Source organism: Polypterus senegalus, chromosome 2 (assembly GCF_016835505.1).
Source record: "Polypterus senegalus isolate Bchr_013 chromosome 2, ASM1683550v1, whole genome shotgun sequence".
NCBI lineage: Eukaryota > Metazoa > Chordata > Cladistia > Polypteriformes > Polypteridae > Polypterus > Polypterus senegalus.
The window spans coordinates 110,623,868-110,768,046 of record NC_053155.1 but is presented as its reverse complement, the minus strand read 5'-3'; the positions used below and the strand labels follow the sequence as shown (position 1 = coordinate 110,768,046).

Sequence of the window (144,179 nt, the reverse complement as noted above, 5' to 3'; positions counted from 1 at the left end):
GACCAAACTGGATTTATTAGGGCCGACACTTATCTTCAAATCTTGACGCCTGTTTAATGTAATATACTCACCAACTAAATCAAACACCCCAGAAATATTATTATCATTGGATGCAGAAAAAGCATTCGACATGATTGAATGGAAATACCTTTTACTATTTTGGAGAAGTTTGGGTTTGGCCCAACATTTGTGCATGGATTAAATTACTGTATACTAACCCAGAAGCTTCAGTTTGCATCAATAACATTTGCTCAGACTACTTTAAACTAGAGCGTGGCACAAGACAAGGATGCCCTTTGTCACCACTGCTGTTTGCAATTGCCATTGAACCACTGGCAATACATTGTCGAAATACTGATCAGATAAAGGGGATTAGCAGAGAAGGACTGGAACAGAAAATCTCATTATATGCAGATGACATGGTACTGTATATATCGGACCAGAAAATTCTGTGCCTGCAGTCTTAGCAGCACTCACAGAATTTCAAAAGCTCTCTGGTCTCAGAATTAATCTGAATAAAAGTGTACTCTTTCCGGTGAATTCGCAAGCATATAATATTAGATTAGACACCCTTCCTTTTATCATTGCAGAACAGTTTAAATACCTCGGGTAAACATCACAAGTAAACATAAAGCTCTTTATCAACAAAATTTCGTCGTCTGTATGGAAAAAATTAAACAAGACTTGCATAGATGGTCAACCCTTCATCTCACACTAGCTGGAAGAATTAACACTGTTAAGATGAATATTCTTCCTAAGCTCCTTTTTTTATTTCAAAACATACCAATATACATTAATAAATCGTTCTTTAAGCAATTAGATTCAACAATAACCTCATTTATTTGGAATTCTAAACATCCACGCATCAAAAGAGCGACCCTACAAAGACAAAAGGCAGAAGGCGGCATGGCTCTACCTAACTTCCAGTTTTATTACTGGGGCAAATATACAGTCGATAAGAACCTGGACACAAATAGAAGAACATACACAGGCATGGACCGCAATAGAAGTAAAATCCTGCAGTACTTCTTGTATTCCTTGCTTTGTGCTCCAATAAACACACGTTATCGGCAATACACTAATAACCCAATTGTGCTCCACTCACTTAGAATCTGGAACCAATGTAGAAAGCATTTTAAGACGGAGAAGCTTCTTTCTGTGGCACCCCTGCAAAAGAACCACCTCTTTCAACCCTCACAAACATATGCAGTTTTAATATCTGGAAAAATTTGGAATTAACTTGCTTAGAGATCTTTATATAGACAACGTCTTTGCATCCTATGAACAATTACGTTCCAAATTTAACATTCCAGCTACAAATTTCTTTCACTATCTTCAAATCAGGAACTTTGTTAAACAGAACCTTCCAGATTTTCCTCATCTTGCACCCTCATCCACGCTGGAAAAATTATTGCTCAATTTCAAGGAGTTAGACTCCATCTCTACAATATATAAAATCCTTTTACAATCCCTTCCTTTCAAAGATCCAAGAGGACACTGGGAAAATGACCTCTCAATTAATATATCAGAAAAGGAGTGGAAAGTAGCAATGCAGAGAATTCACTCAAGCTCCATATGCAAAGCATACAATTATACAACTCAAAATTATATATCGAGCACATCTGTCTCGACTAAAACTCTCCAAAATGTTTCCAGGGCATGATCCAACCTGCGAACGTTGCAACCAAGCCCCAGCCTCACTAGGTCACATGTTCTGGGCCTGCTCCAAATTAACATTATTCTGGACAAAAATTTTTAATTACCTCTCAGACAGTCTTGGACTCACAATCCCTCCTAACCCATTAACAGCTGTGTTTGGGGTTCTTCCAGAGGGTCTTAAAGTGGAGAAAGACAAACAAACTGTGATTGCATTCACTACACTGTTGGCACGCAGACTTATTCTGATAAACTGGAAGAACCCAAACTCTCCTCTTTTAAGTCAGTGGGAAACTGATGTGTTATATTTTTTAAAATTGGAAAAAATCAAATACTCAGTTAGAGGATCTGTGCAGACTTTTTCAAAACATGGCAGGATCTAATCAGTAATATTTTGAAATGATTTTATAAAGCACAGAGAATTTGTTGATTTAGGTATTTTTAAAAGCCTTAAATTTTACACCGTTTGGCTTGCTCTCTCTCTCAAGGGTGGGGATCGATCTGTTCTTAGCATAATTCTTTTTTTTTTTGTAAAACTTGATTGCTATGTATTGATTGTAATAAAATTAATAAATAAAAAAAAAAAAAACATTTTTCACCATTTTTCTAACAACAACAAAAAATGTTTATGTAGTCACATAATTGTGCATTGGCAACAGCTTATGGGCTTAAATAATAGTACTTACGTGCTGAGCAGGTGTTGGTGCTGTGCACTAATTTTTTATCTCTTTTTCCCTCGGTAGACCAGCAGACCAAATTTGAGTCCTCTGATGTCAGTTACATTTCCTGTTGTGATAAAAACACAGACCAGACACCATAAAAAGGTTTGGGGCAGCCACCCGTATAATATCCCTGGCTGCAAAAGGTTTTTTAAATTGACAGTGATGTTCGCAATACTGAGTCCAAAACAGAACTGATTTCTTGGTGGTAAGATGGTGGCTTTAAAGGCCTATATAGGAACTGACGTCATAGAGGGGGCTGGACCCAGAAGTGTCATCATCGAGGGCCCCGGACCCGGAAGTGACGTCACCGAGGGAGCCAGAACCTGGCAGGATTTCTCGGGAACGGTCTGTAGGGAACTGAGAAAGACAGTCAGTGCACCCCGCCGCCCCCTGGTCACCATCCTTTTTAATTAAAAGACCAAGTAAAAAGGTCTGAATTCATTACAATAATGTTTCTTGCCATTTGTTTAATTGCACATGATGACTTCTCCGATTCCTTTTTCTCAATGTATTACTCCACTTTTTAACATAAAGGTAATGTTCCAATCATCTCTCACTCTCTTGTAAAGTAGGCCTTGACTTGCTTTGTTTACACTACAACAGGTTCGCTGCAAAAAAGAAAAGAAAAAAAAAAGTTGACACACGGCAATACAGGGTGGGCCATTTATATGGATACACCTTAATAAAATGGGAATGGTGATATTAACTTCCTGTTTGTGGCACATTAGTATATGTGAGGGGGGAAACTTTTCAAGATGGGTGGTGACCATGGTGGCCATTTGGAAGTCGGCCATTTTGGATCCAACTTTTGTTTTTTCAATAGGAAGAGGGTCATGTGACACATCAAACCTATTGGGAATTTCACAAGAAAAACAATGGTGTGCTTGGTTTTAACGTAACTTTATTCTTTCATGAGTTATTTACAAGTTTCTGACCCCTTTATAAAATGTGCTGCCCATTGTGTTGGATTGTCAGTTTAACCCTCTTCTCCCACTCTTCACACACTGATAGCAACACCGCAGGAGAAATGCTAGCACAGGCTTCCAGTATCCGTAGTTTCAGGTGCTGCACATCTCGTATCTTCACAGCATAGACAATTGCCTTCAGATGACCCCAAAGATAAAAGTCTAAGGGGGTCAGATCGGGAGACCTTGGGGGCCATTCAACTGGCCCACGACGACCAATCCACTTTCCAGGAAACTGTTCATCTAGGAATGCTCGGACCTGACACCCATAATGTGGTGGTGCACCATCTTGCTGGAAAAACTCAGGGAACGTGCCAGCTTCAGTGCATAAAGAAGGAAACACATCATCATGTAGCAATTTCGCATATCCAGTGGCCTTGAGGTTTCCATTAATGAAGAATGGCCCCACTGTCTTTGTACCCCATATACCACACCATACCATCAATTTTTTTGTTCCAACAGTCTTGGAGGGATCTATCCAATGTGGGTTAGTGTCAGACCAATAGCGGTGGTTTTGTTTGTTAACTTCACCATTCACATAAAGGTTTGCCTCATCACTGAACAAAATCTTCTGCGTAAACTGAGGGTCCTGTTCCAATTTTTGTTTTGTGCATTCTGCAAATTCAGTGCGCTGATCTGGGTCATCCTAGTTGAGATGCTGCTGTAGCTGGAGTTTGTAAGGGTGCCATTTGTGAGTAGCTAATATCCGCCGAAGGGATGTTCGACTAATGCCACTCTCCAGTGAAATGCGGCGAGTGCTACGCTGTGAGCTCTGAATGAAGCTAGGACAGCCACTGATGTTTCTTCATTAGTGACAGTTTTCATGCGTCCACATTTTGGCAAATCCAACACTGAACCAGTTTCACGAAACTTAGCAAGCAGTTTGTTAACTGTAGCATGGGAGATGGGTGGTCTCGTATGGTGTCTTGCATTGAAATCTGCTGCAATGACCCGGTTACTGCGTTCACCAGACTTCAACACAATTTCTATCCGCTCCTCACGTGTTAACCTCTGCGACATGTCAATGGCTTTAAACAAAGAGAAACTTGTAAATAACTCATTAAAGAATAAAGTTATGTTAAAACCAAGCACACCATTGTTTTTGTTGTGAAATTCCCAATAAGTTTGATGTGTCACATGACCCTCTTCCTATTGAAAAAACAAAAGTTGGATCCAAAATGGCCGACTTCCAAATGGCCACCATGGTCACCACCCATCTTGAAAAGTTTCCCTCACATATACTAATGTGCCACAAACAGGAATTTAATATCACCAACCATTCCCATTTTATTAAGGTGTATCCATATAAATGGCCCACCCTGTACTTCACGTAAAGGAGCATTGCAGCTCAATTACCATAAAGCTTAGATAAACATAGGCTGAAAAGATAGTTTTTTATGATCGGCAATTTACCGATCACTGATCAAGGCTTTTTTAGTGAAAATCGGCCTATTTAGATCAGCAGTCAATCGACTGGAGCATCTCTAATTATTGTTAGTTTTATTTTTGTTTATCAGGCAGGATTATGACACATTTCATAATTTAATAATAAGATTCCAAATTTGATGATATTGTTGCAGTTTTTGCAAATCACATTAATCTCCCTTCTTCCTTCCTTGCTCAAACATTTACCAGTTTTCTTCTTAGTTTTGTTTTAGAATGGCACTACTCAAGACAGGAAAAGGTACAATTTATAATACTTTACAACACAGCTAACAAATGAATCCTTTTCTTAGTTTAGTTGTGGATAATTTGCTTGTGAAACTGTAAACATCAGTGCAATCTACCATGAACTTCATGCATGTGTTGATGCATTTAATTTAATACAGGAATCAAAAGTAGCACTAATTACAGTAGACTCTCACAGGTGTTTTTGAATATTTTAGCTAAAATTAGAAAATTGAGAATATATATTAATGTGTTAGTAAACCATTACTATATTGGGCACAGCCTATTTACAGTGGGATGCAAAAGTTTGGGCAACCTTGTTAATAGTCATTATTTAACAAATGTCAGTTAAATATATCATATAGGAGACACACACAGTGATATTTGAGAAGTGAAATGAAGTTTATTGGATTTACGGAAAGTGTGCAATAATTGTTCAAACAAAATCAGGCAGGTACATAAATTTGGGCACCGTTGTCATTTTATTGATTCTAAAACTTTTAGAACTAATTATTGGAACTCAAATTGGCTTGGTAAGCTCAGTGATCCCTGACCTACATACACAGGTGAATCCTATAATAAATAAGAGTATTTAAGGGGGTCAATTGTAAGTGTCCCTCCTCCTTTAATTTTTTCTGAAGAGTAGCAACATGGGGGTCACAAAACAACTCTCAAATGACCTGAAGACAAAGATTGTTCATCATCATGGTTTAGGGGAAGGACACAGAAAGCTGTCCTAAAGATTTAAGCTGTCTGTTTCCACAGTTAGGAACATATTGAAGAAATGTAAGACCACAGGCTCAGTTCAAGTTAAGGCTCGAAGTGGCAGACCAAGAAAGATTTCGGATAGACAGAAGTTTAATTTTAATGGTGAGAACAGTCAGAGTCAACCCACAGACCAGCACCAAAGACCTACAACATCATCTTGCAGCAGATGGAGTCACTGTGCATCGTTCAGCCATTCGGCGGCTTTACACAAGGAGATGCTGTATGCGAGTGATGCAGAGGAAGCCTTTTCTCCGCCCACAGCACAAACAGAGCCGCTTGAGGTATGCTCAAGCACATTTGGACAAGCCAGCTTCATTTTGGAATAAGGTGCTGTGGACTGATGAAACTAAAATTGAGTTATTTGGGCATAACAAGGGCGCTACGCATGGAGGAAAAGAACACAGCATTCCACCTGCTACATACAGTAAAATATGGTGGTGGTTCCATCATGCTGTGGGGCTATGTGGCCAGTGCAGGGACTGGGAATCTTGTCAAAGTTGAGGGACGCATGAATTCCACTCAGTATCAGCAGATTCTGGAGACCAATGTCCAGGAATCAGTGAAAAAGCTGAAGCTGTGCCAGGGCTGGATCTTTCAACAAGACAACGACCCGAAACACTGCTCAAAATCCACTAAGGCATTCATGCAGAGGAACAAGTACAACGTTCTGGAATGGCCATCTCAGTCCCCAGACCTGAATATAATTGAAAATCTGTGGTGTGAGTTAAAGAGAGCTGTCCATGCTCGGAAGCCATCAAACCTGAATGAACTAGAGATGTTTTGTAAAGAGGAATGGTCCAAAATACCTTCAACCACAATCCAGACTCTCATTGGAACCTACAGGAAGCGTTTAGAGGCTGTAATTTCTGCAAAAGGCGGATCTACTAAATATTGATTTCATTTCTTTTTTGTCGTGCCCAAAGTCATGCACCTGCCTGATTTTGTTTGAACAATTATTGTACACTTTCTGTAAATCCAATAAACTTCATTTCACTTCTCAAATATGTGGGTGGGTGTCTCCTATATGATATATTTAACTGACATTTTTTATTGTAACAACCAACGATTTATACAGGAAAATAATGACTATTAACAAGGTTGCCCAAACTTTTGCATCCCACTTGCATTTCTGTGATACCAGTATTAATTTTCTCTGCAGTTTTTTTCTGTAGCTTTCAATATATTTTAGTTTCGTTAGATTTTTTTTGAGTAAAATGCATCTGTTTCTCTCTCTCTCTCTGATTGTCTTCAGGTAAAACTGGAAACACACATTGTAAGGAATAAAACTCTACCAATAACAACAACAGTAGATAAGTAAAGACACCATACTAAACCAGTAGAAACATTTCAATAACTTGCTAATTTTACAAGGTGTATATTTGGTAGTGCTTTGAGACAAAGATATGTGCTTTTTCACTTGCATTATATTGCAACAAATTTAAACCATACATGAAGAAGACTGGTCCCTTCTAGGAAATGAAAGTATCTCTATTTGCATCCCATGCTGCTTGCACAGGCGAAAGCTTTTGGCTCATCCTACTAAGATAAAAAAATGTCATCTTTGGGAAGCTATTGCTGTTCTTCTTCAATATGTAGTGATATCATTAACATACAAGTTCATAAATTACCTCGGCTACAATATTAAAATCAGAAACTTATTTTATAAAGGAAAATGCATTTTAATTTTAACCAAAATGTAAATTTCAGAATTGTACATTACAAAGTACAGATCTATTTCTTGAACAAGTTAAAAAATACAATAAAGTTAGAGGAAATGAATTACACTAGATTACTGAACAGATGAGCAATAGTAGCTAATCCAGTCAGATTGTATTGTATTGTAAGTCTGTTTGACTTAAAAATGGAAGATGTTTCATTTCTTTTTAAAAACAAAAATAAGTGATACATCACATCACATAAAATGAGTCCAGCTGTACCTCACATTGTTCACTAGCAAATGATTTTTAGATTCCCATACTGTATACTGTATCTTAAATTAGATCTATACTCTGTTTGTTCTGTAGTTTCTCTCAATCTACAATATAACATTAACAGGCAATAAGTATGTTCTTAATTTTACAAAATATGAGCAAACATTGTATGGTTTTATGCATTTTTATTTTCTTTTCACTTTGTTTACAACTGATCTTACTCAATAAGCAAAGTAACAATAATGAGAGTAAATCACAGGAACAAATTAAATTATAAATTATCTTAATTTGCGGCAGAAACATTGGAAAGAATGTACTGTACAAACACATTTTTCTTTAAAACATCACTACACAATAAGATTAATTGGACAGAATTACACTAATTAGTTGTCCTATGATTACTTGAAAGTGCCAAGTAAAGTACTTTGTACTTCTAATATCTTGGCACTTCTTTTTCAGTGTACTGTATATACATTACTGTGAATCTTTCAATAAAATGCTTCATACAGATTTTGCTTTGTAACTAACAGAACAACATGACTGCAATTAAAATTTACCAAAATTTATATACAGCATATATGGTGCATGCACATGAAATACTGTATATAGTATATAAAAAATGACGTACATGTTTTTTAATTTTGTACTTGTTAGAAATTTAAAGCAGAGTAACTAGAACATGTAATACATTATGTAATGCATGTGCATTGGAGAATTTCCTCATGGGCAAAAGGGGGCACTGTCGCTGATATTCTCTTCTCCTTCTCTCCCTGCAGCTCCACGAAACTGCCTAATGAGAGCACTTGGCCCCGCCCCTTCCTGTTAATCCACTATAAGCACCTGGCTGGCCGGAAGGAGGCATCTTTTACAACCTGAGCAACCCGCCACATAGAGCTCCTGTGAACAACCCTTATTTCTTTGGCTGAGAGATGAATCTGTTTGTTTATATTTCACCTAAGGACTCACAATATAGAGCCAAGAAGTCTTTTATTTGTTGGGCTTTTTCTGGTTGATTAAACAGGATGACTTGGTTGGCACCACAACTTTTATCACTCCACAACCCGTCACTCCTGCACCTGGCCACAAATTAATTTAAAACTACTACAGAATTTCATCAAAAGGTCAATGTAATTGAATAAAATTCAGGAGAAAATGTGCTTTTGGGTCACAATAACACATAGGCTTATCCCTCTGTGTCTTTAAAAAGCTCTACCTGGTGGCCAAAGCATGCATCATGTTTTACTGAGAGTCACATTGTGTAAAAATATCATTCTGTGACATTTGTTAATTTTTATGTATGTGCATATAAGAAATACAGAAATATGATTTTGAAGCTCTAGAATATAAGATTATTTTCAATTATAAGCAGTGATGTAGAACCAAAATGCAGAAAATTAAGAAAGAGAAACCAAAGATTGGTACAGAACTCTATATCCTAACAGATTTAGCCTGATTATTTGGGTTACAGAAAGATGCAGCAAAAGGGAGGGTGTGCAATGACAGATGACTGCATCTAGCCAAATAAAGTAATGGAGTAAAAGAAAAGGAGTGGTCATAGGAATACTGCCACATTTCTGACATAGAATGAAAATTCTTCCATATTCAACAAACAGGCAACATTTATAAGGGGGTGTAGCTGGTTATTGCTCCAAATGCAGAGGATTTATTTAAAAAAAAACACATATAGCATATTGAAAAAACTTGTCCTATCTATACTAATAAAAGGCAAAGCCCTCACTGACTGACTCACTCACTCACTGACTCATCACTAATTCTCCAACTTCCCATGTAGGTATAAAGCTGAAATTTGGCAGGCTTATTCCTTACAGCTTACTTACAAAAGTTAAGCAGGTTTCATTTCGGAATTCTACACGTAACGGTCATAACGGTCGACAGCGTCCGCCATGTTGAACTTTCTTATTTATGGCCCCATCTTCATGAAATTTGGTAGGTAGCTTCCCTGCGCTAACCGAAACCGATGTACTTACTTATTTCGATGGTATGACACCACTGTCGGCCGCCATAGTGAACTTTCCAACGTCACCAATTTTCCAACTTCACGTGTAGGTAGAAGGCTGACCCCATCTTCACGAAATTTGGTAGGTGGCTTCCCCCGCGCTAACCAAAACCGATGTACATACTTATTTCGGTGGTATGACGCCACTGTCGGCCGCCATATTGAATTTTCCAAATGTCACTAATTCTACAACTTCCCGTGTAGGTAGAAGGCTGAAATTTGGCAGGCCCATTCCTTACAGCTTACTTACAAAAGTTAAGCAGGTTTCATTTCGAAATTCTACGCGTAACGGTCATAAAGGTCAACAACGTCCGCCATATTGAACTTTCTTAGTCATGGCCCCATCTTCACAAAATTTGGTAGGCGGCTTCCCTGCGCTAACCGAAACCAATGTACATACTTATTTCGGTGGTATGACGCCAAAATTTTTTTATTAATTTTATTACAATCAATACATAGCAATCAAGTTTTTAAAAAAAGAATTATATTAAGAACAGATCGATCCCCACCCTGAGAGAGAGAGCAAGCCAAACGGTGTAAAATTTAAGGCTTGTAAAATACCTAAATTAATAAATTCTCTGTGCTTTATAAACTTATTTTAAAATATTACTGATTAGATCCTGCCATGTTTTGAAAAAGTCTGTACAGATCCTCTAACTGAGTATTTGATTTTTCCAATTTCAAATAATATAACACATCAGTTTCCCACTGACTTAAAGAGGAGAGTTTGGGTTCTTCCAGTTTATCAGAATAAGTCTGCGTGCCAACAGTGTAGTGAATGCAATCACAATTTGTTTGTCTTCTCCACTTTAAGCCCTCTGGAAGAACCCCAAACACAGCTGTTAATGGGTTAGGAGGGATTGTGAGTCCAAGGCTGTCTGAGAGGTAATTAAAATTTTTGTCCAGAATAATGTTAATTTGGTGCAGGCCCAGAACATGTGACCCAGTGAGGCTGGGGCTTGGTTGCAACGTTGCAGGTTGGATCATGCCCTGGAAACATTTTGGAGAGTTTTAGTCGAGACAGATGTGCTCGATATATAATTTTGAGTTGTATAATTGTATGCTTTGCACATATGGAGCTCGAGTGAATTCTCTGCATTGCTACTTTCCACTCCTTTTCTGATATATTAATTGAGAGGTCTTTTCCCAGTGTCCTCTTGGATCTTTGAAAGGAAGGGATTGTAAAATGATTTTATATATTGTAGAGATGGAGTCTAATTCCTTGAAATTGAGCAATATTTTTCCAGCGTGGATGAGGGTGCAAGATGAGGAAAATCTGGAAGGTTCTGTTTAACAAAGTTCCTGATTTGAAGATAGTGAAAGAAATTTGTAGCTGGAATGTTAAATTTGGAATGTAATTGTTCATAGGATGCAAAGACGTTGTCTATATAAAGATCTCTAAGCAAGTTAATTCCAAATTTTTCCAGATATTAAAACTGCATATGTTTGTGAAGGTTGAAAGAGGTGGTTCTCTTGCAGGGTGCCACAGAAGAAGCTTCTCCGTCTTAAAATGCTTTCTACATTGGTTCCAGATTCTAAGTGAGTGGAGCACAATTGGGTTATTAGTGTATTGCCGATAGCGTGTGTTTATTGGAGCAGAGCAAGGAATACAAAGAAGTACTGCAGGATTTTACTTCTATTGCGGTCCATGCCTGTGTATGTTCTTCTATTTGTGTCCAGGTTCTTATCGCCTGTATATTTGCCCAGTAATAAAACTGGAAGTTAGGTAGAGCCATGCCGCCTTCTGCCTTTTGTCTTTGTAGGGTCGCTCTTTTGATGCGTGGATGTTTTGAATTCCAAATAAATGAGGTTATTGTTGAATCTAATTGCTTAAAAATGATTTATTAATGTATATTGGTATGTTTTGAAATAAAAAGGAGCTTAGGAAGAATATTCATCTTAACAGTGTTAATTCTTCCAGCTAGTGTGAGATGAAGGGTTGACCATCTATGCAAGTCTTGTTTAATTTTTTCCATGCAGACGAAGAAATTTTGTTGATATAGAGCTTTATGTTTACTTGTGATGTTTACCCATAGGTATTTAAACTGTTCTGCAATGATAAAAGGTAGGGTGTCTAATCTAATATTATATGCTTGAGAATTCACGGAAAGAGTACACTTTTATTCAGATTAATTCTGAGACCAGAGAGCTTTTGAAATTCTGTGAGTGCTGCTAAGACTGCAGGCACAGAATTTTCTGGGTCGATATATACAGTACCATATCATCTGCATATAATGAGATTTTCTGTTCCAGTCCTTCTCTGCTAATCCCCTTTATCTGATCAGTATTTCGACAATGTATTGCCAGTGGTTCAATGGCAATTGCAAACAGCAGTGGTGACAAGGGCATCCTTGTCTTGTGCCACGTTCTAGTTTAAAGTAGTCTGAGCAAATGTTATTGATGCAAACTGAAGCTTCTGGGTTAGTATACAGTAATTTAATCCATGCACAAATGTTGGGCCAAACCCAAACTTCTCCAAAATAGTAAAAGGTATTTCCATTCAATCATGTCGAATGCTTTTTCTGCATCCAATGATAATAATATTTCTGGGGTGTTTGATTTAGTTGGTGAGTATATTACATTAAACAGGCGTCGAAGATTTGAAGATAAGTGTCGGCCCCTAATAAATCCAGTTTGGTCTTGTGATATTACGAGGGAGCACTTTCTCCATCCTTCTAGCTATGATTTTAGAGAGTATTTTAACGTCGTTATTCAGAAGTGAAATTGGTCTGTATGATGCACATTGTAATAAGTCCTTATTTTGTTTTGGAAAGACAGTGATTAGTGCTTGGCGAAAGGTTTGTGGAAGAGATTGGTTATCTCTGGCTTCTGTAAATGTTGCTAATAGGAGGGAGCTAGCTGAGCGGAGAATTTCTTGTAAAACTCTGCAGGGTAGCCGTCAGGGCCTGCTGCTTTTCCACCTTGGAGTGACTTTATAGCATCCAGTAATTCTGATAATGCCAGAGGTTTATCAAGTTCCTCCACACTAAAAGCGTCAATTTGTGGTATCTGTAATGTATCCAGAAATGCATTAGATTGTATATTGTCTTCTTTAAACTCAGTAGTATATAGGGATTTATAGTAGTCTCTAAAAGTGTACATTATATTTTTGTGTTCGATGATTTTATCTCCGTTCGTGTTAGTGATTACCGAGATTGCGTTGCGTACATCTTGCTTGTGAATTTGTTGCCCTAAAAGCTTATTAGCTTTCTCTCCATGTTCATAATAATGATGTCTGGATTTGTAAATTAGTTGTTCAGTTTCTTTAGTTGTCAAGAGGTTTAATTCTGAATGTAGAGCCTGCCTCCTCTTATGTAGAGTCTCGCTTGGTAGTCTGGCATGTTCTTCATCTATTTTAGTAATTTCGCTTTTTATCTCTGCTACTTTCTTCGCTTCGGATTTATTTCTGTGGGAAAGATATGAGATAATCTGTCCTCTTAAGAAGGCCTTAAGAGTTTCCCAGAGTATTCCTGCAGAGATCTCAGGGGATGTATTTGTCTCTAGAAAGAATTTGATTTGTTTGGATATAAATTCAGTACAATTCTCGTCAGCTAATAGAAGCGGGTTGAGCGCCATCTGCGGGTGAGTGTATGGGGCTTAGTAATTTCAGCTCCAAGATCATGGAGCATGGTCTGAAATAACAATAGCATCGTATTTACAAGATTTAATCTTAGGCAAGAAGTTATTATCTATAAAGAAGTAATCAATCCTTGAGTAGCAATGATGTACTGGTGAGTAGAAAGAATATGTTCTTGAATTTGGGTTTAAAAACCTCCAGGGATCTGATAAGTTGTGATCAGTTATAAACTTTGTAATTATCTTTGCGGTGTTAGTTGCGTTCCCCTGTGGAGGAAGTCTTATCTAAAAGTGGATTTAAAACACAATTAAAGTCCCCAGCCATTATAACTTTATGAGTGTTCAGATTGGGAATGGATGCAAATAAATTTTGTATAAATTCCTTATCATCAACATTAGGTGCATAAACATTTATCAAAATCATTTTACAGTTAGATAAGTCTCCCATGACCATTACATATCTCCCTTCAGGATCCAATACTACATCTGATGCTACAAATGGTACTGTTCTATGTATGAGAATTCCCACCCTCTAGTTTTCTTTGTAAAACTAGAATGGAACATTTGCCAGTCCAGTCTTTTGCAGCGGAACTGATCCTTGCTTAGTAAGTGGGTTTCCTGTAAAAATACTATTTTAGCATTTAGACCTGTTAGGTGAGAAAGTACTTTCTTTCTCTTTAATTCGTGATTCAGGCCTTTAACATTCCAGCTTACGAAGTTAACTGTCCCATCATGGAGACACTGATTCTGAGTTTTTATAGTCATTAACTGGAAGTGAAATAGTTTAGGTCTTAATTTCCTATTTCCCCAAGAGTTGTTGCCATGCAGCTTATTATTACGTTGATAGTTATAATTATAAAGATTGAGATGATAGATTAGGTATAGATCAAGCCTGCTCTCTTTCTCTTCCCCTTAACCCCCCACCCTCCCTTTTTCCTCCCCAAGTGAGGCTAAAACCCACTTCACGCAGTCCCAGTCCTCTGACATACCCAGAGACAGAGCACGTCCAAAGCACAACAAGCCCCCATGCAGTGGCGCTTTAGGTTAAAAGATAGAGATATCTGTTACCAATATAGTCTTTAAAAGAGGAAAAAAAAAAAGAATTTTGCACTTTATATATATATATAATCTTCAGCAATTTTAGTGCATTAAGATGATACCCCCAGATAATAAACCCAGGTGATGGTGTTAAAGATGTGTCCAAAATAAGCATAACAAGTCTTAATGCAGTAATAGCAATAACAGTAAACCAAGGGTATGATATTGAACAGTCTCATTTAGGGTACACATGAAATAATTAGAAAAGAAAAAGAGAAAAAAAAAAAGGAGGAAAACGTAATTAAGCACAATAAAACATAAACATATAGCCCCTAGTAATACTAAGTAATAATAAGAATATATGAGAATATATGCTGATAAAAAACCCGTATTTTAAAACAAATAGATCAGACAGTAGATTATTAATCCTAGCTTTATCATTTACCGCCATGACTCACAATTATGTATCAGAATAGTCCCGGGATCAGCTTTCTTAATTCATTTTCTGCTTCTTCCTTGCTAGCGAAAACATAGAAATGACCCTGCCATTCCACTTTCAGTTTTGCGGATACAGGAGGCTGTATTTGACACTGGCTTGCCGTAGCTGTTTAATATTATAGAAGGCTGCGTTTAATAGCTGTTGCTGGAGAGAAGTCAGGGAAGATACGAATGTGGCTATTTTCATATATAATATCTTCCTTGTTTCTGAGGAGTGCCATCACCTCTAGCTTAAATGATAATCGTTCAAAACGAACTATAAAAGATCTTGGTCGGGTCTGACGGTGTTTGATCCGCGTACACGGTAAGCCGCTGCTATCTCAGATTCTGCTTTCAAGTCGCCCCCGATTATTTTAGAAAAAAGTTCAGTTGCGAATTTCACAGGGTTTGAACTTTCTTGATTCTCCGGCAGACCTTCAATTCTGACATTATACCTTCTACTCCCATCTTCTAAAGCAGCCAGTCTGTCTCCAAGTTTTTCTCGAGTTTTTACATTCGGAACTGACATTTACTGCTCTTTCCTCGGCACTGGCAGCTGAATGTTCGGCCATTTCGATCCGATTCGTGAATGTCTCCTTAAGATGCTCCAATTGATCAGCAAGCGTGCTCAGTTTAACCGAGTTTTCTGAATGCGCTCTTCAATTTTACCCAGCACCTGTCGAAGTTCAAGTTGTACCTCTTGACGCAGCCTTTCATTTGCCTGTTGGATTTCCTGTTGGAATTCCTGTCGCAGCCATTCATTGGCCTGTTTCATCTCCTGTTTCAATTCCTGTTTCAGTCTCTCAAGTGCCTTTGCCGTTGCTTTCTCATTAGCCTTCTCGCTTTTCTTTATATCTTGCGTGAGCTCAGCGAGCAACACTTTCAGTTCAGATAGTTCAATTGTGCCTTCTTGTACCGTAGATGAAGCAGCAGACTTTGCTGAAGCCGGTGTCCCCGCTGCTCCAGTCCCGCGTAATTGTGTAACTGAAGCCGCGGACTTCCCGGCTCTTTCCAGTTTCAGGTAATCTTCTCCAATCGGCGAGCTATCCACATCTGCACTCACGATCGCACCTTCGCTCTCCCTTTTCGCTCTAAGCCGGCGACGACCGTAGCGGATCTTCACGAAATTTGGTAGGCGGCTTCCCTGCGCTAACCGAAACCAATGTACATACTTATTTCGGTGGTATGACGCCACTGTCAGCCGCCATATTGAACTTTCCAATGTCATTAATTCTCCAACTTCCTGTGTAGGTAGAAGGCTGAAATTTGGTACTTATTTCGGTGGTATGATGCCACTGTCGGCCGCCATATCGAACTTTTCAACAGTCTTTGTTACTTATGGGCCCATCTTCAAGAAATTTGGTATACGGGTTCCCAACGCTAACTGAATCCTACTTACGTACATATATACGTCCATAGCCTACAGCTCGGTCACCGTGTGAGGTGGCGTTGGGTCCCCCATCCCAATGCCTCCCACGTTGTTGGCTGCCTGCCTATATAAGACCGTCCGTCGCTCCGGTCTCTACATTCCCTTCCTTGCTTCGCCACAGGATTCACGTCTCCGTACTGATAACTACAGCCTTTTTGTTTAATCCACGGCTTCTCCGCTGTTTTATTGTTTGTTTATTACAATTATAGTTATTATATAGGTATTTTAGACTTACTTTACATTGCTCAGGTACCCATTTCCTTTATCATTCCAACCCCCATTACCATGTCTATCAAGGTGATCACTATCGATCAAAGAACTGTCACTTAACGAGTGGTTTCCATGCCCGGAGATGGCACCTACCTTTTCCATTCTCTTTGTTACATATTGCACGGCCATATCAGGCTCACTCTTGATATCCGGAGGAACATTGTGTCTTATGTATTGAATGACTGGGACAGGTTCAAGGTGTGGACTGATGACGGTACAGGAGATAATTATACTACACAGGAGCACTATAAGAGTGAAATGCTTAAGCCCTTCACCTATGGTTCTGCATATGAGTTGATGGCTGCCGCTGAATTGTTCGGTTGTCGCTTTCAAGTGTACCGAAATAGCCAAATATTTTAAAACTTTCGACAACCGCCAATGCCTCTTAAACATCTTAGATTCACAGGTGACGATTTCAGTAGTGGACACTTTGATGTTTATGAATGTTTAAACTCTCAAAAGCTGGATGTGATTTTATCGATGAAACCGGTTGTGTGCTTACAACACTTGACAGATGCTGAATGTCACTTCAATACAACAAATCCTGCAAATACTGCCGTAATTGAAACAAACCATGAAACTCAAACCGATTATGACAGCAGCAATCCAAGCTGTGAGATTTGAGACAAGATTACTGTTCACATGGCCAACTGTATGTTGCATGTTCAAAAGTAAGCTCAGCGCACAGCTTGGTCATGTTACAACCGGAGGGCCAAACTGACAACATGGTATACAAAGAGATCCTTAACAAATAATTATTGGCATATTTTCCCTCAGTTTAAAAAGGTTTAATTTTCTTCTTAATAAAAATTTTAATGCAGTACTTAGGCTGCTACGAAGCGCGGGTATTTTGCTAGTTAATGTAATAAATGAAAATCAATTGGTTAAAATTATACATTTGCATTGTTAGCAGGATGCACATCTATTGCAACGTTTTGTTCCCCAGGTGAATGATAATGCAAACTACTGATCATGTTAAAATAATTAAATCTGAACTATAAGCTCCTTAAGCAAAATAACAACTTGACTAGATGATTTCAAAGATGCAATCAATTAAAAGAAATACAAATCTCTACTATTACTGGTTTCCTGGTAGTATATTTGTACAGTGGAGTCAGAAAGTATTCAAGCCCCCTTAATTTCTGCCCAATTTACTTTGTTGTAGATTTCATTTAAAATTTTGCTCATTAATCTACTCACAATAACCCATAACATCAAAGTGAAAACATGTTTTCTGAAAGGTTTTTGCAAATTGGGTAAAAATCCAAAACTGAAATCTCTAATTCATAGAAGTATTCAAACCCTCATTTCCCTACTTTGAACAATTACCTTTGGTAGCAATTACAGCTTTTAGTCTTCTTGGGTAAGTATCCACAAGCTTTCCATACCTAGATTTGGGCAGTTTCTTCCCGAAAGATTCTTCTCAATCTCCATTAGATTAGGTGAGAAGTGTCTTTAAAGTGCTATCCAGGTCTCTCAACAGATGTTCTGGGCCTTGGCTTTGTTATATAAAGACAGTCAGAGGCTTAAAGTAACTCCAGCACTGTATGCTTTGGGTCAATGTCGAGCTGAAAGGTGACCCATTGCATGTACTCTGGAGAAGGTTTTCTTCAAGGACCTCTCTGTGTTTGGCTGCATTCACCCTTTCCTAAATTCTGACCAGTCTCCCAATCCCTACTGCTCAGAAGCACCCCTTTGATATGAAGCTACCACCACCATGCTCCAACATAAAAATTACATTAGCAGATAATGAGCAGACACAGTTCTTGGAGTTCTGCCCAGATTTCTAAATGACATACAACCAATTCAATTTGCCACAGGTGGACTCAATCAAGTTGTAGAAACTTCTCAATGATAGTTAGAGCAAACCTAATGCATCTAACCCTAATTAGGAGTGTCACAGCAAATGGTCTGAATACTTATATTGATGAGAGATTTTGGCTTTTAATAAATTTATAAACCTTTCTGAAAACATATCTTTATGGGTTCTTAAGTGGATAGTGATGCAAACAAATGGCAAATGTATCCAAATTATCTTACTTAAAATTAAATCTGCAGCACAATAAAGTATGCAGAAAGTGAAGGTCTGAATACTTATATAAATGAGACATTTCAGTTTTTGACTTTTAATACATTTACAAACTTTTCTGAATACATTTCATTATGGGTTCTTGAGTGGGTATTGATGTGAAAAAATAGACAGATTGATAGATACTTTATTAATCTCAAGGGGAAATTCACATAACCCAGCAGTAGCAACAATATTAAATTAAAGAGTAATAAAAATACAGGTAAAAACAGACAATACATTTGAATAATGTTAGCATTATCCTACTTAAAATTAAATCTACAGCACAATAAAGTATGCAGAAAGAGAAGGGTCTGAATACTTTCTGAATCCACTATATATAATAACAGGATGAAGTCTGCACATCTTGCAATGTATGCCCCCTTCTGCTGATTAAAAAAGGTCCTTGTGTTCACTGCCCAAAGTTCAAAAAGAAAGATGTATATGAAGCTATATACAGCACATATAACACAGACCTATCTACAGTATCTGTCAATCTATCTAGTCATGTATGTGGCCATTAACTGCCTCTACAGAGAAACAGTAAGGTGCAGAGTGATCTCCAAGGAAGAAACCATTGCCTTAGGAGTCTGGTTTTTAGACACAGACTCAACTACATATCATATTATCACTTATAAATATCCTACCCTGATCAGCCATTCAATATGATCACCAGGGGCCTCATGTATAAACGGTGAGTACGCACAAAAATGTTGCGTAAGAACATTTCCATATTAAAATCGGTGTATAAAACCTAAACATGGCGTAAAGCCAACCACATTTCCAAGGTAGCTCATACCCTGTCGTACGCAAGTAAGTTCTGCGCTGGGTTTTGCAGACTGGAGGCACCTAGCATCAAAGCAGTGCTACTGTTCCTGTGTGGTTACCCTTTCTTTTTTAGATCCACATCCCTGATGCGGCTTTATAAATACCCTGAAATTAACTGCATATTGTCTATTAGTTTAATGCATCTGATTGTAATTAACCTGTAACAATATAATGGTCCACAGAATGGTCAAACTATTCTAAACACAATAGCTGCTTTAGCGTTGTTACTCTCACTGTACCTTATATTTCATCTTTCAGCTGCTTCCGTTAGGGGTTGCCACAGCGGATCATCTTTTTCCATATTACTCTGACAGCACCACTCGGAGTATTTATGTCACTGTATCTGAGTGGGGAATCACAGCTGTACAGCAGCTGACTGGAAAGAGAATTATCAGTATGCAGCATCAAGAACACGCTGCCTCAGCCATGCTGTCTATTGAACTGCTCTCATACCGCATAAGCTTTAGAGCCTTCCCTGTACGGACCACGCGGTTCAGAAACAGTTTCATCCCAAGAACTATAAATGCACTCAATCAGTCCATCAAGTGCTCCTTGTAGAACTGTTTGTACTTATAAGTACAATTACCTCACTGTAAACTTGCGATACAGTTATAATATTGCACAACCTGAGCCACTTTATAGCTCGTATTTACATATGATGATGATACCATTTTTAAGATGAAATGCAGCAGAAATTGTTTATTATATTATACAGCTAAAACATGAACTAAATTTAAATAATCTATATTGTTAATAAATAAATGAACATGGTGTTGCAGCGCTAGTAAGGAGTTGGTGCTCTGTTCATGGATTGTTCCTGCCTTGCACTGTATTCTTCTAAACATGTACTACGAAGATATTTCAATGTTCCTTAAAAGTTTTGAAGAATGGGCGTTCTAAGCTTACAGTTGGCTTAATGTCTATTACAGAGCTGATTGTGTAGCGATTGGGTATTTGGAGAAAGAAAAGGAAGGACAGGAATTAGGGTTAGTACGTTTGAAAGAGACAGTACTGCTGCAATAAATTATTTCATCGAAGGTCGCGCACAGCAAAGCAAGCATCTTGCGTGAAGCAGGAACAATCACTGCTCCACTGTGTTCCCATGTTTAATAACATGCTTTAACTTCAATCATCATGAAAATGACATCAGTACATCTCAGTATTTAAATTATTTAGAGAGCAGTAATATCACGAATGTAATGGATTTTGTGTCCTGTCAGAGGAAGAGAAACCCTGGAAGCACGTAGTGATTCACACACATACAGTACATAGAAACAATACAAAACAAAGCTACTTTAGTTACGATGGGATTTGAGAAACTACTAAATTAAACGATTTTAAGATTAAGTTTATGATGTTCTTCTTTAATGACAAAATAAATTACATGATTAAAGTGGAAATTTCGAGATTAAAGATGACATTTTGTGCTTTTTTCCCAATGTGTGCCTAATTTTTTTTTTCTGTACCCTAACAAGCTTTCAGACGGTGGGCTACGACTTGCCTTTTCATGGTGAATTTGATATCTGACAACTTTTTCGGGCACTGTGCGACTTTGTGACCTTGAGCTTTCCAGTTTCTCCGACACTCTATGTCACAAAATCAATTTCCTTTTGCTGTTTATACCACTTTTTAAACCAACAAATAGTATGCTTTTCCTTACCTCCTTTCCTTTCCTTACCTTTGGTATTCGCTGAAATTCTTCTATTTTCCCCCGTGCTTTTGCCATTGTCTTTTCACAGAAGGCTGAGCTTAAGGGCTATTTACAGTATATTGATTTGAATATTCAAAGAGGCGTAATTCTGGGAGGAGACAGGACGGGATAACAGGCGCGTGCACGTGCATTACTTTTCACGCTGACCGGAATTTATGTAGCGGAAGAATGTGGAAGTTGGCGAACGCACAGATTTATGCATCTGGATTTTTTTGTGCGTAAGCACATTTCCGCTTTTGTGCTTACACCATGTTATAGTGTGAATTCTACGTACAGCGTTATGCATGAGGCCCCAGGAAGGGATTTGGGATACAGTTTTCTTTAGAAAGAGTAATAGCGTGATAAGACTTGTATATAGACACACTGCTCATTTCTCACATAGGAATTATCTGTTGTTTGCAGACTACTGACCTTGGCACAAAAACAGTCTGGTTGGTTTCCATATGTTTTCTTTTGATGAACTCATCCTAAACAAATGCATCAGCTAGTTCATGCCATTACACACATACTAAATATTTGGATTTTCCTATTCATTCCAGCAGACATTTGATACATCTCATCAAATCCCCCACCAAGTAGTGATCAAATGACCGCTCATTCTTTGTCCTTATCTTGTTGTAGAAAACATAAGTCAACAGATTATATGGCAAAACCAAAATCAATTATTGACTTTTCTCCTAAAGTGCTTGATGTATAAATGTGAAACCTTAAGTTCCAACATGGTGTTTTGTATTGGTAATCCATGAGTTGAACAGGAAACCAATAATTCACCTTGTGAATTCAGATCAAATAGGTTTTACTCCCAATCTGTCTCCCAGAGGTATTTCCATTCGCCATCATTTTCCAGATGAGTTCTGAAATCTACTAAGGACTACAGATTCTGTAGGTAGGTAGGTACTCATCAAAGCATTTAAGTACTCTAAAACGTTGTTAGACACAAGCATTAACAACAAAGTGTTTTTATTGGAAATGTTCAACAGTTTTTATTCAGGAACACCATTATAAGACTCTTATTTCTGAACTTCTGTGGCCTTAGACTAATTTGCCAGGGGTGGGCCTACTATGGTTTAAAATATGTGAAATCACCACAATATTGCAGCATGACACACCTCCATGATTTTTCTCAATGCAACACATTTGAAACACTCTTTTTTCCCTATTCATCAGCCCAGATGCTATAAATCAGATCTCTTGATTTACTCCTTTGTCCTCTTGACCTTTTACCAATGTAGGTTTTAATGTCTTATCAATAAAGTAAGTTAACCAATCCTGACTTCAATTACCTCAAAACTACAATCAATAACTATAAGGTTTGAAGACAACATGCTGGATTATCTCCAAATGAAACCCTATCAAAAAGAAAAAGCAAGAACACAAAGTATTTCAACCTCCATAGTGGTACTACTTTGGACGAGAAGAGACTGTTTCTGCACTGGAAAAAAAAAAAAAACAACATGCAAAGAAAGCAGGAAAACTAATGTGTGGAGTTAGACAACCCAGCTTGTAAACCCATACAGAGTTGGTTTCTATAGAGCGTAAACTGCAGTTTTTCTTATCTAAGAATAAATAAAGATGAAAATCCCTGCAAACAAAAAAACAGAAGTATTCATATTTGATTATTGAAGACTGAGAAAAAGATAACACATTTATAATATTGTCTACACATACAATATAACTGTCAATTTGTTTCATTTGTCTTCATTCTGCCATGTCATTAATTACAAAATCAGGATAAATGCAGAATTCTTGGCATGAACAGATACAACCAGTACCTCAGTAGTTGTCTGCATGTATCTTTTCCATCTCAGCAATAACAATTTGTTCATAATTGTTGGATTCTAAAAAAATATCACAGTAATTGGCGTCCCGTAAGGCACTAATTTGGCCCGCCAAATGATTTTTTGTATCATATGGCTGGGACAGAAACAGCGTCTAAATTAATCAATCAGCCAAAAAGCTACTGCTACAATGTATTATAATTCGAAGACATCGGGAGCAATGCTGTGTGACAACAAGCGTAGAAACGTAAATGATGAAAACAGACATTTTAGTCCTCAGTGGACGGATGAGTTTGCCTTCATTTACCATACCATGCCAAAGCCAGGACACTCTTGTTTAATTTGTCTAACCATGGTTTCTTTTAATAAGGTATCTAACATCAGATGTCACTACAAAACTAAGCATGGTAGCTTTCCCACCTGGTAGCCCAGCCAGACAAGACAGAATTGGTTCCCAGAAATGTTCCTACGAAAGCTATGCAACAATTCTGACAGCGGTGAAAACTACACAGGAGAAGACAACAGCGGTTTCATTTCATGTTACTTGGGAAATGAATAGTAAAATAACAAGCCATTTTTAGACGGTGAAATGGTCAAACATTGGGCATGCTTGATGAACTCTTTGCTGGAGATAAAAATAAAGTCAGGTACCCATGTCTGACTCATTTGTAGCATGCTGGGTTGAAATTCTACATGGAGATTGTTTTTCAGCTCTTTTATCAGAACTGAAGTCAACTGATCACATATCAATTGTTGTCGACGAGTCAAATGATAATTAAGATTTAGCCCAACTTCCGGTGTTTGTTTTCAAGGAGGACTTATTGTGCCTTTTATCTTTGAAGGTTCATGCTGTTTTTCCTGTAGTGAAAGTTTTTCTTGAACAGAAATTGTTGGAACTCAGTAAAATAAACCTCCTAGTTAGTTAGTCAGTGGTTGGTAAGGAGAAAGACTTTGCCTCGCATTTAAAAGGAAAAGAGCATCCTGCTATTGATTTGCTGAACTGCATAATTCATTAAGCTGTTTTGTGTGTGAAGTTCTCAGGCAAGATGTACCGTATATAGTCAAAAACATTTTCAGCCACATTCACTGTACTCCAAGCTGGCAGCATTAACTTTTTAAAATGTTGCTGAAAGACAGAGGAGCGGAGTACACAGACCTCCTTCAATATAATGATGTACGATGGCTGAGCAAGGGACAGGTTCTGGCAAAACTTAATGGAATTTCCCCTAATTCCAAAATTTGCAAGAGTAGAATTTTCTTCATTCATGCACAATGCAGAGTTCACGGCTTACATCGCATTTCTATGTGATATAATTAGCCACTTAAACAGGCGCAATGTGAAACTCCCTACTAGTAGGGAGCAGGTTGAGGAGCCCTGGAGAGGTGGAGATATTCTCTACAGAGGAGAGGAATGAAGGTCAGTAGGAACAAGACAGAATACATGTACGTAAATGAAAGGAAGGTTAGTGGAATGGAGAGGATGCAAGGCGTAGAGTTGGTGTAGATGGATGAGTTTAAATACTTGGGATGAACAGTACAGAGTAATGAGGATTGTGGAAGAGAGGTGAAAAAGAGAGTGCTGGCAGGGTGGAAGGGGCGGAGAAGAGAGTCAGGAGTAATTTATGACAGACGGGTATCAGCAAGAGTGAAAGGGAAGGTCTACAGGACGGTAGCGAGACCAGCTATGCTATATGGGTTGGAGACGGTGGCATTGACCAGAAAGTAGGAGACAGAGCTGAAGGTGGCAGAGTTAAAGATTTGCACTGGGTGTGACAAGGATAGATAGGATTAGAAATGAGTACATTAGAGGGTCAACTCAAGTTGGATGGTTGGGAGGCAAAGTCAGAGAGGCGAGATTGTGTTGGTTGATTGTGCAGAGGAGAGATGCTGATTATATTGGGAGAAGGATGATAAGAATAGCGCTGCCAGGGAAGAGGAAAAGAGGAAGGCCTAAGAGAAAGTTTATGGATGTGGTGAGAGAGGACATGTAGGTGATGGGTGTACCAGAGCAAAATGCAGAAGACAGAAAGATATGGAAGAAGATGATCCGCTGTGGCAACCCCTAACAGGAGCAGCCAAAAGAAGAAGAAAAAGAATGTGAAACTGCAAGGACATGGTACAAACACCAGGGACCTGTTTGAAAAAAGTAACAGCATTTTGCCCAATCCTGGACTTATTTGTAAACCATCTGAAGGGAAAAATGTTACATTTTCTCACTCTGTGTAATGTTGTAAGCTCTGTGAATCTGACTGCTATTAACGAGGGCACTGCTTATAAGTCTCATTAAGAATTTCAAAGCATGCTTTGAAAATTTCAAAATACAGAGTTAATTGCTTTTATTTGTAAGAAACACTCGCTGTCAGAGCAAGAGTTTCATTTGCTGTTGAAGCCAAGACTTTATTGCCAAGTATAGCTAGAGATGATTTAGTTACAGAGTTCAACAAAGCACGTTTCGGAAGCAGTCACTGCAGCAGTATGCTAATTACAAAAGACTTGCAATGTACATTTTGATCACATTTGGATCTACCTACATCTGTGAGTCAGGACTTTTAACAATAAACTTCACTGATGAGCATATTAACGAGTGTATGCAGCTTGCCTTGACCTCCCACAAGCCTATCTTTAGCAAACTTACCATGGACAGACAGTGTCACTCCTCCCATTAACAAGGTGTGTATTACATGTTTACATACATTTAGATTAACCTAAAATGTAACAATTTTTGGTGAACTTGCAGTTAATGTGAAAGAAAGATCAAGTCAAGTCGGGGAGCCTGCACTGGTACAGTGCGTTGCCTCACCCACTACACGATGAAACAACTCGGGATCCCAGTTTGCAATCCCCCAGGCAGACGCACGGTCCATCAAAGATCATTCATTGTTAAAGCTGTTTCAGCATAATTACCACTAACACATGGTGTACTGGCCCCTGGCACCCAAATATTTCCCAGAAATGAAGCTCATCAGAGAAACTTTGAGAAATATTACACAATTACAGCATTACTTTGAAAGGCTAAGAACTTTAATGCAACAACATTAGTGGTGTGCTTATGGTTTTTATTAGGGTGCCATCACAAAACCATCTTGATGTATGTTTTAACAGAATCTACTTATTATAGCTGTTATATGTATTTTATAAGCAGCATCTCTTTCTCTCACTTTATCTGTGTCAGAATGATGTATCTGTTAAACAGCATGGAGTGTGACTGTTCCATTTTTGGAGCCAATGAAGAATTTTTCAGAATGTCAGATTTGTTTTGCTTTAGATTATGAAACTAGACAAGGAGAGACACTTCTTACTTCAAACATAAATAAGATGACAACTGTAGCAAATTGCCAGTTGCTGGGAGCAAAGTGGCAGTGGATTTAAATGCTGGAGACTATAGTTTTTGTTGGCTTGAATAATCTTACAAAAACACATTATGTTCAACTAGCTTGTTTTCTTTTGTAAGCTAATATGCTTATTGAAATCCATCACGGATACTGTTATCAGATATTCTTGAGATAGTAAAAATGCTAAATATATTATCAGCATCTTTTATTACACTTTTAAAGAGTACTGCATTTTAAGAATTTGAAATTTACAAGCATTAAAACTATTGATGATATTCTAAGGGAGTAGGAAATATTTCTTTATTTTTTTCACATTATTCTTTATTTTGACAGAAAGTTTTTCTGTAGTGCTGTATCGCAAGGTGCAATTTTAATTTACGGCATTTAATTTGAAATATCTTAGAAAAATAAAGTTAGCAATTGATCTGATGTTTTTATTTTTGACTATACTTCTTTAAAAGGTGTCTTGTTACAGTTTTGCTTTGTTGCAAGTTGTTACCTATACAATTTGAGTCTGCAGCTGTTAGGCTTTTTGGGACTTTCTTGCAACTCCAAAGGAGGAGAAAGGCACAGAAGTATATACACAGCAGACTCAAGCTAGTGTGATTATATTTGGGATGCAATTAGAATCCATGTCCATTTGGAATTGTTAAGCACTTCACCCTCATTCAGAGCTTGTTTTAATCTGGTTTAATTAAACCTGGTTTAATCTGCAGAGTTTACATGTTCCATATTTCATCCACAGTCCTTACATGGAATACATACATATTTCAGAATTGTTCTGAATAAACAATATGCTTCAGCAGCATTGGGCGCCCACTCCGTGATTCCGCTGACTTTAATTTTCTCTTATCCATGCAAAATTCCCCCATAAGCCCCTAGATGGGTTGAACTTTCTTTGTCTCTAGGAGGAAATTTGGCTTTTGACAGAAGCTCTTTAAATAAATAAACACACTTTAGTCTTAACACACTCTGGAATGACTATAAAACAAGAAAATTCAAAAGAAATAAAAGTTCTGACTTGGCTGTCACAGTCCCAGTGAGATGCTATATAGTTGTATTGCTGTTGGTATAAACTGTTTCCTGATATACTTGGGTTTAATCATTCATTGCCTGAAAGAACTCAATGTCAGTGTGTCAGAGACAGAATGTGCAGGATTGTTTTAATTCTCTCCTTTGCTACTCAATTCTGGTTTCCAGAGTGTATCAAATAACTGAGCACACATTTAAGGAATGCAGTCTCCTAAGGAAAAAGAGCCTGTTCTGCCCTTTCTTATAATTATATAATTTCTCTGAGTTCCAAGACCAGTCCAACCTATCCTTAACATGGACCCCCAAGTTCTTGCAGGATTGCACCACCTCTATATCCATTCCTTGAATAGTGACTGGACATAGAGGTTCTTTGGTACTACGAAACTCAGTGGCTAGTTCCTTGATTTTGCTTATGTTAAGTTGAAGAAGATTCTTTCTGCAACAAGAACCAAAGTTCTCCACCTGACACCTTGTTATACTACATTTTTCTTTAAAATAATGTCACTGTTGTCACACACGTGCGCATTGGAACCAGCTGAAGGGCCTAAACACTAGTAATTCTACGCCAGGCCGGGGGTGGCGGAGTGTACTGACTTCTCTCTCAGTCCCTTGCAGACCTTTCCCGGGAAATCCCGCCTGTTGCCGGCCCCAAGGATGATGTCACTTCCGGGCACAAGGACACCACTCCCAGTTCCGGCATAGATGACGTCACTTCCCTTCCAGCCCTTTAAAACTGCCATCTTGCCTCAGTACAGGCAGTTCTGTTCTGGACTCTGAACTAAGCACATCGTGCTATTTACAACTACTTTTGCAGCCGATTCAATTATACGGGTGGCTGCCCCAAATCTTTATGATGACTCATTCTTATCACACTGTCTCTATGCTCACTGGTATGGATTTATTCACATGTGCATGCTAAGTTTGGCACACAGGGGCTCAGCAGTTAAAATTGCCAACCATGCATTGGATTAGATAGCCAAAGACAACTGAAGGATTGTATAGTCAGCTTAAACACAGAAGAGTATTTCTGTCCTCTGTCAGTACAAAGTACAAAGAGGAGAAACTCAGCCCTTTACTGCCCTTATTTGGAGACAGAGAGGACTAGCAAGTTGAAGAAGAACAGTATAAAAGGCTTGTACAATAGCCAGACCCTTTGAGGCACGTGTCGGCAAAGTTCCAAAAAACCTTCCAGCGTGGGGACGAAAAATGGCAGACTGTGTTGATCCAGATTCCCACCTGGATAAAGTCTGTCATATGCTTCCCGTCTGTAACCACGTCAACCGTCAGTAAATGTAAGCTAAAGTATTATGTTTCTCATGTGATTCTTGTACTGCCGTAATCACGATAGGAGGGATATAGCCTTTTCTGTTATATTACTATATTGTTTAGTTACTTAATATGCCGCAATTTCAAAAGAACACATTTCCAAGAGAGCTAATGCCTCTTAAGTAAACACACCTACACTCTGTCTCATTCCCTTTATCAATACACGCCATAAGTGCAGAATCATCTGAGAATTTCTGCAAGTGACATGACCTGGTGTTATATTTATAGTGTGACGTGTACTGAGTAAAGAGAAAAGGAGATGGGGTGTTCCTTTTCGTGGTCCATTGTTGCTCACATCAGTATCAGAAACACAGTCCTTGAACTAGAAAATGGAATAAATCAATAAATCTGCAGTTCACCAGCTTTTTTAATCTTTTAAAATAAACATTTGTGAAAATAAGGTGAAAACATGCAGCAGTGATTCGTTGGGATTTTAGCATTCTACCTTTAAGTCCCATGCCCAGTTCCTGTCTCTGTGGAGTTTCCGCTTTCTCAACATATCTGTGTGGACATTTCTCTGCATTTTCACTCACATCACAGAGATTTACATGGTGAGGTTACTGGTTCCTCTAAATTGCCCTAGTATGCATGATTATAGGTGTTTTAATTTTGCCTTATGATGGTGTGCCACCCCCATTACATTTTTGAATGTATTTGATGTGCATTTCTATTTAAACATGAAGCTGACAGAAAAATACATCATGCATGTATGTCAGAGGATCACTGTCCTGACTTAGGTCTGAGGTATGTAACACCAGGACGAGAAGAAATGCAGTTGCTGTGTCATCTTCCCTTCCCTCCACACTGACAACACACTGACAGTTGGCAACTGACCCAACTGTTCCAAAGACTTACCTCCGGGAAACGTCTTTGTGCAGTGAAAGCTAAAACAACCTGTTACCTAAACAGTTTTTTTCCACGTCTAGTCATTTATTCTTACTAATCAGGTCTGAGCCTCTACTCAGTATCTATGTATACCTGCATGCTAGATTGCCTGGACATTTTAATCCTGCTATCTTAGTATTTTTTGTATTGCCCTTGTATGCTGCATCATATTGTATAATTTTATATTTTATCATTTTATATTTATCTTTAGTGTTCTGTGTTGTCCTTGTATGTTGCACTGATACTATCAAGACAAATTCCAAGTCAACATTAGTGTACATGGCAAATGAATTCTGATTCTGATTAAGAAGAAACCAAAACATTTTTTTTTCCAACGTACTGTAACTCTTTACAACAGTAATAATATAACAGCCTTGACTGTTGTATCCTTCTGAGGGTGATATCAGAGCTGAGTCAGTAGCAATTTAAACTTGCATTTCCTCATTCAAATGAATAACTTTAGCGTCAGCTGCAGGAGAGCCCATATCCAGGGTGAGTCTATCACAGTCACATGTTCATTTCATGATTGAAACCGCTGGCTTGTTCTGTTTTTTGAAGTCGGGCTGAAGGCTCTCTAAACTGTCTGCGCTGATGCTTTGCACTTTTTTTTCTATATGTCTTGTAAATAGTAATCAAACTTTCATTCTTATTATTTCATAGAGTCTGCTCTGCTGGGGGAGTGTCATGCTCCTACAAGGTTTGTTTTTACTCTCACCGTGTCACATGGCTACTTATTATGTATGCACAGGGCATACGCCTCCTTCACTTATATTGATGTGGAACTTGAATATCAACTGGCACATCTGGCTACAAGCACAGATAACTCATCCCACAGAGTCTGTAATATAAATGATCAACATTATATACCCAGGGAGCAGTACCATTAATGTTGGTTGTGACAGCTCAGGAGGCCTCGCAAAACATTATGGGGTGCTGGTATTGAAAAAAAAATTCTTCCAAACTGGCCAAATTATTTATTTAATTAACATATAGAAATAAACCAAGGCCACATAATTCATTCAAACCTAAGGAATCATAAACACTAAGTTTTAAAATTGAAAAATGTTATCTTAAAAGGCAAGGCAGTTTTTTAGAGGCTACCCCTCAGATATGATCATACAATTTCATACAATGTTAAGTGGGTCATCTAACAATTGGATGAGATAATGGATAGGTATACAGTATTTTATGTACTGAATAAAAACTGAATTCGTTAATGAACCTATTGTGCCTGTGTTACTGTATTCTTTACTTGAGATCCTGATACCTTTTAACACAGAGAAAAGAAAAAGCCCAGTTTTGATTTGTTTTTTGTTTTCATTTTAGCTGCAGTCAACCCTTGTTGTAGGAGCTACATGGTGAACATAAAACATACCCATGTTAAGGTTATCTGTCAAGAGATGTGTGGAGTGTACAGTGCTGCGCACATGATTTACATAATTATAATATTAAGAGTTTTTTTTGTTCTTCAAAAAGACATCTGTTATGCTGTGTGTTTAAGTCAGATTTTGTGTGTTTATGTATTTAAATATTTCATGGTTTGGTGATATACTGTTGTAGCTGTACATATATGAGCCTATCATTATCCATCCATCCATCCATCCATCCATTTCCTAACCCGCTGAATCCGAATACAGGGTCACGGGGGTTCGCTGGAGCCAATCCCAGCCAACACAGGGCACAAGGCAGGAACCAATCCTGGACAGGGTGCCAACCTACCGCAGGACACACACAAACACACACCCACACACCAAGCACACACTAGGGCCAATTTAGAATTGCCAATCCACCTAACCTGCATGTCTTTGGATTGTGGGAGGAAACCGGAGCGCCCGGAGGAAACCCACGCAGACACGGGGAGAACATGCAAACTCCACGCAGGGAGGACCCGGGAAGCGGACCCGGGAAGCGAACCCGGGTCTCCTAACTGCGAGGCAGCAGCGCTACCACTGCGCCACCGTGCCGCCCTTAGTTGTGAATCTGATAATATTAATTTATATATTAGTAATGAATGGATATTTGACACAAGTCACAACAACATTTGCGGATGCTTGCCTGTTCCTTACACTTACAGCTGTATTTTACTTTGTTTTCCTTTAGTTTAGAGTGCAGAGTGACATTGCTTCTTCCCTTGCCTCTTTGGAATTTGGTTTGCTGTTTCTTCTTTTGAAGTCGGGACATGTGCTAGTAGTAGCACATGTACGTGGGATGCAATATTGTGAATGAAGCACGTTTATCCTGCAAGTGTAACTGACCTAATAATGTACACTAATGAGTTTATTTGCTCTTCAGGAAAGCGTGTCTTTCAGTCAATTTTCACGAACTGTTTTCGGCAACATCTAGCCTGTAATTTCACGAAAAATAACATACAATGGTATAGAACCCTACTTTGAAAATGGGTATATGTTCATGGTTTAATAATATGATTGTTTCAAATGGAAGAAACTCGTACAGAATAAGATGCAGGAAACACAAAAATAGGCATTTCCATTATTAAAGTCTATCTGGCTTCTAGGGGGCTCCGGCCCCCCGCCTGGTGACCCAGGTTGCCCCCAGAAAAAACTGGTCACTGTACTTTAGCTAAATAATACATTGATTAAACAATTAGAAGACCTGCAAAAGAACCTAATTGAGGCAACTATTTTTACTGGCAGTGGCTCAGGGGAGAGATTTTTTATTCCTCGCATCCCCGTTATACCCTCTGATCTCCCATTTCAATTCAAATGCCTCCAATTTCCAGTAAGGCTCTGCTTCGCAATAACAATTAATAAGTCTCAGGGACAGACCCTACAAAAGGTTGGCATTGATGTGAGGCAAGATTGCTTTTATATTACAACCGGCGGGCCGAACTGACAACGTGGTATACAAAGAGATCCTTAACAAATAATTATTGGTATTTTTTCCCTCAGTTTAAATAGGCTTTTCTTCTTAATAAAAATTTAAAAGCAGTACTTCGCCGCTGCGAAGCGCGGGTATTTTGCTAGTATAAAATAAAATGTAAAAAACAGCAATAAAAAGTAAAATAAACAAATTGAAAGCAGATATTATTAAAACATATGTTTACAAATTGATTATACATGCTCCAAAATATCAGAATCACTCTGCTTTAAAAAAATGAAATATTTTTTGTAGTATATTGTTTTTCTTATTGTAGAAACCTTAAATTCTGAAGTACATAGGAGTACCACACTACAGTAGTGGGAGGAGCTTTGTTTAGTAGGCTGTAAGGTCATTTGATGTTTCATTTTCAGTATTCTGCTGAGCACTGTAGCAAACATCTTTATTTTTAAGGAGATTCTTCTTTCATTTATTAATCCTTCAATTTTAATCCATATCTGTCTAAAATTTCATTTTGCTTATACATTTCTCCAATTATTCCTTGCAAGATAAAAAAAACACTAGTGGCTGAAAAAAGCTTTGATAGATTGTCTTCTCATTGTGTTTTCTGTAATTTTGACTGCCCCTCTTTGGGCAGTTAAACATACTGAGCTAGAAGGCATAGTATTTTGAGATCCTAACTTAATTCATTACCTATATTTTTTAATGGAGTAGGGTTAGACTTTTCATATAGTGCATACCTAATATGTATTATACTTTTATGATTATACCTCATGTATAAACGGTGCGTACGCACAAAACTGTTGCGTACAAATGTTTCCACGTTCAAATTGTGATGTATAAAACCTAAACTTGCCGTAAAGCCACGCACATTTTCACGGTAGCTCCAACCATGGCGTACGCAAGTTCTCCACTCAGTTTTGTAAACTGGTGGCACCCAGCGTCAAAGTTTCAGTGTGGTTTCCCTTTTTTTTTAGATCCACATCCCTGACGTGGCTTTATAAATACACTGAAATTAACCGCATACTGTTTATTAGTTTAGTGCGTTTGATTTTAATTAACCTGTAACAATATAATGGTCCACAGAATGGACAAACTATTCCAAATACCATAGCTGCTTTAGCATTGCTACTCTCACGGCACCTTTTTCTTCTTCTTCTTTCAGCTGCTCCCGTTAGAGGTTGCGACAGGGGATCATCTTTTTATATATTACTTTCACTGCACCACTCAGAGTATTTATATCACTGTATCTGAGTGGGGGAACACAGCTCTACAGCAGCTGACTGGAAAGAGAATTATCGGTATACAGCATCTAGTACACATGCTGTCTATTGAACTGCTTTCATACGGCAAACGCTTCAAAGCCTTTTCTCACAGTTCAGAAACAGTTTCATCCCAAGAACTATAAACGCACTCAATCAGTCCATCAATTGCTCCTTGTAGAATGCTTTGTACTTATAAGTACACTCACCTCACTGTAAACTTGCGATACAGTTATAATATTGCACAACTTCAGCCACTTTATAAAGTGCGTTTTTTACATATGATAGCGATATCATTTTTAAGATAAAATGCCGAAAAATATGTTTATTATATTATACAGATAAAGCTTTAACTTCATTTAAATAATCTATATTGTTATTAAACATGTGAGGACACTGTCGCTGCGCTAGTGAGGAGCTGGCGCTCCATTCACGGATTGTTCCTGCCTGTTTTCTTGCTGGGGCTGATGCGAAAAGGGAAGGATAGATGGATGGAATAGTTAAACATGTACTACGAAGATATTTTAATGTTTCTTAAAAGTTTTGAAGAATCAGCATTCTAAGCTTACAGATGGCTTAATGTCTATTACAGAGCTGATTGTGTGCGTTGAGTAAGCTTTTCCATGCCTCCACTTGTTTTCCGCTGAAATTCTTCTATTTCCCCATGTGCTTTTGCCATTGCCTTTTCACAGAACGCTGAGCTTAAGGGCTATTTATATTGATTTGCATATTCAAACAGATGTAATTCTGGGAGGAGTCGCATGCACGTGTGTTACTTTTCACGCTGACTGGGATTTATGTAGTTGAAGAACGTTGCCGTTTGCGCAGATTTATGCATCTGGATTTTTTTTGTGCGTACGCACATTTCCGCTTTTGTCTGTATGCCATGTTATAGTGTGAATTCTTTGCACGGCTTTATGCATGAGGCCCCTGGTCTATAAAATAAAATTGAATTGAATTAAAAATAATAAAAATAATGAACAAATGTTATGCTCTTTAAAGAGAGATCAGCAGCAGCAGTAGCCTTCCAACTGCAAAGCACCATTTTTTCTATTCTTGGCACAACCCCAATTCTTTATTGCTCACACATTCTTCAGTACCTATGTCACAGCAAGATTCAAAGACAAGAGTGGTCAGCATATTTTTTTATTCTTATTTTTATTCTTTTCATTGCTGTGCAGCATAGGTAATGAGTCCCAAACCTCCCTAAACTATATGCCCTCCAATTGCTCAGCATTTAACTAATAAGCATTTTTTACCCTTGAGCCTCAACAATGCACTGAACAACTGAAGGATTATGGAACTTAAAAGGAGGAGAGTGCTCTAGAAACTAATCTAATAATAAGTCAAAAATAAACCCTAACAGCAGGCTGCTATCTATAGTATTCTCTTCCTTGCTTGGAAGCAATGACAAAATATATCAACAAATGCATACTGGTACATAGCACAATTTTTATGGCTTTTAAATAAAGTAAAATAAAACTACAGGGCTGCAAGCAATTTCAACAAAGGGCTTTTTTTTAATTTAAGGTGAATGATATATTTACATTATCATTACAATACAACTGAGAATTTTACAGGATGAATACTTGAAAAGAATAAAAAAATGCATTTTTTCAGACTTACAGCAATGGGATCATAACTAGAGTTTGCATTCTACTCCTTTATATGTTTTTTTCTTAATTTGATATACTTTGTTAATCCCTGATTGGAAACTGTCTTTTCACAAAATCATTATTTTTTGAGCCAGAGTGTAGAATCAGCCATTGCACAGCGCCTCAGATCAATTTTCAAATTAAGGAATAGGCTTCTTTCTGGCAGTAATGGGATTTGAACCAGCAACCTTCCAGATGCCAGCGCAGATCCTTAGCCACAGAGTCACTAAGTGACAGTATATTATGGCAGTATAATGGCTTGTTGCTTCAAAGAACTCAATTAAATGCTAATTTTGGTTGTATTATCATCACTTCAAGGACAGCATTTATATTCACTTTTAGCATTGGTTTACTTTATTAACTCTTTATTAACACTCAACTTGAAAAACCCAAGATTACAAAAATTCCAGTGTAATCTTAAGAGTGGCCATGTGGGCTGCATAGAACACACTATGAAGCATTCTGAATTCAGCCAGGTTTTTGTTTAAAAATGAAACAGATCATTGAGCCGCAATGAAACAAGCTTTGAAAAAAAAGTCTTAAATATGTTCAGTTCTAAAATTTCTGAAAAAAAAAAATTTAAAATGTTTTTTTTTTTCATTATGGAGTGTTGCGTTGATAGAGCCAATTCTGGAAGTATTAGGCACAAGGCATGGACCAGCATTGGATGAGGTGCTAAATCATTACTGAACACACTCATGCACACTGATATAGCCACTAATACAGAGCCAGATTTACAGTCGTAAGTTAACCTTGCATGTGTGTCTTTGAGATGTTGTTTTTTGTCTTTTAATTTGCCTAGCATTGAGTGACTGCAGCCTCATGCACTACAAATTGTCAAGCTACAATACTGTTGTTGTGGGTTTACACATATATCTAAAAAACATTGTTTAGGCTTATATGTTCATTTTTTTTTTGGTGAAGAAACTGTAGGCCCCACTAGTCAGTATACAGTTCACAGACCTTTATGCTTTTTTCCCTGTAGCAATTTTATATTATTTTTCTAAAAAAATTAAGCATGCTCATTTTAAACAACAAATTAATACAATTTCATCTTATGTTTCAGCAAGGTTATTACAATTACTAATTTTAAAGCCAGAGAGTGGCAATGTGTTGCATGTTGGTGCAAGTAAGAATTTCACTGTATTCTATACACATGACTATGGAGCCCCTGACGAGACATGGTATAAATTTATTTGAGGAAACTATCTTGTGCTCACCACTCACTGTCTCATGCTCATTACTTACTATCTTGTGCTCACCCATTACTATATCTCATGCCCACCACTTACTATAGCCCATGTACCAGATACTTTAAGGTTGTATCAGCTATTATTGTGTGTGCACAGCATACATTCTGATGAGCACCATATACCATATTATGTGAATGTACATAATTTTCTGTGAAGAGGACATATTGCTTAACACTTTGACGTTATATACACAGTTACACACCTGCTAGTTAGATAGATAGATAGATACTTTATTCATCTGAAGGGGAAATTCACATACTCCAGCAGCAGCATACTGATACAAGAACAATATTAAATTAAAGAGTAATAAAAATGCAGGTAAAAACTGACAATAACTTTGAATAATGTTAACGTTTACCCCCCCAGGTGGAATTGAAGAGTCGCATAGTGTGGGGGAGGAACGATCTCCTCAGTCTGTTAGTGGAGCAGGATAGTGACAGCAGTCTCTCACTGAAGCTGCTCCTCTGTCTGGAGATAATATTGTTCAGTGGATGCAGTGGATTCTCCATGATTGATAGGAGCCTGCTCAGCGCCCGTCGCTCTGCCACTGATGTCAAACTGTCCAGCTCCATGCCTACAATAGAGCCTGCCTTCCTCACCAGTTTGTCCAGGTGTGAGGCGTCCCTCTTCTTAATGCTGCCTCCCCAGCACACCACCGCGTAGAAGAGGGCACTCGCCACAACCGTCTGATAGAACATCTGCAGCATCTTATTGCAGATGTTGAAGGACGGCAGTCTTTTAAGGAAGTATAGTCAGCTCTGTCCTTTCTTACACAGAGCATCAGTATTGGCAGTCCAGTCCAATTTATCATCCAGCTGCACTCCCAGATATTTATAGGTCTGCACCCTCTGCACATAGTCACCTCCGATGATGACGTGGTCCATGAGCGGCCTGGGTCTCCTAAAATCCAAAACCAGCTCCTTAGTTTTGCTGGTGTTCAGTTGTAGGTGGTACTAGATGGATATTGTGAAGTTTACAAAAGTAGGTCATGCATTCAAATCCAGTTGAATTCGTGAAACGGCAGTGCTAAGCACTGCAATACTGTGTAGTAAAAAGAAATGCAATTAGACAGCTAACTACTGCTTACTAGCTCACAGCCAGCTTCTTATTCGCACATGTTACAAAAGTAATTCATAGTTCACATTTTGATTACATGTGAAGTTTTTCCAGTCCAGTGTGGGTGCACAAATTTAATTCTCTGGTAAACGTAGCACACTCACTTATCTACACCAATGGACTGTGGGATTTAACATGCACTCTAAAGAGTTAAATCCAGTCTGACTACTTTAATTGTCACTGTTTTCTGACAAGAGATATGCCATTGTTAAAAGGAGATGAGTTTTGCCTGGTCAGGCATGAATATCCACCTGAAATCCACTGGTAAACCTGGCACACTGGGTCATCTGTTGCACTGTGCAAAATGAACTGCAATGTTTAAAAGGCACAACAGAGAGCTAAATTGTATTGTGATCATTTTTCTTACAACAAGAACATTTATTTATATTGCACATTTTCATACAAATGATGTAGCGCAAAGTGCTTTACAAAATGAAGAAAGAAAAAATAAAACATATGAAAATAAAATTAGACAATACTAATTAACAAAGAATAAAGGAAGGTCCAATGGCCATGGAGGACAGAAAATACAAAAAAAAACTCCAGAGGGCTGTAGAAAAAAACTAAATCTGCAGTGGTTCTGAGGCCATGAGACCACTCAGCCCCCACTAGAAATTCTACCTAACATAAACGATCTAAATCAGTCCTCATGGTTTTCAGGCTTTGCATGGAAGAAGGTGTGCTTCTGTTCTGACTGATTTAAGGACAAGTTGCTTGATAATTTGTGGAATACTAGGGAAAATTTTACCTTAGATTGATTCATTTTGCTGTTTTAGTTGGTCAGAGATGCTTAGTTGTTAGATGTCGGGTCTGCAAATATTTTAACCATGTAGTCCCAGTTTTTACCAGTTTTCCATACAGAACTGGTCTCTTTTATTTATTTATTTATTTATGGAATTTATTTTGGTTATGGGCTGTTGACATTAAGTAAAGATTTCAGCCTTCAGAACTTTAGCTGAAATAAAACCTAAGCATCTCCATACCAATTTGGTCCTACTGAACTGAATGCCCGCAGACAAAACATAAAGATTTGGTTTTGCTACCCTTTTGTTTCTCCATCTGAATCATGGCACATGTTACAGTTATTAACAAGCAGTGATCTTGCGCATACTGCTTTTTCATGGAACTTATTTTTGCCCATTTTGGTGGCATCATGACTACTGATCTTAGCCAAGATAACAGAGGTCAGGTGTTCTTTAAATATATCTTATATTAGTCTGTGCTCACTAACATGGCAATAATTTGTTTTCTGTAAAAAATGTATGATTGATTACTTAGGACACAAAACAAATGAAAGAAGTTTCTATTCTCTGTACTGCTACAATACTCAAAAGGATCAAACAAAGTTTATTGTAAAATTGTATAATAATGCAAAAATTAGAAATAGGGCAAATTCTTTTTTTATGCCTCTGAAATATTTTAAGCTCTGAAACACATTTCTTTGAAGATCCTCTGACATAACACAGGAAAAAAGAGACTCTTAAATAATCCAAATAATGCTCTAGGTGATCTATTAGTAGCTGCAGTAATCATTTATATGAGACTAAAGAGAAAATGATAAAGATATATTCTTCCTTGCACTTCCAGCCTTTATTTTACTGTTTTATTCTGAAATTGCTAATTTCTGCATGGAAAAATGTGTTTCTCTCCTTCCACACTAAAATTATATTAATTAAAGTCAGTGCTTGGCAGTGTTGACTGTTAACAAAACTAGACATCATTATAATGAATCTAATTAATCTTAATTTAACATACAATTAAGTATCCATCTCCATGTACAATAACAAGTGTGTCATGAGTAAAAGAGCTCTGTACTGGAAATATAAAACAAGTAACAAAGTGCTAAAATAGAACAGTGCAAATTAAGTGCAAGTGTTATATACAATTTCATTAAAAAGATTCCTCCAGGTCCAGGTCACAGACAGCCAATGTCTATTCCTGCAGCACTGAGCAGAAGGAAGGAACCAACCCTGGAAGGAATGCCAGGCTGACATAAACATACACAACACCTTCACACATCCTCGACCAGATTAAAGCTGCCAGTTAATTTGATATTCACATTTTTTTCGAATATGAAAGGAAAATCTGAGTGCGTGGAGAAAAACCAACGTGGTCTGGGAGAGATGTGCGAACTCCACAAACTCATTGCCTGGGATTTAAACCCAGAACTCTAACTATCCTTGATCAAAATGGCATAGTCCAATTATGGGGGCATAGACAGAACTAAAGCTACAGTATTTTGGCACCATCAGAACAGAACATTTGTAAAGCTTCATTAATTACATAAAAAGTACAATCTGTAACTCAAATGCTTTACATATTGCAAAGCTCTTTGAGCAAAATCTTTTCTGTGGAAATGTACTATAGAAATAAATATTGTTGTTGTAATTCAGTACTGAATCATATGGAATTTGTTCCCATTTTTATTCGACATAAAGATGAAAGAAGTGTCAAAAGCATCATAACACAAAGGTCAATGTAACATCACTTTGAACACTCTCTCTGTAATGGTTATGATGATTGATGTGCAATGATGCTTTGACAAACTCACCCCTAATCTAAAAGACACTCTTCAAGATCTATGTCATTTAGAATAATAATAACAACTTTAGTTATGAACTGCACTGTACACAGCAACATAGGGTACATTGTCAGAACTGGCTGAAAAATGAATGCTCCAGATTATCAGGGAACGACAGGGCACAACTTTAGAGGGAAAGCCTTTGGACTTTCAAACGTGGTAAATATTTGATGCACATGTCCAGGTTGATCCTTTATTGGCTGAAGTGCAGAAAAAAAGAAGATCCTGAAGTGGCTCTTTACACTTTGTGTACATCTAGCAATAGCCATGCATCTTGCAACTGATCTGCAAAATAAAGTGAATAATGTCTTTGATGTAGGTATAGCTTTGTCAGTAAAGGCCATTTAGCCTTGAGAATTCTTTGCCTTTACCACTATCTCAGGATGATGCCCCCATAAGACAAGAATTGCTACAATGTAGCCATAACTCATTCCCAAGTCAAAAAATAGCCTTATCACAGTCGGTTTCTCTCTCCATTAGGCTGTTCTTATACAAATAGAAGCACAGCAAGGCTATGCAGAATGTAGGCGCATACATTAATTAATCGTGGGAACATTTTAATTAAAACATGCGCATTGTTCCCACAGCTTATTGTTTATTCTATTAATATTTATTCTACAGACGTCCTCTCACAGGGTGTAGGCTTTAGAAAGTGAAAATTTTCAACAGTTAAATTCAAGCAGGTCAAAATACAAGTTTTTAAGAATAAAGTTTATAATTGCTCTATTTCATTAGGACATCATTTCCTACTTTGACATCACCAGAAGGATAATGATACTATTTTTAAAAATTATACCTGACATACTAAATGAAAGCTTTTTCATGTTCAGTTGTTAACATGACTAGGGCATTTTCAAAAGAGTAAAGAGGATAGGTTTCTAAAATTAATAAAAAAAATAGTTTTTCTTCTTTATATGATTTCTTGTATTAGGAATTTGCTATTTTTCACATACCCCTTGGGGTTGGAACTCAGGGTCAGCCATTGTACAGCACCCCTGGAGCAATTGCAGGTTAAGGGTCTTGCTCAAGGGCACAGCTGAGTAGGATCTCTTTTGGCAGTGACAGGGATTTGAACCGGCAACCTTTGGGATACCAGTGCAGATCCTTAGCCCCAGAGCCACCACTCTGCCCCCTATTCTTGATCATTGACATTCTTGACCGTATTAGCCAGTTTCTTGTGGCATTCAGTGTTTGGTTTCTAACAGAATATTAAATAAGTGGTGTAACATAAAAAACACAGAAACACAATGAAGAAGCTAAAATGAAATACACTTAATATAGCAGTGGTAAGGGGTATTCCTGGAATATGGTTATTTTTTCTTGTGGATAAACCAGAGCTACCCATCTATTAATTTAGTAAATTAAAAAAAAAATCATCAGTAAATATAATTTCATAAAAAAAAACAAATGTTGTAAATAAGTGCCAGTCATTTGTAATTTTTAAAAGTTACTGCTCCTTAAAGACTATACTGTCACTACCACACTGTCTGCTAGCCTTGACAGCATTACTCTTACTTTATCAATGTATCCAGTACTTTTCTTTTGTATGTCAGTGTTGCAGTTTAATATTAGTTTCAGTTTTGTACTTAGCTGTGTTTAATTTATACAACTACTTTTACATTTTTTCATACTTGCTGTCTAACATTTGTAAGTTAACTTTTTCTGCACTTCTATTTTCAGTGTAGTTTTTATTGTATTGAAACTTACAAAGTCTGATTATAATGTTCCAAATCAATTATGAATTGCATTCCTCATATGTTAAGTAAGTTGACACAGTGATAGCACTGATGTCTCGTAGTAAGGAGACCAAGAGTTGCATTCTGGATGCTCCCTTCATGTAGTTTGTGTTCTTCAGGTGCACTGTTCTCCTCCCACAGTCAGACGTGCAGTTGAGATGGATTGGCAATGCTAAATTGGCCTGTGTGTGTATTCACCCTACAATGGCGATTAGGGATTATTCCTGAATTTTTAGCAATACCCTTTGGGACTGGCTCCAACTGCCCCATGACCCTAATCTAGATAAGCGGGTTGGGAAAATGGATAGATGGTGGATTTATTAAGTAGCTGAAAATATACAATATCAAAAGGAAACAGAAAAAGTTCTAAAAGTTAATGTTTGAAACTATTTTCAAACGAATTCAAGTTAGATGACACAGTGGTTCAGTGTTTAACATTCCTGCCTACAAAGTTTGCACATTCTGTCCATGTTCGCTTGGGTTTTCCCTGTGTTCTCAGGTTTTCACCCCTTACACCAATATGGTATATGATAGTTTAACAGGCAACTTTATGAGTTAATTTTGGGTTTGTTCTGCAATGGACAAATTTCTACCCAGTCCTTGTTTTTATCTAATAAACATTGGCACTCTGTGACCCTGAACTAAATAAGCAGGTGTCATACAAATGCCCGGCTGCAAATGGGTAAAATTGTCAAGGTGTTCACTGAACAAAACAGAACTGATGGTAGGATGCAAACATGACAGCTTTAAAGGTCAAGACAGGAAGTGATGTAATCAGGCCCAGAAGTAACACCCTCAATGGCGCCAGTGCCGGAAGTGACATAATCATAGGCGCCAGAAGCAAGCGGGATTTTCCATGGATGGTCTGCAGAGGACTGAGAGAGAAAGTCAGTGCAGTTCACCACCCCCTGGTCTGGCGTTGTACTACAATTATTCAGGCCCTTTAGCTGCCTCCCAATCACACATGTGTGACACAGGTTACAAAGTGAATGGAAGGAGACCATGTATTATTAGCTTCTTCCTTTTGTGTGTGTCTTTTACTTTAAAAGTAATGCTAAAATACCATAACTACCATCCATACCTTCATACTACTGGTTATCCCTTTCTAGATGTGTCTATTGTGGTTACCTTGTAAATTTCTATGCACACTTCATCTACATCTTGCTTCTCATTAATTTTGAACATAAAGAGTCTTCCCTAGCATATCGACTCCTAAGGATGCCATCTGTTTGCTTGGAAAATCCATAGCTACATTTTAATTGTACTCTTAATAGATTATATGTGCATGTTCTTCTTCATTTGCAATCTTCACTAATCTCTACTTTTTCCTGCTCTCTTTTCCAGTTTTTCCTGTGGTTGCTTTTTGTGCCATCACCATCTAATCAAGGGCCTGTGTAGCCACCCATAGTGATTGAATGAAGGCAGTTCCTCAGTTGTAAACAGGACCCACTGCACTCCTCAGGAAAAAAGCCTGGAAACAATGAGGTAGAATGCTCAATGGGGTCTAGGTGGTCTTTCAGCCTTGGGATCTCTGCAGATTTTGTTTTTTCTTTAGCTTAACTGGAAATTTTGTCTATCCTACTGGCCATCTGAGCTGATTATCAGACTGATCTTTAAAGACTTACAATACATTACATATACTCAGCAAAAAAAGAAACGTCCTCTGATTTTCAACTGTTTTTACTTTCAGTAAACTTAATGTGTAAATATTTGTATGAACACTAAAAGAGTCAACACCATAAGACATAAACTAAAACTGTTTCACAATGTGTCCCTGAATGAAGGGAGGCTCAAAATCAAAAGTACCAGTCAGTATCTGGTGTGGCCACCAGCTGCTTGAAGTACTGCAGTGCATCTCCTCCTCATGGACTGGACCAGATTTGTCAGCTCTTGCTGTGAGATGTTACCCCACTCTTTCACCAAGGCACCTGCAAGTTCCTGGACATTTCTGGGGGGAATGGGCCTAGCCCTTACCCTGCGATCGAACAGGTCCCAGACGTGCTCAATTCCTTCGACGATAAACATGAATCCGTCCATCACCCCTAGTGAGAGAAAACCGTGACTCATCAGTGAAGAGCACTTTTTGCCACTCCAGTCTGGTCCAGTGAAGGTGGGTTTGTGCCCATAGGCGGCATTGTTGCTGGTGATGTCTGGTAAGGACCTGCCTTACAACAGGCCTACAAGCCCTCAGTCCAGCCTCTCTCAGCCTATTACGGACAGTCTGAGCACTGATGGAGGGATTGTGTGTTCCTGGTGTGACTCGGGCAGTTGTTGTGGCCATCCTGTACCTGTCATGCAGGTGTGATATTCGGATGTACCAATCCTGTGCAGGTGTTGTTACATGTGGTCTTCCACTGCGAGGATGATCAGCTGTCCTTCCTGTCTCCCTGTAGCGCTGTCTTAGGCGTCTCACAGTGCAGACATGGCAATTTATTGCCCTAGCCACATCAGCAGTCCTCATGCCTCCCTGCAGCATGCCTAATGCACGTTCACGCAGATAAGCAGGGACCCTGGGCATCTTTCTTTGGGTGTTTTTCACAGTCGGTAGACAAGTCTCTTTAGTGTCCTGCGTTTTAAGAACTGTGACCTTAAATGCCTACTTTCTGTAAGCTGTTAAGGTCTTAACGACCATTCCACAGGTGCATGTTAATTAATTGATTATGGTTAATTGAACATGCATGGAAAACATTGTTTAAACCCTTTACAATGCAGATCTGTAAAGTTATTTGGATTTTTAAAACATTATTGTTGAAATACACAGTCCTGAAAAAGGGACGTTTCTTTTTTTGTTGTTGTTAGTCAATTATGTCCCCTTTTTTAACAGAATTTTCTGTCCCCTGCCCCCTAGTGACCCCTGTCAATTTGGTTCTTCAGTAACGAGTATGGATTCTATGACTAAGGACCCTATTGCTAGATTCCCACCTAATTTTACACTTTTAGAATCTGTTTTCTCCTGTTATCCTCTTGCTAGTCTTGCAGAGCCACATGTTATGAGGTATATGCTTGGAGACAACCATTAGTGAATTTTGCTTAAAACTGGTTGAGATCAATTAGATGAGTCACAGAGTGTCACATTTCTTAGTCAATCTAAGGTGATGCTCAAAATAGGTGTGGTGAATTGAACAGCAAAGAGCAAAGGTGCTCTCGTTAACCTGGACTGACATACAGCGAGTTTATGTTTACGATAAATTGTTTACAGCCAAAAAATCCCTGAATAAAACCCAACTAAATATATACAGTATATGTATGTTGCATGTGCGGAGAGCACTTTGCATGTGTTAAAGAAAAAATCCCTTCTATAAAATAAGAGTATATATTTGCATTTGAAAAAAATCAAAGGACTAGTGGTAAAAATAAGCAACACATTTTCACAGGTGATGTGTGTGCTGTCTGTTGAACGTTTATGGCGATAGTGTCATTGTAAGGATTAAAGAGCTAGCAGTTATATTAGTTAAAATATGAATTGCAAAATATGCATTTGAAGTAAATGGTGTGTCACACTCCATCAAAAGTAGATGAAAAAAACAGTCGATAAGAGAGTTGATAATGAAGAGAAGGGTGCAGATTTCAATACTCAAAACCCCCTAAATCAACAAATTTACCTAACAACACCAGTAGAAATATGAATGAGGCTGCACAAATTCTTCTTTCTGACTGAACATCAAAATGAATAAATACAAGAAACTAAAATTACTGTCTAGTTGGAAATGCAAATATGCCATGACAGAGTATAGCCTCTTTTGTTTAAACACATAGACCACAATGTTTATCTGAACTCTATTTGCTGTTGTTATGCCATATAGTGATGCAATAGTCAAAATGACAGAAAGATATCGTTATAGACAAAAGCACTTCTCAAACATGTGGAGCCAAGCAACTGTAGTAGTCTACATGTATGTGCTTGTGTGTGCATGTCTTGTGTTCACCATTGACATTCTCATAGCAATGTACAAATTAATCATTAAGCTTCATTTGCCTTGTTCTTCTAAGCTTCTGAAGAACCGCAACAGTAGCTTTTTATTTTCTTTCAGTGTCAAGACTTTTGTTCAGTTTCTGTTTGCTTTGCTAGCGTTTTCAATTGAAACCCAGCCAGAATTGGAGGCAGGTGTTTTAGGAAGAAGCCCTGTGGTTGGAGTCTTTGCAGCGGCACTATTAACTACAAAGAAGCTGTCCCCAGATGTGTATTCTCATTTGAGAGTCATGTCTGGTCTTACAAGACTAGCTTCTTGCTAGCCATCCATCCATTTCCTGAACCTGTTTAATGCAATTGTTGGGTTGCAAGGAGCATAAGCCTATCCCATCTTCCTCAGTCACAGTAACCATTGTTGAAGCAGTGATGTCCATTAAGCCAGTCACTGCCTTTCAGAGCAGTACTGGATGCAGGGCAGGAACTCACACTAGACACGGTGTTCTGTGAAATGTCTCATACAGTACAATTGGTGATTATACCTTGCACAGATGTAAAAACGAGCCTGGTTTTCTGAAATTAAACTTACCTGGCATGTTTTTCAATGAATTGTATTCTTAAATATTGAGTAGATGAACCAGTAAGCACAAAAAAGAAACTTTATAACACCTTTACATAATGAACACAAACCTAATATGCTTCACAATTGCAAAAGTTGTTTACAGTACATACTTTTTCCAGTTGAGGTGCTGGCCAGCCAATTTACTTACTTGGCATCTCACAACAAAACTGAAAGGAAGCAACTGAACCGGAATCCTTTTGGTTTACAATTCACTAACTCTGTATACCTAAGGGAAAATAAAGCATGACTTGGTTACAAATTTGAAGAAGGAAAGTATGTTACAACTGGTATTATGAACAATTCTTGGATGGTTCTTAAATAAAAGGGGTTTGCAATTTTCAGATTCTGCAGTTCCCTCTTCAAAAAGTACCTTCTTTGTAGCTGAAGGTCTTAATATTCATTTTGCCTTTGTGGACTGTTTTAAATATTGTGTTTTTCTCATAAATGCAAGAACCTTTTGAAATAATGTAAAAATAATATTTAATGAACAATAACAATAGGAGGGTTAATGGTGTAGTGATTAACAGTGTTGCTTAATAGCACTAGTGTCCTAGATTTGAATAATAGGATTGCTATTTTTCTCACACTGAGATGCTTGTTTATACTTTTATCACATGCCTCATTTATTTCTGTAACTCGCTACTGGCAGTGTACCTTTCAGTCTGCAATTTCAATTCCAAGCAGGTAGTTAAATACTCTGGTGAAACAGTCAACACTCACATTCACAGTAGTGACTTTATAGTTGCTGTCGTATTTACTCTATCCCTTTCTCTCAAGTGAATTCAATAAAAACTCCTCTTGCTAACTGGTTATAGAGGGTTAAAGTGCCTGACACCAGACTACATCTGTACAGTAACTAACTGTGCATAACTACTGTATTTTTTAGCAGTCCACTTCAACTCACAATTAAAGACAGGCTTGTGTTGCCACCAACTAGTCTATACAGCATGGGCAATACTGCCTCCAGTTCTAGTGAACTCAGTCTTTGGAATAACCTCTATAAATTTATTATGGTAGATCTGTTGGCCCAATTCACTTCTTCAAAAGGCATTTTTAACTTATCATGCTAACATTTTAATCCGCTTTCTCAGTTCAATTTATCTGACTGAGTCCTCATGATGTAACTGCTTGTAATTACGTTTTTTTATCCACTATGTTCTAATAGAAATATTTTCATTTCTGTTCATTGTTGTTTTATTGAGCTAACTTTGAATCATATGTTTCATTTTATTAATTTATTTTCATTTCACTTTTCTTGGCCAGGGTTGTAGTGACAGCTTTTTTTATGCATCTTTTTATTTGGTATTCAATATTGATATTTCCTTAAAACCAGTGGTATTTGTCAGGCTTATTTTCCAGTGTTTCTAATACTATCCCTTTTGAATACTTCTAAAGGACTTTGAGCACTGGAGAGATGCCATTTAAATAAAATAGTTTATTATTAAATGTACAAATGTATTATGTTGGAGACAGCTTGACCCGGGCGGGAAGCCCAGGAGGACCGGAGGGGGGCTTACGCCTTCCCCAGACCATGTGGGGGCGACCACCCTGGTACCTTTGGGGGCCACAGGTACAGAGCTTTGAAGCTCAAGCTTATAGGGCCCATGGTCACCGCCAGGGGGCACCCCTATGCCTTTGGAGCCCTGGACCTCAGCACTTCCGCCACACCCGGACGTGCTGGGGGGAAGAGAAGCAGGGACACCCAGAGTACTTCCGGGGATGCAGCCGGCACTTCCGCCACACTGGGGCGTGTCAGTGGAAGATTGCCAGGACACACCTGGATCATATCCGGGGAAGCATAAAAGGGGCCGCCTCCCTTCTTACATTGATTAGAGTTGGGTGGAAGAAGCATGATGTCTGCAGGACAGACAAGGAGGGGGCCTGAAGGAAAAGGCATTGTGTTGTGGCCAGGACTTTGGTGACTTGGGGACTGAGGAGCGCACTTGTAAATATGGAGCACCTAAATAAACGTGTGTGGGGTGATTTAAACGTGTCTGCCTGTCTGTGTTCGGGTCATCTTCCACAATGGATAGAGGCGGGACCAAGGAATGTCCGTCTCGTTCCGGGGAAGGACCCGATTGGGCCGGAGGAGAGGCCCCACAGGAAGCAGTCAGCGGACATGACTGACAGTCAGGTGAGTCAATTGCTGACTGGCTTTCTGTGCTTGACAGCGGCTCTGCGTGAACTAAAGGTGTGCCTTCAGTCCACAGAGTCGTTTCTGCAGGTGATACGTGCTCTCTGTGCAGAGTTGCAGAAGCTGGAGGGAAAGGTGATCGTGTCATTACGGACGCTGCATGCTTCGGCAGAATGGCGCGACGCTGGATCCTTTGGCTGGAGCAATACGGTGGGGACTGTGAGTAGAGCCGACCCCGTAAAGCATAAAGGAGAGCCCACCGAAAAGGCCCATGATATGTATGATCGGAACTAAGTAGGGGGTTCTCCGACAGTGGATGCGGCGATCAGTGCTGTGCACGCGGCGAGGGGAGAAAGACCAAGAGGGCTAATTTCTTTCACTATCTTCAAATTAGGAACTTTGTTAAACAGAACATTCCCGATTTTCCTCATCTCGCACCCTCATCCATGCTGGAAAAAATATTGCTCAATCTCAAGGACTCAGACACCATCTCTGCAATATATAAAATCATTTTACAGTCCCTCCCTTTCAAAGATCCAAGAGGACACTGGGAAAAAGATCTCTCAATTAATATATCAGAAAAAGAGTGGAAAGTAGCAATGCAGAGAATTCACTCGAGCTCCATATGTGCAAAGCATACAAATCAAAATTATATATCGAGCACATTTGTCTCTTCTAAAACTCTCCAAAATGTTTCCAGGGCATGATCCAACCTGTGGACGCTGCAATCAAGTCCCAGCTTTTAGCAAATGTTTTACTTATTTGTTAACACTAGAATTACCAGAGCCTACGAAAAAACTCATAAATCTGTCCCACCTTAAATCGCTTCTTAAAATCGTTCACAGCTCTCCACCAGCGTCTTTTATCATCTAAAAGTGCTGATAAAAATCAGGCTGCAAGCAGCCGGCTATTCCATCCCCCCACCGACTTAGAACATGCACAAACTTCTCCCAGCTCATGCCTTGATTGATTTTCTGGGAGTGAAGTGGAGTTTTAGAGGCAAAATTATAGATTGTTGTTTGGAACACACGCATTTCATGTCTGTTCCGTTTCTACAGTAATCTGTGTAAACACATTGTTAAAACAGAAACGTTTTTTATATTCTACTAGTAGATGACAAAATGTAGGCATAAACTATATAATGTATGAAGCCTGAAGTATCAGAGAAATACTTTCACAAAAGCTACAATTCTAACACAACAATTGCGCTTTTATTCAAAAATATAGCTGCAGAAACAAAAAGCCGCGTTAACATACGACATTGACACCATTTATTGTGACTGCCTCCATGGCACAATAGAATCAGCTACCGACAGAATCAAAAGGTCGATAGTTCGATCCTGCATCACTCCGTTTTGAGAAGTAAACTGCTCTTAGTCTTACAGTGCAAAATACCAACAGATATTAGCAGTACAGACTTTATGAACTTCTTCAATGAAAAAATTAAAAATATAAGATCCCAGATCTCTGCATCACAGTAGAAACCAAATACTAGCTTAGCAGACCCTGTCTCACATTGCATTCAGCACTTTAGTAATTTTAATCCTGTAACTGAGCAGGAAGTCTTAACTTTAATTTCTAAAATGAAGCCCACTACTTGTTCCCTAGATCCAGTACCGACAAAACTAGTAAAAAGTGCAATGGATGTTCTTGCAGCGCCTATTCTAAACATTATCAATAGTTCATTATTGCATGGCACAGTACCTGATGCACTAAAATGTCAGTCATTAAAGCCTTTATTACTTAAAAAGTCAGACCTAGACCCACACAAACTAAATAATTATAGGCCTATTTCAAATTTAACGTTTCTCTCTAAAATACTAGAAAAAGTAGTCGGCAGTCAGCTTCATTCACACCTTACGCATTACAATTTATTTAAAAAATTCCACTCTGGTTTTCGCACTGGTCATAGTACAGAAACGGCACTAACATGGGTTGTAAATGACATTCTGATATCCTCTGATGAAGGAAACTCCACTGTAATTATGTTGTTGGACTTAAGTGTAGCATTTGACACCATTGACCATTCTATTTTACTGCACAGGCTAGAAAATGATTTTGAGCATACAGGCCCCGTGCTTGCTTGATTTAGTTCTTATTTATCAAATTAATTTCAATATGTGCAGAAATGTGCTGACAGTACTCCATCATTATACACAGAAGTTCAATATGGTGTCCCACAGGGCTCAGTACTGGGACCTTTATTGTTTTCACTTTACATGATTCCACTGGGATCTCTCATTAGGAAACATAATGTTAATTTTCACTCGTATGCAGATGACACCCAGTTATACCTTTCATTTAAATCAAATGAAGTTTCTCAGATGTTGTTTTTAATTAGTTGTGTTAGTGAATTAAAGGAGTGGATAAATGAGAACTACTTGTCTTTAAATACAGATAAAACAGAGATGTTAATTGTTGGAGGAAATGACGCTGATCACAACAATATTTTGTCATCATTTAACTCAGTTGGAATTTTATTAAATCAGCCCGCAATCTAGGAATTATCTTTGACTCTAGCTGGTCATTTAAAGCGCATATTACAAAGTTGTCCAAAACATGTTTCTTCCATCTTAAAAATGTTAGGAAATTAAGGCGCTTTCTAAATGAACAGGATTCTGAGAAATTAATTTATGCATTTATCTCTAGTAGGATTGACTACTGCAATGCGGTGTTCACAGGCTGTTCAAACTGTTCTCTATACAGCCTCCAGTTAATCCAAAATACGGCTGCAAGAATTATTACAAGAACAAGAATATACGAACACATAACTCCAGTTCCTTACACTGGCTCCCGGTTAAGTTTAGGGCAGATTTCAAAATCCTCCTTTTAACATATAAAGCATTAAATGGCCAAAGTCCGGCTTACTTGTATGAACTTATCATGACTTACAAACCTGAGCGCACATTAAGATCTCAAGATGCCAGTCTGCTTAGGATTCCAAGGATTTATAAAATAACAGTGGGAGGTCGAGCTTTTAGTTACAGGGCTGTGGAATGGTCTGCCTGCTACTATAAGAGATGTCCCTTTGGTCTCAGCCTTTAAATCCTGGCTGAAGACTCACTACTTCAGTTTAGCATATCCTGACTAGAGCTGCTGATTAACTGTACATACTGCATCTCTGTTGTTATTCATTAGCACTAAAACATAAATAACATGACAGTTATAATTGAATACTAACCCTCACCTGTTTTATGTTTTATTTTTTTATGTTTCTCTTCTCGGTACTCAAATCTGGCACTTGGTGCCACGGCCTACCTGCCAAGTTGTTTTGCCTGCCTATGGTAAAGTCATCCCTGACGGAGGATCGCAGGAATCATGGGAAAGTGGGGTCCTTTCATCGGATTGGCTGGCCCAGCACTGTTTCAGCCGTGCAATGGCCAAATTGGGGAGGCAGCTTGATGGATGAGGTCTCCAGGACTCTAAAAATATCCAAATCTTATTATGTGATATCATCCACTGTTAAATTCTGCTCTGTACTTCTAAAATTTTTATTTTTAAGCTGTATTGAGGATTTGTTCTGTTCTGTGTATTGTATTGTATTGACCCCTTTCTTTTGACACCCACTGCACGCCCAACCTACCTGGAAAGGGGTCTCTCTTTGAACTGCCTACAAGTTTTTTTTTGGGAGTTTTTCCTTGTCTTCTTAGAGAGTCAAGGCTGGGGGGCTGTCAAGAGGCAGGGCCTGTTAAAGCCCATTGCAGCACTTCCTGTGTGATTTTGGGCTATACAAAAATAAACTGTATTGTATTGTATTGTACATGTTGATCTTTTTTTTTCTTTCAGTACATGTGCCTTCCCTGTTTATTTATATATCTAGTGATTTCTCTGCCTGTCTATCTCTCTGTTACGCAGTGCTCTGTCTGTCTGTGTGTTATGAATATTAAAAATAACAGTTATAAGGACACTTGTTCATGTTAATTGCAGTCTCAATTGTTAACAAATATTTTAAAAGAAGCATCCCACATGAAAATATAACAATCTCATTAACTGACAGTGCATACCAATTTATAAATTTTATGTCCATTTGAGGTTAACAAGAAAAAACACTTTCTTACCAATGGGAATTGAACTCAGGTCTCTAATGCACGTCAAGCCCGCTGCCCTCTGTTTCAGCAAGTCTTACCACTAAACCAGAGAAGCTGTTGTAGCTGTCTTGAACCTTTTGTGAAAGTGTTTATTGGATGTTTGGACTTCATGCTTCACACATTCTATAGTTTATGCCTACATTTTGTAACATTTATTACTAAAATATGAAAAAGTTTCTGTTTTAACAATGTGTTTACAGAGATTACTGTAGAAACGGAACACACATGAAATGCGTGTGTTCCAAATAATGATCTATTATTTCCACTCTAAAACTCCACTTCACTCCCAGATAATCAATCAAGGCATGAGCTGGGAGAAGTTTGTGCATGTTCTAAGTCGGTGGGGGGATGGAATAGCCGGCTGCTTGCAGCCGTCTTTATTGACACATTTACAGGACAAAGGACGCTGGGGGAGAGGTGTGATGGGATTTAAGGTGGGCTGAATCTACGAGTTTTTTCGTAGGCTCTGGTAATTCTAGTGTTAAGGGTGTCTGTATGGCATATTGCGGAACAGTAATAAATAATAAGAACAGTCATAATGGTGGTGCAGTGTAATGGTTGGAGGTGTATCCTCTCAGCTCTGGAGTCCAGGATTCAAGCCTTGGCTTGGGGGTTATCTGTGTAGAACTTGCAAGTTTTCCCCTTGTGTATTTTGTTTCTCCCACATTCCAAGATGTTACAGTAACCATAGAGTGTATATTTGCTCAGTATGTTTGAATGTAGGAGTGGGCTGTGTCATGGACCAGGGGCCTCATGCATAATGCCATGCATAGAACTCACACTTTAACATAACATAAGCACAAAAGCCAGAATGTGCTTACACACAGAAAAATCCAGATACATAAATCTGTGCATTCGCCAACTTCCACGTTCTTCCACTACATAAATCCCGGTCAGCGTGAAAAGTAACGCTCGTGCACGCGCCTGCTGTCCCACCCCAACTCCTCCCAGAATTATGCCTCCTTGAATATGCAAATCAATATAAATAGCCCTTAAGCTCAGTGTTCTGTAAAAAGACAATGGGAAAAGCAAGAGGGAAAATGGAATAATTTCAGCGAATACCAAGTTGATGTAAGGAAAAACATACTATTTTTTGGTTTAAACAGTGGTATAAACAACAAAAGGAAGTTGATCGACTGACATAGCATGTCGGAGAAACTCGAAAGCTCAAGTTCACAAAGTCGCACAGTGCCCGAAATAAAAAAGAAGTTGTCAAATACCAAAGTCGCCGTGAAAAGGTGAGTCGTAGCCCACTGTCTGAGTGTCATATGAAAGTTTATTAGGGTACAGAGAAAAAAAAAGGCACACAGTGTGAAAAAAGAACGAAATGTCAACTTTAATCTCGAAATTTCCACATTAATCACATAGTTTATTTTGTCATTAAAGTAGAACATCATAAACTTCATTTTAAAATCGTTTAATTAACCAGTTTCTCAAATCACATCGTAATTAAAGTAGCACGTTAAATGCTTTGTTTTGTATGTGTTCTTCTATGTGCTCTATGGGTGTGAATCACTACGTGTTTCTTAAGCCGGCTCTCTTCCTCCGACAGGACACAGAATCCATTACATTTGTGATTTTACAGCTCTCTGAATAACTAAAATACTGAGATGTATACGTGGTATCATTTTCATGATGATAGGAGTTAAAGCATGTTATTAAACATGGGTTTCATGGTGGCGCAGTGATTGTGCGCTACCTTTATTGAAATAATTTATTACAGCAGTACTCGGAGGCGGCTCTAGGCTCGTGGTGGCCCTGAGCAGGCCCCTTTGCCCGCCAATGTCAATATGGTATCTTAGGCACGGCGGAAGGCCACGTACGTTGTGGAAACTGCATAGCCGCCTCGTGGTCAAGACACAAGCGTTTAAGTTTTGTCGAAATTTGCCACTGCATTTATAGCTGTGTCGTTATATTCTCTGTCTGTTTTATATTCAATATATATTGGCTTGCCGGACTTGTGCAGGTGCACAGTTTGCACATGCCTAAGGCCACCCCTGCAATACTGTCTCTTTCAAACATGCTAACCTACAATTCTTGTCCTTCCTTTTCTTTTTTCAAGTAACCGATCGCCACACAATCAGCTCTGTAATAGACGTTAAGCCATCTGTAAGCTTATAATGACGATTCTTCAAAACTTTTAAGGAACATTGAAATATCTTCGTAGTACATGTTTAATTATTCTATCCTTCATGCCAGTCCCAGTAAAGCATACAGTGTGAGGTAGGAACAATCGTGAGCAGAGCACCAGTTCCTTGCAAGCGTAGCAACACCGTGTCCTTTAATTATTAACAATATAGATTATTTAAATGAAGTTAAAGTTTTATCTGTATAATATAATAAACATATTTTGCTGCATTTCATCTTAAAAATGATATCTTCATCATACATAAATACACTCTTTATAAAGTGGCTCAGGTTGTGCAATATTATAACTGTGCTGCAAGTTTACAGTGAGGTAACTGTACTAATAAGTACTAACATTTCTACAAGGAGCAGTTGATGGACTAATTGAGTGAGTTTAGAGTTTTTGGGATGAAACTGTTTCTGAACCCCAGGGACTGTACAGGAAAGGTTTGAAGAGTTTATCATATGAGAAGCAGTTCAAATAGGAAGCATGGCTGAGGCAGTGTGCTTGATGCTGTATACCGATGAGTCTCTTTCCGATCAGTTTCTCCGAGTGGTGCAGTGAAGAGTAATATGGAAAAAGATGATCCGCTGTGGCAACCCCAAATGGGAGCAAAGAAGAAAAAGAAAGTGCAGTGAGAGTAACATCGTTAAAGCAGCTATGGTATTTAGAATAGTTTGACCATTCCGTGGACCATTATACTGTTACTGGTTAATTACAATCAGATGCATTAAACTAATAAACAATATGCGGTTAATTTCAGTGTATTTATAAAGCCACGTCAGGAAAAGAAAGGATAACCACACAGGAACAGTAGCACTGCTTTGACGCTGGGTGCCGGCACTTTGCAAAACCAAGTGGAGAACTTGCTTACGACAGGGTAGGAGGTACTGTGGAAATGTGCATGGCTTTACGGCAAGTTTAGGTTTTATACATAGCGATTTGAATGTGGAAACGTTCTTACGCAATATTTCTGTGCGTACACACCATTTATACATGAGGCCCCAGGTGCTGTATCCAGTGTTGCTTTCTGCCATCATAGAAACTCTCCCTGGTTTACTGAAAACACTCGAGTTCTTAAATTAGAGTGCAAATGGAGAACAACAAAGGTACTTGTCTTTCAAATTGCATGGACAGAGTGTGTTAAAAAATATAAAAATTTCTTCAATGAGAAAATTAAAAATATAAGATCGCAGATCTCAGCATCACAGTACAAACCAAATACTAGCTTAGCACACATTGCATTCAGCACTTTAGTAATTTTAATCTTGTAACTAAGCAGGAAGTCTTAACTTTAATTTCCAAAATGAAGCCCACTACTTGTTCCCTAGATCCAGTGCCAACAAAACTAGTAATAAGTGCAATGGATGTTCTTGCAGCGCCTATTCTAAACATTATCAAAAGTTCATTATTGCATGACACAGTACCTGATGCACTAAAAATGTCAGTCATTAAACCATTACTTAAAACGTCAGATCTAGACCCAAACATACTAAATAATTACAGGCCAATTTCAAATTTACCCTTTCTCTCTAAAATACTAGAAAAAGTAGTCGCCAATCAGCTTCAGTTACACCTTACGCATTACAATTTATTTGAGGAATTCAAGTCTGGTTTCCGCACTCATTAAAAAGAAAAAACATTGTACAGAAACGGCACTAACATGGGTTGTAAACGACATTCTGATATCCTCTAAAGAAGGAAACTCCGCTGTAATTATGTTGTTAAACTTAAGTGCAGCATTTGACACCATTGACCATTCTATTTTACTGCACAAGCTAGAAAATGATGTTGTTGCTTACAGGCACTGTGCTCGCTTGTTTTAGTTCTCATTTATCAAATCAATTCCAATATGTACAGAAATGTGCTGACAGTACTCCATCATTATACACAGAAGTGAGATATGGTGTCCCACAGGGCTCAGTACTGGGACCTTTACAGTTTTCAGTTTACATGCTTCCACTGGCTGCGGTGGGCTGGCGCCCTGCCCAGGGTTTGTTTTCTGTCTTGCACCCTGTGTTGGCTGGGATTGGCTCCAGCAGACCCCTGTGACCCTGTAGTTAGGATATAGAAGGTTGGAAAATGGATGGATGGATGGATCCTTCCACTGGGATCTATTATTAGGAAACATAATGTTAATTTTCACTTGTATGCAGATGACATCTAGTTATACCTTTCATTTAGATCAAATGAAGTTTCTCCGATGTTGTCTTTAATTAGTTGAGTTAGTGAATTAAAGGAGTGGATGGATGACAACTACTTGTCATTAAACACATATAAAACAGAGATGTGAACTGTTAAAGGGAATGATGCTGATCACAACAATATTTTGTCATCATTTAACTCAGTTGGAATCACCATTAATTTTACTGGATCAGCCCGCAGTCTAGGAGTTACCTTTAACTCTAGCATGTCATTTAAAGCGCATATTAGAAAGTTGTCCAAATCCAAACGTTGTTCTTCCATCTTAAAAATGTTGGGAAATTAAAGCACTTTCTAAATAAACAGAATTCTGTGAAATTAATTCATGCATTTATTTCTAGTAGGATTGACAACTGCAATGCAGTGTTCACTGGATTTTCAAACTGTTCTTTATACAGCCTCCAGTTAATCCAAAATGCTGCTGCAAGAATTATTACATGAAAATATGAACACATAACTCCAGTTCTTAAATCCTTACACTGGCTCCCGGTTATGTTTAGGACAGATTTCAAAATCCTCCTTTTAACATATAAGGCATTAAATGGCAAATGTCCGGCTTACTTATCTGAACTTACCAGACTGCACATTAAGATCTAAAGATGCTGGTTTGCTTATGATTCCAAGGATTAATAAAATAACAATGGGAAGTCGAGCTTTTAGTTACAGGGCCCCTAAACTGTGGAATGGTCTGCTTGCTACTATAAGAGGTGCCCCTTCGGTCTCAGCTTTGAAATCCCGGCCGAGGACTTACTACTTCAGTTTAGGATACCCTGACTAGAGCTGCTGATTAACTGTACAGACTGCAACTCTGTTGCTAGTAATTAGCACTAAAACATAAGTAACAGGATAGTTATAATTGGATACTAACCCTCACCTATTCTGTTTCTCTTCTCTGTACTCAAATGTGGCACTTGGTGCCACAGCCCACCTGCCAAGTTGTTTTGCCTGCCTAAGGTAAAGTCATCCCTGATGGAGGATCACAGGAATCGTGGGGTAGAGGGGTCCTTTCATCGGATTGACTGGCCCAGAGCTGTTTCAGCTGTGGAATGACCAAATGGGGGTGGCAGCTTGATGGATGGTCTCCAGGACTCTAAACAAATCCAAATCATATTATGTTATATCATCTACTGTTAAATTCTGCTCCGTACTTCTAAAATTTTTAATTTTTATACTGTACTGAGGATTTGTTCTGTTCTGTGTATTGTAATGTATTGTATTGACCCCCTTCTTTTTGACACCCCTGGAAAGGGGTGAACTGCCTTTCCCAAGGTTTCTTCCATTTTTTTTCTACTGGGTTTTTTTGGGAGTTTTTTCTTGTCTTCAAGGCTGGGGGGCTATTAAGATGCAGGGCCTGTTAAAGCCCATTGCAGCACTTCTTGCGTGATTTTGGGCTATACAAAAATAAATTGTATTGTATTGTATTGTATTGTATAAGCACCAGTTCTTTGTGACTCTGCGCTAGATAAGTGGATGAGAAATAACGGTAGTAACACCAGTAGTAGTAGTAGTTGTATTGTCATGTGTACAGGGTACAGTTAAAGTTATTTGCATGTGTTACCAACTAGTTGCCATCTCTAGAAGGATAAGAAGAAAATATTTTGTGTTATGACATCTATACAAAAAATAATCTTATGTAACTTTGTCTTTAAAAAGTAAACATGGTTTTTATAAGAGAAAAAAATCATCTAAAACCCATGTGGCATTTTGACATTTTCTGATGACTAGCACAAAAAACTCTAATTTTGTTCTGGGCACTTCTGCACTGACTGCTTCCTAACCTTTGACTTTCCATCTTCCAAATGCATCTCCATCCTTGTCGCCAGTCTAGTTTCTTTTTTCTCTCTTGAGTCCTTTTTATTTTCAGAATTATTCACAGGGGAAATGTTTCAGCAGCTGAAATTGATCGAGAGGGTATCTTCATCTGCAAAAATGCTGACTACAGCACTGCAACATGTCTTTTAAACCATTTACCTTCAATGTGCATCATTAAACTATGTGTTTTAAATAGCTAATGAATAAGTTATTAGGGAGAAAGAAAGACTGATGTATTTAAAATGTACATGTTGGCAGAAACAGATTATTACCATACTTATCTAAGTACTTTGTAAACTCAAGGGGTTTAAAGCATTGATGTTGGGCTAGCTCTCTGTTCAATAAGGTCAAGGGCTACAAAGTGCACCATTTGCGTTGTTGAATCACTGTCATGCGATATTACTGAATCCTGGATAAAATAAGAAAGCTGTGACAGTTTGACACCAATTTGATTAGTGGCTAAGGGCAGCAGTGGCTCAGAAATAAGACAACATACTGCCTTTGATACAATTTTAACTGCCTGCTTTTAGCTTTCAAAAAAGGTCAAAGTTTCATCCACTTAATTTAGTTACTTTCATAACAGTATATCAGAATCATTTCAAACTGGCATGTAAAGATTTTGTCAGGCTGAGGTTGATAATGAATGTAAATATTGTAATGTACAATAACCATCATTTAGTCACTATTATTGAAAAGCAAAGGAACACCATATCATACAATAGTTTTGCAGCATAAGATGTGTCTTATTATTGACTGTTTAAAAATTTGAGGGACAGGCAGCTGGTTGTGCTTAGCAGGATTGTGACTTTACTTGTTTCAAAGGACTGATTGTTGAACCACCTTGGTAGATTAATTTTATCTAGGAATAATGTTAATTGGAATTTACTTTTACTTGTACTCCATTGTCAACTGCCACACATTTTATCCAGAAATTCAGTTAGCATGACTTTGATTAAGTTTGTCTATAGTGCCAATAACAGGTTGTCACCCCCCAGGTAGTTTTCACATTTTACTGTTGTTAGACATTGAATCACATCAATTGACATTGATCGACAGAAAAAGAGACTTTAATGTCAAATGGAAACAGATCTCTGGAAAGTGATTCAAAGTGATTGCAGATATAAAACCTAATTGATCGCAAATGTAGTCATGGGATTTCCATTGATTGTTGTCTATGTGCAAATTATATGGGAGGTCCAACCTGTGGTCAGAATTATGTCCTAACCTACACAAATAAGACAAAAGAATTCTCCAGAAAACTCTGTGAAAAGGTGATGGATTCAAGAAAATCAAGTCTGTCCATGTTCTTTGGAGTTCAGTTAAATCAATCATTAAGAAATGAAAAGAGAATACAGCACCACTTTAAATTGGCCTAGAACAGGCTATGCACAAAAGGTGATTAACTATGCAGGACAAAGAATACTGAGGGAGTCCACCAAGAAACGTATAATTACTGTGAAGGAGATACAAGCTACAGTGGCTAAGACTGGAAAGACTGTGTATGAAACAGCTGTTGTCCAGGTGCTTCACCAGATGCAACTTAAGTGGCAAAGACAAAAAGTTTTACATGAACATATCGGCCAATGTTTGCTAGAACTCACATGGGAGACTCTGAAGTCAGCTGGAAAAAGGTTCTGTGGTCTGATGAGAATAAAATTGAGTTATTTAGACATCAGACTAATACACTGTGTTATGTGTAAGCCAAACAGTGCACATTATTAGTTGGTCTCGTCTTTTGCGAGAGATGGACATCTGAAGTGGAGCTCCACTAGCAGTGGTGTTTTTTTTCATATTATCTGCTTATTATCCTGAGATATCCTGTACTTATTCAACCCGAGGGGCACTGCTATAGTATATGTAAGCATATATAAACATGGCTAACAAAAAGGGGTTCAAAAGAACCGAAAACTAAAGCTGCATCCAAGCTAAGATTGGCAAGCTCTAGTTCAAGATACGGCCTTTCAGAGACTGACCTGGATCAAATTGGCGAAAGCTCAGACTCCTCAGGACCACGGTCCGCCACATCGTTGCCGGCTCGAGCGAAATGGAGAGCGAATGTACGAGCGTGAGTGAAGCAGGTCTCGATAGTTCGCCGATTGGAGAAGATCACCTGAAACTGGAAAAGGCCTTGCAGTCTGCAGTTTCAATTACTCCACGCAAGCTGGGAACAGCGGGGACACCTGCTACAATAGAGTCTGCCGCTTCACCTACGGTGCAAGAAAGCACAACTGATCTGTCTGAAATGAAGGTGATGTTCGCTGAGCTCATGCAAGAGATAAAGAAAGCAAATGAGAAAGCAAGGGTAAAGGCAAATGAGAACCTAAGACGGGAGCTGCAACAGGCAAATGATAAACTGCGACAAGAACTGCAACAGGAGCTGCGACAGATGCTGGGTAAAACTGAAGAGCACATTCAGGGAAACTCGGTCAAACTGAGCACGCTTACTAATCAACTGGAGGATGTCAAGGAGACATTCATGACTCGGATTGAAATAGCTGAAAATTTAGCTGCCAGTGCCGAAAAAAAAGCAGTAAATGCCAGCTCCGAATGCAAAAAACTTGGAGACAGACTGGCTGCTTTGGAAGATGGAAGCAGAAGGAGCAATGTCAGAATTGAAGGTCTGCCTGAGAATCAAGAAAGTCCAAACCCTGTGAAATTCGCAGCTGAACTTTTTTCTAAAATAATCGAGGAGGACTTTAAAGCAGATTCTGAGATAGCAGCGGCTTATCACGTACGCGGATCAAATACCGTTAGACCTAGATCTTTTATTATTCACTTTGAACGATTATCATTTAAGTTAGAGGTGATGGCACTCCTCAGAAACAAGCAAGAGATTATATATGAAAATAACCACATTCGTATCTTCCCTGACTTCTCTCCAGCAACAGCTACTAAACGAGCAGCCTTCTACAACATTAAACAGCGGTTACGGCAAGCCAACGTCAAATACAGCCTCTTGTATCCGGCCAAACTGAAAGTGGAATTGCAGGGTCAATTCTATGTCTTCGCTACCAAGGAAGAAGCAGAAAAGGAATTAAGAAAGCTGATCCCGGGACTATTCTCATACATAATAGTGAGTCATGGAGGTTAATGATATGGCAAGGATTAATAATCTACTGTCTGATCTATTTGTTTAAAATACGGGTTTTTATCATCATATATTCTCATTATCACTCGGGCGCTATCTATTTATGTTTTATTGTGCTTAATCACTTTCTCTTTTTTCTTTCTTTCCTTTTTCTTTTTTATTATCTAATTATTTTCTCTTTACCCTAAACAAGACTGTTCAACATCATACCCTTGGTTTACTGTTATTGCTATTATTGCATTAAGACATTATGCTTATTCTGACCATTTTCTAACACCATTCCCCGGGTTTATTATCCGGGTGTATTATCTTAATACACTAAGATTGCTGAAAATTATATATATTCTAAGTGCACAGTTTTTTAGACTACAGTATCCTCTCGATCGCTGGGGTTATGCTCCAGACCCCCAGCGATAGGTGAAAATCTGCGAAGTAGAAACCATATGTTTGTATGATTATTTTTATATATTTTAAGCCCTTAGAAACTCTCCCACACTGTTTATAAATATTCTCCGCACAGTTATACAGTAAACCCTTGTTTATCGCGGTTAATCCGCTCCAGACAGATAAATGAATTTCCACGAAGTAGGATTCTTTATTTATAAATCTAATCTTTTCGTAGTTAGAGCATAGAAAACCTGTTTACGACCTTCTAAATACGTTTTTTAACATTATTAGAGCCCTCTAGACATGAAATAACACCCTTTAGTCAAAAGTTTAAACTGTGCTCCATGACAAGACAGAGATGACAGTTCTTTCTCACAATTAAAAGAATGCAAACATATCTTCCTCTTCAAAGTGCGCGTAAGGAGCGGAGAATGTCAGAGAGAGAGTAAAGTAAACAATGAAAAATCAATAGGGCTGTTGCGCTTTTAAGTATGCAAGCACCGCGATAAAGCAGCGGCAATGAAGGGATCAATGCGAAGGTAGCCTTTCAGCATTTTTACAGGAGCGCCCCTATCTTCTAAGCAAACAGCCTCTGTGCAAAAAGCCCCTCTGCTCACATCTCCTCCGTCAAGCGCAGAGAACGTCAGAGAGAGAGAGAGAGAGCGCGAGATTAAAGCAAACAATCAAAAAATCAATAAGTGTGCTTTTGGACGCACCTCGATAAAGCGGCATTTCTTAGAGGAGCGTCTGTATCCACTAGGCAAACAGCTTCTGTGCAAACAGCACCTCTGCTCACACCCCTCCGCCAGGCAGAGCATGTCAGAGAGGGTGAGATAGAGGCAGAGACAAGCAAACAATCGAGCAAAGCGCAGGAGGCATATCTTATAGCATTGAGGAGTTTTAGTTAATATGTAATACGTGCTCTGATTGGGTAGCTTTTAAGCCATCCGCCAATAGCGTCCCTTGTATGAAATCAACTGGGCAAACAAACTGAGGAAGCATGTACCATAAATTAAAGACCCATTGTCCCAGAAATCCGCGAATCAGCAAAAAATCCAAGCAATATACATTTACATATGCTTACATATAAAATCCGCGATAGAGCAAAACCGCGAAAGTCAAAGCGCGATACAGCAAGGGATCACTGTATATTGGTGATAGATATCTCTATCTTTTAATCCTAAAATGCTGCTGCGTGGGGGCTTGTTTTGCTTTGGACGTGCTCTGTCTCTAGGTATGTCAGAGGACTGGGACTGTGTGAAGTGGGTTCTAGGCTCACGTGGGGAGGCAAAAGGAGAGGGTGGGGGTTAAGGGGGGGAGAGAAAGAGAGCAGGCTTGATCTATACCTAATTTATCCTTTTAATCTTTATAATTATAACTACCAATGTAATAACAGGCTGCATGGCAATAACTCTCGGGGAAATAGGAAATTAAGGCCGAAGCTGTCTCACTTCCAGTTAAGACTATAAAATGACATCAAAAACTCAGAATCAATGTCTCCATGATGAGACAATTAACTTCGTGAGCTGGAATGTTAAAGGCCTGAATCACGAATTAAAGAGAAAGAAAGTACTCTCTCGCCTAACAGGTCTAAAACAGTATTTTTACAGGAGACCCATTTACTAAGCAAGGATCAGTTCTGGCTGCAAAAAGACTGGACTGGCCAAATGTTCCATTCTAGTTTTACAAAGAAAACTAGAGGTGTGGGAATTCTCATACATAGAACAGTCTCATTTGTAGCATCAGATGTAGTATTGGATCCTGAAGGGAGATATGTAATGGTCATTAGAGACTTATCTAACTGCAAAATGATTTTGATAAATGTTTATGCACCTAATGTTGATGATAAGGAATTTATACAAAATTCATTTGCATCCATTCCCAATCTGAACACTCATAAAATTATAATGGCTGGGAACTTTAATTGTGTTTTAAATCCACTCTTAAACAGGACCTCTTCAACAGGGGGAACGGCTCTAACACCGCAAAGATAATTACAAAGTTTATAGTTGATCACAACTTATCACACCCCTGCAGGTTTTTAAACCCAAACTCAAGAACATATTCTTTCTGCTCACCAGTACATCACTGCTACTCAAGGATTGATTATCTCCATCCATCCATCCATTATCCAACCCGCTATATCCTAACTACAGGGTCACGGGTGTCTTCTGGAGCCAATCCCAGCCAACACAGGACGCAAGGCAGGACGCAAACCCTGGGGCAAAGCGCCAACCCACCACAATTGGTTACCTCTTTATAGATAATAACTTCTTGACTATGATTAAATCTTGCAAATACAATGCTATTGTTATTTCTGATCACACACCTCTGATTTTGGCGCTAAAGTTACTAAGCCCCACACACTCACCTCGCAGATGGCGTCTCAACCCGCTTCTATTAGCAGACGAGAATTGTACAGAATTCATATCCAAACAAATCAATTTCTTCCTAGAGACAAATACATCCTCAGAGATTTCTGCAGGAATACTCTGGGAAACTCTTAAGGCCTTCTTAAGAGGACAGATTATCTCATATTTTTCCCACAGAAATAAATTAGAAACCAAGAAAGTAGAAGAGATAAAAAGCGAAATTACTAGAATAGATGAAGAACATGCCAGACTACCAAGCGAGACTCTACATAGGAAAAGGCAGGCTCTGCATTCAGAACTAAACCTCTTGACAACTAAAGAAACTGAAAAACTAATTTATAAATCCAGACATTATTACTATGAAAATGGAGAGAAAGCTAATAAGCTTTTAGCTCAACAAATTCACAAGCAAGAAGTGCGCAATGCAATCTCAGTAATCACCAATGCGAACGGAGATAAAATCATCGACCACAAAAATATAATGCACACTTTCAGAGACTACTATAAATCCCTATATACTACCGAGTTTAAAGAAGACAATACACAATCTAATACATTTCTGGATATATTACAAATACCACAAATAGACACGTTTAGTGCTGAGGAACTTGATAAAACTCTGGCGTTATCAGAATTACTAGATGCTATAAAGTCACTTCAAGGTGGGAAAACAGCAGGCCCTGATGGCTACCCTGCAGAATTTTACAAGAAATTCTCCGCTCAGCTAGCTCCCCTCCTATTAGCAACATTTGCAGAAGCCAGAGATAACCAACTCTTCCTCAAACTTTTCGCCAAGCACTAATCACCATTTTTCCAAAACAAAATAAGGACTTATTACAATGTGCATCATACAGACCAATTTCACTTCTGAATAATGAGGTTAAAATACTCTAAAATCATAGCTAGAAGGATGGAGAAAGTGCTCCCCTCGGTAATATCACAAGATCCAACTGGATTTATCAGGGGCAAACACTTATCTTCAAATCAACGCCTGTTTAATGTAATATACTCATCAATTAAATCAAACACCCCAGAAATATTATTTTCATTGGATGCAGAAAAAGCATTTGACGTGATTGAATGGAAATACCTTTTTACTACATTGGAGAAGTTTGGGTTTGGCCTGAACATTTGTGCATGGATCAGACTACTGTATACCAATCCAGAAGCTTCAGTTTGTATCAATATCATTTGTTCAGACTACTTTAAAGTAGAACATGGTACCAGACAAGGATGCCCCTTGTCACCACTACTGTTTGCAATTGCCATTGAACCACTGGCAATACATTGTCGAAATACTGATCAGATAAAGGGGATTATCAGAGAAGGACTGGAACAGAAAATTTCATTATATGCAGATGATATGGTACTGTATATATCAGACCCAGAAAATTCTTTGCCTGCAGTCTTAACAGCACTCACAGAATTTCAAAAGATCTCTAGTCTCAGAATTAACCTGAATAAAAGTGTACTCTTTCCAGTGAATTCTCAAACATATAATATTAGATTAGACACCCTACCTTTTATCATTGCAGAACAGTTTAAATACCTAGGGGTAAACATCACAAGTAAACATAAAGCTTTTTATCAACAAAATTTCGCCGTCTGCATGGAAAAAATGAAGCAAGACTTGCATAGATGGTCAACCCTTCATCTTACACTAGCTGGAAGAATTAACACTGTTTTGATGAATATTCTTCCTAAGCTCCTTTTTCTATTTCACAACATTCCAATATACATTAATAAATCATTCTTTCTGCAATTAGATTCAACAATAACCTAATGTATTTGGAACTCAAAACATCCATGCATCCAAAGAGCGACCCTACAAGGGCAAAAGGCAGAAGGCAGCATGGCTCTACCTAACTTCCAGTTTTATTACAGGGAAGCAAATTTACAAGCAATAAAAACCTGGATACAAATAGAAGAACATACACAGGCTTGGTCCCCAATAGAAGCAAAATCCTGCAGTACTTCTTTGTATTCCCTGCTCTGTACTCCAATAAACACACGCTATCGGCAATATACTAATAACCCAATTGTGCTTCACTTACTTAGAATATGGAACCAATGTAGAAAGCATTTCAAGACGGAGAAACTGCTATCTGTGGCAACTCTGCAAGAGAACCACCTCTTTCAACCTTCGTGAACATATGCAGTTTTTAATATCTGGAAAACATTTGGAATTAACTTGCTTAGAGATCTTTATATAGACAACATCTTTACATCCTATGAACAATTACATTCCAAATTTAACATTCCAGCTACACATTTCTTTCACTATCTTCAAATCAGGAACTTTGTTAAACAGAACCTTCCCGATTTTCCTCATCTTGCACCCTTATCCATGCTGGAAAAAATATTGCTCAATCTCAAGGACTCAGACACCATCTCTGCAATATATAAAATCATATTACAGTCCCTCCCTTTCAAAGATCTAAGAGGACACTGGGAAAAAGATCTCTCAATTAATATATCAGAAAAAGAGTGAAAAGTAGCAATGTAGAGAATTCACTCAAGCTCCATATGCGCAAAGCATACAAATATACAAATCAAAATTATATATCGAGCACATCTGTCTCGTCTAAAACTTTCCAAAATGTTTCCTGGGCATGATCCAAACTGCGAACACTGCAAACTAGTTCCAGCCTCACTGGGTCACATGTTCTGGGCCTGCACCAAATTAACAGTATTCTGGACCAAAATTTTGAATTACCTCTCTGACAGCCATGGTCTCACAATCCCTCCTAACCCATTAACAGCTGTGTTTGGGGTTCTTCCAGATGGGTATAACATGGTGAAAGACAAACATATTGTGGTTGCATTCACTACACTTTTGGCATGCAGACTTATTCTGCTAAACTGAAAGAACCCAAACTCTCCTCTTTTAAGTCAGTGGGAAACCGATGTGTTATACTATTTGAAATTGGAAAAAATCAAATACTAAGTTAGAGGATCTGTACAGACTTTTTTCAAAACATGGCAGGATCTAATCAGTAATATTTTAAAATAAGCTCAAAGCACAGAGGAAGCAATTATTTTCGTATTTCTTTGTCTTCTGCATTCATCTTTATAGGCTTATCAAATTTATTAATTTATGTATGTTTACAAGCCTTAAATTTCATGCCGTTTGCCTTGCTCTCTCTCAGGGGTGGGGATCGATTTGTCCTTAACTCAGTTTTTCTTTTTGTAAAAAATTGATTGATTTGTATGGATTGCAATTAAATTAATAAAACTTAAAAAAAAAAAACAATACACTGCACATTATTAAAAGCACACCACCTCCATCATGAAGCATGTTGGTGACAGCATTATGCTGTGGGGACACTTGTTCAAGAGAACCGAATGCATTCTTCAAGAAAGTTGTACCTTGAGAGAAGATTTATTTTCCAGCAAGACAACGTATCCAAGCGTAAAGCCAAAGTTACACAGGAAGGGGTTAAAAACAACAGTGTTAATGTCCTGGGGCCTCATGTATAACGCCGTGCGTAGAACTCGCACTATAACATGGCGTAAGCACAAAAGCCGAAATGTGTTTACGCACAGAAAAATCCAGATGCAGGAATCTGTGCGTACTCCAACTTCCACGTTCTTCCGTTACATAAATCCCGATCAGCGTGAAAACTAACGCCGCACGCGCATTATGTAACGCCCAAATCCTCCCAGAATTACGCCTATTTGAATATGCAAATCAATATAAATCGCCCTTAAGCACAGCCTTCTGTGAAAAGACAATGGGAAAAGCACGAGGAAAATATAAGAATTTCAGCGAATACCAAGTGGAGGCAAAGGAAATACATACTATTTGTTCAAATAAACCGTGGTATAATCAACAAAATGAAGTTGATCGAGTGACATAGCGTGTTGGAGAAACTTGAAAGCTCACATTCACAAAATCGCACAGTGCCGGAAATAAAAAGAAGTCACATATCAAAGTTGCCGTGAAAAGAAGAGTTGTAAGCCCACTGTCTGAGTGTCATATGAAAGTTTATTAGGGTACAGAGAAAAAGGCTCACGGTGGGGAAAAAGCACGAAATGTCAACTTCAATCTCGACATTTCCACTTTAATCACGTAGTTTATTTTGTCATTAAAGTATAACATTATAAACTTCATCTTAAAATCGTTTAATTAACCAGTTTCTCAAATCACATCGTAATTAAAGAAGCACGTTAAATGCTTTGTTTTGTATTTGATCTTCTACTCGTATGTGATCTATGTGTGTGAATCACTACTTGCTTCTTAAACTGGCTCTCTTCCTCCAACTGGACACAGAGTCCATTACATTTGTGATATTACAGCTCTCTGAATAACTAAAATACTGAGATGTATACGTGATGTCATTTTCATGATGATAGGAGCTAAAGCACATTATTAAACATATGTTTCATGAGCCTCGTGCTCATGACAAGCATTTATCTTTTGTCGAAATTTGTCGCTGCGTTTTTAGCTGTGTTGTTATTTTCTCTTTCTGTTTTATATTCAATATATATTGGCGTGGCCACCCCAAGAGTCCTTGCTTTTCTTTCCCCAAGTAACCGATCGCCATACAATCAGCTCTGTAATAGACGCGTTAAGCCATCTGTAAGCTTAGCGATTCTTCAAAACGTTTAAAGAACATTGAAATTCGTAGTACATGTTTAATTATTCTATCCTTCACGACACTCCCAGTGAAGAATACAGATTATTTAAATGAAGTTAAAGTTTTATGTGTATAATTTAACAAACATATTTTGCTGCATTTCACCTTAAAAATGATATCGTCATCATTTGTAAATACGCGCTTTATAAAGTGGCCCAGGTTGTGAGATATTATAACTGTAGTGCAAGTTTACAGTGGGGTGATTGTACTTATAAGTACAAACCGTTCTACAAGGAGCAATTGATTGAGTGCATTTAAAGTTCTTGGGATTAAACTGTTTCTGAACCGCGAGGTCTGTACAGGAAAGGCTTTAAAACGTTTTGCAGTGGCTGAGACAGCGTGTCCTTAAAGCTGTATACCGATAATTCTCTTTCCGATCAGCTGCTGCTGTGATTCACACTCAGATACAGTGATATAAATACTCCGAGTCGTGCAGTGAGAGTAATATGGAAAAAGATGATCCGCTGTGGCAACTCCTAACGGGAGGAGCTGAAAGAAGAAGAAGAAGAAGGAGAAGTGAGAGTAATAACGCTTAAAGCAGTTATGGTATTTGGAATACTATGGTTGTTCCTGACCATTATATTGTTACGAGTTAATTACAATCAGATGCATTACACTAATAAACAATATGCGGTTAGTTTCTGTGTATTTGTAAAGCCGCGTCATGAAAATAATGAGTAATCACACAAGAACAGTAGCACTGCTTTGACGCTGGGTGCCGCCAGTCTGCAAAACCGAGCGGAGAACTTGCGTACGACAAGGCATGAGGTACCGTGGAAAAGTGCGTGGCTTTACGCCAAGTGTAGTTTTTATACATCGCGATTTGAACGTGGAAAAGTTCTTACGCAACATTTCTGTGCGTACGCACCGTTTATACATGAGGCCCCTGGTGTGGCAGAGTCAGAGTCCAGATCTTAATCCAAATGAGAATTTGTGGATGGACTTGAAAAAGGCTGTTCACTCACAATCTTAATGCAACCTGACAGAAAGTATCAGTTTTTTAACGATATATGGGAAATATTTACACTGTATAGAGTTGAAAGAGACATATCCACACATACCCAAGGCTGTCATCCCTTCAAATGGGCATTTACTAAATACTTATATAATCAATTAGTGAGTCTTCTTCTGTTCATCAGTATTAAAAAAGACAGTTTAAATCCATTGCTATTCAAAGTTGTCTAATAATAAAACATGAAAACATCCAAGGGCATAAATACCTTTATAGACATTGTAAAGTCACAAAACTTTGTGTTTTATATGTGTATAAATGTTATATGGTGATGTTTATTACAGCTAGTGTAACTTTCTCAAACGCCATAATACAATTCAGGTTTATAGGAGGCATGAGCTTTTTCTGGTGGCACTGGGTACAAGGCAGGGACCAATTCTGGATAGGTTCCAGTCAATTTCTTGGTCCATTCACACAAACAGTAACAGTAAAACCTGAATTATACCAAATACAAATCACCAATCAGCCTAACACACCAAAATTTTGTTTTGGGGTTTAGTTGGTGGTGGTTTGAGCAAAGACACAGAGATAACGTGCAACTCCAAAACAGACAGTGAACGACTTCACATTTAGGATGTGGCAACTACTAGGCTAGTGTTATATTGTTGTTATATTGTATTTGTAAATCTATGTCAGTGCTCTAAGATGCCTAGAATGTGTGTGTTTTTTATGTTTCTTCTAGTATCTTTGAGAGTAAGTAGTATGTATAGTCTGGCAAAAGTTTTAAAATGTATGAGGTATCTGATTGCTTCTACAAGGCACTGATTAAAAAAGCCCAATATGGTTTATATGACTGGTGTTTTCTATCCCTTTTTTCTAATTTTCTAATTCTCCATCATCATTTTTTAAACCTCTCAGAAGAATTTTATTAGAATATTGGAACAATTGAACAATTATGGCAAGTACAGGCCAGATTTCAGTCGAGATTTGAAGGTCCTACTGTCCGCATGCTACCAGCTAATTTATTCAATGTGTCTACAAATCTTTGCAGAAAAAATTTCTAACATGAGAAAAAACTTTCTAATGTTTGTAATAATCTTGGAAAAGTTTCCATTTGTTATTTACTTATATCATGTTTAGACCTTCCAGAAGGCAGCATATTATTTTTGGTCCCATTTTGTTTTCTTTCTCATCAGAATATATATATATATTTTTTTTTTTTTTAATTATTAATTTTATTACAATCAATACATAGCAATCAAGTTTTACAAAAAAAAAAGAATTATGCTAAGAACAGATCGATCCCCACCCTTGAGAGAGAGAGCAAGCCAAAGGTGTAAAATTTAAGGCTTTAAAAATACCTAAATCAACAAATTCTCTGTGCTTTATAAAATCATTTCAAAATATTACTGATTAGATCCTGCCATGTTTTGAAAAAGTCTGCACAGATCCTCTAACTGAGTATTTGATTTTTTCCAATTTTAAATAATATAACACATCAGTTTCCCACTGACTTAAAGAGGAGAGTTTGGGTTCTTCCAGTTTATCAGAATAAGTCTGCGTGCCAACAGTGTAGTGAATGCAATCACAATTTGTTTGTCTTTCTCCACTTTAAGACCCTCTGGAAGAACCCCAAACACAGCTGTTAATGGGTTAGGAGGGATTGTGAGTCCAAGACTGTCTGAGAGGTAATTAAAAATTTTTGTCCAGAATAATGTTAATTTGGAGCAGGCCCAGAACATGTGACCTAGTGAGGCTGGGGCTTGGTTGCAACGTTCGCAGGTTGGATCATGCCCTGGAAACATTTTGGAGAGTTTTAGTCGAGACAGATGTGCTCGATATATAATTTTGAGTTGTATAATTGTATGCTTTGCATATGGAGCTTGAGTGAATTCTCTGCATTGCTACTTTCCACTCCTTTTCTGATATATTAATTGAGAGGTCATTTTCCCAGTGTCCTCTTGGATCTTTGAAAGGAAGGGATTGTAAAAGGATTTTATATATTGTAGAGATGGAGTCTAACTCCTTGAAATTGAGCAATAATTTTTCCAGCGTGGATGAGGGTGCAAGATGAGGAAAATCTGGAAGGTTCTGTTTAACAAAGTTCCTGATTTGAAGATAGTGAAAGAAATTTGTAGCTGGAATGTTAAATTTGGAATGTAATTGTTCATAGGATGCAAAGACGTTGTCTATATAAAGATCTCTAAGCAAGTTAATTCCAAATTTTTCCAGATATTAAAAACTGCATATGTTTGTGAGGGTTGAAAGAGGTGGTTCTTTTGCAGGGTGCCACAGAAAGAAGCTTCTCCGTCTTAAAATGCTTTCTACATTGGTTCCAGATTCTAAGTGAGTGGAGCACAATTGGGTTATTAGTGTATTGCCGATAACGTGTGTTTATTGGAGCACAAAGCAAGGAATACAAAGAAGTACTGCAGGATTTTACTTCTATTGCGGTCCATGCCTGTGTATGTTCTTCTATTTGTGTCCAGGTTCTTATCGACTGTATATTTGCGCCCAGTAATAAAACTGGAAGTTAGGTAGAGCCATGCCACCTTCTGCCTTTTGTCTTTGTAGGGTCGCTCTTTTGATGCGTGGATGTTTAGAATTCCAAATAAATGAGGTTATTGTTGAATCTAATTGCTTAAAGAACGATTTATTAATGTATATTGGTATGTTTTGAAATAAAAAGGAGCTTAGGAAGAATATTCATCTTAACAGTGTTAATTCTTCCAGCTAGTGTGAGATGAAGGGTTGACCATCTATGCAAGTCTTGTTTAATTTTTTCCATGCAGACGACGAAATTTTGTTGATAAAGAGCTTTATGTTTACTTGTGATGTTTACCCCGAGGTATTTAAACTGTTCTGCAATGATAAAAGGAAGGGTGTCTAATCTAATATTATATGCTTGCGAATTCATCGGAAAGAGTACACTTTTATTCAGATTAATTCAGAGACCAGAGAGCTTTTGAAATTCTGTGAGTGCTGCTAAGACTGCAGGCACAGAATTTTCTGGGTCCGATATATACAGTACCATGTCATCTGCATATAATGAGATTTTCTGTTCCAGTCCTTCTCTGCTAATCCCCTTTATCTGATCAGTATTTCGACAATGTATTGCCAGTGGTTCAATGGCAATTGCAAACAGCAGTGGTGACAAAGGGCATCCTTGTCTTGTGCCACGTTCTAGTTTAAAGTAGTCTGAGCAAATGTTATTGATGCAAACTGAAGCTTCTGGGTTAGTATACAGTAATTTAATCCATGCACAAATGTTGGGCCAAACCCAAACTTCTCCAAAATAGTGAAAAGGTATTTCCATTCAATCATGTCGAATGCTTTTTCTGCATCCAATGATAATAATATTTCTGGGGTGTTTGATTTAGTTGGTGAGTATATTACATTAAACAGGCGTCGAAGATTTGAAGATAAGTGTCGGCCCCTAATAAATCCAGTTTGGTCTTGTGATATTACTGAGGGGAGCACTTTCTCCATCCTTCTAGCTATGATTTTAGAGAGTATTTTAACGTCGTTATTCAGAAGTGAAATTGGTCTGTATGATGCACATTGTAATAAGTCCTTATTTTGTTTTGGAAAGACAGTGATTAGTGCTTGGCGAAAGGTTTGTGGAAGAGATTGGTTATCTCTGGCTTCTGTAAATGTTGCTAATAGGAGGGAGCAGCTGAGGAGAATTTCTTGTAAAACTCTGCAGGGTAGCCATCAGGGCCTGCTGCTTTTCCACCTTGGAGTGACTTTATAGCATCCAGTAATTCTGATAATGACAGAGGTTTATCGAGCTCCTCCACACTAAAAGCGTCAATTTGTGGTATCTGTAATTTATCCAGAAATGCATTAGATTGTATATTGTCTTCTTTAAACTCAGTAGTATATAGGGATTTATAGTAGTCTCTAAAAGTGTACATTATATTTTTGTGTTCGATGATTTTATCTCCATTCGTGTTAGTAATTACGAGATTGCGTTGCATACATCTTGCTTGTGAATTTGTTGCGCTAAAAGCTTATTAGCTTTCTCTCCATGTTCATAATAATGATGTCTGGATTTGTAAATTAGTTGTTCGGTTTCTTTAGTTGTCAAGAGGTTTAATTCTGAATGTAGAGCCTGCCTCCTCTTATGTAGAGTCTCGCTTGGTAGTCTGGCATGTTCTTCATCTATTTTAGTAATTTCGCTTTTTATCTCTGCTACTTTCTTCGCTTCGGATTTATTTCTGTGGGAAAGATATGAGATAATCTGTCCTCTTAAGAAGGCCTTAAGAGTTTCCCAGAGTATTCCTGCAGAGATCTCAGGGGATGTATTTGTCTCTAGAAAGAATTCAATTTGTTTGGATATAAATTCAGTACAATTCTCATCAGCTAATAGAAGCGGATTGAGCGCCATCTGCGGGTGAGTGTATGGGGCTTAGTAATTTCAGCTCCAAGATCATCGGAGCATGGTCTGAAATAACAATAGCATCGTATTTACAAGATTTAATCTTAGGCAAGAAGTTATTATCTATAAAGAAGTAATCAATCCTTGAGTAGCAATGATGTACTGGTGAGTAGAAAGAATATGTTCTTGAATTTGGGTTTAAAAACCTCCAGGGATCTGATAAGTTGTGATCAGTTATAAACTTTGTAATTATCTTTGCGGTGTTAGTTGCGTTCCCCTGTGGAGGAAGTCTTATCTAAAAGTGGATTTAGAACACAATTAAAGTCCCCAGCCATTATAAGTTTATGAGTGTTCAGATTGGGAATGGATGCAAATAAATTTTGTATAAATTCCTTATCATCAACATTAGGTGCATAAACATTTATCAAAATCATTTTACAGTTAGATAAGTCTCCCATGACCATCACATATCTCCCTTCAGGATCCAATACTACATCTGATGCTACAAATGGTACTGTTCTATGTATGAGAATTCCCACCCCTCTAGTTTTCTTTGTAAAACTAGAATGGAACATTTGGCCAGTCCAGTCTTTTGCAGCGGAACTGATCCTTACTTAGTAAGTGGGTTTCCTGTAAAAATACTATTTTAGCATTTAGACCTGTTAGGTGAGAAAGTACTTTCTTTCTCTTTAATTCGTGATTCAGGCCTTTAACATTCCAGCTTACGAAGTTAACTGTCCCATCATGGAGACACTGATTCTGAGTTTTTGGTGTCATATTATAGTCTTAACTGGAAGTGAAATAGTTTAGGTCTTAATTTCCTATTCCCCCAAGAGTTGTTGCCATGCAGCTTATTATTACGTTGATAGTTATAATTATAAAGATTGAGATGATAGATTAGATATAGATCAAGCCTGCTCTCTTTCTCTTCCCCTTAACCCCCACCCTCCCTTTTTGCCTCCCCAGGTGAGGCTAAAACCCACTTCATGCAGTCCCAGTCCTCTGACATACCCAGAGACAGAGCACGTCCAAAGCACATCAAGCCCCCATGCAGTGGCGCTTTAAGGTTAAAAGATAGAGATATCTGTTACCAATATAGTCTTTAAAAGAGGAAAAAGAAAAAAAGAATTTTGCACTTAATATATATACACATACATATATATATATATATATATATATATACATACACATATATATAATCTTCATCAATTTTAGTGCATTAAGATGATATCCCCAGATAATAAACCCAGGTGATGGTGTTAAAGATGTGTCCAAAACAAGCATAACAAGTCTTAATGCAGTAATAGCAATAACAGCAAACCAAGGGTATGATATTGAACAGTCTCATTTAGGGTACACATGAAATAATTAGAAAAGAAAAAGAGGAGGAAAACGTAATTAAGCACAATAAAACATAAACATTTAGCCCTAGTAATACTAAGTAATGATAAGTAATAAGTAAGTAATAATAATATAAGAATATGAGAATATATGCTGATAAAAACCCGTATTTTAAAACAAATAGATCAGACAGTAGATTATTAATCCTAGCTTTATCATTTACCGCCATGACTCACAATTATGTATCAGAATAGTCCCGGGATCAGCTTTCTTAACTCATTTTCTGCCTCCTCCTTGCTAGCGAAAACATAGAAATGACCCTGCCATTCCACTTTCAGTTTTGCGGATACAGGAGGCCGTATTTGACATTGGCTTGCCGTAGCAGCTGTTTAATATTATAGAAGGCGCGCGCTTGATAGCTGTTGCTGGAGAGAAGTCAGGGAAGACGAATGTGGCAATCTTCATATATAATATCTTCCTTTTTTCCTGAGGAGTTCCATCACCTCTAACTTAAATGATAATCGTTCAAAACGAACTATAAAAGATCTTGGTCGGGGTCTGACGGTGTTTGATCGCGACGCTGTAAGCCGCTGCTATCTCAGATTCTGCTTTAAAGTCGCCCCGATTATTTTAGAAAAAGTTCAGTTGCGAATTTCACGGGTTTAAACTTTCGATTCTCCGGCAGGCCTTCAATTCTGACATTATACCTTCTATTCCCATCTTCTAAAGCAGCCAGTCTGTCTCCAAGTTTTTCTCCGAGTTTTTACATTCCGAACTGACATTTACTGCTCTTTCCTCGGCACTGGCAGCTAGATGTTCGCTATTTCGATCCGATTCGTGAATGTCTCACTAAGATGCTCCAATCGATCAGCAAGCGTGCTCAGTTTAGCCGAGTTTTTCTCAATGCGCTCTTCAATTTTACCCAGCACCTGTCGAAGTTCAAGTTGTACCTCTTGACGCAGCCTTTCATTTGCCTGTTGGAATTCCTGTCGCAGCCTTTCATTTGCCTGTTGGATTTCCTGTCGCAGACATTCATTGGCCTGTTTCATCTCCTGTTTTAATTCCTGTTTCAGTCTCTCAAGTGCCTTTGCCGTTGCTTTCTCATTAGCCTTCTCGCTTTTCTTTATATCTTGCGTGAGCTCAGCGAGCAACACTTTCAGTTCAGATAGCTCAAATGTGCCTTCTTGTACGTAGATGAAGCAGCAGACTCTGCTGAAGCGGTGTCCCCGCTGCTCCAGTCCCGCGTAATTGCGTAACTGAAGCCGCGGACCTCCCGGCCTTTTCCAGTTTCAGGTAATCCTCTCCAATCGGCGAGCTATCCACATCTGCACTCACGATCGCACCTTCGCTCCCCTTTTCGCTCTCAGCCGGCGACGATGTAACGGACCGTGGTCCCGAGGAGTCTGTACTTTTGCCCATCTGATCCAGGTCTGTCTCTGAGAGGCCGTATCTCGAGCTAGGGCTTGCTGATCGCAGCTTGGATGTAGCTTTAGTCTTCGATTCTTTCGAACCCCCCTTCTTGTTGGCCATGTTTATATGTGTTTACATATACTGTAGCGGTCCCTCTCGGGTCGAATAAATACAGGATATCTCAGAATAATAAGCAAATAATATGAAAAATAGCACCACTGCTAGCGGAGCTCCACTTCAGACGTCCATCTCCCGCATCGGACGAGACCAACTCGAATATTTTTTTATGCCACTGTTCTCAGGTTTGTTTTTTATAAGTATGTGTGTATCTACATTTGTGGTATACAAAGCTGATGGTATCACCATTCAGAGATATGCTTTGCTTTGACTTGATGTTATTGTCATATATGTTCACACTGTCATAGCAGAGTGAACATAATAAGAAGACACTAATGATATCAGGGACACTTTCCTAGAAAGAATTAGCTTTAGGCACATCACTGTTTCAGGTGATTTGTCATTGTATGAATTAAAAACATCATTAAGGTAATAGAACAGTTAAAAATATTTTTGTCTCTTGTTCTATGTGTACCTTCAGTGCCTTTCATCTATGTGTGAAGTCTCTTCACTGGCACTCCTTTTCATGAGCACATTCCTGTGTAGCCTACTAATTAGATTCTGTCTTTATTTCCAAGGCATGTTTCTCACCTCCTGCCTGGCTTTATACTTGAGATGTTTGACTTGTTTTCTGACCAACCTTCTTTTGATAATGGTAGTAATGTTGCTTCTATACTGCTGGACATCTTGTTAAGTAAGAATTTGAGGTAATTTCAAGTTACAACTTTTGACTAGAGTGCCATGTGTGTGTGCTTAAGCATTGGTGGTCTGGTGCTCTACTCCTTGTCGACTATTTATTTTCTCACTACCTAATTGTTTGAATCACTTTTGAACACAGCCTGCCACCTGATTAGCCTTTTCATCTTATCTGAATGTACATCTACCACATCAATGGCTGCTGATGTTCTTTCTATTTCTTGAACCATCCTCTGGCCCATAACTTACCTGCCACTGTCTCAACCAGTTAGTGTGTGCAATTTGTTTTGACTATTTGTGTTCTCTTTTGTCTACTTGTGGTTCCCAATGGGTGGCAGCTATTGGCCAACCTGGAATACAAGATGCTTCTGACTATTGATTTTCATGACACAAAGGACTGCTCTTCCCTTGATGAATCCTTACTGTATCTGAAAATTGCCAGGTATACCACTGTTTTATTTCTCATGATTCAGTCTAGTGCTTAGGAATGTGACTTTCCCACTTGATAAATTCAGACATGAGAGACAGCAGGCTTTACACCTTAGGAACCAAGTTACCCGAACTATTCTATAACATTTCAGTAATTATTTACCATTCTGATCATAAAATAGGTCATTATGATAGTACTAGGGTGTTGTACCATGTTAGCCATTATGAATGTAGTGAGAAGTCATGCAAAATTACACCTTTTACTGGCTAACTAAAAAGATTACAATATGCAAGCTCTCGAGACAACTCAAGCTGCCTGAGTTGCCTCGAGAGAGCTTGCATATTGTAATCTTTTTATTTTAGCTAATAAAAGGTGTCATTTTGCTAGACTTCTCACATCATTACAGTAGGAATTGACAATAAGAATTTATAATTAATTGCAGAATTACAGTATTTGAGGGTTCCTCTAGAGTGTATCTTTCTCTTACACGATTTGGCTCAAAAACTAATCAGCACATCATCATCTCATAACAGGCTTCAGTTTTGAGTTTGGTATTTTTCTGTCTAACTATTTTAGCTCTAGACTGTCCTCAATAAACTGTGACACACAGACACACACACACACACACAGACAGGCACACATCCATCATTGAGATATCAATGTTTTTAGTATTAGGGGACCCCAAAATGCTGAGATCTGTCAAAAACCAGAGATAAAATTTTTTACAAATCTAAAACTATCATTCTTCCCCCATAGACAATAAGAAATGGTGGGAGAGGGCGCAAAGCAAAAATAACAGCAGTGACTGAGCAGGCATTTAAGAGTATGTGTGGGAATTTATTGATGTTTTGCTGGCTGGATGAAGTATGCATTACCATATCTACATCAAAGATGTCATACTTATGTATCCATGTAAAAATAAACAGCATTTGTTTGAGAAAAAACAGGGAACAGTATAAAATACTTGTTTAACTTCCTTGACGTTAATCCCGTAGGTGACTCAGACTTAGAATTCCATGTTATTATGGTTAACCCTGATTCAGACGGAAGGTGATGTTTAATGTTCCGCTTTACAGTGTAAAGTCTGAATAACTCGTGGGACGGCCATCTAATGAATGAAATAACATCATGCTACATAAAATCGTGAATATTTCAACTCTAAGGTAACTCAGCAATATTCATGAGAGGGGTAGAACCTTCAACCAAAACACAATGGTGCGTAAATTAGAAGCTGTAAAGCCAGCTTTAGAACAAACTGAAACTGAACTATTAGTCGAATCAAGCATCAGTGATGACAATGGGAATTGGTCATCAGACACTGACATACATAGTGAAACTGATGCATGCGACACTGTACAACTGAAGCAATATGAAATGCCTGGTGAATTTGGTCCCATGAAGCTTTGCATCACTCCAAGTAGTTTAGTGGCAAAAGAGACAAAATGATTGGCAAGAAAGATCTTTGCCCTATGAGCACTGTTCATAATGCAGCAGCTGTCAATGTTTGTTTCGGTGGAAATCTGTGTCAATAAGCTTTGCACTGTGGAAGCCAACAATAACACAAGGGGTGTGTCAGTAGCATGGATCAGGCAGTGACATTCTTCCCTCTCATGCTCAAGCAACAGAAAAAAATATTATGAGAAAGGTGTGCAAAGAAACATGCTTCTGATGCCAATTGCTGTTTTGGGCTGTGTGTTGGTGACTGTTTAAAAACATCACATGAAAGACTAAATCTGCATCAATACAGCAGTCGACACTAGGCATACCTCTCCTACTGTATTTATGTTGATGTTTTACTATTTACATGTTTCTGTTACACTTATTTAAATTTTTTCTTATTGAAATAATGCTAAGGAGGCTACAAATTAGAAGACTATCTTAAGAAAATAATCTGATTCTGGTTTTTAAGATCATAGATCGTCAGCTTTTCTTTCTTTAGTTCAAAGCAAAGCCACCTTTTGTTTTGTTTTTGGTAGTATTAGGGGTCTAGAGGCTAGAAAGAATTCTTTGTCATACTCTAGAGTGTAGACACACCGATTAAAAAAGCAATACTCTTATCTTGACAAAACTGTTGGATCTTTAGCTCTGGCAGGGGTTAACTACTTAACTACTAGTGCAAGTCAATAGTTCATTCAAAACTACGCATGTTGCTTGAATTAGGAGAAAAAAAAATTGTTCAGCAAATTGCTGTGTTCATAGTCAGTTACTCTCATTTGTTTTAGAAACTTGTTTGCTTCTAAACTAAGGTTCTCAGACTCTAGTCCTGGAGGGCCGCAGTGGTGGCAGGTTTTCATTCTAACTCTTTTCTTAATTGGTGAAGTGTTTTTTTTCTGCTAATTAACTTCTTTTGGATTAATTGTAATTGCCTTGTTTTTTAAGATTTGTTTCCCTGAATTTATTCATCGTTCCTCTGAATTGCTTCATTTCTTTCCTTAAATGGCACCCAAACAGAAATGAAATGTGAAGTGAGGGAGCCAACAGAAGACCAACTAAGTCCGGGCCTCATACACCAACCAGTTTCACTCCAAGCAGTTGCTTAATTAGGCACTAATTCTTTTTGTAAATTAAACCCGTTCTTTAATTCCATGGCTTGTTGCTGCTCTCATGGTGCAATAGCATACATTTCTGAAATTGTTGATATTCTCTTTTCTAAGAGCACTGTTAAAATATTTTGTGGACCTGAGCAGATCAACATTAGTGAGACCTTCATCTTTCTTTATTTTAAGTTACTGTATGATGGTATTTGTGGTCATATTTTGGCTCATTTTGTATGTCACTATTGTTTGGCAGCTAATTAAGGAAATAGAAACAATTAAGGGGTCTGAGTCTTCAAGAGCAATTCAATTACAATTAATTACCTCCAAGACCGGAGTTTAAGAAACCTGTTCTAAACTATGCTAATAGTGGCAGTCGTCTAATTGTGAATATAGTAAATAAGTTTTCTAAACTTACTTAAACTAGAGGCAGCTGAAGGGAAAATGAGAGATTGGAGACCCATTATGAGATGTACACTCTAATCAAACTGTATAAAAGGACACACCTCACAAGGTTATATTGGGGTGGGACTGGTCTAAAATTAAAAGCGATTTGGCACCTACCACTTCTAAGTCGAATTTGGGCCTAATTTTAGACAGGAATGATCTGTCTAAAGCTGATTCCACACAGTGTAACCAGCAGGTGGAGACAGACAATGTGGCCACTCAATGTGATGTGGCAAACCCTGGGCTATTACGACAATGGTTGATGATGGGAGGAAACCACAACCCTTGAGGTCAGTCCTGACCCTCTCTCCTCGTTACAGTATCAGTTCTGTGAGACACTGGCTTCTTTTAAAAGGGAACAGTGGAATAACGATTCCCTTAAATTTGCAAAAAATGCAGTTGTTCTTGTCAATTACCAACACACTCATCAGCCCATGCCACAGGGTCCTCACTTTGTTTTAGAAAATGACCTTTATATCGAGTAGCAGAGCAAGAGGGGGAGGTGAGGAAGTTGTTGCTAATACCACAGACTTTCCAGCAGCAGGTTTGTGAATTAGCACACGCCCACATCCTAGGAGGCCATTTGGGCACCGGAAAAACTTTGCAGCTGATTAAGCTTTGATTTTATTGGCCGGTGCGTCACTTTTGCACGTCTTGTGCCAGTTACAACAAATTCCTAGGAGGGACCGTGCTCCTCTCATTCTCATTCTCCTGATTGAAATCCCATTTGAAAGAATTGGGGTCAACTTAGTAGGACCCCTGGAACCTTCAGCTCAAGGACACAAATATATTGTAGTCCTCGTGAATTATGCTACCTGATATCCTGAAGCTGTTCAATTGCACTCCGCCAATCCTAAGGCCATCGCACGGGAATTGGTAGGGGTCTTTGCATGAGAGGTATCCCTAAGGAAGCCAACCAAGGGATGCCTTTAACCTCTGAGACGTTCAAGGAAATGGCCAAGTTACTTAAAATAAAACACCTGAAGACCGTGGTGTATCATCCTGAAACCAATGGTCTAGTGGAGAGGTTTAGTCAGACTCTCAAACAAACGCTTCACAACGTGGTCAGCGAGAATCGGAGGAACTGGGACCAGTTCCTCCTCCTCGTCTTTTTTGCATATTGGGAAGTCCCACAAGCTTCTACGGGCTTCTCACTATTTGAATTATTATACGGACAATAACCCTGGGGCATATTGGATATTTTAAAAGAAGGATGAGAGGAAATGGCTCTTCTCTCTACAAATATTAGAATATGTTGCTCAATTACGCAATAGATTTGGAAAGATCCGTTCATTACTAAAAATTCATATGGAAGAGGAGCAAGTAGCACAGGCCCGATATTACGACTATGGCACGTCTCTTCAGAAGTTCATTGAGTCATGGTCCTTGTTCTTACCTCCCATTTTAAATTGCTAGCCCATTGGCAAGGTCCTTATAAAGTTAATGAGAGAAAAGGGCCCATCGATTATTTTGTAAAACAACATAATCATCAGCCAATCAAGTGGGTCTATCATATAAATCTGCTGAAGCCGTGGAAGGAAAGGGAATCAGATTCTTCCTCCTCCTGTCAGCCCCGCTCACTCTTTGCTCACAAAAATAACCTTACCATAGGTGCGGATTTAAGTCCCAGACAAAGACAGGAGTAGGAAGCAGTTACTGTCAATCCCGGAAGTAGTGAGTGAAACACCTCTCTGATTGTGCACGATATTGTGACAGAACCTGGGGTTATAGTTCGAAAATGCCCATATCACCTTCCCAAGGCCAAAAGGTTTGAAGTGGAGCTTGAGATCATGTGCATGCTGGAAAAAGGAATGATAGTGGAAAGTCATAGTCCCTGGTCCAGTCCTATCACCTTGGTCAGTTAGCCTGACAGGAGTTGGAGGTTTTGCAATGACTTCTGTTAAATTAATCAGGTCTCCCAGTTCAATGCCTATCCACTGCCCCATGTGGACCATTTCCTCAAGAGGCTAGGAATGGCTAAATATTTGACCACTCTTGAAATGACAAAGGGTTACTGGCAGGTTCCTTTAACAGACTCTGCAATGGTTAAGACTGCGTTTCGCACTCCTAGCAGTCACTGGCAGTATTGTGTCCTTCCATTTGGGTTACACGGAGCTCCTGTGACTTTCCAGCGCCTGGTAGATAAAGTTATTCCAGCCTCATTACTTGTATAGTGCTGCCTACCTGGATGCCGTGGTCATCTATTACAGGAACACCTACAGCAGGTCTGAGAGGTATTACGGACACCTGGTGAGGCCAGACTTCAGATTAATCCCAAGAAATACTTCTTTGGTTTGAATTAAGCCAAGTATTTAGGCTACCTGGTGGGTCAGGGTACCATGAAGCCACAGTGCTCCCAAGTAGATGCCATATTGACATTTTCTGTCCGCGAACCAAGTGGCAAGACCAAGCCTTTCTCAGTTTAGCAGGATACAACCACCGGTTTGTACCCTAATTCTCTGCAGAATCGGCACCCTTGACTGATTTGACAAAGAATACGGCCCCGGCCAATGTGGTGTGGACTGATAAGACAGACGCTGCACTTTGTGACTTGAAATATGCCCTTATATCAGCACCAACCTTGAAAGCTCCTAACTTTTCTTTACCTTTCATTCTCCAGTCGGACACTTCAGACACAGGCCTGGGTGTCGTACTGAGCTAGAGCGACAATGGTGTTGAACACCTCTTCATGTTCCTGAGCCGGAAACTGCTGGAACAAGAGACCAGGTATGCGGCGGTGGAAAGGGAGGCCTTGGCAATCAAATGGGCAATTGAGCAGCTGAAGTACTACCTCTTGGGCTGTGAGTTCACCCTTTTTATGGATCATGCTCCTTTACAGTGGATGGCCCTACACAAGGAGTTGAATCCACTGGTAACTAGGTGGTTTCTTGACCTACAGCTGTACAAGTTTTTGCTTGTTCATTGACAAGGCTCTCTCCATGCCAACGCCAATTCTTTTTCTCCGGTTTATGACCTTTCAGTCAGGAGCACCTGACCTGATGGGTTTGGGGTTGAGGGGGGGACCTTGTCATACAAATGCGGAAGGGAAGCAGCTAAAGGGCCTAAATAAGAATAATTCCATGCCAGACTATGGTGTGGTGAAGTGCCCTAACTCTTTCTCTCACTTCTCTGCAGACCAGTTACGGGAAATCCAGTCTGGCCCCGATGACGCCACTTCCGGCCTCGATGACGGCACTTCCAATTCCAGCCCCAGTGATGACATCACTTCTGGTCTCAGGTCCAATGGTGTCACTTCCAGTTCCAGCCCCACTGGTGATGTCACTTCCTCCACTCTCATTTAAAGCTGCCATCTTTGTGGTATTGAATCAGTTCTGTTTTGGACTCTAACCTGTACACATCAAAATGATCCATTTTGCAGCCAGGAACAATATATGGATGGCTGCCCCATTCCTTTTTGTGGCTCCTTTTTGTTTGTTTTTAGACAGTAGCTATGCAGTTTTTCCACTTTATTAACGTTACAATCTACACCAATTATACTTTTTTTTTAAATACATTTGTTATTGATGCTCTCTAGTTTTCTTTTATGAGTACCTGGCACTTTCTTCATGTAATTATTTGAAATTGTATGTTTTTATAAGATGTTATTTACCTTGCTCTCTTATTTGTACAGTGTAAATGTGACATATTGTATTCAACAGCTTCAGTGTCCCATTTTACAGTCCTGAGCTAAATATTGAAAAAGCTTCTCTTCAAATACACTTTGATAACTGTCTGCTCCAGAGTGTGCTGTGAATGTTTTATACCAGGAAATCATCTGTGATATCACAAACCTGTATTCCCTGTGTGTGCTGTGAAGTATAAAGCAAATCATGGTTAATTAAAAAATAAATAAGTAAATAAATTATAATATCTCCCAGCACGCAATTTCATTTAGATATTTTATAAACTTTTTAAACAATGACCTCCAATGATAATGGCCATTTTAAACAATGACCTCCAATACTGCATCCTTTCTTACATGGTTTCTTTTTCAAAACCACTTTAACCATGTTGTCACTAGCAGAACAACAACAGAGTATATGAAACCAAACTCAAAATAACTTCCCTAGTGTAAATATATGCAATATAAACTGTTAAGCTCTAGTTTCACACATGTTGTGGTCAGGGGATTACCATTTCATCTTAAAGTGTATTGATAAGTGTGGGCAATGTGCATATTAGAAGGGAAAAAGCTTTCTATTTTTTAAAAGCATTTTCAAGGATCCCAAGACATTTTCTGTGGAGTTATAAGGACTTCTATTTCTTAGTGTAAGAAAATTTTAAGGTGTAACGTAAAATGCTACTGAGTTTTGCAAAATGCATAAGAAACATTCTAAGCTTTTGGCAAAATATGCAAGCATGGGAAATGATTCAAAATACAATTTTGTTGCATCATTACATGTTTTGTTCAAGGTGTGCAAAAAAAATCATTCTGTAGTTAGCATTACATGAATTGCTGCAGACCTTAGAATAAACAAAGGAGTCTGTCAATAAAATGTGGACCCATTTCTGTAAAAAGATCAACCTCTTTAAAGTTCAAGTCACACAGACACATGTAGTGAAACCAATATTAATGTTTCATATGTCATGCTTATTTATGCTTTATTTTATTTTTTCTCCAGCCTTTGGAGTTTTTTTTTGTTTTTTCTGTCCACCCTGGCCATCGGACCTTACTCTTATTCTATGTTAATTAATGTTGACTTATGTTTATCTTTTATTGTGTCTTCTATTTCTCTATTCATTTTGTAAAGCACTTTGAGCTACATTTTTTGTATGAATATGTGCTATATAAATAAATGTTGATTGATTGATTGATTATTTCTATTTGTAATATCCATAATTACATTTTCACTAATGAAAATTCAGGTTATAGTTATTGTGCCAGTATTTCCATATTGACTAGTGAAAAGTGGCAGACTTTTCCCATAGACATCCATGGAGTTTTCGATTACAGAAAATCTGTATTTAGATTTTCACCATTTGGGATTATAATTACAGATACTGTAACTTTAATGTGTGGGGATTAAAAATAACTGAAATGTAACATCTAAAACTGTAACAGCAATTACACCGTTTATTATGAATAACAATCTCATCATCCCATGAAGATTTTTGTATCCAAATCCAAGAGAATATTCCTTTTTTCTCATTAATACATCATAGTTTCTCAAGAACTGATGACTTTTTTACTGATAATAATTTATTACCTCCTGTCCACGTGACCGTCATCATCAAGTCCTTCCATGAGAACCCTGAATACAATGAGGACTGATCATTTATGTTAGGTAGAATACCTAGAGGGGGCTGGGCAGTCTCACAGCCTGGAACCCCTGCAGATTTTATTTGTTCTCTAGCTGTCTGGAGTTTTTTTTTTTGTTTTTTCTGTCCTCCCTGGCCATTGGACCTTACTTTTATTTTATGTTAATTAGTGTTCTCTGATTTTAATTCTTAATTTGTCTTTTTTCTCTTTCTTCATCATGTAAAGAACTTTGAGCCAAATTATTTGTATGAAAATGTGCTATATAATTAAATGTTGTTGTTAAATCCTGCAAATATAATACTATTCAGGCTTTTTTTAATATGGAGATTAACTCATTATGTCTTACAAGTCCAACTTACACCTAGTGACTAAATCATTTCTTGTTAGTGAATGAAGATTTCATTAAATTAATTTCCACACAAATTTATATTTTTTAGAGACCAGAGGTTTAAATGGAAACACTCTTGGAAACACTAAAGGCAATTTTTAAAAGGACAAATTATTGTGTATCACATAAAAACAAATTGCACACTAAAAAGGCACCACAATTGATTACAAAGATTTTCATAATTGATCAGGAATATGCTAAATTGCCAAATGAGGGACTCAGAAATCAATCAGAATTGAATGTTTCTGACTTCAAAAAAAGCAGATCGTGTTATCACTATTAGTAACATGGAGAAAAGTCCCATAAAGATACCACCTCAGAAAATACATAACTGAGACCTTTGCAATGCAACAATTGGGATTAATAATGTAGTAGAAAAAACAAATAACAAAGAAATAAATACAATATGTAAGGAATGCTATACACTGTGTAAAGATGAATTAAGGATGTTTTCTAGTTTCCTGTATTGTCATGGGGTTAGTGGAACTCACCAGATTGTTTATGGTTTGGCCTACTCTCTCACCCTATGTTTAATATACACGCACAGAAAGACCCACCCTTACGCACAGAAACCCTATCCACTCAAGCTAAAATTATGAGTGATGTCTGTAAATCCTATCACCTCTCAATACTTTACACGGGGACTCTGTAGCTTTAGCATAAACACCCCATGGGTGTCCTAGTATATAACCAAGACCTAAAGGCTGACACACCATGGTCTCTGAGAATAACCCAGGCACATGGAGGATACACCTTGGGCAAAGCTACTTACCAACCGATGATGCATTGCTGCTTCTGTGCTGTCATGTGTTGGGACATCTCTTCACAGTCAGCTAATCCTTTGAGAAAGAGTGCCAGTCTTCCAAGAGCATGTGTCTTGTATCCATACTATTACTTCAGTCACACTAGATGAACAGGCAAGATATAGAAATCTAAAGAAATTGGAATTTATTAAAATAGACTAAGAGCAAATGAATCCTTGCTTCAAAGTCAAAAAGTTTAAACAATACTTTGTGTAAAAATCTGGAAAATTAAGAATAGTATCAAAGGAAGCATAAGCATCGGAGGAGGAGTCAACATGGGTGTCTTTATGATCAGCACTTGGTCTGATGCATGGATATCGTCTTCGACAACCAGGTGAGTAGAGTCTCTCGATTTAGTGGAGTCTCTCTGTCTGATGTATCTGTTTTCTCTGTTGTCTGTCTCAGGCAGGCATTTCTTTTTGTCAAAAAGTCCCACGTGGATGTCTGTACCTTGTGAAGTTACACATAGATATTAGCTTGCTATTCTGGACAGCTCTGCCTAAAAGCTTTGATTATGAAAGTATAAACAAAACTCTTTATCTTATCAAGGGTGCTTTATCTGTACAATCTCCACTTCCTTTTCTACCCCCACTTCCCTTTACTGTGTCCAAAAACACACACTGTTTATTCTCACAAAATGTTCTGCACACAACACAGTGCACCAGTCCACCCAAACATAGTCCCTTCTTTCCTTTACTCTCCGTATTCCTTTCCTTCTTTGCTCTTCTCCTCCCAAGCTTCGTCTTCCTCCTCCTGACTCCTGCTCCTGAGTGGAGAAAGGCAGCCTCTTTTATAAGCACCCAGATGTGTTCCAGGTGCTCCTAGACGATCTTCTGGAGGCACTTCCTAGTGTGGCGGAAGGGCCGCATGAGCACTCGGAAGCACTCCGGGCGTCCCTGGAATTCCTTCTATCAGCACTTCTGAGTGTGGTAGAAGTGCTGACATCAAGGGCTCCACAATCCTGGGGGGGTCCCCATGTGGTGACCACTAGCCCCAATAGCTGTTGAGCTTCTATGGCCCCCATACAAACCAGGGCGACTGCCCTCTCGTAGCCCAGGGGAAGTATAGTCCCTCTCTGGGTCCTTCCAGGTGTCCCGGCTGGGCATGGCCACAACATGTAGATGACATAAAAAGGAACATATAATATACGATTAGTGCAGCGTCTCACAGTCTTGCAAACAAAACAGATCATGGATTTTTTTTAATATAGTGCATGCAGTCCCAAAATGGTAATTGATAGATAAAATACCATGTTTCAAAACACTAGGTGTAGAAGACTTTAATAAACCTCTGAAAATGTAGGAAATACTAGGGGGCAAAGCCCCCTGCTTGCTTCGCTCATTCTGAAAAAAACATTACACCAACTGTCTGTTACTGTGTTTCCAAAGAAAAACAAAAGCTTTCTACAATTGCATCAACAGATCAATTTCACTACTGAATGATGATATAGATACTGACAAAGGCTACAAGAATCAAGATTGTGCTTCCCTCTGTAACATCACAAGATCAAACTGGACATATTAATCCAGTGCTTGTTAACTTACACAGTCTGACTTGCCACAGGTCTAACTATCTTTGGATGCAGTAAAAGACTTTGCTAGAATTAAATGGGATTATATTTTAACTCCACTGCTCCAGAAGCCTCAGTCCTTATTAATTATATGAACTCAGATATACTTCAAATTAGAATATGGATATAGAAAAAGATGTTCAAAATTATGTGTGTTTTTTGTGATTGTCATTTGCAGTTAATCTTTGGAAGCAATTAGAGATACCAATCATAATGCAAGGGCTTGAACAGAAAATGTCTCTTGGTGGCAATGATTTGTTACTTTAAATCTCTGACCCACTATCATCTATATCACTAGAATTAAACCTGCTTGGAAAATTTCATAAGATCTCTGGATTAATAAAAAAATGAATATGTTCTTTGCCAGTGACTTCTCTGACATGCAAGATCCCACTATTGGGCTGTGAACATTCATGCAATAAGATATCAGAAACTGGCTGAAGTCCACAAATACATACCTGCTTGACTTGCAATAGGAAAAAAACATTTTCTACCTTTTCTTTGTGTGCTCTCCTCTGTGTTTCAATTGACACTAATTAATGTAAACTTAAGAACAATCCAATTGTTCACCACTTACAAAAGATGTGGAACCAATGTAGCATAAATTTTAGGGCAAAGAATCTCTTAACTGTTGCTCCTATGCATGATAATCACTTATTGAGGCTTCTCTAATCTATGTAATCTATGCAGTATTCAGTCTAAAGAAGACACACAGGATTACCACTTTTAAAGATCTCTGTAGTGATAATGTATTTGCGTCTTTATAAATAAGATCCATGTTTAATCTTTTAGTTACAAACTTTTTCTTAAATCTAAACTTTAAAAACTTTATTAAAAGCAACTTGCTCAATTGCACACACCTTTTATATCTATCCCTGAATTGATTCTGGTTATTGCAGATGAAGATCATGAAAACAACGTCTTCAGACTATTATAAAAATTTGTTAACGCATTTAATAATTCCAGCAAATGATGGGAAAGTTTCTACCATTACATTTATCCCATTTAAAATTGTCTTAAATGGCAAGATCCAATCTGTGACATGTGCACAACTAGGCCACATGTCCAACATTTAAGACATTTTGGACAAATATTAAATTTAAAATGACTACCAAAACCTTCATGATGGTTTTTGGAGTAATACCAGATGATATTAAAGTGTGCTATTAAAACATGTTAATCCACCAACTGTAATATAGTGGGAAAGTGATGTTCTATTTTATCTCAAATTGGAAAAAAATCTAATTCTCTTTAAGAGGATCTTTTCAAATCTTTTTCAGGACTTGGTAACTGCACCTTAGAGTAACCTCCTTGGTGACCTGGGCTCAGAATTCTATATAATTACTGTTAAGCCCAAGTCAGACTCAGGATAACGTGAAATGATCTGCTTTACAGTATTAAGTATGAATACCTCCCAGGGCAGTATTCTGTTGCCATAAAGAGGATAAAATAACACCATGCTGCAAAAGATCATGAATATTTCTACAAGTGGGGTGACATGGTGGCACAGTTTGTTTACGTGAGTTTCCTCTGGGTGTTCCAGTTTCCTCCCACAGTCCAAAGATATGCAAGTTAGGTGAATTGTCAAAGCTAAACTGGGCCACGTGTGTGTTCGCTCTACAATGGACTGGTGCCCTGTCCAAGGTTGGTCCCTGCCTTGCAGTCTGTGCTTGCTGGGGTTTGCTCCAACAACACTTCCCACAACCCTGGTCTGGATTAAGTGGATTAGAAAATGACATGACACTTGTATGTGTTTTGTCACTGTAAAATAGTACCTCATTATTCTTGAATGCAGCTTAGCCTTCAACTAAAACAATGTCAATTCAGCTTTTCATCTCCTGATAACTCTTTTATATGATTTTCAGGTACTATCAATGGCTGATGTCCTGCATGTTTTACATTATTACAACATTGTATTATTATTGTAGCAGCCAGCAAACTAATTAATTGCAAGGGGCCAAGTATCTGCAGCATCATACCACATCAAGAGCCACCTGGTTGAAAGGGAACTTTCTATGTTGTCTATTCTACAGATTTCATTGCCCAGGTTATTAAAACAGGAGAGCCATGAGGGTTTGGCGTTTCCAGTTGCAGGACATAATATATTAGCATTACATGAATAATCTGTACACACACATCCTTCTATCCATCAATAGAGCAGATCAAGCTTATCCTCGCAAGCATCAGGGTGCTTGTCCATTGCACACATACTCACTAGGGCCAATTTAACATTGCAGATCCACTTAACCTGCATGTCTTTGGATGGCAGGAGGAAACCAAACTCACCCAGAGAAACAACTAGGATTAATGAGTATAACAACCTTCTGTCAAAACTTCTGTCTTCCTAATCCTAAATAACTACTCCACGTCTTCTGGTGGTTAACCAACCAACCACAGGGGATGCACAAACCAGTATGTTTCTTTGTGCTGGTCCCAAGCCCGGATAAATGGGAAGGGTCACGTCAGGAAGAGCATCCAGTGTCAAATTTTGCCAGATCAACATGCAGACAACAAGACAGATTTCCATACCGGATCAGTTGAGCCCTGGGTTAACAACAACTGCCACCAGTGTTGTTAGCCAACCGGGTGCTGGCAGAAACTGGGCTAGTGTTGGCTGAAGAAGGAGAAGAGAGGGGAGACGTGTCCAGAGGAAAGAGGAGAGGAGGAAGGTAAAGAGAGTGGAACTGAGGGTAGGAACTTTGAATGTTGGCAGTATGATTGGTAAGGGGAGAGAGTTAGCCGATATGATGGAGAGAATGAAAGTTGATATATTGTGCATGCAAGAGACTAAATGGAAGGGAAGTAATGCCAGGTGGATCGGAGTTGGATTCAAATTCTTCTATCATGGTGTGAATAGGAGGAGAAATGGGGTAGGAGTTATTCTGAAGGAACAGTATATCAAAAGTGTTTTGGAAGTGAAAAGAGTGTCAGACAGAGTAATGATTATAAAGCTGGAAATTGGAGATGTGATAATGAATGTTGTTAGTGCATATGCCCGACAAGCTGGGTGTGTGATGGATGAGACAGAAGATTTCTGGAGTGAGTTGGACGAAGTGATGAACAGTGCACCCAAAGAATACAAAGTGGTGATTGGAGTGGATTTCAATGGACATGTTGGTGAAGGAAACAGAGGAGATGAGGAGGTGATGGGTAGGTATGGTGTCAAGGAGAGGAATGAAGAAGGTCAGAGGATAGTGGATTTTGCGAAAAGGATGGGTATGGCTGTGGTGAATATGTATTTTAAGAAGAGGGATGAACATAGGGTGACGTACAAGAGTGGAGAAAGATGCAGACAGGTAGATTACATCCTATGCAGAAGAGTCAATCTGTAGGAGATTAAAGGCTGCAAAGTGGTGGCAGGGGAAAGTGTAGTTAGACCGAGCTGGGAAAATGTGAAGCAGGTTAGGGTGATAAAGGACAAAGATGGAACCATACAAGTGAGGAGGGCATGTTGAGAAGACAGAAAGAGTACTTTGAGAGGCTGATGAATGAAGAGAATGAGAGAGAGAAGGTTGGATGATGTGGAGATAGTGAATCAGGAAGTGCAAAGATTAGAAACGAGGAAGTAAGGACAACTATGAAGAGAATGAAGAATGGGAAGGCCGTTGGTCCAGATGATATACCTGTGGAAGCATGGAGGTGTTTAGGAGAGATGGCAATGGAGGTTTTAACCAGATTGTTTAATGGAATCTTGGAAAGTGAGAGTATGCCTAAGGAGTGGAGAAGTACTGGTGCCGATTTTTAAGAATAAGGGAGATGTGCAGAGCTGTAGTAGCTACAGGGGGATAAAATTGATGAGCATGAAGTTATGGGAAAATGTAGTGGAAGCTAGGTTAAGAAGGGAGGTGATGATCAGTGAGCAGCAGTATGGTTTCATGCCAAAAAAGAGCACCACAGATGCAATGTTTGTTCTGAGGGTGTTGATGGAGAAGTATAGAGAAGGCTAGAAGGAGTTGCATTGTGTCTTTGTGGACCTGGAGAAAGCATGTGTCAGGGTGCTTCGAGAGAAGTTGTGGTATTGTATGAGGAAGTCGGGAATGGCAGAGAAGTACGTAAGAGTTGTACAGGATATGTACAAGGGAAGTGTGACAATGGTGAGGTCTGCAGTAGGAGTGAAGGATGCATTCAACGTGGAGGTAGGATTACATCAGGGACTGGCTCTGAGCCCTTTCTTATTTGCATTGGTGATAGACAGGTTGACAGATGAGATTAGACAAGAGTCCCCGTGGACTATGATGTTTGCTGATGACATTGTGATCTTTAGTGAGAGCAGGGAGCAGGTTAAAGAGACCCTGGAGAGGTGGAGATATTCTCTAGAGAGGAGAGGAATGAAGGTCAGTAGGAACAAGATAGAATACATGTGTGTAAATGAGAGGGAGGTCAGTGGAATGGTGAGGATGCAGGGAGTAGAACTGGTGAAGTTGGATGAGTTTAAATACTTGGGATCAACAGTACGGAGTAATGGGGATTGTGGAAGAGAGGTGAAAAAGAGAGTGCAGGCAGGGTGGAATGGGTGGAGAAGAGTGTCAGGAGTAATTTGTGACAGATGGTTATCAGAAAGAGTGAAAGGGAAGGTCTACAGGATGGTAGTGATACAAGCTCTGTTATATGGGTTGGAGATGGTGGCACTGATCAGAAAGCAGGAGGCAGAGCTGGAGGTGGTAGAGTTAAAGATGCTAAGATTTGCATTGGGTGTGATGAGGACAGACAGGATTATAAATCAGTACATTAGAGGGTCAGGTCAGGGTTGGACGGTTGGGAGGCAAAGTCAGAGAGGCAAGATTGCGTTGGTTTGGACATGTGCAGAGGAGGGATGCTGGGCATATTGGGAAAAGGATGCTAAAGAAAGAGCTGCCAGGGAAGAGGAAAAGAGAGAACCTAAGTGAAGGTTCATGGATGTGGTGAGAGAGGACATGCAGGTGGTGGGAGTGACAGAGCAAGATGTAGAAGACAGGAAGATATGAAACAAGATGATTCACTGTGGCAACCCCTAACGGGAGCAGCTGAAAGAAGAAAATTAGAAGAATGTAGGTTCAAGAATAAATAATAACAAAGAATAAACTATAAATAATAATAAACAGTCAGTCAGTCATGAACAGGGTGGTGGAGGTCTGCTGGAACCAGTCCCAGCAATCATATGGCACAAGGCAGGAACAAACCCTGGACAGGGGGCTAGTCCATTACAGGGAAAACGCACACACACATATACACCCACCAAACACTAGGGCCAATTTAGCACTGCCAATTCACTTAACTTGCATGCCTTTGGACAGTGAGAGGAAACCGGAGCACCCGGAAGAAACCCATGCAGACATGGGAAGAACACAGAAACTCCACACAGTGAGGACCAGGACATGAACCCTGGTCTCCTTACTGTGAGGTAGCAGCGCTAATATTGTGACACCATGCTGCCTTATTAATAAACAATAAAAAAAGGAAATTAATCTTTGGTGCGATGCACACTTTGTCTTTAAAACTTAATAAATGTGATTAGCTCCTCTGTAGTGCAGTAGTTCACTGCAGAAAATCATGTGGTAGATTGTGACTAGTATTTTGCAGAACTTGCCCAGATTTTTCTGCTGACATTGGTTGACTCACTTGTTTCTGTCTCTCAAGTTAATCCCAAACAGGCTTAATTATGCTGATAGCACTGCTCTGTGGAGGCCATGCCATCTGCTGTAAAACTCTTTGTTCTTTTTTTTAGTTCAGGGGAGGTTTATGATTTTCCATATGTTCGAGGTCATTCTCCTGCAGCAGAATGTAACTGGAACTGATCAAATTCCTACATAATGGTATTGATTGATGCATGAGTCTAAATCACCAACTCCATTTCTAATCACTTATGTAGTGTACTTTAGCTGTTTTGTGGACAAATTTGCTTTTATTTGATAAAAAAAAAATCATCCAAATCACTTAATCCCATCAGCAGACTAGTCCTTGTGCTTTTGTGTGTAGGTGAGACTCTTGGCTTTGTTTAAACTTCAGTGGACTGGTTTTGTGGCAAAAACTCTGCAATGAAAATCACTCCTGACAAGTATGGAGTGGTGCATTTGGGTTCCATTGGTTACTATGAGTTCAGAAATTTTGGCAGTGCCAGACTTATGACTTTTAAGGGACATTACTTGTCTGGTGTACTTAACTTCTGTGGCCAATCACTGCATTTTTGGTCCCCAACCTTAACCATTCCTTTGAGCTTTGTCGGGAAAACTTAAACAGCATATCTTGAAATCTCTTGTCTACTTGTTAGAGACCTTGCTGAAGTAGGGTGACCACCTTGTGTCTTGTTGCTATGCCCACTATGTCCTACCATGGTCTAAGAATTAATGATTTGAAGGACAAACTGCCACCTGACACCTGACATACTCTCAGCTTTTTAGTTTGGTTGTCTTTCTCCTAGTTTGATTATTTATTGTTTTTACTTCAGTTTTTAAATTTAGTTCAATCAACTAATTATGTCATTGATCATAACCATTTTGTTATCTTTGTTTAAACATAAAATGGGCTATATCCCTACAACATAATTATTTTTTTATTTGAAAAGTGCTCTGTTACTTTTGCCTATTACATTACTTTCTTTAACAAAATACATTCTTTAAAATATTACATTTTTTTCAAAAATGAATTTTTGAAAATCTGAAATTGGTACTTTTCCACTGACATTCTAATGTAAAAGGCAAAAATAAACATTTAAGACAAACTTTATGTATAAAATTTAGGGTGCTTAAGACACTTGCACCATACTGTTACCATTACCTTTAATTATGTCTTTGGATGCACACATTGAGCTTGGAGCAGACTGGCTTTGACATTTATATTTATCATTTTAGCTTCAGAAAATAAACCAGTATAACCCAATACACATTGAGAGTATAAAAAGTCTCTTCCAAAAAATATATAGATTTGACTCTACAAATACAAAAATTGTCATTTGCACTAGTCTGAATAATTGAACTCCTAAGTGCACATAAAGGATCTATTAATTACTACAAATTACATTTCCAATAAGGCATTCCTTTTGTTAACTGTAATTCTTGATACCAATGTTTGAACAAGTTTGTCAATTGACTTGTATTCAGCTCACTAATGGATTCATTTAGGGATTTAGTAACTTTGACTTTGTCATCAATCTTTATTATTTGCGGTGGCTGCTTTTCCTCCAAGTGCTGAACTTGGAGAGTCTGCTGATTCTATTACACGCTTGGAGTTGTTAGCCATGAATTGAGGTCAAACCCTCTATTCTTTAGTTTCTTTCTGTGTGACAAGTACTATTAATTTATAGATATGGAATCAAACACAAAAAAAATACCTTTCGATACGGGTGTGGTCTATAATTCTGTATCCAGAATATACCCTACAATGCTGTCAAAAATGACAAATAGCTAGTAATAGTTAGTAAGGTGTACATCAGAGCTTTCAGTTAATAATACACTTATTATTCACAGTCAAACGGTGAAGGCTAATCTCAAATCGTTAAATTAGAATATGTACATTGTAAATTGTTCCCTTAGACCATATGCCTTATATTAGTTCAACAAAACAGAACATTCAACAGCATAAGGATCACCAATTCAATTTTTTTTTTTTTTTGCAGTAAAAATCTAGAATTCATTTAAAACACTTCCTTTAATTAATGATTCAGTACTAGGTTTATAAATCCGGATGGTCCAAGCATGATTCTATAGTGTACAACACTACTGTAGCACATATTTCACTGACAGTTTAGATGTCTTCCAGTTGGAGTTTGCACAAGCTCTGAATGTCCATATAGGTTTTAGCTAAAGGTATCTGATTTAGTCTGATAACCACCATGTAATTAGCTGTTTAAAAACAATCCTGTGTAATGACTGTTATGTTACTATGTCAACGGACCCATCCACTTCTTCTTTTTCTTCCATAGCTAATGCGTTTTCATTTAGAAATGCATACATTTTTCTACGTTTTCACCTTTCGTCCACATTTTCCTGTCATTTTAGACCCTCAAAAATGAACACTGTTGAAAACACTTTCCAGAGCTGTATACTTCTGAAAATGCAGCGTGGAGTTTCAGTGTGGACAAACATAATCATGGCTTTCCGAAAACAATACTTTAATTGTGCTCTGATTGGACTGTGCTTATTTTGTGGCCCTTCATTGACTGGATACTGCTCATTCTTTGATTTGTCACCCATCAAAGAAGAAAAGCATTTTCCACCATACTGGGCATTAAAGAGATGTTTGCTTGGCACTTGATGTGCTGCTTAACTGTTTGCAACTAAATTGCTTTTTGTTTGAATATTGTTTACATGCATAGAAGGCAAATTATTTACTGGTTGCTGCAGTTTTGCAATGAATCCTGTGGCTACTTGTGCTACTATTAAAGGGAAAAATTCAAAGACACATAGAAAATCAGGTTGTAAATAACTCGGTTGGCTGCCTCTAAATAATGTTTAATACTTAAACTTAATCTGTTTAGTAAGGAGGAGTGCATTTCTGCCTCAAACAGAGAGACAAGAAGACATAATGACATAATACAGTAAAGCAATGATAAATGATAGGTGCACGCACACAACTTATTTACTTATTTATTGAGTTAGTTTTACTAATGTTCTTTGGTGCAAGATGCACTTTAATTGCTGAGCACTGCCTATAATCAATACACTCACAAATGGCCATAGAGTTGATCACATTTTTTTGTAACTGTAACTTTAACATTTCCTTTGTTTTTATTTAATGTCAGTTCTGAAGACTGCTGCTTTCAATTGTAATCAGTGTAATCTAACCTTCTAATTCTTGTGGTTTATGACTATAATTTTTAAGTAAAATGCAATTTGTCTTGTTTTGTTTGCAAAAGAAACAAACACAGCAGTAACACAATAGTTTATTAAACATACACTGTGGTTATTGCAAATTTGTTTTCTTCTCAAGGGGAAAAAAAAATGATTTGAACATGCGGATTGAGATGAACCTGTCAGTCAAAACTGTAATGTATTAAATGAGCCAATTACTTTGAAATCTATGTGAATACAGATATTATTTTGAAATGTTATATGTGTGTGTTTTTATAATTAAAGTTTTACCTTTCATGTTCATTGTAAACAACAGTACTGTCATATCCAATACATTTAATAAAGCAGACAACAAAGTGTGCTTTGGAAAACTTTTAAGTCTCTTTCACACATTTGTAACCCACAGATGTGCTTTTCCACAACGATAGGCTAAACTGATTGTCACTGCACTGACTTTTGTAATTGTATAAATACTTCCTTAATGTCAGTTACTTACTTGATCAGATTCTTTACTTTTTTGAATTTGCACATTTCTCTGAAGGAACTAAAAATCACAATCTGGATTTATTTCAAATATTTGTTGATTTAAGCAGTGTTTTGTACAATGAGCACTAGAAGTCCTGGCTACACAAACACTCCAATTGGGTAGAAAAGACACGAACATTTAAAAGTATTGAGATGGATAGCTGTTTAGAAGCACCATTCAAATAATTTAAATACTGTTTGGTTAAAATGTGCTGAACAGGGTTGTTATGTTGATGGTAAGGTACAGATAAAATGCTTCTACCTCTCTGCAGATCCCCTTTCACACTTCAAGTCTGTATTGGAATAAATATGTATATACCAGCACGACACTCCACTATAAACTGGAGATATTTGCACAAAAGTTACAATACAGTGAATGCTTTTTGTTCCACATTTAGTTAAAACCTCTGTTTCAGAATACGGAAATGTTTTTCTGAGCTGAAACAATTAAATCGTATGTATTAATGTATGAATATTTTTGAAGTTAACCCTTTTGGCCCTGGGTTTTCTGTTTTATAAGAAAAATTTTTTTGTGAGATATTTTACTTTTGGGGTGTCTAGGAAGCTCAAAAATAAAAAAACAAAAAATAATCACTATTAGTATACAATAGCTGCCAAATACTTAAGTCTATCCATCTATCCATTATCCAACCCGCTATATCCTAACTACAGGGTGACGGGGGTCTGCTGGAGCCAATCCCTGCCAACACAGGGTGCAAGGCAGGAAACAAACCCCGGGTAGGGCGCTAGCCCATAAGGAATACTTAAAACTTCTTGAGGAAATGAAACTGAAAGTGGTGAACACAGTCCGGAAGCATCAATTTTCACTTCCGTGTTTTGTGGACTGTATGCCAGTCTCTCCAGTCTGTGCTAATGGTAGCATGCCCGGTTCCGATGGCTACAAACGTACCTGTGCTTTACAAAAACAGCTGCATATATATGTACTAGTAATAGGATGTCAGGGTCGAAAGGGTTAACATCTGCTGTACATCCAGACACTGGATGGAACTGATTTTTTATTTATCCTGCAGTGAACCAGAAAAAATAAGACAGATGCCCAATAAGCTACGCAGTGTTATCCTCAGCAGATCCTGCTCAATCATGTGATGGGCATTAAAGGAAGCTTGTTTCATAACTCACGACATTACACTATGCTTTTTACAGAAGTCTGGAAACAAGCAGATCTTGACATTTAAAATTGTCATCTTAAAATCCTGTATATGTCTTTAAAAACAATTTCTTAAATGTTTTTGTTTGTAACCATTTTTGAATTAATTTCTAGATCAATAAGGAAAAAAACATATAGTGGCAGAGGTGATCAGATCTAATAAATTTAAAAAACATAATACAATATATAGTAAAGGAAAAATCCATTCTTTAAAGAAGATGTGTTCTAAAAATACTGCATGTGTTCCATGCCACTTCTGCTGCAATATGCCAAATTTCTATTACAAATGGAAGTTATATTTTTGGTTTCACATATCAGTCATCCTGCCACAACAAAGAAGGTTTTGGAGAATTCTAGCAGCTACCCATGATTGATCTGAACTGTAATTATAGCCATGACCAAGATAATTAACATGATATTTAATTGTATGACAGTGACATTTTAGATTTTATATTCAGGCATGATGCCATTACCTAAATCTAAAAGCACATCGCCATGAGTGGTTTCATCTGTGGAAAATGGGATTACAGGTGAAACATTTTAAGGCTATATTTACTACGTGGCTGTATTATCGTGGTATTTCCCTCCACTTGCCCTTTTACCTGTTTCCTCAAGGGTAAGGGTTCTCGTCAAGTTCGTTATCGGGTTGGTCTACTGTTGCACTTTAAGATGAACACACACACACTCAGATAAACACACACACAGACCCTAACCACAACAGTGCTCCATGAATGACACACACACGCCGATTAACCCTTAGCACTTTAAACCACACAAGTGCTATAGGAATAACAGCCTGTCATTTAGCACTTCAAGAGACTTACTTATTTTCGGCACGAACAACAATACGATGTTTTAGTGATATCTCAGACCTAAATATTACTTTTGGTCTACAAGAATACATTTAAACATACAAAGACTCAGCACTCTTGACTATAGGCCATTCATCAGCCAAGAATACCTTCTTTATCGTATCTGTTCCTTCTGTTGAGTATAGCGCTCTTCACTCTCAGCCATATAAACCTCGCAGCACAGAAATAATGGCAAAAATCCGGCTGTCACCAGGTGCTCAAAGAAATCTAACTTATTACTTCAATCACTCTAGACATTAAGACAAAGCATTGAAAGTTAAAAGCAGCATGGTATTTATTACAAGAATAATAATAATACCACAAGAACAAAGAATACTAGAAAATAGGTAGTTATAGGAAAGTCTGAATATATATATATAGTCTTTAGAAAAAGCTTACGAAAAAGTTACAGATGACAAGGATGAATGTCCCAGGGAGGCGTTTGATTTAGCAATCGATGTTCATGATGCCTTTCTGACGACCAGGGCTGTCTTCGTCCGTTCCTCTTCTTCTTCTCCTTCTTTGCTTCTCTCTCCTTCTCCCTTTCCTTCTCTCTCTAGCTTTTCAAACCAAGGCATATTTATTATGAAATGTCATGCCTTGGTTTCACAACACATGCACCTGATTGGCTGGCTGTCCAAATGATTGATGAATTAATTCAATGTCCGTTTTCCCACACAACAAAACCTTTGATGTACTCGGAGGCATCAGTAGTTCTTCCTGTCCTAGGCTATAAAGCAAATTGTTGTTCCAGATGTCCATCCATCAATAGCCTGAAGTATCAGCTCAGCATCCTTTCCCAGGCTATAAAACCAAATTAGCATGAAGCTATGAACAAGTGTTATAAAAGTAAGGTGTAAGGGAAGAAAACCTGCTTTAATTTAATTTCATCTGTTGTCTTGTCTTGAACAAAATATAATGGAAACCAATATGTACAGATTTTATACACCACAACAGTGGCTAACTTGCACAATGTGGCTACTCAAAGTTTTAAAGGATAAGTTCAGTATTTTTCAAGTCAAAGTTATTTCTTCACAAAACTGGTATGTATGCATTTGCCACATAAAATTGCTTCCTAAAGTAAAGTGCTTTCTAAAAATTATATCTTGCTCTCTCTGACGCTTTACATGTAGCATGGAGGAAAAGGTTAAAAACTTACTAAATAAGTCCACTTTTCAAGCCAACACAGCTGTTGACTATTGACCCATACCCTTCTGTGTTTCTGACAGATTTTTGTGGCAACAGAATGGATCTGCAAATGCTCATTTTTTTGCATATACCTGGAAAATATTTGTCATGGTAAGTATTCATTTTCTATTTGCTTATGCAAATTCTCAACTAAATACAGAAACAAATTAATATGAACCCAGCGACGTGGCACAAGAACTTTACTGTGATTTGATCTGTTAGAGGAAACCACCCCGTGGGGACATGAAAGGTTGTTGAGCAGGAAGACTAAGTGCTGAGCTATAACACACTGCTGGTGTTATTTAAGAATGGCTGAATCTCATAATATTGGTGGATTTTTTTTTTTTTTTTGCTCAAAAAAGACATACATAAACTATTTTACACTACATGTGCAATCACAAGACGCAGATCAACACCTGACGACTGTCTTGCCTTGAAAAATAGAAGCATTTTGTTTAAGCTTATTCTCTTTGTCCCATAGACTTCAATATAAAGCACCGCTGTGGGCAAGATATTTTTTTAAATTTATGGAAAGCAATTAACTTAAGAACACAACTTTGCATATATGGCATGTTTGCGAAGAAATAACTTTGTCTTGAAAAATACCAAACTTATCCTTTAAGTCCTTGGTGTTTCCTTTGCCTATAGTCTGAACATTTTTTTTAGCCTTTACTTTAGACAAACTACTTTTAAAGGTTTTTAGTAGATTGCTTAGCTGCTAGGCACCGATATGATGTTTGAAAAAAACAAATAATATTTTAATTTTCAACTCATACATTTGACAGTACTGTAGAATTACCACAGCCTACGAAAAAACGTGCAGATCCGTCCCACCTTAAATCGCTTCTCACCTCTCCGTCAGCATCTGTAAATGTGTGGATAAGCAGCAAGCAGCCTGCTATCACATCCCACCACCCAGCACAGTTTTCTCAGCTCAAGTCTGTTTACCTGCGTGTCAGTTGCTTGGAGTTGTATAGAGTGAGAAGTCAAGCAAAATCAAACCTTTTATAAATACTATATAGTTATTTGGAACACATGCATTTCATGTGTGTTCCGTGTCTACAACGACCTATGTCAGGGGTGCCCACACTTTTTCGGCTTGCGAGCTACTTTTAAAATGACCAGATCAAAATGATCTACCTACATTAAAAATTATATATATATATATTGTGAAGGACAGCCGGGTCCATGCCCGGCAGGGACGCCCCTTTTGCATATGTTCTGGGGGAGCCGCCATGGACAGTCCAGTACCTTCCCCGGGATGCTTGGTGGCAGCCTCCCTGGCCGACAGTGTTTTCCCAACCACCCGCAGGGCTCCATGGGAGATGGAGTCCTCCAGAGCTTGGTTGGGACCCGGCGTGGCCGCTAGGGGGCGCTGCCTGTTTCCCACAGCCCGGCTGGACGAGCCTGCAGCCCCACCCAGAAGGGCAATTAGGACCAGGTGGTTAATCACCTGGAACGCTTTCGGGTGGGCTATAAAAGGGCCCAGCCACCACCACTCGGAGAGCCAGAGTTGGGAGGAAGGAGACGAAGCTTGTCTGGGAGGAGTGGTGGAGCGAGGTGGAGAATTGTGGTTTGTTTTGTTTTGTGCTTTGGGACCGTGTTTGGGCTATGTGACACATCTTCCCCGTGCCACACAGCCCAAACACGGTGAAGAAAAAATAAAGCCTGTGTGTTTTTGTACACGTGCCTCTGCATGGTCTGTGCCGGGTCGGGTGCTATATAGTGCCTTTTACAATATATGTATATATATATATAGTGGACTATGGCCGGACATTCATCCAGGCCAATACCCCCAGGTCGCCAGATGGATCCCTTACTGCAGCATGGAGGTGCCCCAAATTCCAGCAGGGCATCATGGAGAGTGGAGTTTTCCTATACAGCCCTGCTGGATAACGTCGGGGCCGCCAGAGGACACTGCAGGAAGGATTATTTTATCCGGGTTAAAGAAAAGGAGTTTTCACCTGACCTGGAAGAGCTGGATAATCACGTTGGACTGAGGGCTCACAAGCATTTCCGGGTCATGGACTATAAAGGACTCTGGGAAATCCCAGACGATGCGCGTCGGGTGGCAGGGTGACAATGCGTCTGGGAGAGTGGAGGATTGTTTATTGTATTGTGGATTTGTTATTATTTATGAATATAGTGGAGTGGTGGGTGCTTTGTGCACTTTATAGTCCAAATAAAAATAATTATTGGACTTTTATCTGGTGTCTGGCGTCTGATCTGAGGTTTCAAGGGGATGACAGCACCCCCTAACTGCCACATATATTTATATATACAGTGGAACCTTGGTTCACGACCATAATTCGTTCGAAAACTCTGGTCGTAAAACGATTTGGTCGTGAAACGAAGCAATTTCCCCCATAAGATTGTATGTAAATACAATTAATCCATTCCAGACCATACGAACTGTAGGTAAATATGTATTTTTTTTTAAGTTTTTAAGCACAAATATAGTTAATTAAACCACAGAATGCCCTGCGTAATAATAAACTAAACGTAAAAACATTGAATAACACTGAGAAAACCTTGAACAACAGAGAAAACTAACACTGGCTAAAAGCACTAAAAGCACTTTTTTTAATGAGTTTTAAGCACAGGGAAAAAAATTAACATTTGAAAAAATCCGTAATTTAATAAACCACCAAGAAAAATAACATTGTAACAATGCATGCTACAAACCGATCGCTGGAAACAGAAGTGAAGACAAAATCAAGCCCAGTGCATTCTTTAACTGCCTTCCTACCTTAATGCATCCAGCTCTCTCACGCGCTGCCTGTGTGTCTGTGTCTCTCTCTCGCGCTGCGTCTGTGTGTGTGTGTCGCGCTCTCTCTCGTGCTGCCTGTGTGTGTGCGCATCTCTCTCGCGCTGTCTGTGTGTGTGTCGCGCTCTCTCTCGCGCTGCCTGTGTGTGTGCGCGTCTCTCTCACGCTGCCTGTGTGTGTGCATTTGTCTCTCTCGCGCTGCCTGTGTGTATGTGTGTGTCGTGCTCTCTTGCTCTCTCTCTCTCTTGCTCGCTGCACAGGAAATGCATAGGGAGAGACTGAACATGTACAAACCAAAAAGGGAAACTGGCTTGTTTGTACACCGAGTGTGCGGTCGTGGACCGAGGCAAATGTTTGGCGAACTTTTTGGTCGTAAACCAATTTGTATGTGTACCGAGAGGTTCATGAACCGAGGTTCCACTGTATATACTTATACTTATATACTATATATATATATATACACATATAATGAGTATCAGAGGTGGGTAGTTACGAGTTACATTTACTCTGTTACATTTACTTGAGTAATTTTTAAAAAAAAATTAACTTCTAAGAGTAGTTTTACTGCACCACACTTTTTACTTTTACTTGAGTACATTTGTGAAGAAGAAACGCTACTCTTACTTTGCTACATTGGGTAACACTCGAATCGTTACTTTTTTTTATTAGATAAAGTCTGACAGACAATTTTCAATCTGCTCTGTAGCGTATGCTGTCAAGTTGCGCACACGGCTTCCATTGCGTCTCATCTGTGATTTTAGTTCCCTCTCCTTTCTCTTTCTCAGATCGCTTTTCAGAAGGAAGTCAGTTTCATAGTTTTTATGAACAGTTCGAAAGTGCCTTTACAAGTTTTCCTTCTTTGGAATAGCAATGATATATTGACAGATCAGACAAATGCACTTCGATTGTGTGCATTGTGAGAGTAAAAAATCCTCTTCCAATTCCAAATCCACCCTATAAACAACACTTTTTTTTTTAAATCCCTTCTTTAGTCGATATATACATATATACATACATACATATTATGGGGTGAGAAACAGGCAATTACAATGATTTTCGGAAATATATAAAGTCAGTGTCGGAATATATAACGTCATTCCTGAATATATAAATTTAAAACTTGAATATATAAAGTCATTCCTGAATATATAAAGTAATTCCTGAATATATAAAGTCAGCGTCAGAACATATAAAGTCATTCCTGAATATATAAAGTCAACTTCGGAATATATAAAGTCACTCCCGAATATATAAAATCAAAGCCTGAGTATATAAAGTCAGTGTCGGAATATATAACCTCATTCCTGAATATATAAATTTAAAGTCAGATTATATTGATATTGATTGAAACGACTCAGGCACATTTTTAGTAAGCTCAATGAGTTCCTAATACAACGTAATGAAGTAAGTTAACAAAAACATCTTCAGAAAAATATTTAAAAAAACCCACTGTTCAGTTAATTCATTCAAAATGATGTATGTGCCCGGCATTTTGAACACTATATTTATTTATTCTTTTTGTATGGGCGCATTTTTGGATGAACCTCACAAACATGATCGACTCTGAGTGGCTTCTGACGAAGTTTACCTTTCATTAGTACGAGTGACATGACAAGCACGGAAATTTTAAATATTCGGGAATGATTTTATATATTCCAACGCTGACTTTATATATTCAAAAATGACTTTATATATTCTGACGCTGACTTTATATAATCAGGCACTGACGTTATATATCCCGCCGCCGACTTTATATAATCAATTTTTGGTGTTATACAGTATATGATCAGAACATTGACTTTATATATTCCGAAAATTATTATATTTGCCTGTTTGGCACCCCATATTATATATATAGTAGCTCGCAAGGCGAAAAAGTGTGGGCACCCCTGGCATAGATCGCTGTAGACACGGAACACACATGAAATGCATGTGCCAAATAATGATATAGTATTTACAAAAGGTGTCATTTTGCTTAACTTCTCACTCTATACAACTCTAAGCAACTGACACGCAAGTAAACACACTTGAGCTGAGAAAACTGTGCGGGGTGGGGGATGTGATAGCAAAGTGCTTGCTGCTTGCCAACACATTTAAAGGACTAAAGACGCTGACGGAGAGGTGAGAAGCAATTTAAGGTGGGACGGATCTACGAGTTTTTTTGTAGGCTCTGGTAATTCTAGTGTTAAAGGGTGAGAAACCCACAGCTATGACCTTCCTAACAAACGTATTATGCAAACATTGTAGGAATCAGTATAGCAACAAGGGATTGTGAGGAAAAAGACAACTAAAGTATAATATAGGTTTGATTTTAAGACATGACATTTCTTGCTTCAAGTTGTAGTTGCTTCATGTTGGCCCAGTCTATCTTGTCATCATATTACTTCAGCAGGAAAAGTCCTAATATGATCTTGAATATTGGGTAGTTCACTATTAGGAAACAGATTTTCTCAGTATGCAGAGCACCCACTCTATGAAAAAGCACCTCACAGTAAATAAACAAATGTATTTCTGCCCATATAGTTGACTTACCCAACTATATAGAACCATGACTCAGGTTGGTACAAAATGTTTAAAAACAAGCAAATAAATAAATACTGAAGGCAATAAATCTATCTTAAGTTATCTGAGTTGTAGAAGTGATAGGGGGATAAAACAAAATTGATCATGCATTTCCTTGTTGGTAATATCAGCTTAATGTTTGAGCTTCAATGCCCTCACGCTTTTTCATCCATTTTTTATTTGCTATTCTATTTCCGTTTTATTATTAGTGTTTTTAACTATCTCTCCTCTATTTCCAAACACAGAAAACAAAACTGAAGTTTTGTACAATGAATTTGCAGCACTTAGAGAACATTTGAAAAAAAAATGTACTAATTATAGGGTTACCTGAAAGCTGGGATAACATAATACATTTTCTGTTGCATCTCATGCAGATTCAGTCATGTCCCATGTTCTCATGTTACAGTTTTTAGTATATCCAGCCAAGGGTTGTTATCTCCCTTGGAAAGGTATGTTCTTTTAGGAAAGTGATCTACAAAATTCCAAACTAATAAGTGTTTGACTTAGACAATATGAAAATAAAACTCAATCAAATCAAAAAAAAGAACTGCTTTTAGATTTTCTTTTTAAAGTTGATCATTTACATACTCCAGGAGTATCAGCCAGAAGAAACCCACTGGAAATTAGATGACCTTAAATGATACCTATATTAAAGAGTAGATGACACTTATAGTGAAATGGTTAAAGGAAGCTCTTAGCACAACAAATAAGAGTTTATATATAGTCATTCGGTGCTGTTACATATTGATTATTATTAATAAAATATTGATCATTAAAAAGGTAAACTAGGCAACATAGCAATACATAGTGAAAAACCTACTACACTGTATACCCACCTGATACCTATGATCCTACCAACCTTGCGAAATCAGGGCATCGTAGAAATCTTAAATCCTGGGAAACAGTGAGAATTTGCCTGTCAAGGAAATAAACAAGAACACATGATACAAAATTGGCAAAACAAAATAAAAAATGTGATCTATCTGCTTATTCACATAAGTCAATAAAGCAAAAAACCTAGCTGATATTTTACCCCATCTACTCATGCTGTGTGTTCCTAATTTCTCACCAATTGGATGACCTTTTCATCCCTGATATCTTGTGATTCGCCTCTCCTAAATCCTAATTGAGCATCACTTAGTTGTAGCCATTGAGTGGAAAGGATTATGAAATGTATTATATGTCCCATCTGAAAGGCCCTACCATTTAACTTTAAATAGTCAACTTGTGGGCATCAGTTTCAGGATATCTAAAGAACATTTCTATAGTCTTTTAAAGAATTCCTGCTATTTTTTTTTTTTTGCCAATATTTTTTTCTAAGATTGCTACTGACAAAAATAGTTGTAACCTACTTGTGTTATTTTCGTGTTTGAAAGAAGACAAAAAAATGATTTTTGATTTATCTGACAAGAATCTAACTGGAGCTCAAGCACAAGACCTCTTTTAATCTCATTGGTTCAATAATGATGGGAGGTGAGGCAACCAATGCTACATAAACCAGTTACTAAGGCATCTGGTGTACCTATTGTATTAAGTATACCAGATTCATTCTGTCTGGGTGTATGTTACTAGAAACACCAGAACCTTAACTGGGCAACACAGCTTTTCTGCATAGCAATTATGCAGTTCTTGGTCTGTGGCTATTTTTCTTTGAGTTAGTAAGCACTCTTGGCATACGCTGAGGCACATGTGCTATAACATCTAGAATATGGCGTTTCTTTCCACTGTGTCGTGACCTCTTAATACTGAGAATATGTCTAGAGGATGTACCTTACAATAGTGTTTGCTTTCCTTTCTTACCGCACTGACACTTGCGGACCTGTCCATGTTGTTGAGTTTCCTGGATGACTTTCTGTTGCCATTTGACAACTTGGTGTCACCCTTGCTCCTTTTCCACTACTTCCAAATTTCCACTCACATTCTGTATTGAGAGAATTGTCTTTTGATTTGAGTTTTGGTTTTTTTACAGTGTGGTGTATTTGAAGTGCTTCAATATGCTTCTGTGAGAAGAAAGCAAAGCTGTAAATAAAGCTAAAGTGGATGTCATTGCTAATACTAATGTATTATTCATTATCTGGCTTGCAGACAAACTGATTATGAACATGTTTTGAATAAAATTAAAGTTGCAATTTTCATTACGGTGTGGGACTGAGGTAGAAATTGTGATTTTTTAAGCAATTGCAAACCTGGTGGACTCAGACTTTTTGTCAGTCTGCATTTATAGTTCACATACATTAAGCACTTGTGAAAGTTATAAATTTATAATCATAAAAGTAAATGAACTTGCTTAAACTAACAAACAGCTTTGCAACTATCCAGGTAATATGTTGGAAAAAAATGACTTCTACAGAATTGTATACAGTGCATCCGGAATGTATTCACAGCGCATCACTTTTTCCACATTTTGTTATGTTACATCCTTATTCCAAAATGGATTAAATTCATTTTTTTCCTCAGAATTCTACACACAACACCCCATAATGACAACATAAATAAAGTTTACTTGAGGTTTTTGCAAATTTATTAAAAATAAAAAAATTGAGAAAGCACATGTACATAAGTATTCACAGCCTTTGCCATGAAGCTCAAAATTGAGGTCAGGTGCATCCTGTTTCCCCTGATCATCCTTGAGATGTTTCTGCAGCTTAATTGGAGTCCACCTGTGGTAAATTCAGTTGATTGGACATGATTTGGAAAGGCACACACCTGTCTATATAAGGTTCCACAGTTGACAGTTCATGTCAGAGCACAAACCAAGCATGAAGTTAAAGGAATTGTCTGTAGACCTCCAAGACAGGATTGTCTCAAAGAACAAATCTGGGAAAGGTTACAGAAACATTTCTGCTGCTTTGAAGGTCCCAATGAGCACAGTGGCCTCCATCATCCGTAAGTGGAAGAAGCTCAAATCCATCAGGACTCTTCCTAGAGCTGGCCGGCCATCTAAACTGAGCGATCAGGGGAGAAGGGCCTTAGTCAGAGAGGTGACCAAGAATCCGATGGTCACTCTGTCAGAGCTCCAGATGTCCTCTGTGGAGAGAGGAGAACCTTCCAGAAGGACAACCATCTCTGCAGCAATCCACCAATCAGGCCTGTATGGTAGAGTGGCCAGACGGAAGCCACTCCTTAGTAAAAGGCATATGGCAGCCCACCTAGAGTTTGCCAAAAGGCACCTGAAGGACTCTCAGACCATGAGAAACAAAATTCTCCGGTCTGATGAGACAAAGATTGAACTTTTTGGTGTGAATGCCAAGCGTCACATTTGGAGGAAACCAGGCACCGCTCATCACCAGGCCAATACCATCCCTACAGTGAAGCATGGTGGTGGCAGCATCATGCTGTGGGGATGTTTTTCAGCGGCAGGAACTGGGAGACTAGTCAGGATAAGGGGAAAGATGACTGCAGCAATGTACAGAGACATCCTGGATGAAAACCTGCTCCAGAGCACTCTTGACATCAGACTGGGGTGACGGTTTATCTTTCAGCAGGACAACAACCCTAAGCACACAGCCAAGATATCAAAGGAGTGGCTTCAGGACAACTCTGTGAATGTCCTTGAGTGGCCCAGCCAGAGCCCAGACTTGAATTCGATTGAACATCTGTGGAGAGATCTTAAAATGGCTGTGCACCGACACTTCCCATCCAACCTGATGGAGCTTGAGAGGTGCTTCAAAGAGGAATGGGCGAAACTGGCCAAGGATAGATGTGCCAAGCTTGTGGTAACATATTCAAAAAGACTTGAGGCTGTAATTGCTGCCAAACGTGCATCGACAAAGTATTGAGCAAAGGCTGTGAATACTTATGTACATGTGATTTCTCAGTTTTTTTATTTGTAATAAATTTGCAAAAACCTCAAGTAAACTTTTTTCACGTTGTCATTATGGGGTGTTGTGTATAGAATTCTGAGGAAAAAAAAAGAATTTAATCCATTTTGGAATAAGACTGTAACATAACAAAATGTGGAAAAAGTGATGCGCTGTGAATACTTTCCGGATGCACTGTATCTATTCTTAGGATTCTCAAAAGCTCATTATTGCATGGCACATTACCTGATGCACTAAAAGTGTCAATCGTCAAAATATTACTAAAATAAATCAGACCTAGAATCACATATAATTATAGACCCATTTCAACTTTTCACTTTCTCTCTAAAAAAAGTAGTTGCCAGTCTCTATTTATATAACACTGTTTATTTGACAAATTCCAGTCTGGGTTCTGCACCGGTCAAAGTACAGAAAAGGCACTAACGCATGATGTAAACGACATTCTGATATCCTCTGAAGGAAGGAAATTCCACTGTAATTATATCTTTAGACTTAAGCACCACATTTGATACCATTAACCATTCTATTTTACAGCACAGGCTGGAAAATGACATTGGGCTTACAGGTAATGTCCTTGACTGGTTTCGTTTTTATTTATCAAATGGATTTGAGTACGTATAGAAATGTGATAATTGTACGCTGTCATTATACTCAGAAGTGAGATATGGACCTTTACTGTTTTCACTTTACATGCTTACAATGGGATCCATAATTTGAAAACATAACAATAATTTTCAATAGTAACCAGATGACACCAGTTAGACCAAATGATGTTTCTCTGATGTTGTCCTTAATTACAATAGATGTGTTAGTGAGTTAAAGTAGTGGATGGATGAGCACTACTTGTCTTTGAACACAGACTAAACAGAAATTTTAATTATTGGAGGGAATGATGCTGATCATAACAACATTTTGTCAATTAACTCAGTTGGAATCGCCATTAGTTTTACTGAATCTTTGACACTATCATGTTATTTAAAAAGCATATTATAAAACTATCCAAAACATGTTTTTTCCATCAAAAAATTTTGGGAAATTAAGGCATTTTCTAAATATGCAGAATACAGAGAAATTAATTTATGCATTTATTTCTAGTAAGATTGATATTGTGGTGTTCACTGGATGTTCAAATTGTTCCTTATACAGCTTTCAGTTAATTAAAAATGCTGCTGCAAGATTTAATACAAGAACAAAAAAATATTAATAAAAGAAAATACAAACATGTAACTCCGGTGCCCAAGTTCTTACACTGGCTCTCAGTTATGTTAAGGGTACATTTCAGAATCCTCCTTTTAACATGTAAAGCCTTAAATGGCCAATGTCCTGCTTACCTACCTGAACTTATCATTACTTACAAACCAGAGTACACATTAAGATCTCAAGATGCTGGTCTGCTTATGATTCCAAGGATTAATAAAATAATAGTGGGAGACTGAACGTTTAGTTACAGGGCCCTGAAGCTGTAGAATGGTCTGCCTGCTACCATAAGAGCTGCCCCTTCAGTCTTAGCTTTAAAATCCTGACTGAATAATTACTACTTTAGTTTAGCATACCCTTACTAGAGCTGCCGATGAACTATGTATGCTGCATCTTTGTTTTTAGTCATTTGTACTAAAACATAATGAATATATTTATAATCTATTACTCATGCTTGCCTATTCTGTTTCTTTTCTCAGTACTCACATATGGTACTTGGTGCCACTGCTCTACTGCCAAATTGCTTACATGCTCATGGAAAAGTCATCTCTGATAAAGAAGCACTGGAACCATTAGGTAGCAGGGACCTTTTATCATATTGAATGGCCCAGTACTAACTGACCCAGCTGTGGAATGGCGAGTACAGTAGTGGGGAGGCAGCTTGTTGGCTGAGGTCTCCAGGACTATGAACAAATATGTATACCTTCCTCATATGTGAAAGTTCTGTATTTAGTGAGTGATATTATCTGTTCTTGCATTTTGCTTTGTGGTTGTACTATTACTATGGTACTACTACTATTCCTTAGGTAGCAATAACAGATTGGCCATGTAGCTCTATGAAGAGAGTTTTGTGTGTTTTTTAACACCCACTGTATGTACAACCTATTGGAAAGAGGTCACTCTCTGAATTGCCTTTGCCACAATTTCTTCCATTTTGTTCCCGACAAAGGTAATTTTTGGGAGTTTTTTCTTGTCTACTTAGAGAGTCAAGGCTGGGTGGCTATCAAAAACAGGGCTCATTAAAGCCCATTGCAGCACTCCTGTGTGAGATAGATAGATAGATAGATAGATAGATAGATAGATAGATAGATAGATAGATGTGAAAGGCACTATATGACAGGTGCTGCAGAAAGGCAAGCAGGCAGTGAGAGTACATTCACATGTGAAAGGGACTAGATAAATGGATAGATAGGGAAGGCACTTATATAATAGATAGACAGAGAAGGCACTAGACAGATACATAACAGTATTAGCTATATAGTAGTTTCATTTTATATATAATGTATATGTATTTTACAACTCGGAGAATTGTCAAAAAGAAATACATTAAATCATATATCAATCGACACACGCTGCACGCAGGCAAGCGGGCAGTGAGAGTGAAGATAGATGTGAAAGACGCTAGATATATTGTATACAACAGGCAAAAATAGCGACCGCTTGATAACAGTATTAGCTATAATGTATGAAAGCATGAATTAATCAACAGAAATAACCGCGATCGACATTTTAAACGTAACAATTTACTTAAGAAAAGCAGACTCTTGCAGGCAGGCAGGGCAGCGAAGGTTAAAAAGAAAAAAAAAATAACACTTTCTCCACAGCAGGGAATCAAACTCAGGTCTCTGAGGCACGGCAAGCCTGCAGCACTCTGAGACAGCAAATCTTAGCGCTACACCACAGAAGCTGTTGTATCATCCTTGAACCTTTTGTGAAAGTGTTTATTTGATCTTTGGACTTCAGCCTTCACACATTATATAGTTTATGCCTACATTTTGTCATTTATTACTAAAATATGAAAAAGTTTCTATTTTAACAATGTGTTTACACAGATTATTGTAGAAACAGAATATATATGAAATCTGTGTGTTCCAAATAACAATCTATTATTTCCACTCTAAAACTCCAGCACTTCACTCCCAGATAATCAAGGCTGGAACTGGAAAAACTTTGTGGACGTTCTGCAGCAGTGGGGGGATGGAATAGCAGACTGCTTGCTGTTTGTCTTTATCGGCACGTTTACAGGACAAAAGACCCTGTCGGAGAGGTGCGAACGGATTTATGGTAGGCCATATTTACAGGTTTTTTTGTAGGCTTTGGTAATTCTAGTGTTAAGTACCTAGGAATAAACATCACAAATAAGCATAAAGCTCTTTATCAACAAAATTTTACTATCTGCATGGAAAAAATTAAGCAAGACTTGTGTAGATGGTCTACCCTCCATCTCACTTTAGCTGGAAGAATTAACATTGTCAAGATGTTAGCTTCTTTTTCTATTTCAATCATTCCAATATACAGCAATAAATCATTTTTGAAGAAATTGCATTCTATAATACCTCATTTATTTGAAATTCAAAACATCCACGTATCCAAAGGGCGACCCTATAAAGACCTAAGGCAGAAGGTGGCATGGATCTAACAAACTTTCAATTTTATTACTGGGTGCCAAATATACAAGCTATAAAAACTTTGACACAAATAAATGAACAGACACAGGCTTGGTCCACAAATGAAATAAAATCCTGTAGTACTTCTTTATATTCCTTGCTTTGTACCCCAATAAGTACAAGTCATTGCCAATATACTAACAACTCAATTGTGCTTCACTCGCTCAGAATATGAAACCAATGTAGGAAGTATTTTAAAGATAGAGGAGCTTTTATCTGTGGCACCTCTGCATGAGAACCACCTTTTTCAAACGTACGCAATTTTTAATGTCTGGAAAACATTCTGGATTAAATCACTTAGAGATCTGTATATAGACCATGTCTTTGCTTCTTACAAACAATTACACTCCACATTGAACTTGGTGGGCATTGGTTTGTTTCAAACATAGTTTTATTAAACTTGACCTGCTTGTATGGAATGTTATTTGATTTTAATAAAATCAATAAAATGTTAAAAAAAAAAAAGATAATTCTGCATACTGAACCGTAAACAAAATGAGACGGGAGATCTCACCTCACTGTGAAAAGTAACACAAGAGATGTTGAAGGAGACAGACACCAATAAAGTGCATAGGCAGTGCCATATGAGAGCTGAGTAAAAAAACCCTGTTTTATGAGAAGGAGCTACTCACAGACTTCAAATCTGAGTGCACGCTGCTGATATGGTGCTGCAGTTATTCCTATTAGATAAAATAACTTGAAATGACAGCACTGTATTTTTATACAATTTAGAATATAAAGTTCACAGGCAGGACCAATTTTATGTGGGGAAAGTAGTACACACAGAAATTAATGCTGATGTAGACAGTAATTTAATCAGTCCACCATGCCATTTACCTACATATTCTGTAAAATATGTAACTTTGGCTGTAACTTTTATAGTCTCCCTCTATATATACATATAATGCAAACTTACTCATCAATAAAAACACTATTTCCCATTTACAGGCAGTTAAAAAACAGAAGGACATTTCAATAGATCAATATTTAGGACTAAAGCCCAATACAAAACTAAATACCCCAAAATCTCAAAAATGTTTTGATGGATTTGATTGAAATTTGGTGATGTTATAGAAATAAGAAAATTAGGCGATCCAAATTTTTGTTTCATGATATTTATTACAATTTATGAAGGATGGAGTAGAAGTAATTGATGGGCCACACAAACAGTACAAGAAGTTTTTAAGTACAAGTTTGAAGGCAATCACTGAACACTGATTGATTACTAGTATTGCTGAGTGCCAATATTGATCATTCCTTGTCTAGCCACATTTGCTTAATGGTACAAAAGAAGTGTTGTGAAGTAATCTATGCGTAGTAAACTGGGTTCAAATAAGGGGTTGAAAGTAAAAGTAAGTCCCAGTAAGAGAAACAGTCTGCCATGAGAGGTCCCTAGGGTTGACTAAATTGGGGTACAATACAGACAGTGAGATAGGTAAGCGGTTTCAGGTCACTGTTTTGTTGCTATCCCACAAAAAAAGAGAGGTTAGTTGTTAGTTTTTTATGCTAAGTGCATGTCACACAATTGAAAAATAAAATAAAAATAAAATAGAGAACTGTGAAAGTGTCAATGTGAAGACGCCAATGATCTGTCCTGACTGCTGATAGATAGATAGATAGATAGATAGATAGATAGATAGATAGATAGATAGATAGATAGATAGATAGATAGATAGATAGATAGATAATTTGTCCCCACGTGGATATTAAGACTTAACAGAAGATTAAGAGAAATGGAAATTTAAATACAGAGAGGCAAGAAAGAGCTTGTGTGAAAGGCTGCCTGGAAGCCAAAATGCATACTTTTTTGTAAGAAGCCTGTCATTTACAAATGTTTGCATATTCACATATGGTTATACATTTTAAAATTTTTTGTTTACAATAGTGTCTAATTAATTTATTTGCTAATTGAAATGTGTTGTTTTACTTTTTTCTAATAAATCCTGAAGCAGATGTCTGCCCAATGGCACAGGAAAGCATTTTGTTTTAATTGAAAAAGTATATTAACCTTTAAAGTGAAAATATATTTTAAAAATGTTTGATCAGTCAATGTGTAGCGTGCTGTCTACTGTTTGCCGAGCTGATTAGCCATTAGCGAGAGAAAAAGAATTCAGCCACCAGTTGACATAGCCTTGGCATTTTTAGTACTGTACTTAGTGCTAAGAGAAAAAGCATTTATTATCTTTTGTCAACTACTTGTCTAAGCAATACTGCCAGGTGTCATCTGTTAACAAAATTCTGCATTACAATTATCATATTTACTAAAGATATTTGTGTAAAAAATACTAACTTTCTAATCCAATGATTTAATTTCCAAAGTTTCTGCTAGTAACCCTTAATAACTTCTCCTCCTTGAAAAAAAAACGTAACCGTAAATACAATGACAGCACTGAACTGCTGAAATGTGCTTGTCATGTGCCTAGAGGACTGCCACTCAGAGGATTGCCATGGCCAGAGGTGAAATCTTTAGAATTACATCAATGTGAATTTTAAAGGAATTCACACTGAGGATTTCTGCACGGTGACAAAAATTGTTGGGATTGTAGACAGAGATTGTGTTTTGTTACAGCGAGAATTTATGTCTATTTTTTGTTTCATTCATGTTTTTGTTGATTTTGAATGATTATTTTTTCTGTTCTTATATTATTTCTGTTAATTTTATTACTCTCTTTAAATGTGTGGCCACTCTTTGCTCTTTGAGGGGTGGAGCCCCAGGAGGCGGGGCCAGGCTCACATTGCTGGGTCCTGCCCCTGACTTTATAAATAGCCCAGAAGTAAGGATTCAGCAGAAATTCTTTGTAGTTGTTTGGTGTCAATAGTGAGTAATGTATTTTTTCTTGTAGATTTTTTGGTTTTTTAATTATTTTATGCTCTGGTTTCTTATTACAGATTGCATTTCAAAACTTGTTCTTTGTGGATTGTTTATGGGCGACTCCATTTTTGGTCATTTGAGGGTTTTTTTCCTCTCATTTATAAAGATTCATTGTTTTGGATTGTCTGTACAAGTCAGAAGTTTTATGGGTTGCCCCTCTTAGAAGGCATTTTTGATATTCTTAGCATTATTTACTTTAAAAAAAATATTTCTCTATTTTACATCTGGTCAAGCTGAAGCATGCATTTAGAACTTGGAGAGAAAACTGGTCAGGGTCCAAGCCTATTTTGGGAAGACCAGTGAAGGTCCTGGCCTGTTTTTTCTAGTTCCTCTGGAGGCCTTTTTTCAGCATGCTCCAAACTCTTGTTAACATACTGAACATGTCAAATTTAGAGAGAAAAGGTGCATTCACAACAAGTGATTAGAAGTAGAGTGAAAAGAAACTGAAATGTTAATAGTTGTTGCTGTCAAGAATGTCTGATGATGTGCTTCATTCACTAGCATAGGTGTCAGGCAGCAGACCAATTGTTATAAGTAAATATCTAAGTGATTTAAAGTTACTTTGCTCTGATATAAATATTGCCATAGTATAGATTACTTGATATATTCATTTACTAAATGTGGTTTAGTGATACATTTTGCCAGAAAGAAGTTCTCTCTAGCTAATAGTTAAAACTCATATTTTTTCATTGGGCCATGATGCCTTCTGTGGAAGAAATTTATAAGAAGAGACTCCATACTCATCTCAGATCATTCTCTCCTTAGCCCCACAAAAAACTGCCACCATCCAACCACATACTAGTAAAACGTATTATGCATTTTATGATTTAGAATAGACTAACAAACTGTATATGCTAACTCAAAGTACTTCCTGGTACAGCTACTTATCTGCCAAGACTGAGATCAGTTCCTGTATTCAGTGGCACCATTTTAAAGGTTGAATGTTTCTTAACTATAAAACACTAGAGATTCTCCACAAGGAAGTTAGTATTAAGTTTTTCCCTGACTACAGCATGATGATATCACAAAAAATGTAGGGCTGTAAATCCAGTTATCAAGAGGATGAAAGGAGTTAGTCTGTGGCCAATTTTGATCTCTTCTGTCTCAATGAGGTTTAGCTTGTATGAATCCCACTGATTATTTGATCATTACTTCTTAGTGGTCTTGGGGGCTCACACCTTTCTGCTGAGAAACATCTCAAAAAATATTACATGTTCCTTAAGGAGCCCAAACCATCAGTTTACTCATTTTAAATATGCAAATAATATTCTTTTTACCCCTAGCAAACTATAATTAATAGATTTCTATATGAATACTCTTATTATCTTTCTCCCTTCAGTGTTCCTGGCACCTTTATCCACATGCAGTGGTGACACATTTATTAACAGATAATAGTTTTATCCCTCTGTTCTGACTTTCTGGCCTATAATTTCTAATTTAACTTTCCTTGATGCTGTTAGTTAAAAGTTCACCTTTACCACAAATTCCTATTAGCTTGTACTGCCTCTATGCACCAGCGTAAGCTTATCTACTTGGCCACAGCAACTGCTAAATTGCTTCTTGCTTGCAGATGAACGATCCCTAAACTAGTCACTTTGAAGAGGTTTAGACATGATTTTAAAATTCTCATTCTCAAATGTAAAGTTCCTAATGGTTTCACTCCCCCTTGCCTTACACATCTTATTAGTGTCTGTACTCTAAGGTGTATGCTGTATTCTCAAGATGCAGACCTCTTTTATATTCTAAAGATATACAAAACTAATTTAGGAGGCAGAGCTGTAGGACATTCATATTCAGAAATATCTGAAATCTCTACCTTTCAGCATTTAAATCAATAATTTAATGACGTTAAATTATTTTTCTCCATAGATATACTTTTAGTATTTTCCAGAATGCCCATGTGTGCAAATCTGAATTTGTATAGAAAATGCAAGAAATTATTTTTTCTCCTGGAGACAATTGTTGTCAAATCAGCCATGTTAGAAACCAGCCGATTTCATTATCTCTTGAAGCAGTGACACATACTGAAGCATATTTTTTTCTCAATATAACACATTTAAAGCTTTCCATGTCAAGGATTAAAGTGTCTAGGGCCAGTAAAGCCAAATGGCAACATCTGAAAGATGTGGTACAGCACTGATTTAATCATGCATGTCGAGTTGTATTAATGGAGTAAAATTATGTTCCAGTGGCATACATACCGCACATAATCAACAATAATAATAGATTCATATTTACAAGATTTAGCAGAAGATTAAAAGGTGTATGTAGAACTCAATGAATTAGGATAATTAAAATTCTTTAGAGTAAGAGATAAGAGAACCCACTTCAGCCAAGTGTTTTGTTTTAAAAAAGTGCATTGGGAGCTGGCAGTACAGTATCTAGTACATTTTAGAGCCAAACTCAAGATCACATTCCAAAAGAAAACATGCATAGTACAGGGAAACATAAATAAACAAATATTTAAAAATGACATTTCCTAATAGATATGGTATAAAAATGAATACTGTCCTGAATATGGATAGTGAACTCTGTTGAGTCTGAGAGATTATGATTGTTAGGGAGGATATTGCAGCATTTGTGCTGTTAATTAAGGTTTAATACACAAAATGATGAACATATGAGAACTATTAGCAATTAATGAAAACTTCAGTTACAATTAGTTCTTCATTACCCATATATTTTATATATACAGTATATTAACCAGAACTCCTTTAATTAACTCTAGTTTTTCCTTTTATAATGAATGATCAACAATTTATGACTTTTGTATTTTAAAATTCATCTTTGGAAAAAGGAAAATAAACTTAACAACCCTGTAAAGGTTTCTACATTTAATAAAATTCTACATTCCCCACTGCTGAGCCCAGCCACCAATAATGCATCACTCAAAGTCTCAGAATGACAATGTGGCCATAGAAGAAAATGTATATGCCTTACTCGCTCTCATTCCACTTCCACCAGAATCTCGCCTCTTCATATGAGTCTGAGATCAAACACTTCAGAGTCCCTGTCCTCTGGCATAACATGATGCATGACACCCCAAACACAGTCTCCACAGCAACAAAATTATAATAGGCAAACAAGTAAGACAGTGAAAAGGTGAAACATACAATAAAAAAGGAAAATAATACAAAAATGGAAATGGAAAAATTGGTAAAAGAGAGGAAATGGACATAGACCTACTAATTGGAGTCGAACTGATTCCTGATCAAATTATTTTTTGTTTGCAAATATGATGATATTAATCAAGACAGAACAGAATTAAAAGATGCAAAAACACAACCTGTAAAGAGCAGAAAAGTGAATAATTAAGATTAAACTCTTATATGTATATGAGATATACATTTTATTTGTACTAATATCCATTGTTCTTAAATGCTTATAAGTCTTTAGCAATGTTATTTCTTACATTTCCCTTATGACAGATTGGTGCTTAGTGCCCACCTCAGTATATCCACTCACATATTCCATTCCAGCAGAGGCTGGACCTCACTTGAATTTTACAAATACCAGGAAGGAATCTCTTTAGGTTTTTTTCTGCCACTTCAGGCAAGTAGTTTATTCTCATTTGATAAGGTGCAACATTAGAGGTTGGGCATCCAACTAAAAGAAGTGGAAGTTCTGCATGATGTTTGTAGATGTCTCAGACAAATGAAGCAGAGGGTTATGGCACATGTTAAGAGTGGTGTTCCACAGAGGTCAGTGCTAGAGCCGCTGCTATATTTAATATACTGTATATAAATGAGTTGGATAGGAATATAAGTAACAAGCTGGTGAAGTTTGCAGATGATAACAAGATTGGTGAATTGGCAGATAACCTAGAATCTGTTGGATCATTGGTGGGACTGAAATGTTTACCAGCTATTATATGTAAATTAAGCTACTTTAAAAGATAACAGGAGCTCTTATTTTAACACGAATCAGACTTGATATGGAGAGTCTTGTTGCTCCAATCCTCCAACAGTTGGTGTAAATAAAGCATGTCTTTGGATTTCATTTCATTTATTAAAAATGACTCAAGACATTTTTTTTATTTGCTAAGTATTTTCCGAAACGCTAGCTATCATTAAGCAACAAACATACAACTAAATGGCCTTTGATTAAAGGGTCTTAAAAAACATTTTCTGAAACAACCCAAAACGAACACACACAATGGTAAATTACATAGATTACATAACCCCAATTCCCTCTGTAAAATTAACAGACCATATTGTTCCTGCCTTCTCAACCATCTGCATGTCTATTTACATCTTTTACTTTTACTTTTTTTTGTAGTTTCAGAGCATAATACAGCAAGATCTTGCAATGCAGTTTTTTTATTTGTTGACATTTTGACTGTGGTCATATATATTTTTTTTTAATTAGTAAAGCTTTATTTCAAAATGTCAATGTGTAAAACTGTTCGTCAGTGCTATGTACACGTATAGTCTGAAAACCCATGTCGTGGCATGTTAATCGGACTGAACATGTTTGTAATGTTTGAGCACATATCCAAATGGCAACTCTGTCATCCAGTGTTAGTAGTCACTTGAACAACATTTCTAAAAATCACACAGTGTATGCGCAGAACTACAAAATTCTAAAATAAAATCAAAAGACTTTGTAAATACAACATATCTCTCTATTATAGAAGAAAATCTTGAGATGTCACAAGACTATCGCCAAGAGATTTTTTCAAGTCCCAGCCTCTCAACCATTTACGGTTAACGGCCCACGCCCACGGTCCTCTCACCTCTCATTCATATGAATGCTTTTCTCAGACATAGTTCTTGTGCTGTCAGCTCTTATAAATTTCTACATTTTCCTCACTTTAAGTTCTCAATAAAAGAAGACATGTCCAAATCTTATTGAAGAATTTCATTCCGAAGGGTTATCAACAGAAGAAATGAGTACATGGGCAATCCTAGCACCGAGACATGATGAAGTCAAACAATTTAACACGAAACTTGTTGATTGGTTAAATAGGTTAAATGTGTATCAATAGACTATGCTAAAACAGTTGGTGGTGATGGTGCGGAAGATGAAAACAACAACTTATAATATCCCATAGAATATCTACAACTGTTAACACCATCCGGTCTTCCACTGGCCGAATTACTGTTGAAGGAAGGATGTATCGTAATGTTATTGCGTAATTTATGTATGGGTTATGGGCTATGCAATAGGACAAAATTAGTTGTATTCAAAATTGGCAATGAATACCTCTAACACAACATGAAACATAATTTTCTTTCAATTTATTACATTATAATATTTTTTACTATGTTTAATTACCTGCTGTAATGTAAAATAGTTAGGTCTATTATGCATATGTAACAATTCCCATGAAAATAACAATCTGTTTAAATTGTACATCCTGAGCCGGCCTTAGGGCGAAGCGAATGAAGCGACTGCTTCGGGCCCACAGCTGGAGGGGGCCCACTGCACCCAAGGTTTTTTTTTTCTGTGATGCAACGCTGCTGCGGAGAGCCCAATGGAGCAACAGACTCCTTCACTCCAACCTCTATTACTAATTTTTTTATATATATAATTCACGGGCAACATATTCCATCACCTAATTACTCCACGTGGACATCTCCACTCGGCACTTCAATCTTCATTACGTTTCACTCAGGCCCGCGTGCCTGTTGCCGTCTCCACGGCTCATCTATGCCTCTGTCCTCAGTATGTGGCCACTTACGCTTCAGTCAGGGACGCTCCGCTGCACTGCATTCTCGATAGAGCATAAAACAGGCCCTTCTCTTTGTAAAACCATCACTTTCCTTCATATCAATATATTTCAATTTTGTTAGAAAGAATGTCTTGTAGATAGTAGTTAGGCCTTGTCGAATTTCCACAGTTTGAAATTATTGTATTCCAAATGTCTTTAGTTCCACCGCCAAAGAAATATAAATCAGGTGCTCATAAACGTAAATAAAAAGCAGTGAAAGATTAATTTTTTTCCTACCCAAAAAGGCGCTTTGCAACGCTTCCTAACGAAAACGGTTAGCTCTAGCAACAGCACTAGCACTAGGACTGAACTTCCATTAGTCGAAGATACCGCAACGCCGTCCAAGCCCCACAAACCTGTATCCGACTCCGAGGAGTCAGAAGCCGATGACGTTAAGAATGACATGGACATGGGTTTTTCGTCAAGTTCAGCAACGTTGCCAGCCATTTCGGTTTCTAACCAGAAAGATGAAGATCACGACTAGGCTGATAATGATTTCGATTCCTTTAGTTGGGGAGATCCAGGTTTGTGGGGTGCAGCAATTACCGACAAGGAACATGTCTTCCTAGTCCAAAAGGGGCCCTTTCGCGAAACTGGGATTCAATATCCGACGAATGATGATGGCCGCCATTTTTCTGATTCCTTTTATTCCCGAAAATTACCAAATGAGGAATTTGTTGACAGGCCCTGGCTTGTTTACTCAAAGAACAAAAATGCAGTTTTTTGTTTCTGCTGCAAGTTATTCTCGAATATTCAGATCAAATTGACTACTGATGGTTGCGGTGATTGGAGAAATTTGTCCCGAGACGTGTGCATTCACAAAATATCTGCCAACCATATACGTGCCTTTAAGGATTGGTTTGAACTTCAAAATCGCTTGAAGGCAGGATGTACCATTGATAAGAACTTCTGCTAAGAGAAATTGAGCATTGGCACAATGTATTAACAAGAATTATTGCTATTATTCAGTTTCTGGGTGAAAGAAACCTGGCGTTTCGAGGTTCTAGCGATAATATATTTGCCCCGCATAATGGCAATTTTCTTGGGTTAGTGGAATTGTCAGCCAAATTTGATCCGTGCATGCAAGAGCATGTTCGAAGGATTACAGACTATGAAATCCACGATCATTATCTGGGTAAAAACATGCAAAATGAAATAATTCAGTTGATGGGTAATGCTATGTTATAGGAAATAATTTCCCATATTTATAAGGCCAAGTATTTCTCAATAATTCTTGACTGCACTCCTGATATAAGCCATGAAGAGCAGATGATGATGATAATAAGGATTGTTCATATTGATGGCTCCTCAGTGGACGTTCGAGAATATTTTGTAGGGTACATAGCCGTTGATGATAGCACTGGCTCCAGTCTCAGACCAATGCTTACGGATGCTCTCTGAGTTGAAATTGGACCTAGGTAATTGTAGGGGACAGGGATATGATAACAGTTCCAATATGAAAGGCAAACACAGTGGCGTTAAAAAACGAATACTGGATAAAAATCCACGAGCATTCTACATCCCATGCGGTTGTCATAGCCTTAATTTGCTTGTTGAAGACATGGCTAAATCGTCACCAACTGCCATGTCACTTTTTGGAACGTTACATCAGATCTATTTGCTATTTAGTGCTTCTACAGTATGCTGGCAGATTCTGGAGAAGCACATCAATAATTTCACTCTGAAGCGCATTTGTGACACTAGATGGGAATGCAGGATTGAGAGTGTTAAAGCTGTCAGATTCCAAATAGGCTCTGTGTATGACGCGCTGGTAGATGTTTCTGAAGATTCTAAAGATCCTAAGGCTAGAACTGAAGCCGCTGCATTAGCCAAGCAGCTGAAAAATTTTCCATTTCTTGTTTCCTTAGCGATTTGATGCGATATTCTTTCACAGATCAATGTAGCCAGCAAAATTTTGCAAAATGAAAATATGCACTATGATGTTGCTCTCAAATGCATCAACAGTGTCTCTGACTATTTGGTTTCGTACAGAGAAAATGGACTAGAATTAGCAGAAGCTACAGCCAGAGAGCTCGCTAATGAATTGGAGATGCCTTCCAAGGATGTCACATTTCCTGCAGTAACCAGTTTACGAAAGGAGACGAACAAAGCCCCATTTCGATTATGAAGTCTGGGATGAGTTAATAACTGATCCAAAGGAAAAGTTTTGCACAGAATTCTTTCTTGTCCTTCTGGATCAAGCAATCATGTCCATGAATGAGAGGTTTGATCAAATGAAACAGCATTTCGACAATTTTGGATTTCTGTACAATTATCAGTTAATATCATCCATGGATGATAATACCTTGATAAAATACTCTATGGACTTGAAAATTTCATTAACTGACTCAAAGAATAATGAATCAGACATCGATCCACACGCACTATGCAGTGAAATTCGCATGTTTGCCAATGCCATGCAAGCACTGGAATATCGTTATGAGAAGGAGTTAGCAACTGCCATGCCTAATGTTGCTGTGGCTCTCAGAGTAGCATTGACTGTGCCTATAACAGTATCTTCGGCGGAGAGGAGTTTTTCAAAACTCAAGCTTATCAAAAATTACTTTCGAAGCTCCATGAGCCACAAACGTCTGAATAGTCTGGTATTGATTTCAATTGAGCAAGAGATAGTCGAATCTCTTGATTATTCTGAACTTATTCATGAGTTTGCCAGTGCCAAGGTTCGAAAAGTGTCTTTTGTGTGAAATAGATTTCAATATCTGCTGGTAAGTTATTTTATACGAAAATCTGAATATCTCGAAAGTATGAAAACAAGCTTTAAAACTTAATAAAAATGTAAAAACAAAATAATGTGGATCTCATCTTCATAAAATAAAAAAAATATATAAAAAGTAAAAAAAAAGTGCTTGGCCTAGCTATTTACCTCCACGTGCTGCCTGGTGGAAACAGCAAAAGCTGGCTAAAATGTAGCTTTATCTGTTAATGTATCGTCACTAAAGACATTTATGCGGGCCCACTCCGACCTCCATCACTCATACCCTTCACTCAGGGCCTTGTATGACAGTCTGCACTGACAGCCTGCAAATTTCAGTGTCAGTGTTATGGTTACGGTTGTCAGTGTCAAACAGAAATCATCAAAAAGTGATGGTTGTAGATGCTAGGATAACACATTTCTGCAGCTCAGAATGCAGGAAATCACTTGGCGGCCGGAGCTCTGCCCCAGACCCCTTAGCTGCAGAGGTCTCGGTATCAGTTTGCTTCCGGCCCAAAATTGTCTAGGGCCGGCTCTGGTACATCCGCTTCCCCATATATGAGCGGCAGAGCCGCGAAGGGGCTAACGCTTAGCGCCTGCTTAGGTGTTGGTAAGCAAAGTGAGCAGGGGGCAGAGCCCCCTAGTTTTTTGTTAAAAAGAAAAAAAACATATTAGTTATTCAATGTTTTTATGCTTTTTCTTTAGTTTTTAAAACTGTTTAGCATGCCACTAAAAATTCTGTTACCATAAGTGATCTTCGTTAAGTTTCATTCATTGCCATTGTGGCCTGTCGGGTCTGGGGGGTTTGCACTGAGTCTCAAACCCCAAACACAATTACACCACAACAGTGCCATTTAATTGCACCACTAAAGTGCGCTTAATTTAAACAACACCTTCATACAGGCCTCTTTTGTTCACAATACAGCACAACTCTTTCTCTTATTTTCTTCCTTTTCTTTTTCTCAGCCTCCACTCTCTCCTCCACAACCAATTCCAATTCTTTCTGAGTCAAGTGGGGAGCTCTCCTTTAACTCTTGAACTGGGAGTATTTCCTGTGCTTAATCTGTTGACCCCAGGAAGCACTTCTGGGTCAGGCAGGTCCATCCACAGTTCTTGTAATATCAGTATATAAGAGCTCCTCCAGTGGCCCAAACAGAACCCAACAAGGCATGCCCATGGGACCACAACTCCTATGCTGCACTGTGGGTGTCCATACTGGAGCTGCCAGATGTGATGCTGCCAACTAGTTTATGGAGGAACACTCCACCATTAGCAGATAGTCGACCATTATTTGGACCTTCCAGGTTCTCAAGTCCATTCCAGTGTTTGCTCAGTGCTCAGTGTTTGTAAGGATGCCATTCATAATTTAGCTGCTGTACCATCCTTCTACCTGTGCATCTTGGCACAGAAAGGAGTTTTCACTCCTTCCCTGGCCTTCTGTTATCAAGAACTCCTAGCCAGGTAAGGGAGCGGTGTCTATACCAGCTGGGATGCCGGTTTGTCTGTCACACCATTAAAAATGTAACACATACTGTACACATACCGAATAATGACAGACATTCATTTTCAATTTGCGCCCAAGTTAACTTGAATGCCTTCCACTTCAACAACACATTAAAACACTTCAAAATATATTTTTGGTGCCCATTTTCTACATCAACTAATACTAACCTTTCTATGTTCTTTAAACCTTTCATTTATCTATTTCTGTGCAGCCTGTTTGAATTATTAAAAGAATGTGAGTTGGGGAAGGATTGTGTTGACAATGGACACTTCATATTTCCATTGTGCTTATTATTGCTGTCTAGTGTCTATCTGAAAGCAATATTATGTCTAACCAATGTCTCTCTAATGGTATACAACAACAATGGCATGCTATATGTTATTGTCACTATCCAGTAAAGCATATAAAAAGAAACCATTTATTTTTCCTTTAAAGTCTTCTGCATTGAAGATGTTATTTTTCAAGTACTAGGCCAAATAGTTGTCATAAAACAAAAGCATTGATACGTTTTTCACATTTATCAATATCAGAAGCACAGTTCAGAGTGTAACAATTGATACCCTTGGATCTTATGGAAAGTTTGGTTATTTAGGCAGATATTCAAGATTTTTTTCTAAGAGTTTTGTACGTCTGTATATTCAGAAAAATTGTTAAAATAAGGAAGAGCAGACAAATCTAGTCTCATCACTAAATGTTTTGATCAGTTCCATGTAACATTTGTTAAAGACAAAGGAACATCCTGCTCTTGTGTAAAAAAATGTGCTTTACCTGACTGTCTCTCCCTTTTTAATAATTCAGTTGGCTGTCCCCTTGATATTGTGTATAATCTTCTTGAAGGGCGTCATAGAAATACAGCTTGATAAAATATCTGCTTTATTCAGTAAAGATTTCACGATTTACAGACTCGGTAAGGTCACTTTGATTTGTACCAAATGTGGAGTTTATTTCTGTTACTTTGGTTAATACTTTTGACATTGATACAACAACATAATCATGGCATATGATTTTAGACTTAAAGGATTGCACTGAGTTGTTTTGCTGCTTTTGTTTGTAGTGATGAATAAAAGACATACTTGGTGTGTCTTGATTTTAATTTAACGGTTTCCTGAGATGTCAAAACATACTGTGAAGAATTACCTAGACATGATTAATATCTTTGATCTTTTTTTTTTTCATTTTCAAAATACAGTCTGAAGACTTTTTTTTTAAAATAAGTACACAAAAACACTATTTCCAGCAAATAGACATCTGATTAAGGCTGGTCACCTATGCAGTCACTTATATTTCAATACTGCCTTATGTTTTGAAAAAAGATATTGCAGTTTGCCTCAGACTGGAATTTATAATGACACCATCAGAGTTTTACAAAAGTATCTGTGCTATTGGCCTAAATTATAGAAACTGCATGAAAATTCTATATATATATTTTTAAATTTCTGATTAATTTTTACAGATTGTAAAAGACACAAAGACAGACAAAAATAGAGCTGGAGTACACATGGTTAGCACTGTTTAATATGCATTGTTGTTGGATGGATTTTAAAGAAAAGAAATGATGGGCACATCAGTGTTTCATATTAGAACAGTATTCACATTGAAGGTCTGGTTGTAACTTACACTGTTTTCCTATTGTCAGTGGGATTTATGGTACAGTGGAACAGGTGGAGTGCTTGTTGTCTTGGGCATATGTGACCTCATCAGTCCTCTGGATGTCTATCCTCCATTCTACAGGAAACGGAAACAGGGCATCATACTCAAATTCTTACTCATTTATAATAGCCAACCCAGAAACTTGAGACACAATCTATAATCTTGTTCTTGAGAACATGTTCATTTTGTATTGCTGGTTTTGCACTAACTTCATTGTTATTTTATTAACATCATTGTTGACAATTTTGAGTTTGTATTTTTATTGGCTACCACCGTAATTGTTTATCTTGCTAGTTACATTTGCTGGCAACGTAACATGTAATATCATGGGGCAGTTGTAATTCAAGAAGGCAAAGTGGTTTTATAGACTTTTTTTCAACAAAGAAAAAAAATTTTTCGTACCAGTTTGTCTGAACATTTTTTTTGTGGTTCCTGAACGCCTAGCTTTTTTTACACTTTTATTCTGGTTCATATGCCTTTCTTATCCTTACTGGGCCCTTGACCCAACCCTTTGCCTGTTTAGTGACTTCATTTTTTTCTAATTTTTAGTAGATTCCATGTCTTTGTCATTCTTTGCAATTTGGGCACCTTTTTGCTTCTAACAAAGTTCATTAAATGAATTAGGACCAGTGAATAAAGACCCAGAGATGAATGAAGAATATTCTGAAATTGAGCTGCAACATGCTGATCAGTTCATGCCAAAAGAACAGGTTTTTGACCACTCCTTTTAGAAGGTTTCATTTCCTTCTCATTCTTTGCCATTTGAGGATCTTTTTGTGTCTAACTAAATTCACTACACAATTTATATCAGCTGCTGTACTTTTAAAATTGATGTACCCTTAGAAAAGCCAACTGACTGTCATATTAACAAACGTCATATTATATTATATTATATTATTATATTATATTATATTATATTATATTATATTATATTATATTATATTAACACCATAGGGACAGTAATTCTTTTAACTGGACCCTTCCGCAACAAGGGAGATTTGCCCATTTAATCTCAGTAAAACAATAGACTGTCATGACCATAAAACATAAAAATGGTTGTATGTTAAACATGGTGCGGGGTCACTAATTTTGTAGCAACAGAGACAAAATTTAGGACAGCCAAAGAGGTTCTATCACTAGTCTGAAGAGAAAAGCTAAATGGCAGAATAACATAGCAAATTATACAGCAAAAGAATTTTTGTATACCGTCTTTAAATTACTGTCAAAATCACATGACTATGCCCCAAAACACAGAATAACAGCAAAATATCTGAATGTAACCTTGTTTGCGCACAGAACTTAAGACGTGTGCTGGTCAACTTACTCATGTTTTCAGATATTTTTAACCTTTCAGTTAAGAAGGCACAACAGTTGCAAACTGGTTTAAGATGACCACTAAAAGTAGTGGTCTAGTAACTAATGATTCATAGCTGTTTGCCTGTTGAGCAAACAGATGAGGGGCGGATGTGTGCTTGTGGGGCTTTATGATATTCTTTAGAATCAATTAACACATTTATCTGTATATTCTTTATAGACTACAAGTTTACCTTTAAATTTAATTCTTATTTACTAGTTACTAGTCTTATTTAAAATTAGAATTGATCTGGCTTATGGCTTGTCACTGATAGTAGCCACAGAAATAAGATAAATGGATTTTAAATTTACCAATGAACTGCAATTGACACAAACCCAGACACCAAGTTGTCGAGCCTGCACTTCAAATTAGCTGTGAACTTGGAGTGGCAAAGAAGATACGAAGGTTGCCTTATGTCTGCAACATTTGAAACAGTAAGAGACACTTAGGAATTGAAAGAGGGGTATATTATTTACTTCAGTAATCAGCTATTTGCTTTGCGATCATGAGCGTCTAAGAAGCTCAGTTTCATTTTACTACTAGAACTGTTTTTCCACAGACAGAGAGGATGATGTGCTGGTGCTAGAGTAAAAGAAAGGTGAAAAGGTTTTAGTCAATGTCTACCACCTGTTGTAATGTGAAAAGTTCAATCACTTTCAAATAACATGGATGAACTGTCAGAGCTTATACCGAGTCATGAAGCATATAAGTACAGTGACATTTTGTGCTTTATGGTGAACTAGCGTAAACCTGATATGCCCAACACTGTTTTAATACTGGATGGATTCATCATATTCGAGCAGGCAGAGACCCAGCACATTGTGGAAAAAAGACAGAAGGTGGACTGGTCATCTGTGTGAATAAGGAATGGTATAAAGGGGGACATTTTACAGTTCAGATTACAGTTTGTAATTCAGACATTGAAATTAAGCCGGTTAGAATTCATCCAAGTTATTACCCTAGGTAGATAAATTACATCATCCTTATTAATCTTTATATTCCTCCCTTTGCAAATGGGGATCTAGCAGCACGAATGATTCTGACCAAGAATTTAATATTATTACTCACTCTGACCCTGGAGTTATAACATGTGGTGACTGTAGAAGGAACGACGGACACATTTCAGTTTGTGACTGAAGCCACTAGAGAATATAACAAGCTTCACCTGCTGTATTCAAATGTTAATGTTGCCTTTAAGTGTAATCTACTTGCTCCTTTAGGCAAAGCTGACCACAACCTGATTCATCTTATTCCCAGTACAAGCCTGTTATTAGAAGACAATCTGTTACCACGAAGAAAGTAAGGAAGTGGAGTCAAGAGTATGAAATGGCTCTGAATGACTGCTTCCAAACGACAGACTGGGAAATGATGTGTGAGTCACATAGGGGTAATATTGAGGGACTATGTTACTGTATCACAGCCTTTATTAACTTCTGTGTTGACACAGTGGTATCCACAAAGACAGTGTGTTGATTTCCAAACAACAAGCCCTTGATTACTAAGAAGCTAAAAGGTCTCCTGAATAAGAAAAAGAGAGCATTCAAATCCAGTGACAAAAAGGCTCTGAAGGAAATACAGCACGTGCCATAGGAAAAGCTGAGTGAAGGAAAGTAAGCTTACAAAGCTAAAATAGAAAACAAACTCACTCAGAATAACATGAAGGATGTCTGGAATGGACTGGGTATAATTATGAGACGTATGCAATCCAGGGCTCAGGTGCTAGAAGATGATCTGGACAAAGTTAATGCCTTGAACCAATTTTTAATCGTGTGAGAATTATCTTTTTTGATTTCTCTAGCATCTTCAACATCTTCCTGCAATCCCTGTTAAGGAGTAAACTCAGAGACAGGCAAGTTAATGAGCCTATGATTTCCTGGAGAATGGACTATTTGTCAGGCAGTTTGTGAGACTCAATGACTTTGTTTCTAATACAGATCTGAGCAACACTCAGATGATTCTGCACTTATGGGGTGTATTGATAAAGGCAATAGGAAATATTATAGGAGTCAGGTGGAAAAGTGTGTTTCTTGTTGCAAAGGGAACTATCTGCATCTTAACATCAGCAAAACCAAGGAACTGCTATTGACTTTAGCTGCACAAAAGCTCTTCTATGTCCGGTCACAATTCAAGGAGTGGATGTAGAGAAGGTGCACAACTACATGTATTTCAGGGTCCACATTAATGACAAGTTGGACTGGTCTTGGAACACAGAGGAACTATAAACGAAAGGGCAAAGTAGGCTCTTTTTCCTTGGGAGACTCTGTTCCTTCAATGTGGGAAGTGATGTTCTTCACATCTTCTATAACTATGTGATGGGCAGTGCAATTTTCTAGGCTAAGGTGTGCTGCGCTGGTAACATTGTTTCAAGGGAGGCCCTCTGAATCAACAAGCTAATTAAAAAGGCATGCTCAGTTATTGGTTGCACACTGGAACCCCCTAGAGGTCAGAGCGAAGGAGAGAATTAAAACAAAACTGAGTGACATTATGAACAGTGCTGTACATCCTCACTCTGACACACTAGCACTGAGTATTTTCAGCCAATGATTTATTCAGCAGAAGTTTGTTAAGAAACTTTACTGGGGCACCAAAAGCAATACCTCTGCATAATGCCTCACTGTGGCTGTGATTGCCAAATGATACCTTTCCTTTCTTTGTACACATTCTAGTGTGTGTTCAGACCAAAGTGTATATGTAATATTTATTTGTTTTTTTACTTATCTACCAATTTATGTATTGATTTACTTAAAGAGCTTCTATCTATCTATCTATCTATCTATCTATCTATCTATCTATCTCATTTTTTGATAAAGTGACATGGGTATCAAACTGCATGTTAGATTTCTCCCCTGAGCTCCTCACTGTATTTTCCATGTGGATTCTGTAAAACTGTTCATACTCTTTGCTTTAAACCTGCTTAAAGGAATACTGATAAAAATAATGCAGTCCAAATAATCTTCTAGTAAATGTGAACAAAGACAAAACATCACTGTCATCATTAGGTTTCAAATTTAGTGGGGAATTTAAAGTTCTTAAGCACTGCTATTTCCTTCAGTGGAGGACAGATTTGGTCAAAAAATTCTACTAGTGCCTGTTCTTTGTAAAACAGTAAATGAAGTTTGGAGAATAACAGAAAACAGTATGCACTTTCTACAGGGCCATTACTCAACATTTTTTAACCTTCTGTTTTACAGTGTAGTATGGCACAATCTCTACTGAGTAGATGAAGAAGTTAGAGAAAGAGGTACGCAATGCTTGGAAAATTATTTGTTGTTTCCTCCCTATTATGATTTCACTCCACATTGTTACCATCAGGGGTTGCAGGGGTTTCAAAACTAAAAAAGGCTTCAACTAAAACACTAGGCCTCCAAATTTTAATGAGATCTGCAAAGTACAAAAGAAGGTTTCCTTCAAACATGACAAGCAAGCTTTGTGTCTGGCATAGACTCCAAAGAGACCATGCTATTATTTTTCAAAAAAGGCAGAAGAGTACTTTTAAACAAACACCTCTTAATAACTATGAAGTTTACTGATGCAAAACAATGAACAAAACAAGAGCAAGATGAACAGCTAAATGCTTGCCCGAAGCAGTAGCCAAAAGAGAATAATCCCAAAATCAAATCTTAAGTCGAGAATATAGGGTCCAGAGGTCGGCCCCTCAGATACAGCATTAGGGAGGTCAGCTGCAGTTACTGCTTAGGTACAACATACACAACACAAGGAACATAAATACATAATCAACACAAGACAATAATACAAAATCAGTAATAAACAATATGATACTCCCTACAAAATAAAAGGAAGAACAACAAAAATATATTTAATAAAAAAAAAACAGTAAAGAATATTTGAAAGGCACCACAGTAAACACATAAAAGAAGAGAAACTGAGATCAGCGACATAGTCCTGGCAAAAACATTAAACCATCCAGATCTTCTAAAACTCACTGTAACCTACCACCCTCTGTTCATTGTTCTTCTCCTGGTAAACAAAGTATTTTCATTACTGTATTATTCAAAATAAGTAAGCAAGTTATAGAATAGGGAAATAAATAGATAACACATCTGTGGGGAACTTGTAATTGCAAGTTTTTAAAATCTATTTATTCTTATTGATTTTGCAGATTGCATTTCAGTGAATAAGGTACAATTCAATCAAGGATGTAATCAGTACTACACACCATGCATCTTTGTTTCATATCATGTCCCTTGTCCTACCCCTCTTAGAGAGCTATGTGATCAAAGAACTCAGTATGTAGCAGATACTGAAATATTTAGACATTAAAAATACTAACAAAGACTCAGATTGTTTATGTCAGAATAGCATTAATACATTTTTGACAACTTCTGAGCAAGAAGGTTTTGATTGATTTTTACAGACAGAATTCGATTTAGTTCTTATTTTAAGAAAAATTAGACATCCTTTTCCTCACTGAGTTGGGTAATAGGATTCTTTCAAAGATATAAGAAGTGAGTGTAATTTCAAGATATTACAATCATTGACTTTTATATTTTTTACATGACAGGATGTTTTTTTCCATTGTTTGTAACTTTAAATGATGCAGTTAAAAGATTTAGTGTAACTGTGTACCCAAACCCTGACAAATGTGTAAAACCTTTTCTCAACATTATCCAAGATAACATGTTGAGTTTGAATATGTTATATTTTCCTTGGATAATAATGCAGAGACTATATCATTATATTATTACTCCTTCCATAGCCTCAAAGTAAATATACACAGCACAGTAAAACTAAAAAGTAAGGGAGACAATGTTCCTCACCTCTTTTGGTCTTTTGCAAAATTATCTTTTCATATGTGGCCCAATTATAATTACAACTATATTAAAAATGTATGCAATTGTTTAAAAGGCATTTGTACATTTATACTGCATAGGATCTTCACCAGATACATAATAGAAACTAAGGGAATATATTTATTTTAAACATGTTTAATTCTTCCTGCTAATGTTAGATTAAGTCATTGCCATCTATTGACATTCCAGTAGATCCAAAACATGAAGCATTAACAGATATGGATCAAAGCATCATTGCATCAATGTAGAGCACCGTTTCATCGATATAAAGAAGCATTTTTTTGTTCAAGTCCTTTCCTAAAAAGCCTTTGAATCCCTGTCAGCTTATCAAGATGAATAGTTAAGCCAATAGTACATAACACTGGTGATAGCATGCAGCTCTGTTCTAAAACAATATACTCTGATTTCACGTTTATCCAGGCTGAAAATTCTGGACTGTAATAACTTAAACAGTTAATTGATGTAAATGTGAATAATTGCCTATCTGACTCTATGAATATTTTCATCTGCGTCCAGGTACTGTCCAAGTCAAATTGCAATGATAAAAACTTTGCTAAAGCTCTGCAAACATAGTATTGATATAATTGTTCAGTACAGAAATTGGTCTGTAGCATATGTATTCTGAGGTATTTATTCTTTTTTGGAAACAAAACCGTAAATAATTCTGGAGATGTATTTTGTTTTATTCTTTAGCTTTCTTAAACAGCTAATTTAAGAAGTGTCTATTTGTGACTTTGGCTTTCCTTCTTTTCAAGCATTCAATAGCGTCTTGAATTTCAGAGAACTTCAGAGGTGTATTCAACTCATCTCTCACAGAACATTGAGTTATAGCATATTTAATTTATTCTTTGGTGTTAGCCTCATTTTCATTATTAATTTTAATACAGCTTTTTAGGATCTCATTTATTTGTGCTCCTTTCTTATGTATCTGCTGGCAAAATTTTATTAGCATTTTTACATGTTCATAAAGAAAATGACATGCATTCAGAATAAAATGCTGTTTTTTTTCTTGTACTCACTTAATTGAATTACATTTTTTGTTTTGTTTTTGTATTTGTAGAGCTCAATGTTGTGAATCCCTGATAAATTCTGTAAATGTCAATAATGAAATTTAATGTGCTTCTTGTTTGCAGTATTTTATGCAAACAAGTCTTTCTTTTATTCAGATTTTAGTATTTTCCAAAGTGTTCTCACAGATCACTGTGGAGCAACATTATTGTTTATGAAAGTATTAACTAAAAATATTAAATTATTGAGGCAGCCATAGATATTGTAGTAGCAGAAATGTCCAGAAATGGGATTTAAACAGAAATAAAACCTCCAGGTATTATAAACGTATAAGGTATTAAAGAGAAAACAGTACTTCTATCCTTATTGTCACAAATGGGAGCATATATCCATCCATCCATTATCCAACCCGCTACATCCTAACACAGTGTCATGGGAGTCTGCTGGAGCCAATCCTAGCCAACACAGGGTGCAAGGCAGGAAACAAACCCTTGGCAGGGCGCCACACACATGCCCCCACACACCAAGCACAAATTAGGGACAATTTAGAATCACCAATGCACCTAACCTGCATGTCTTTGGACTGTGGGAGGAAACCCACGCAGACACAGGGAGAACATGCAAACTCCACGCAGGGAGGACCCGGGAAGCGAACCCGGGCCTCCTAACTGCAAGGCAGCAGCGCTAGCCACTGTGCGTCCGAGCATACAGTATATTTGTCAGATTTAATTTGGTTTTGTTCACTTTAACCACCACTATATTGTAATGGTCTTCAGAATCAAAAATTGTCATGGTAGCTACAAAGGGAATTTCTCTATGAATAAAAATACCCACTCCTGTAGCCTTTTTATAATCCTTGCAGTGAACAATCTGGCAAGCCCAATTTCATTTTAATCCAGATTGATCCATAGTATTCAAATAAGTCTCCTGCATTAAGACAACTTGCTGGTTTCTTGAAAACCTTACTATGATGAAAGGGGATTAACAAAGGTGAGCTTGTGAGATTCTCACTGACTTTCTGAAAATGAGTGGTGCTTGCAGTCATGCTTGATAATCATATCTCTGCGAAGCGTTTGAAAGGCAGAATCTACCAACATTTTGGCAGACAGAAGAAGGTTTACTTTATTCTGTATTTCTAAGAAACTAAAATATTTGACAATAGAGTAGGCTGTTGATGGAATTGAATTGAAAGGCAAAGAATGATTGAAAATATATTTTAAAAAGTAAAAGAAAGTATATAATAATCATTTTAAAAAGCTGTACATTGTTCATCTTTTAGATATAATCCAAAACTCTACAAATGCAAATGCAAGAGCATTGGAGCCCAGAAGTACAAGTCCTATTTACCTGGAGAAGCTGTATCAGTCCATTGCCACTCATCATTCATACCGTCGAAAGGACAGTGATTTGTTTATTTATTTAGTGGGGATACCGAGGAATGCACCCAGCCTTGGCCCGACTACCACCACTCGCACATAGAGACACAAATTAACAGCAAATCAAATAAATAACCCTGTGGTATATTGAATTAAACAAAAAGTCAAGCAACAAATAAACAGCTAACCCTCTTTTTCCCCCATGATGACATTAAATACTAAAACAACAATAAACATCTAACAATAAATACTAGTGACCCAGTCCATAAACAATTCAAACGCAAAGGTAGCGTATGAAGTAGAATGGAGGAAAAGATGACAATCCAGGGAACAGCCTTCTGTAAGTAATGAATTAAACAGTCCTACTCGGTAGTCCTGATGCGATGAGGGGTGAAGAGATCTGGGAAGCACTACCTCCAATAAAGTACGATGACCAATCCAACACCACTCACACAACAGGCAGGCATGAGACAATCCATACATCTTTACAGGTTTGACAATCCAGGATAAAAACAACTTTCCACAGATGGTATTACAGACAAGACAGATGGGTTCCTGCTGGCTGTTCTTGTCCCCAGCAGCCCCTGCATCTGTTGTAGATGTCTAATCAGGGCAATAGCCTTCAAGGCAGTTGGGAAATGGAGTCCATTAATCTGTAGCGCTTCTACAAAGCCTTGCTAGTGTTTATGTCAGAGTGCTGTAGGACATACACTAGGGCTGAGTACTTCTTAAGCTTCTCAGAGAACTTGGTCTGCAGTGCCCTGACAGCCATTGCACCACATTATATGACATGACCGACAGACTAAGAAATTCAGATAATTAAAGAAGGCTTTTATGCAATTTGTGACTTTCCAAATGTGATTGGTGCCAACGATACCACATATATTAGGATTAAATCTCCCATTGATAGGCCTCTTAACTTGGTTTGTAGAAAAATAATATCTTTTTCCAAATGTACAAGTTATATGTGTCTGCATGTCCATTATAAGGAAAATTGTAACCAAGTGACCAAGTGGCAAACGAAGGCGAGTTTCATATAGTGCTTTTAGTAGACAGTGGGTACCCTTCCTTTCTTCCCCCATTAACATTAGTGATACAACCCATATTCATGGCAGAAGAGAATTACAAGATGAACTGTGCACACACAAGAAAAGTTAAAAGGTTGCTTCAGAGCTTTGCAAAATTGAAGTGGTGCCCATCAACTTTCTTCCGTAAAATGCGTGAAGTTGATTATTGCAGCCTGTGTACAACACAACAAGCCCAGAGTGCCAGAACACCACTTAAGGAAGCAGATTTGTAAGAACTATAAGATGAACAACCAGATAATTTTGAAGTACCGGTAGATGAATTGCAGCAGGATACACAGTCAGAAACAAGTTCATAAAAAATAAAGAGTTGTTTCCATTTAATCCATCCGATGAATAGACATACTTTTTACATAGAGGAAATAGTACATTTATTTATAATAAACACCCATTGATTTTCCAATTTCTGTTTTCTTTACCTTTTCAAAAAATGCCTGTGAAGTGAGTATGTACTCTGTATTTTATATTTTAAAAATATGTAATAAAAGCAGTACTGTTACAAGTGTACTGGCTTTTTGGTTCATTTAATATACACAAAGACAATTAATTAATCAAATAAAAGCATTTGGGGTTTAAATAATGTTACATGCTTTTACCCTTGTCTACAGTTCCATAACTAGTAGTTGCCAGAAAGATCTACCGAGCAGGTGACTCGTCTATGGCTGTAGGTTATTCTGGGTTCATGTACATTAGTATGAGAGCCAAGTTTTTTTCGTTGCCACCAGGTGCTTTTTGGGATTATCTTGAAAGGCTTTAAGATTTTATTTCATTTAAAGCTTTTAACACCTCTCTTTGAATTCCAACCACTTCCTCCTTCAGGTCAACCTATTTTTGCATTAGGAATAGTGCCTTTTTTAATGCTCATTATCAGTTTTTACTATTTGCTGGCTGCAAGTGCAGACAGTAAAATTCTGCTGTGAACTTATAAACAAGAAGTGCTGTTGTGATGTGGTCTGCTATTTTACAGATGCTAGGGGGTGATGCTGCATTTCTAGATTCTTCTTTAAAGTACATTTTAAATGGACATAATTTGATATTTGTATCCATTGCAAATATATTAAGTAATATACTGACATGTGTGACAATATAAATCAATAGTTTCAGCAATTTTGTTTTAATTTTATTTACACCAGTAGAAATATGAGCTACTCTCCTACAGCAGCTTGTCTATGCCACCTGCCACTCCCTCTAAGGGAAATTCACCCAGCATCTGCAGCAACTGTTTCTTTTGGATTGAGAATGGGCACTCTCGATGTGGCCCATTACTGTTTTTTTCCCCATTTTTATTTCCACTGCATGAATTCTTGTTTAATGGACCTGCTGTATTCAGTCTTTTTTGCTTTGGCTTGTAGACAGGCAATTGGATTGTAACTTCCAACTGCGGTCGTTTTGTGAAGCAGACTCACAGGCATGGTCTCCTTGATAATTTCTGTTTTTTTCATAACTACATTCTCACACACTTGTTTCAAGTCTATTACATTGGCTCCAGTGATTTTGACTGTTAACCTGCCAGGGCTTTGTTAAATTTGGATTTTTCAGGCTACTAAAACAAGCAGTGGAGCTGAAAGTAATTACACAGGTTGTGGATTTAGGTAGGTGAAATGGGCCGCCACCCAGTGCAGCACTTAGTGCACACCCCAAAAAATATGGAATGGGAATTACATCCTGAGCTGATCAATCCATTAGTGGGTCAATTTATAAAAATGCCTTTCCCCACTCCTGTCTAGGGCTTCAAATGTGCATTCAACTGGCATCGAATTTACACACTGCCTCACCCACTAAGATTCCTGTTCAATTTGAACAGTCTGAGTATACTAGGAAAAATAAGTCCTGAGTTCATGTAGAATAGATATTTGTTGTATAAATTTACAAATCTACCTTATGAGTGTGAATTCATAAATAATTATTTGTTCAGCAACTCATGCTACCTCCTCTTACAGAACATAAAGATATCTGTCTCCAAGACATTCAGAGATTGCACTTAAGCAACTGTGCATTTGATTAAAGAAAAACCCTCAGATATATGGATTTATATTCATATTTTTCAATTTCTAAATAAATATATGAGGCTGTATAGTACTGATCACACATGACAGTTCCACAAATAGTGCTCTGCTGTAAGATAAAGACTTATCAAGCATTGAGCAAATAATATGTAACATAAGCAGTGCATCCTTTATACTTCTGTTTAGACTATAGGCAAATTGATGTTATTAAAAACTTTTTCACCAAATATTCAAGACATTTCATTGTAATGGAAATGACGGCTACTGGTTTATAGCCATTTAGCCTATGTGGCCTGGATCCCATTGGATCTGAGGTAATGATTGACTGTTTCCACCACAAAAAATTGCACTGAGCTGCTTGAAACAGGACTCTGGAGCTGTCCTACTATGCCATCTAGTCCCACCATCTTATTGGTTTTGACCTGGTACATTCCTCTCCCTAGTAACATTTCTGACATTTTACAAAGTGTCTCTTTCTTTTATTTTCAATTTTGAATACTGAAATCATTGGTATTAAATCTTGAAAACAATCAAATCAATTGTCTTGCCCATTGGAAAGTTCAGATATTTTAGTACTTAATCCTACTACAGTTTTCAAATATCAGCTATCAGCTATCTATATATATAATTCACTAAGGCAAGACAACCATGGAAAGCACACAGGAAGGGGCATGGATTCACTAAGCCACCGACAAGTGAGACACCTATGGCGCACGCAGGAAGGAGCCACGCCCACCAACTCCAAGACCATTGGATACGACGACAACTCGCAGGGCCACGCCCACCAACTCGGACGAGACAACACAGAAAAAATGGCGTCATTTATATTCATCTGTCGTAGAGGCCACATGCAGTGCAGGTCTGGTTAATTTCATGTGCATGTCATGCGCCTCCGAGCTACGTTGACTGTTCATAGAAGCATGTTTCTCGCGTAGGTGAATCGCCATATGCAGTGTGTGAAACGATTTGCGATCCTTTACAACTGAGGTTAAAGCACAATGAAGTAAGCAGTCTTTAAAAACCGACTTTATGGTTACGACGCACGACGCGTGCACCATGGCAAACTGTTTTACACGCTACATACAGCTATTCGCATCCGCGACAAACATCCGTCTTCTTAGATGCTCCTGCAGGAACACGTTTTTCTGCCCACCAACACTCCTTTTTCACTGGCCGGCGTCTACCCTCGCTCTCTAGGCATTCACACTGCCTGTCCATTTGCCCGGACGCAAAAACTCACCGACCACCCAGTTAGTCCCTTTCGTCTGTGGTAAGAGTCCACATGCACGTCTGAGCCACGCGGTGTTTGTTATGCTGCGGGTTCACTATTGTGTTTTATTTTGCTGTCTCCAGAGTTCCATCTTTTCATTCACTTACTGTTGTATTCTCACACACACTCGTTTTAGACATCCGTGTCTTTCCAGATCTGTTTAGCATTCAATAAATAATTCTTGGTGGATTATATATAGAAAAGCAGCCAAAACCGAGGGGTCTCCCATGGGGTCCTTAAAACATTCCTTTACAACTGAGGTTAAAACACAATGAAGTAAGCAGTCTTTAAAAACTAGAGTTCCATCTTTTCATTCACTTTCTGTTGTATCCTCAAACCCTCCCTTTTTAGACAACTGTGTCTTTCCAGAAGTGTTCAACCATCAATACATAATTATGTGGCGTTTGTTATGCCGCGGGTTCACTATTGTGTTGTATTTTGCTCTCTCCAGAGTTCCATCTTTTCATTCACTTACTGTTGTATTCTCACACCAACCCGTTTTAGACAACCGTGTCTTTCCAGAAGTGTTTAGCATTCAATAAATAATTATGCATGACATTGAGCTTGTGTCTACACAGCGTGGGTAAGCTGTTGAACCCCATTTGGGCTGCAAACCGTGGAATTCCCACTAATTGCGACTCATACGCTCCCACTGGTTGCATCCCAACCCTTTGTACACACCCCCCTCCCACCTTGCTACTACCATGGTCGGGTGTCTTGGTGTATTATATATAGAAAAGCAGCCAACGACTCAAGTGACGAGTTGGAGGTGAGCACATTTGCGGGCAGTGCATACTGAACGAGAAATCAGCAGACTAGCATGACGGACGGAGCTGAATGGATGTCCTTCTTCTCTCCTCCCGTTCCACACTCCGAGCCATGCACCCCCATCCCTCCGTCTGGCAGGAGAAGGCGCGAGGACGGTCCACCAGTTTTCAGTCATGGACGATTGTGTGTTGCTTCGTTCCGTGCATTGTTACAATGTTGCTTTTCTTGCTGATTTATTACATTACCGATTTTTCAAATGTTAATTTTCTCCCTGTGCTTAAAAATCATTAAAAAACTGGCCTGATTATGCGGCATATGGTACGCCGCGGGTTGGCTAGTGTATAATTAATGTACAAAGTAACTGTCATCAAAAAATATAAGACTGCTTACGAAAACAGTAAGGAAACAAAAAACAAGCAGAGGGAATTGCTTAGACAATATTTGTATACTCTAATACCATTCAACAATCAGTCTAAACAAACTTGATCAAAGAATTATATTAAATCATCAAATCACAACAAAAAAATAATTAGAGAAAATAATAACATAGTGTAGCACCCTCCTAGTTGGGTATAATAGTAAACTCAGAAGTGTGTACTTCACACTAAGTGTGCACGCGGCTTTCAGCGCCAAGGGAGAGCAGGAAGGGGAATCGCGCGCCAAGCAGGTTCACTCCTCACCTGTCGAAGAGGTAAATGCTGCTGCGCAGTCGCGCACTCTCCCTTTTAAGCGATACAGAGCTCGGTGATAAGGACTTTTTGGAGGACCTCCACAGCCGCATTCCACAGAGGCACAGCTGGCATGCAATACGTCTGACATGATTTATCCCAGAAGGAAAAAAAGAAAAAATGCAGTGTCAGAAATATCACAGGAGGCACCAACTAATCAGGGAACGCAAATAAATCCCGCATCAAGACGAAGCTGCTGGCATCATCCGAGACGGAGCTGTGAGATTCCTGTGTTTAACCACGGGGGAAAATGAGAAGTGTGGGGAAAAGTTCTGGAAGGACACTGTGAGTACACGTGAAGTTATGTACTGCACATAAGCTCCAACTAAGCGTGCCAACAATTTTTTTTATATAGATATATATACCTATATATTTATTGTTGATTTCTCAGACAAATTAAGTT

General features: G+C 38.0%; 1 pseudogene; it reads left to right on the top strand.

Annotated features, from left to right (window-relative positions):
- Positions 1-48,566: 48,566 nt before the first annotated feature.
- Positions 48,567-125,631, top strand: LOC120524401 (annotated as a pseudogene).
- Positions 125,632-144,179: the final 18,548 nt, after the last annotated feature.